Source organism: Opisthocomus hoazin, chromosome 20 (genome assembly GCF_030867145.1).
Source record: "Opisthocomus hoazin isolate bOpiHoa1 chromosome 20, bOpiHoa1.hap1, whole genome shotgun sequence".
In the NCBI taxonomy this organism is placed as follows: domain Eukaryota; kingdom Metazoa; phylum Chordata; class Aves; order Opisthocomiformes; family Opisthocomidae; genus Opisthocomus; species Opisthocomus hoazin.
In genome coordinates this window covers 11,468,963-11,606,240 of record NC_134433.1, presented here as the reverse complement: position 1 = coordinate 11,606,240, position 137,278 = coordinate 11,468,963, and the positions used below count along the sequence as shown (strand labels likewise).

Below are 137,278 nucleotides of genomic sequence, written 5' to 3'. Positions count from 1 at the left end.
CCCCCTGACTCCCGTCCCACACCCCAGGCACGGGGCGGCCAGGCCCAGCCCTCGCCACCACCACCACCACCGCATGCCCCTCTCTGGCGAGGCTCCAGCAGCTGGAGAAGGTGCCAACGCCGTGCCCGCAGCCCCCCGCAGCCCCCCGCATCGGGATGCAGACCCCCGGGCAGGGCAGAGTCCCCACTGCCACCCCGGGATGTTTTTTCCCGCTGGGGGAAATGTCACCTTGCGACTGCGAGGCCTCGCGCTCGGATGCTCCTCTCTCCATCTCCTGCCTCGGCTTTGTTCTGCGTCTTAACCCAACCAGGCTGGCGGTCTTGAGAATAAACCCCGAGCCCTCAGCGCAGCCCCGGTTCCCAGCCCCGGTTCCCAGCTCCAGCGCTGCCGGCTGGAGGAAAAGCATCATCCAGGCTGGGAAACTGGGAGATCGAGGCGGAGGCAGGCGGCGGGGCTGCCGGCAGGGTTGCATCCCACCAAGGGGTAGCCTGTTAAGGTCAAGATCTACATCTTTCGTTTCTGGAGCTAAAAAAACAAAATGCAAATTCAAGAGCCTGTGGGCTAATGCAAAACCTATTCTTAAAGTTTTTGTCTTGTTAAGCAAGGAAATAGAGTGCCAAATAGGCTTTGTTAAGTGGCAGTCTAATTAATAATTTAAAATCTTGTAGCTGTCTTTCATTAGAATTTATCTGTACATCAACCACAAAATCAGTCAAACACACTCATTTATAAGTTAATGCCACTCCTGAATAATTCAACAGGCAGTTAGAGGAGGCCTCCATCCCAGCAAGACGCTCTCCCCTCCCCGTCTTGCCGTGGCCAGGTGTCCCCAGGGAGGGGGTTCCGGTCCCCAGCATTTGCCCCAAGCAGGGTGCAGAGGGGACACCCCACGCGGGGGACAAGGGGAGACGGAGAGAGCTGCTGCCGGGCTGCGAAGCCGGGGCCAAACCCCTTGGTGGGGCTCGGGGGCGGCTGGTTTTGTCGGGGGACGTGGCTGCGCTGGTGGGAGGCAGCGTAAGGTGATGGTGGCACTGCCAGCGCCTTCCCCGTCCCGCTGCCGGGGGCTGGGGCTGGGCTCGGGGCTGGGGGACGTGGCAGGGCTCGGGGGAAGCCGTGGGTGATGTCCATGGGGGAAGCAGCTCTGTGTGCCCGTGGCCGCACTGCGATGCCCGGGGGCATTTTGGGCCTCCTGCGCCCAGTGAGCTCCAGCCGCAGAGGCACCGGGCAGCCCCGGTGGGATTCAGGGAGGATTTTGGGCACTGGGACGTCATCGGTGGTGTGGCAGCGGGTGACAGCGCAGGGTGCAGCTCCAGCCTGGGCGAGGGTGTTGGCGGGGCCGGTGCTGTGCCGTGCACCCTGCTGGAGGTGGCCGCAGGCAGGAGGGCAACCCGCCGATGCAGGAGAAGGAGATTTCCAGGTCAAGGATGACACCAAGGTCACGGGCAGCCATGTCCCTGGCCCCGCCATCGCCCAGCCCATCAGCAGGGCATCCAGCCCCCTGTTCCTCCCTGAAGGGGAGCAGCTGGCGGGCAGGGTGTGGGCGAAGGCTGGGCTGTGGTTCCTGCACCGGGGAGCCAAGAGCCCAGAAACCTTTCTGCTTATAAAAGTTTAATTTCCTAAAGAGCTGAGAGGAAGCCACAAGCTCTCTGTGCCCGGCGAAACAAGGGGGGTGACTGGGGGGGGGTCAGGATGTGGCCCAGGCTGTCCCTGCAGTGATGCCAGGGGGTATGAGAGGGGCTTGGGCAGGCGAGACCTGCCTGGACCTGGATACAGAGCTGGGAGGCAGAGAAGCCATCACTGCTCGGTCACCTGTGCTGACGGAGCCCGGCAGGGTCTGAGCCGCGGCCACGCTCGCCTAAATGTTATTCCCACTTTTTGCCTAAAGTGCCGCACCAAGCGCCCCGCGGTCCCATCCGGGTGCCCGAGGCCATGGGTGCCACTCCGGGTGGCCTCGAAGCGCTGCCCTAAAAACACCAGTGAACCTGCCGGGGAGACATAAAACCAGGCGTTTTCCGGTGTGATTTCACACCCACCTTTCCCCAAGACACCTGCTGGTGCTGGAGCCAGCAGCGTGGGCCGGAGCCGCGGGCAGTGGGTTCTGTTGGGATGTCCCTGGGGGGCTCTGCTGGGATGTCCCCAGCTCCCAGCGGTGCCCCCGGCCAGCTCCGGAGCAGCGCGGAGGCAAATCCCCCCCTTGCAAAGGAGTGACCCAGGACACGGCCGCTTCAGCTCTGCACCACGGGGGACAGCCACCCATCCCGCTCTGCCCCATGTCAGGGCACCCCTGGGTGATGCTGCTTCACATCCCCACCCCGGGGAGCTGCTCCAGCTGCCCCCAAACAGCCAAAAACTCAGGCTTTGTTTGCGAAGTGCAACCCCAGGGCTCAGCCGCGTTCGGTGTGTACTCTGGTTATTAACGGCAGATTATGTCTTTAAAAGTGCTTTGGTGGAGCAGCAGGCAGCAGCAGGCAGGCGAGGTGCCGGCACCCGAGCAGCGGTGGCTGCTGTTTGGGTTCCCGGCGGGGTGGGGTGGGTGGGCGAGGTGCTGACCCGACCCGGCACCTGCTGAAGGAGGCTGGGGTCTGGTGTAAGAGCAACAAGTGGAAGGCCGCGGGGCAGAGCCGGGGGCCTGGCAGCAAGTGGGACATTGGTGGGGCTCAGCGAGGAGAAGCCAGGGGGGTCCGTGTGCTGGTGTGGGGAGGGGGTGCAGGACATGGCCCCTGGGGCACTGCTGGGATGCAGGAGGGTCCTTGTCCTCTCCAGCGAGGGTGCTGCTTCCCTGCTATTTCGGGTGACGCTGCCCAAGCCTAAGGAGGACGAGCCAGCTCGGCCCCAGGTCCCTCCGCCGGCAGCGCGGCTGCTGCTGTCCCCGCTCTGGATGTCAGCACCGTGTCCCATGTCCCAAACTGAGGAAGCGCAGATCCCCCGTACCATCCCCGCGGAACAGCATCGCCATGGAAACCCGCAGCCCTGCGCCTGCCGCCCGACAATCGGGGGGGACACTTTTAGGAATATTATTTTTACTGATGACAAATGATGGAGGCTCAGTGCTGATGGAGCCCGGCGCTGGGCATCGCCTGCCCTCCCCAGCAGCCGGTCTTTCTCTTGCCCGTTTCACCGAGGACAGGGCACGTGCCGCATGCCGATCGGGCAGCCGTGGCTCCGCTCGCCTGTTAGCTGTGGGCAGCAGCATCGGCAGATGCAGGACGGGAGAAGCAGGGGGCAATCTTCTTTGCGCAGATTAGGATTGGGGGGTTATTAAGCAGAAAATGCTCCATTTGGTGTAGAAAGCTCCTTTTCCTCTTTAGCAGCACATGTGCCCGCCGGCTGCTTGCTTCCCGGTGACGCTGGCACGGCAGCTCGGAGCCGGCCCAGCTTTGGCGAGCGGCTTTTTGCGATGCTCCTGCCTGGGCTGGTAGTGCAGTGACCGTGCTGGTGGCTGCCAGCACCAAAAGCCGGTTGCGCTCAGAGCCACGTCTCTCCTCGGCTCGTGGCCGGCAGGGTGGGATGGCAGTGGGTTTCAGCCTCGGAGAGGTGATGGCATGGTGGGCTGCGGGGCTGCGGTGGTCCATCAGATCCCAACGGTGCCTGGCCATGGTGAGAGTGGGGCACCGGAACCGGAGGGCGTCAGAGATGCTCCACGTGCACACGACGTCCCAGCATCACCATCTCATGGGCAGGCTGCGGGTGTTGTTTACTGGGGAGCAGCAGCAGGAGGGAATTTGGCTGCTGCGCTGGCAGGGCTCCTCACGGAGGCAGCCCTGCAAGCGGAGGGGAGGTGCCAGCAGCTCTGCCAGCCCCGTGTGCTGCACTTAGGAACCACTTTTTTTTTTTTTCCAGCTATCTTTGCACCGGTGTTTGCACTGGTTTGCTCAGGGAAACCCCGGCCCCGTGGCCACGGAACCCCCCACGGTGCCACCTGAGGGGTGCAAAGCCCATCCTCACGCAGGGAGAATATCCCAGTGCTTTTTGGCTCTGCGACGAGACCTTCGCCCGCCTGGGCACCAATGAGCATCTGGGCATGGGGTGTTGCCTTGCGCAGGGCAGAGCCCCTCTGATCGCCTGGTGTGAAGGCAGAGGGGGGACAAAGGCTGCTGGCTGCGTCTGCTGCCCATCGCTGCAAGTTCCTGCCGCCAAATTCATCAGCCCGTGGTACAGCCACCCCGCGGGCAGCACACCGGAGCGGGGAGAGGGGCCGGGATGATCCCCTCGCGGCAGGGATGTGCCAGGGTGTTTGTGCTAACAAGGCCGCCGTATTATAATTTCAATGGAATTTAAAAAACAAAATAGTCCTCAGACAAACGGCTCTGCAGTGCCTCTGCCAGGGCCTAAGATCTGCTGCTATCTATTTTTTAATAATTGAGGGTAATAAATATGTATTTCTTTCTCCTTTCTCTCCGTACTCTGCAGCTTGTCAGCTCCCTGCGTCTCTCCTCTGATCAGACCCCATCTTTGCCGTGCAGAAAGAAAAAAAAGAAAGAAAAAAAAAAAGGGGGGGAAAAAGGAGAGAGGGGAAAAAAAAAAAAGATCCTTTAAGCAAAAAGGATTAAAGCCTTAAAAGTAGGTCTGCCCGAGCCACTCGGCTCTCCCTGCTCCCCGCCAGCCACAGCCGGGGCCAGGGAGGGCTGTGCCGGGGCGAGAGGAGCATCCCCGGGCTCCCGGCTCCGGCTGGGGGGGGTTTGTGGGTGCAGAGCCCGGCTGGGCAGCGGCGAAACCCCCGGGGAGCCGGGCTGCAGCTGGGCAGAGCAACTTGGCAAACCGCTGCTCGGAGCCGGGGCTGCTTCGGCGGCGATGGTTTCCTAGCACTTTATTCCCTCCGCTTTTCGGATGGGGACATTGGCCTGAAAATGGGGGGGGGGTTGATAGCAGGGGCGAGTGCGGGGCAGGCTGTGGGACCCCCCCCAGCCCTGGCCGGGATGCTGGGGCGGAGAAGGCACTGGTGTGAAGGAGGCGGCTATTTATAGCTTCCCTCGGCTTTTGTTCCTTTTCCAGTAGAGCTCTTCTCGAAATAGAAACAGCGTCGACTGCGTGGCCGCTCCGGGGGCCTTGGCTGGGGGGGGGGGGGCACCTCCCGGCCCGGGGCGCGGGGACACCCCCTCCCACGAGGTGCCGTGACGTGGGGCATCCCCCCGTCCTGCATCCCTTGAGATGGGGCTGGGGTGGGATGGGGAGGGGGAGCCGCCCCACTGCATCCCCCCCTCCCCATGCTGGCGATGCTGGTCCCCACCCCCGAGGTGGGGTGGGGAAGGGTTCTGGGGGGAGCAGCTCTTCGGGGGGGCGGCACTGGGTGCCCCCGGGGAGAGTGGGTGCAGCCCTCGGGAGCACCCTGGCAGGGTCCGTCCCTCTTCTGCAGCTCAGCCCTTGCCTCTGCTCTTCCCTCCCAGCATCCGACCCGGCCCCCCCCCCCCCATCTCTGATCAATATAGCTGGGAAAAAAACAAAACAAAACAAAGTAAATATTTAATACGATCCAGGGAGCCACGGCGAGCGCTCCCCCCGTCTGTCTCCTCCGCCAGCCGCTCGCAGCAGCTCCCCGGCCCTAATGAGCCTGAGTGCAGCAGGGATCGATGGCGAAGGCAACCTCCGCAGAGGGGTCAGCTCCGCCATGGCCCCCCTGCCCATGGCCCCCCTGCCCGCACTGTGCCGGAGCTGGGGCTCGGCCCTGGCACCCCCCAGGGCTGCCTGCCTTCCTCCTCCTCCTCCTGCCCTGCTTTTCCCTCCCTGCGTCCCCTTGGTACTCTCGGGCTCCTGGGAGGGACAAGGGCTCTGCTGCTCCAGTCCTGCTGCCACACAGGGCATGAGCTGTGTCGGGCGTCAGCTCCGAGCTGGGGGCTTCCACGTGGGTGTGGGATGGGGTGCGTGTCAGGTGTCTGTCCCCACACTCAGCCAGCAGCTCCTGGTGGATGGGGGTGTGGAGCCCAGGGGGACCCCAAACACCCCTGGAGCTGGTGCCAGCTTCCTAATTGGTGCCAAGATGCTGTCCCCACTCGTGGTGTGACCGGACCTGCCTCCTCCTCCTCCTCCTCCACCTCGGCAGCCTCTCTCCCCCTCGCCTCAGTCCCCACTGGGGACCTGCATCCTCTGGTGTTCCCCAGAGACCCCGGGCACTGACGCTGTTTGGAAAAGCAGCGGTGCCGGGCGGCTGGCAGATTCACCCCAGTGATGCCGACGTGGGAACTGCCTCACCCCGCCGCGTCTCCGCATGTCCTCTGAGTTCGGATGGTCCCTGTCACTCCGATGCCAACGCCAACAGAGGGGCACTCACGAATGGGAGTTGCCAAACTTTCTGTCGCCCTGACACAGACAGCCTCCGCCGGACGAAGCGCTCGCTGTGCCCCCCAGCCTGCGCCATCGGTTTAGGAGAGGGGCCAAGCCGTGCCCCCGGCCAGGGGTTCCGTCGGACGGACCTGCGCATCACCACGCAGCCTCACCCCGCCCCGGGCCGTGGCTGGTTTCCCAGCGGGATGCAGACGTGGCACACTGGAGGCAAAACTCGAGAGGAGCACCCGGCTGTGCCTCCCTGCCACCATTAGCGCCTTGCAAATTGTTTTTCTGTGAAAAAGTCAATTGCCCTTGGTGGTGCCTGGGATGAACCCAGGGCCGAATGCTGTCCCCGAGGTGGGACGAGAGGAACAGCCGCCCTGCCCAGCGCCCCTTGCCCAGCCCTGCCAGACCTCCAGCGCCGCGAAGCCCCGGCGAGGCTGTGCCTGAGGATGGCAACTGGATTTACAGATGGAAAACAACCTGGTGTGCCCCAAGCATGGTGAGGAGAAGGTCCATCTCATGTCTCAAGGTGATTCCGAGCATCTTCCTGCAGCTCCTGGGTCTCTGGGCAGGCGGGGGGGTGCAGCGGTGCCGGGGCAGGACACCCCGTGGGAAGTTCGGCAGCAGCAGCAGAAGCCGGGACAGCGGTGTGGGTCCTGCGCCACGGACGCAGGCTTGTGGCAAGGTGCCGAGGAAGTTTTGCAGCAGCATTAGAAAATGTTGACATGTTTTTTTGAAACAATTTCAGATCTGATATCTGCGCCAGATTGAGTTTGTAACCAGCTTTATTGTTTAAGCCTGCTGGGATTTCATCAAAGGCGTCTGCTGTTTACCCAGAACCATTTCATTGGAGAAAACAGCAAACAGACCTGCATTTCTATCTGATTTCACTTTTTCCTTTTCCTCCTGAATTTAAGTGCTTGTGAAAAGCATGGCTGATAAGGCAGAGCAATGTGGATAAATCCCGAGGACCGGTTTGGCGGAGGCTCCACCAGCTGCTCCGTGTTTATTAATAGACCGAAGGCAGTTGTGGGACCGGCTGCCGGGCTGCCCTGGCAGGTTTCGGGATCTCCATCTCAGCAGGCAGAGCCGGGTTCTGGCTCCTCGGGATGCTGAAGGCCGGGGAGAGGATCCACACACTGTGCTTTTTTACTGCTTTCAGTGCAATTTCAGATTTAAGCTATGAAGGAGCCGATGTCTGTCCCTCCCTAGGGAGCGGCAGTGACCCCAGCAAGCGATGTGCTCTGTGACACCACGACAAGCCTGGCCAAAGCCAACGCAGCCACGGGAAGCAGAGAAAGATGAAGGAGAAAACAAACTAGAAAGGAGTCTGGTGTACACTGCGTTAATCCTCCTCGCACCTTGGTCCCCGGGGGCTGCAGCAGCTGCCTGCCAGGCTCTGCCTTCTGCCCATCACTGACCTTGGAAACATGCTGGGGAGGAGGGTTGGGGGCTCAAAATGGAGCCCGGGAGGGTGTTACAAGGAGCTGACCTGGGGGCTGTGGCCCTTCCACCGTGGACGGCTCTGCCCTGGACATCCTTCCCACAGCTGCGTCATGGGTGCTCCTCACGGTCACCCGTCACCAGCACCATTTTTCCCTGGCGTTTGGCATGTTCCCTGCTTGCGAATGCTCATCCCTACCTTCTCTGACCTTTGGGATGGGGACACGACGGGCTGGGGCTGGTGGAACGCACCCCACTGCCTTTCCCCAAGCCCCTTCATCATCTCCCGGCCGCGCCGGGGGCCAGCACTCCCTGGGCAGTTTGTGCCGGCGGCACCTCGCCGGCGCTCCGAGGGCTTGTCTCTTCCATCGATCACACCTGCACGGTGACAATGTAATTTTTATCTCCGGTTGTTTATTTCTCAGACAGAACTACTTGTAAATTCCGAGAAGAGTATATATCCCCGCGCGTGACAGATCCAGCACACGGCGATTAATCTGCCCTCTGAAGACCTGAATGCAAAAGTGTCCCGGTGTCACTCCTGGACGGGGTGTCGAGCCCTGGGGCAGCACTCGGGGGATGTGCAGGGACCCGGTGGCAAAGCGTGCCCTGGTCCAGACGATGCTCCCCTGCTGCTTATTGCGCCGGCTGTCAGCTCCGGTGGTCCCTGTCTGATGCTCGCAGCTACTCCGGCTCTCCAGGCTCAGGCTCCATCTCCTCTTTTTGGGAGGTTTATGCAAATAGGGCGCTTTTTTTTTTTTACTTCTTTTTTATTTTTTAGTTCCTTGCTGCTGCTGCTCCGCCGTGCCCCAGATAGCAGAAGTGCTGAGGACAGGCGTTTGCGTCAGGTCCTGCGGCACCCGTGTCCCAGCCGGCCGGGTACTGAGGAGAGCAAGGATGCAGCGAGGGGATGTCCCAAGGGGAAAAGGAGGAAAGAAGCCGATAAAGGCTGAGGATGGAGAGGTAAAGGTCCTTTAATGGGCGATACCTCCGCACCACGCTAGCAAGGATGAGCACTGGTGCCCAGTGGGCACAGGGCTGTCCCCAGCCTGGGCACGGATGTGTCCCCATCGAAGGGCAGGATGGGGATCAGGGTGTCAATCTGGGCTCTGCAGCAGCCCGCAGCCCTCTCGGCAACACCCCCCGTGCCATAAAGCTGCTTATTTACAACCTCCTACTCGGGAGCATCTGGGAAGCGAAGCGCGTCATTTCCAGAGAGAGCAAAATGCTGCATATTTCAGTGTCTTTTGAATTTTTTAGGTTTCCCTGAACTGTGCTAATGGGTTGGTGGTGGCGGGGGGGAGGCAAGGGCCCAGCCCCACTCCCGGCCTGCCTTGCTGCTCCGCCGCGTGGCCATGACTGCATTGCTGCTCTTAAAATATTCAGTGCTGTTGGCCACAATTTCACAGCGGGTCAAAGCACGCCGAGCCAGCAAGAAGGAGGGAAAGTGTGACAACGAGATTAACCCTGGCCCGGCAGGTCCCTTCCACGCTCGGCAGGCTGAGCACGATGTGCTGCAGCCGCCTCGTCCCAGGGGATGGGCAGCAAGGTTGGGGGGGGGCCGCGGCACCCATCATGTCTACGGTCGCCCCATCTTGCTACGTCCATGGCGTTACCTCCAAAATGCTACGAAGGGGCAGTGGGAGCATCCCAGGTCCCACTGGGAGGGCTGAGCATCCCCTGGGCTCCAGCATCTCCCCCAGGCAAGGGGTGCTCCTCTCCTTGCTCCAAGCTGCTGCAGAGCCAGAGCTGTTCCAGGTGCCTGGCATTGCCCTGGCCCCGCCGCTGGACGAAGGGCTGGGGATACCCCCCAGGTCTCAGGGGCATTGCTGAGAGTTCTCCGCATTTCTGCACCCTGAGACGTGGTTCCCAGGCCTTGCACAACCATCAGTTAGTGCTAATGATGGAGTGGCAGATTTACGCCGCGAAAGAGCAGCCGCTTGAGCCTAGAGGGGATTGTGGATGGGGATTTAATAATCCTGCCGTCAGCCCAGAGTTTGCTCTGCAGTTGCTGGCTTCTCTGCCAGGATTTTCTAAGAAAACTTCTGGGGCTGGGGGAAAAAAGAATGAAGCAAAGCAAGTGGTCTGTGCCACCCGTGCCAAGGGGAGCTGGTGGGAGGTGTCTGTGCACCAGTGTGGAGCCCGGGATGGATGCTGCAACAGGTGACGGGTCCATGCCAGGCTCAGCCCCGGGAGCCTCATGGTGTCCAGAGGCTGGAGATCCCCAGCAACTGCCCTTTGCATGGGCTGTGTGCCCTGGAGCTGGGCTGCGCTGCACCACCAGCTTGGCCAAGGCTTGGCCTGGAGTCCTGCACCTTCACTGGCTTCTTGGTCCTGTGCCATAACTTTGGAGCTCACCAACAGTGGCATGGGTGATCTGCAAAGCCCTTCTTCTGGGGGAACATAGTGAACAAAGGGTGAGGAAAAGGCTGAGGTACTTAATGCCTTCTTTGCCTCAGTGTTTAATAGTAAGACCAGTTGTTCTCAAGGTACCCAGCACCCTGAGCTGGAAGACAGGGTTGGGGAGCAGAATGAAGCCCCCGTAATGCAAGGGGAAATGGTCAGTGGCCTGCTACACCACTTAGACACACGCAGGTCTACAGGGCCGGATGGAATCTGCCTGAGGGTGCTGAGGAAGGTGGCTGAGGTGCTCACTGAGCCACCTTCCATCATTTATCAGCAGTCCTGGCTAACCAGGGAGGTCCCAGTTGGCTAGAGGTGAGCAAAGGTGACACCCGTCTACAAGAAGGGTTGGAAGGAGGATCCAGGGAACTACAGGCTTGTCAGCCTGACCTCGGTGCCGGGGAAGGTTATGGAGCAGCTCATCTTGAGTGCCATCCCGTGGCACTTGCAGGACAACCAGGTGATCAGGCCCAGTCAGCATGGGTTTATGAAAAGCGGGTCCTGCTTGACTAATCTGACCTTCTATGACAAGGTGACCCATGTAGTGGATGAGGGAAAGGCTGTGGATGTTGTTTACCTGGACTTTAGCAAAGCCTTTGTCACCGTTTCCCACAGCATTGAGAAACTGTCTGCTCATGGCTTGGATGGGCGTACACTTTGCAGAATAAAAAACCGTCTGGATGGCCGGGCCCAAAGAGTTGTGGTGAGCGGAGTTAAATCCAGTTGGCAGCCGGTCACAAGTGGTGTTCCCCAGGGCTCAGTACTGGGGCCAGTTCTGTTTAATATCTTTATCAATGACCTGGAGGAAGGGATCAAGTCCATCCTCAGTAAGTTCGAAGACAGTACCTAGTGAGGCAGGAGTGTTGATCTGCTTGAGGGTGGAAAGGCTCTGCAGAGGGATCTCGACAGGCTGTGTTGATGGGCTGAGGCCAACTGTATGAGTTTCAACAAGGCCAAGTGCCAGGTCCTGCACTCAGGTCACAACAACCCCATGCACGCTACAGGCTGGGGAAAGAGTGGCTGGAAAGCTGCCCGGTGGAAAAGGACCTTGGGGTGTTGGTCGACAGCCGGCTGAACATGAGCCAGCAGTGTGCCCAGGTGGCCAAGCAGGCCAACGGCATCCTGGCTTGTGTCAGGAACAGTGTGGCCAGCAGGACCAGGGCAGTGATCGTCCCCCTGTACTCAGCACTGCCGAAGCTGCACCTCGAGTACTGTGTTCGGTTTTGGGCCCCTCACTACGAGAAGGACATTGAGGGGCAGGAGCATGTCCAGAGAAGGGCAACGAAGATGGTGAAGGGTCTGGAGCACAAGTCTGATGAGGATTGGCTGAGGGAACTGGGGTTGTTTAATCTGGAGACAAGGAGGCTGAGGGGAGACCTTATTGCTCTCTACAACTACCAGAAAGGAGGTTGTAGCGAGGTGGGTGTTGGTCTCTTCTCCCAGGTAAGAAGTGATAGAACGAGAGGAAATTAACTCAAGTTGCATCAGGGAAGGTTTAGATTGGATATCAGGAAAAATTTCGTCACCCAGAGGGTTGTCCAGCACTGGAACAGACTGCCCAGGGAAGTGGTTGAGTTACTATCCCTGGAGGTATTTAAAAGATGTGGTGTTTAGGGACACCATTTAGTGGTGGGCTTGGCAGTGGTAGGTTAATGGTTGGACTCGATGATCTTTAGAGTCTTTCCCAGTCTAGACAATTCTGTGATTCTATGGTTGTCCTTGCATCAAAATGTAGCGTTGCTTGCAGGAGGTGCTGCAGCTGATGGATGCTCTCCTAGAGTTCTAATGATGCTATGGCTGAGATGTTGGGATGTCCTCAGGGGTCAGCCCCTGGCACCCCACTGACCTCCAGGAACAAGAGGCAGCTGCTGGGCTGGGGGCTGTGGCAAGGAGCCCCCAGCGTGGTGACCCTCGTCCATCCCAGGCAGCCACCTCCAGCCCGAAGGCAACCAGCCCCGTGGTGACAGCGCCGGCACTGCCCCATCCCTGAGCACACCTGCTCAGCACCGAAACCTTGTTCCCCAAATGTGCATGGGCGTGTTGGCATCTCTGCTGCGGTCGGGGGCCAGACTGGTGGTACCCCCCTCGAGCCAGCCCCGGGGTGCCCTCCCGCACCCCGCGCCAGAGGCAAGATGGGCTCTTCTCCCTAATTCTTCTTGATCCCTACTAATGTACCAGCAGATGTTCTCATTATCCATTTAAACATATAATCCTCCCCCAAATCCCACTAAGCTCCTGGCCTCCCCCATACCTCGTGGCAGTGCGTTCCACAGGTTAATTATGCATTTTTAATTAATCACCGAGCAGAGAGTGACCCATGAATAAGGGATGCCAAGCTCCAGCAGCTGGGAATAGTCGGGAAGCCGTCCCCAGGCGGGACCGCGCTCTCCCTGAATAGCAACACCATCTTTAAAAATCCCTGGTTCGTGGATCTGCCATGACCAGAGGGTGGGAGGGAGCCATGCCTGTGTGGACGCAACTCCCCGCGCCCCGTGAGCGGTGACGTCCCGCACCAAATGGGGAGGAACCGCATCCCCGACGGAGCTGTCTGGGTCCCACCTGGGAGTGATGGACCAGGCGCAGGGGAGAGGAGGAGCGAGGCAGAGAGGGAAAAAAATCACATGTTGTTTTTAAAAGGCATTTTTGAGTGAACGCTGAATAGGGTTTGGGAAAATTACCTTAAAGGCCTGTTCTCTGCAGGGACGGAGCTTTTCATGGAGCACGAGTATTTTGAAACTTAATTGCACATTTGCACGGGCTAGTGTTTTTATTTCTCTCAGGTCTCTGAGGTGGTCTTTGAAGATTGCTGTCTCTCTGTAATGGTTTTCTTTATCTCAAATAAATTCCGCACACCTGCAAGGTGGAGCTGCTTGAGAGAAATGATGTCGAAATTGGCTCTCGATTTAATAAATCTGCAAATGGAGCTGGGATGCAGAGAGGCGAGGTGGCTGGTGGGGCCGGCTGCGCCTCCTCCCCGCTCCCCACCTCTCCTCTCTGTTCCCCTCTCCTGCCCTCTCCATCAGCTCGTTTTCAGCCTCTCTGCGGGCCAGGGCAAGGACAGGGCTGAGCGATCAGGGTCTAGATGCTGCCTTTACCCCCGGCAGCCGCTGCTGGCATGTCTGAGGGGCCTCCAGCCGAACGCCCTGCAGTGCAGACCCCTCTAACGCCAACCCAGCTGCGTGTCGCCCCGGCACAAACCCATCCGTGCTTCCAAAAGCTGCTGTCGAGCGAGCATTTAGAGCCCTGCCATGCGCCGCGAGCGTGCCGTTCTGCTTGGCTGTGCCGGCCGGAGACGATGCTACAAGCCGAATGCCAACTATCCCAAGGAGCTTCCAATGCCATTTTCTATCCCGGCCTCAGGTTTGGAGTTCGGAGCTGTGGCTTGCTCCGGTAGCTCCTCCTGCATCGACCACCACATGCCGCGGGCCATTGGTCCTGGTCCGGTAATCCGCACCATGGCTCCTCAGCTCACGGGGAGATGTTTAGCCGGCTCTCTGTTTTGGAAGCAGGGCAGAGCACCGGAGAAAAGCCTGCGGGCAGAGACAAATCCCCGGGCGGACGGGGCAGCGTGTGCCGGGCAGCCCCTGCTGTCAGGCGGAGAGGGATGGGCGGCCGCAGGAGTACACAGACAGGTTAATGGCAGCCGCAAATGCTGCACAATTGGATTTTGCCTCCTCATTTCTTCAAGAATCAGCATCTCTCCCTTGCTCAGAAACCTGATGGTCCCACTCCTCTCCCCAAGAGCCTCAGTGGCGGTGGGGTGACCTGTCACCTGTGGAAAGCACCCAAAAGGCCGCTCAGAATGCTCCTTGCCGGGCTCCCCAGACACGAGGTTACCCGCAGAGGCCGTGCCGCCTCTTGCACAAACCCCGGCTGCTTGTGCTCGCTCGGCTTCAGGCGAACAAGACGCCCGGTGATTTTATTGCATTGCTGGATTTTGTTCCACTCTGTTATTCCCACGATTTAATTTGCTGCTGCGGAGGCAGGAGCCGACCCAGACAGAGCTCCCACACCACCCTTGCTGCTCCGGTGGGACCATGACCTTGTCTTGGTATCTCACTTAGCCCTTGGCTGGGTAATTTGGTGCCGGCGTGGGAGCCAGGCGCTCGTCTTCCTCCCACTGAGCATCCCAGTGCAGTCTGACTCCCTTGCCTGAGCCAAATCCTCGCTGTGCTCCACTTTTAATCATTGACCTTGTAAATTCTTTCAGGGAGAGCATCCGTCTTCCCAGCTCCTTCCTCTTTCTTTCTCACACGATTGTGTCCTTCCATTCTCATCTCCCTGAGTAGCTGTCGAAGTTTTGATGCTGTGTGCATCACCATGGTACCTGAACCCCTGGGCAGAGCAGAAATGTGCGTCCCTGTTATGCAAACCCTCCCCGAGTTTTAGTCACGCTCGCCGGTTCAAGGTGTCAGTTGGGAAACGGCACTTCATGTTTCTTCTTCCCTGCTTCTCAGACTTATGTAAAAAACACCTCGGGCTCTCCTGAACCGGTGGTTTCTTGGCCTGTTTTCTCTTTGTGCTGGAAGCTGGGTGGTGGTGGGACTGGGAGCATCCCATCTTTCAGTGCGAGTGGTCTTTGATTGTACAAACCTATACAGTGGCACCGATGCCGTGCTCCTCACTGCCGGCACCGCAGCTGGACCAGCCCTGGGACCGCGGCTTCATCACACCCCCATCCCTTAACAGAGACACGGAGCCGTTCCCGGTGTATCAGGAACCGCAGCTGGGAGCTCCGTGAGCGGCCGCAGGGCAGAGGCGGCCGGGAAGGCTGCTGAAGCCTCGGTCTCTCTGGATCGACAGCCACAGCTCTTCTCCCCTGCCGCCCGCGCCATCGCCTCTGCCCCGTGATTGAATTAGGGGGCTGTAACCCGCCTCCCTCCCGGCCCCGGTCCCCGCCGCGCTGGGCTCAGATGCTGAACTTGAGAGCCATAATTTAATAAGTCTCAGGCAGACAGCGCGCTCGGATAGCCGTCGGGATCTCTCGCCTCCTCCCTGCCCAGCAATGCACCGATTTAACGCTCCCAAGCGACAGCTGGGATTTTGCCCGGGATTTTTGGTCCGCTGGGATGCATTGCTCTTTTCCCAAAGCAGGAAGCTCATGGGGTGGGCCAGGAGCAGGAGTGGGACCGTATGGGCTGGGATGTTTGCCTGCGCAGCGCTTCGTTAGGCTGGTCCTTCGTTTGCAGGGGGAAGCAGTGGCGGGGAGCAGAGGGACCCCATGTCTTTATGGCAGCAGCCGCTCTCGGGCTTCCTGGGCACAAGGAGTTAAAAGTTGCAATTAGTAAAGTGCTGACGATGGGAAGGTGGGGTGGGAAGCGAGCAGCGCTAAATGAAACGTAAAAGGTTATTCCAATAAGCGGCAGCGCGGTTTCCAGCTGCGCTCGCTTTCCTGGGAGCTGGGGGAAGAGGGATGGGGTGCAGGGAAGGGCAAGAGACGCCGGGCGGGATGAGGGATGTGGCTCGAGGATGCTCAGGCGCTGGCAATGCCTGCGGCACACAGGGACTGCTCCGTGCCCTTGCTGGGAGAGTGACAGCATGAGAAAATTGGGCAGGAGTTTCTTTGTAAGCGTCCCCAGAGGAAGCCCCTTGGAGGCCGGCAGAAGCTTGGCACTTACTGGAGTGAAAAATATGGCAGGGGAGTCAAAGCAGGCGAGCCCTGAGCACGCACCCAGATGGGAGCGTGGTGGTGTGGGTGCTGCCCGTTCTGCAGCCCTGGTGGCTCCTCTGCAGGGCCCAAATTCTCTGGCAGGCATGGAGCCCCCCACGTTTGCACGGCGAGGTGTTTGGGGAGCGGTGTGAGCCACGCTGCTTTGGGCAGGGGATCCTTGTAGCATGGAGAGCCGGCCGTCAGCCGCAGCAGGGGCTGCAGGGGGGAGCGGAGCTGGGAGCCGGGCTGGAGAGGAGCTGAGCAGGATGGAGGTTCCCGGGAAAGGCGTTTCTCTTCCCGCTGAGCAGGCAGGAGCCCGGGCAGGTGGAGGCAGCCGGCGGTGGGCTCTCCCTGCCAGACGCTGCTGTTCCAGCTCTCTGCTGGTGCAACATCACGGTGCTATTATTAGACTCCAGTAGGTCTCTGTGGGTAGCTGTGAACTCCCCGATGCCTCCAGCAGCTCAGCAGACACCACAGCAGAGCGGGATCTACCAGCACTGGTGGGGACAAGAGGTCCCAGTGAGCTCAGAGGGGGTGTGGGTGGCAGTGAGGGGCCACAGAGCCCCCCCAGCATGAGAGCACAGGGAGCCGTGCACCACAGCCTGCGCTGGAATAGCAAAAGGCTAACGAGAGGTTTGGCTGATGAGGAGGGCAGAGAGGCCCTCGGAATGCCAGCAGCAAGGAGGGCAGAGCTTGGGGGTCGATGGTGGCTGGGACAGGTGCTGCCCCGGCAGAGATGCAGGACACAGGGCTCTGCGTGAAGCCGCACCAGCCGCACCTGAAAACCACATCTGAATTTCACAGCATCGCTCTGAAATGGAAACACGGTGGTCCATCACCGCCATCTTCGGCAGGAGGCATGGGGGACACTGCGACGCCCCATCCCACACTGGAGGAGGGCTGGGGCTGAGGGGACACGGCGTGTCCCTGCTCCCACCCTCTCCCCCAGCCTGATTTCCAAGCAGGATTGTTTAAATGCCTTTTATGTTGTGACTCAAATGATGAAAGGCCCGAAAATGGGACTAACAAAGACGAGTTGTACTTCAGAATAAAAAACCCATGAAAGCAGCAGATGCTGTCATAGGAATAAATTGTATCAACAGCGATCAGATGGGAAGTGAAAAGTCAGAACGGAGTTGCTCCCTCTTTCCCGTTTCCAGTGAAAATGTCTGGGTCCGTGAATTTAGCCAGAATCAGGTAGGATGAAAGGCTTTGTCTGACAAGGCATTTCAAAGCATCCAGGAGCCTCCGGAGAAAATGTGGCCACTTGGACAGGGAAACAGAGCCCCTCAGTTTTAATGAGCATTTCAGTTGCCTTCCTTTATCCTTCTGCCAAGATCTTCCTTTTCTTTTTTTCCCCCACCCCTAAAAAAACCCGATTTCTGCTGTTTGTGATTTGTTTTAACTTTGCAAAACGTGCATTTAAGCAACGCGACGTGAGGAGGCCGAGGGTAAACCATCCCTGTCGCTCCATACAGCCTGGCCTGTTGCTTCTTGCTGTAAATATCTCCCCGCTGCTGCCAGCCCAGCCATTTCGGCTGCTGCCGGGTCGGCACCATGTGCCTGCGGCTGGGACCCTGGTGCTGGCACCCTGGCATCGGGACCATGGCGTCGGCATGGCTGCAGCCCCCTGACAGTGCTGGGAAGGGCAGTGGGGGCCAGGGGGAGAGCAGCTGCCCCCCCAGCCTCCTCCAGCCCCGTTTGCGGGAGCCGAGCCGTCCATCATAGATGCTCCTTTGGGGATGGGTTGTGTATTTTAGGAACAGCCCGGCTGAGCATCAGCGAGAAGAGCTGCATTCCCAAAGGCTGCGTCTGGTCCCCCCAGACCGGTTTGCACAGCCTGCCCAGTCCCAGAAGGATGCTAGCAAACTGGAAGGGGGGAGGGAAAGATGCTTGCTCACTGTGTATGGAGCAGGATTGCTTTCGAAGGCAGATGGCAGCGCCTAAAGCAAACCCTTCCCGCACTCCGTGAACGAGCGGGAACAAACCCCGCGGCCATCCCACATCCCCCTCCCTGCTTCTGCTGACTCAGCAGCTCCCAAAAAACGGGGGTTGCTGCCCCTACAGCCAGATGATGCCCCCAGTGCACTCCCCAGCTCCTCCTGGCGCAGCCGGGTCAGATGCTTTCTCTGCTTGGCCGTACCCCGCTTCTCTCCATCTCACAGTATTTTTCCGCAGCAGTATTCCTAAGAGGAATTTTGGGCTGTGGGGTCCAGCTCGTCCATCCCCAGAGGAACATGGAGAGGCTCGGGTGCTACCAGAGTGGAGGTGTGCATGTGCCAGCCCACAGTACACCCCTCTTTGGATGCAGCTGGGGTTTTTTTTTTCCTTACATTTCTAGCTCAGTCCTCGGACAGTCTTGGGGGATGGATTGGCGAGGGTCCGATGCCCGACTTGTCCATCTCACTGCTAGCACAGACGAACACTGGTGCGAGTGGCTTTACGCCAAGGCATGTCTTGCGCTCACGGTTATTACCTAGCGGAGAAGGGATCATAACAGGATTTATAACGACTTACTGAGAAACAGGCTCTGATTAGCTTAAAGGGAAGCGATGGGAGTCATGCGAGGGGCGTTGGCAGCCGCCAGCAGCAGGGAAGGGCTCCAAAAAGCAGAGGGTGAATGACCCTGGCCCCCCCGCACCCCCCCACTGCAGCAGCTGGGCCATGGCTGCTGTGCCATGCACTGAGCAGGAGCCCTGCCAGTCGCGGGGAAAGCGAGGACGTTGACTTTGAGTTTTTAATTGGCTCCTAAAGCAGTAGGAAATCACTGGAACCAGCAGAAGGGCAGGACTGTGGGGCCGGCATGATGTCCTCCTCACCCCCCCTCCACATTTAGGGGTGCTCTGGTAGCTCCGGCAGCACCTCCCTGCCCATACGCTCCCCTCCAGCCCCTCCATGTGCTCACGTGTGGCCCCACGCTGTGGTGACAGCCCGGTCCCTCACTGCTGCTGCGAGAATCGCCTCAATTCCCATACACCTCCTTTGGTCCATGAATACTTTTCCTGGCCCTCCACTCTGTGCACAGAAACATTGTCCTCCCTCCCCATCGGTCACAAACCACCCGAACAATCCACCCGGTTTGGGGCTGGGGTCACATCCTCCTCCCTGGCCCCCCTGCCTGCCCTGGGTGCAGAGCGGGTACCACTTCTCAGCGTCTTTCAGCATCTCCCTTTCGCTTCGCAGCCCCTACAACGATTTGCCATCTCCCCATCTCCCCTTTCCACTGCGACTGGATTGCACACAGGCTATAATTAATAGAAATTAGACTGTCGAGACCTTGCAGCCCCCGTTCCGTAATTACTTGGCCTTGCTGCGTTCGAGGCACAGAGATCGGCAACGAGCTCACAAGCCACCAGTGATGGCAACGCATCCCGTTAACAAGCTATTTTTGTTAAGCTTTTAATGCAGGCACTTGCATGGCGCTGGGGGATGTGCAGCATCTCCATGAGGTCCGTTCCCGGAGGGATGCACAGGGGGATATTTTGGGATGAAATGCCGGCATCAGAGCTAGACAAAGCAGGATATTAGCAAAGTGCCGTGTCCCGACCACCTTGATTACTCACACATTAATTCCCGGCTCCCCACCACTCCAGCCGCTCGCCTTCCAACCGTTCATATTTCAGGGGCTTGGCAAAGCGTTGGTGCTCAGCGAGCGGTGACCCTCCCCAAGTCCTCAGCTCCCCCACATCCCCCCGCACCCCAAGAGCTGCACCAGAGCATAATGATTCCCAACATCTAACTGGGCACGCAGCACGTCCCCACCACCTCATTAAACCTGCTAACAGCCCCCGTGCGAGGCGCGGGTCGGCCCCGGATGACGGGCAGAGGAGCGGCAGAGCGCAGCTATTCACACTGCTCAGCTTTTATCACTGCGCTTTTCACAAGCCGGTAAAAAGTTCAGTGCAAAGCACAGGAGAGGTCTTTGAAAGGCAGCCGCATCATGACCCAGCGTGCTGGCACACGTCTCCACCGGGAACGGGGTTTTGCCGGCATCCGTGATGCTCGCTTGTCTGCTGACCCACAGGGATGTTCACTTGGAGGGCTCGTGGCATCGTGCACCCACCCCGAGAGGAGAGCAAGGGCCTGGGGAAAGGTGCTCCTGCCCATTTTGGGTGTGGGAGAGAGACCTGCGGCTGTGGGCTGGGCTCCAAATGACGCCATCGCTTTTGGGGGGGGGGGGGAGAAAACGTGACAGAGCCAGTGGCTTTGATGCCCGTTTGTCAGTCTCCTTCCCCCCTGCTGCAGGCAGAATGATGTGCTGCTGAATGGGGAAGAAGGTACATGACAGGCTCCAATTTGCCCTCTTCTTCACCAAACACAAGGACATCCAGAAAATCTGAAATGCAGAAAGACTGAAAAGGAATGAAAGGGAGCCTACGCGGCGTGGTATGTAATTGGCTTGTGGATCTCGGTGGCACAGGACACTGCTGGGGTCGGGACCTCAGCAGGATTACACGTTTATAGAGCTAATGCTCTCCCTATTAGCCATGCTAGGATAAAAACTCTGCAGAAGAGCTCTTCGCCTCCCTGTTTTGGGCCGTCATCTGCTCCCTGCTCCATCCTGGTAAAGGTCCATCCAGCTCATCCTCGTTTTCTGCAGCCTCCAGTTTTTGCGTCTCCTGTGCATGTGGGCTGGATGGCGGGCAGCCGAGCGTGTGCCGAGAGCCCAGGCAGCTGTCACTTTGCTCTTCCATCTCACATTTGCTCTGTTCTGGCTGTATTTCTGATCCTAAAGAAAATCTCCGTGGGTCCTAGCCAGCCGCCGGCAGGGAAATGAGCTGGTGAATCTGCTTTCACCACACATGAGCTTGTTCAGCATTTGATACCGATCTGGTTGATGCTCGTCTGGGGTGGGTTTTGTCATTTCATCAGCAATTGTTTTGCTGTAAAGTACCACGGTGGGTTCACTAGCCGTCTGTTTTACAAAGTAGACTGTCCTTATTACTACTGTGAATGAACTACTTTGCATTTCTGTGAATGGGAAGGAAAACTTGTCACCTCAGGACAAAAAGGGAGTGGAAGTATCTGATGATCCCCTGAGAGCCTCAGACAATCCACTAAGCTCAAGTCATCCTCCTGTATTTCTCCCTCCTTGGGGGCAATTGGATTTATTAGTCCCTCCTCAAGGACCTCAGGATCTCCCTGTCCTTTGCCAAGTCCTGTCCTGGCTGTGCTGCAGGCTGCTGGCACATCCCGCCGGAGCCCCATCCTGTGCTGGGGACCAGCAGAGCATGCCTGGTGCCTGCTGGGGGTCAGGACAGCAGCACCGGGAGCCGGTGAAGCCCCCAGCCATGCCTGAAATCCTGCAGTATCTATGCATGTTGTGCTCGGGGTGTCCCCTGGGCCACGCCATCCTCTCCCGGAGGAGCAGGAGCATCGTGGTGTCCATCGAGACCTCCAGCCAAGGTGGGACCCGAGGACTTGACTCACCCATCTGTAAAGCCAGACCTGCTGTTTCGCTCTGGCATGCCTCTGCTCTGGGAAGGTGCCAGAGGCTTTGAGATGCTGGTCCGTCATGTGCGATGGGATGAGATGCAGGGGCACAATAAACCCTCCAGCTGCAGGGAAAGGAGAGTCAGGAAAAGAAGATCTCTTCTCCCTGGTATCCAGGGACAGGACACATGGGAATGGTTCAAAGCTGCACCAGGGGAGGTTTAGGCTGGACTCAGGAAGCATTTCTCTACCAAGAGGGTGGTCAAACACTGGAACAGGCTTGCTGGAGAGAAGGTCGATGCCCCAAGCCTGTCAGTGTTTACGAGGCATTTGCACAATGCCTTTAATAACAAGCTTTAACTTTTGGTCAGCCCTGAAGTGGTCAGGCAGCTGGACTAGATGATCATTGTAGATCCCTTCCAACTGCAATATTCTACTCCATTCTACTCTATGCTAAATATCTGTCTCCAACCCCATGCAAGCAGCAGCCCAGCCTCTGATTTCGATAACCTCCTCCCAGATGCTAGCTTTTAGGCTCTGTGCCGACGTACCGGCTTTGTGCCCCGTGCCTGCAGCTGTAGGACCGGCAGCATCCGACTGCAGCTGTACTCCAAGGGCATCACTGCAGTGGAAGATGTACTGCAAACTGGGGTTAAGCAGAGCAGATTACACAGGGAAAACACACTCTACACTCTCTCTGTTTCTGTGTACGTTAGCCCTGAAACAAGCATTTAAATTAAACAAGTTTCTATAGTCGAGTTTCCAATCCCACAGCCACTTCCACCATTGGCCTCCTTTTTTTTCCCCCCCTTTTTCTTTAGCTCAAGCAGCAGGAGGAGGAGATGCAGACACAGAGAGGAGTGCTAATTAAACAGGGAATTCCACATTAGGGTACAAATCCTCTGGACCAGCACAAACCCTGCCAATTTCTGTATTTATTTATTATTTTTTCAGTACAATTGTAATTTCCAATGGTGCCTCCAGCATCAGGAGAGAGTTCAGGGGCTGCTCTCAGAGAGGATTAGTGCGCTGGAAGCATTATTACTTTCCTTCGCTGTGAATTCAGGAGTGATTCCCTGATGGCTGCACTCTATATAAAGTGAATCGGTGCTAATTTGTTTTTGAGGATCACACATCCACCAACATGTGAAAGACAATCCTGCCTCTCGATGTATATTTCGAGTCAGTGCTACAGCAAACAACAGAAAATAAGCAAGCAAAGGAAGCCAGACCTCCCTCGCCCGGAAAGCTGGAGCTGGAAAAGAGCGGACTTTAATTTTTTTTGCTCATGTGAGTTGGTGCTGCATCGTTTCAGGAGTGTTTTGGGTTTTGGCTGTGCAGCCCACGGCGATGGGCAGCGGGGACTTGGGCATCCATCGCACAGAAAGCCTCAGGGACGCCGCGTCGGACAGGATGTCAAAGAGACTGAGCATAAAAGCCTCCCTTTTTTTCTTTTTTTTTTTTTTCCTTTTAAATCATCCTCGAGTTTAACTGCAAGAGAGGAATAAATTAACTAATTGAATCTGTAACGACAGAGGGGCCGGGTACCTGGCAGTAGAGCAGCTGCCCCGCCACCCATTGCTCCTCTCTCTTTATTTCTGTGATTCAGAGGGACGCGGTCTGTGGGGAGATATCAGAGCTGGCTGAAATGGAAGACAAAGCTATTGTTTCAAACAGAGTTATTGATTTTTACATTATTACACTATGAAATTTATGGTCTGGTTTCAAACTGCAATAGGAGTTAATGACCACCATCCAGAAACTTCCAGGTGACCTTGGCCTTGACTTTGGTGGAGGAAGGTGAATAGCTCCAGATACCAGGTCAGCAAATGTAAAATGACCCTGCAGTGCCATAAAGGACTTGATTTTAGGGTGCTGCTAACCCCAGGTCTCTGCCCTGAGCTTTAGCTCACAGCAGACTCCAAGCTGGTTGATAGCAGTGATGGAGGGGGGTGAAATTGGACCTTCTCATCTCCAGACAGAAGCCACTTCTGCTGTTAAGCAACGTTTTGCTCCTCTTGAAGCACTGTGATGTCCTCAGAGCTACTGATCATGATTCTGCATCTTCAGCCACCCTCCCGGCGCAGCCTGGCTGACCAATGGTTTGCTCTGGTCGGTCACCAGTGGAGAAATGCAAACCAGGGGCCTCCAGGGTGGCCGAGGAGCACCTGGAGAGGAGGCAGCACAGCCCGGAGCAAGAGAAACCCCATAAGAGGGGAGAGCAATGGGTAGCGCCCACGAAGCAGGCAGCCGCCTGCAAAGGGCATGGCCCATTCCTGGTGCTGGCTGGATATCCCATCCCAGCCACATGAGGAGGATTTGCTTTCTAACGCTGGGACTGCCAAAGTGGGGTCAGGGCCACCAAGAGGAGGTTTATACCAGTTACCACGTGAGATACCAGTGATACAGAAGGGTTCGTAGGGCCTATGGCATTTCCAAGTCTAAAGCCTTCTCCTGGCTTCTCTTTAAAAGTTACCTCCCAATGCCTCTTTTGGCACCAGCCTCTTCCCAAAGCTTTCCCTACAATATTCCTTCCAAATTTCCTTGCATGCTTCTTCCTCTGGGATCAGTCTTTCCACTTGCCAGCAAAGGCAGGCAATTTCCAGCTGCTGGAGAAGGGTTTTTTCTTGTAGTACCTTCTCCCTGGAACATCCCTGACGCTGCACCTCCAGCTAAAGTCGTGTGAAGCCAGTAGTCTCCAAGCTCATCTTCTGCCTCGGAGGTCATAATTGCCATTAAATCACAGCTTGCCTAACCAAATTATGCAAAACCGAAATTATCTCCAATGATTTTTATGTTGCTGAAATGTTCCAGAACTGCCGGGGTGATGACTGGGGGATTGGGAGCAGCTGTCACTCCATCAGAAACCATAACTCCAAACAGCTGGGATCTGTCAGTTATTTATGATGCCGTTCGCAACAAAAAAAAAAAAAAAAGATGAAGGTGGATGGGTGGTTGCCACTCTCTGGCTGAAAGGCAGCTCGTGCAGAAAGCGAAGCCCCGTGCTGTGCCCTGGCGCTGGGAGCTGCTGCCGATGCTGCGGGGAGCGAACCCAGCGAGGATGCTCCCGCGACCGAGCGCCGCAGGACCGTGGGGCAGCACCTGAAGGGCTTTGCAGAGAGGCTGAAAGCAAGCTACTGGTCGCTGGGGAGTTCAGTCTTTGTGACAGTCAGGACAGGCTTGTTTATTTTAGCCTCTGTGTTGCGAAAAAAAAAGAAAAATGAAGAGGAAAAAAAAATACGCAGCTGCTAAGCACAGGTCTGACACTGCTTTGTCGAACCGTCCCAGATCTGAAGTTTCGCTCTTGGCTCGCGCCCAGTTGCCTTCGCTGCTCCGGCCTTGCCTTTCATCATCCTTCACTTGGCAGATGAAATTGTGAACAGTTGAGACTTCCTTTTCTCCCTAAACAACAGTTTCTCTCTGTGGCGGCGCGAACATCCCATTCGGAGTTAGTTCCCAAGTTGCAAAGCGTATTTTCTCCCGGGGGTCGTAGCTGTGTCTTTGTGCTCCAGTTCATTCGGGGCGGACGTAGAAAGCATCCTTTGAAAGATCCAGGGTGTGAACGGGGCAGGAAGATCTCTCTGTGGAGCTGGTTGACAGCGAGGTGGTGGTGTTACACCAAGTGTGAGTTTGGCCTCAGAAGAGGGTGGGTGACGACTGAGCTTCTGCTTTTTTGATAATCCCGCTGCGAGCAGAAGCCAGATGCTTTGTCCCCACTTGTAGCTCGCTCTGGTTAAGTATTATTATTTATATTATGTAGTAGCTATACACAGTGTTTTATGGCAGCAAAGACACATAAATCAGCAACCAGAAGACGAGGGCTTTGCTCTAAAGAGCTTATAAATCTAACAGCTTGAGCAGCACCGGTAATGGACACAGTAAGCAGGCAGTCAAGTTGCATGTAGACGTGAGCTAAGATGGGTCTCCCAAAGCAGATGGCGGTTTAGGAGCGATTTGAAAGAGAAGCAAACTGCTCCATCCTCGAGACCAGATCCTGCTGGAGAATTAGTCAGGCCATGACCCATATAAGCTTGTCCGCGTGGAGAGGTGAAAGCGTCCATTTGAGAAAAGCAGCTCGCAAAGAGGGCACGGGCAGGGGGTGGCGAGGGCTCGTGGCGGGGCTGCCTTTTGGGGGGCTCTGCAGGTGCAGCCCCCCCGGGGCCGAAGCATCTATTCTTCTCCTAACTGATTTCTTCCTCTCAAGCCTGAGACTCCTGATGAAAATAAGTGGCATGGTGTCTTCCTAAATAAACCAAGGCTCTGCCTCGCTCCGAGACACAGTAAAGCATCATAAACCTTAAAATGCAAGAAAACTGCCAGTGTAGGTACACCCTGCTCTGGATCGAGCAGTGCCGTGGGGACAGGCTGCCCGCAGAGCAGAGCCGAGGCCAGCGTCCCTGCCGCAGCGGCAGAGCAGTGCTCCAACCCTTCGAACCTTCCCTCTCTGATCCTGGGTATCAAACCAGCTTTTTTTTTCTTCTTTTTTTATTTAAATTTCTTCCTGTGCTGGCACCGGCCCGGGAAGAACCTGGTCTGGGCTGGAGCGAGATGTGCTGTGTCTGGCCGGGCACGCTGGCTCCGGGTGTCTGCATTCTTCTGGCCGCTTTCAGCTCTTGCACAAATTGAGGCTTCACGCTAAATGCATTACGCTGTATAACAATTAATCCCGCGCTACATATAGAAAGTCCTTACTCATCAATAATGCATGTGGGAGGAGTGATTTTCACTCTTAGTAATAAGGCTAAGACAATGGAAACAAGCAGGTAATGGAGAACATTTATAACGATGTTAATCTAATAATGAGTCTAACGCTGTTAAAAGTAAGACTGCAAACTGGACGCATCCAAAGATAAATTATTTCAAGCATTCATTAACTGACGCCTAATTAATGCCCAATTAGAGAGACGCTACATGGGAAATGGTTTGGACAGTCGGACGAATTCATTCCAATCACTGAAACCTCAGTCAAAAGCAGGAGGCGGCAGAAGGACACGGCGAGCAGAAGCCGGAGTGACACAGCGCATCAGTGGGAGAAAGCCAGGAGATAAACACCCCCTTGCTGGTTTTACCCGTGTCAGCAGGGCTTTGTTTTTATTCACTTCACCGGCAGGTTTCTGTAGGATTTTTCTGTGCCGCTTTTGAAGCTCTCCCTCCCTGGTGAGCTCCAACACACGTGCTGGTGACCCTCCATCTGCCTCGCAATCTTTACAAGATGAAGTCGAAAGGGCTTTGTCGGGAGTAACGAGTTCAACAATTTAGGCAGGGTCTAACTCTCAGGGACCTCTCGGGAAGCTCCCACAGTGCTTGCCAGCCTGGGAAGCCCAGCGAGACGCAAGTGCTCTCAGCTGTCTCGTCCTGGTGGGGCTGGGCTGCTGGCCATCGCAGTGCTGGTGTTACCAGCCTCAGGAGCTCATGGCTCCATGACCACAGCCTCTTTGTTTCTTGGGGGGTCTCATTCTCAGATGTAAACTGTGACCAAGCCCAGGGCATCCCAGGGGCAGCTGCTCACAGCACTAGGCAATCAGCAGCTTTTATGGACTTGGAGGGAAGGCATCCTTGATGAGACTGTGTGCCTTGAGTGCATCCACTGGGGAGTCCATACGTTTCCTCTTTCCAAGTCCTCCTTCCCGCCTATTTATTATTTTTTCTAAGCATCCATCCTTCTGCTTCCCCGTTCTCCTTACCCCCAGATTGCAGCACGTGGGTAGAAAGACATCCCCGCCTTTTCTTCCTACCCTCATACTCTTGGGAAGCTGAGAATCAGTAACACCCTAAACTATCCCCATTGCCATCGACAACCATGCAAGTCACATCTTCCTCTCCATAGGAACTCCAACTGTTAACTCACAAATGCCTGTTAGTTATAGAGATGGACTCAGCTCCCTCTGACCTTTACCTCCGGAGTCATCCCTGTAGGCAGGGAGCCGTTAAACACCGTGCTCCCTTTCGGCAGGAGCCTCTACCTTGGCCATGCTCCAGGGAGACCCAGGCTGCCTTCGTCCATCGCCGCGCGTTGCTAACAGCCGCCTGTCATCACCATCGCTATACGTGAAATCGTGTATGCTCCCAGATCCCTGCCCGGCTCCACCTCCCATCAGTAATCCAGTTAGCCTGGCAACTGGCGTGTCACGGAAGAGCGCATAAAACTGTTGTTTGGAAGCAATATGTAATCTTCCAACCTGCTGCTTATAGCTGGGAGATGGTTTATTGATTCAGACCCTTGTGATTTGGTATTTGCAATAACAGACTCCGCATGTGGGAGATCGTCACAGTGCTTGTGCCTGGCAGGATTTTGCTAATAAACATAAGACCTACAGAAGGTTTTGTACTTCAGTGTCACTGAGGTAAGACGGGGAATGTGAAGCTGTCCCTCCTTGGTGAAGCACATCCGTGGGTAAAAAAACCCAGCAGAACGTATCTGCAAACGTAGAATTATCTTTACCATCGTTCTCTGGCACTCGGATAATCACAATATCCTCAGGATACCGCTGTTTCCCAGGCTGCGCTTGCACGGCGAGTTGCAGCGAGGGCTCCCGTTTTGGCAGGGAGCGCTGGGTAGTCAGCGCCGGCACGATGCTCCCACCAGCACAGCCCCTCTCTCATCGCAGAGGCACAATAGCAAAGCCAAAATGGCACGGCGGTGACTTGGAGAACGTTCCTTTTCCTACACAGCCGTAGGAGTTGTCGCACATTAAACGTTCCCGACTTACAGCCCCTTTCTGGCAGCGGCGCAAGAATGAGACATCCCTTCTGGTAGCCGATGCTTAATTTCTGAAGGGCAGCGCCTGGAAGAAGTCCCCCCCTTCTCTTCGCAGCCAAGGCTTGGTCCAATGCTTTGCCCAGAGATGCTATTCTTTTTTGCTCTTAACAGCCCACTCAGAGATGACTGCCTCTTACTGGTGATTTATGGAGAGTCTGAATAACCCAGTTTATCTAAAAAGGTGACAACTTTGCCCTGACAGGATGGGTCCAGATGGACGGGTCACCTGCTGTTAACCATACGGTAATAGATCTCCATACCAGGCAAAAGGCAACGGTAACCACGGAGTTATACTTCAAACACAATTAACAAGAAAACAGTGATTTTTTTTTATTATTATTTTTTTTCCTCCCACTTGTATTCAGCTGTAGGCACTGAAAAGAGGGACTGTGAAAGCCCAAGGGGTCCAGGCTCATGGACTGGCTGGTGATAACGACATGGAGTAATTAGAGATGAACTCCACTTCCACTCCTGTTTTTCAGATTATTACAAGCTGAGTGCAAGGCGAGGACTCGTAGGCAGGATGGCACCGGCAGCTGTACGCTGCTCCTATGTTACTCCTTTCCCCTGTAAAGTCCAGAGGCAGAATTCATTAGACATGAGCAAATTTTGCATGTAAGAGGAAAAAAGCCAAATCTAGGAGGAAAATCTGAATGAGAAATGACAAGTCTGGTGCAATGAGTCTGAAAAGCCACTCGGCGCAGAAGGAATAGCCTGAAAGCAAGCCTGGTGCGAGGAGTGGGAGCGAGATGGGAACGGGGCGGCAAAAGCGGCACTCTGAGAGCTGAGCAGAGGGAGGGGATGATTACTGCCTTGCTCACCACTTCTGCTCTGCAGCGAGAAAGCCCCGGTCACAGGCACATACTGTAGCACTGGAAGATGCAATATGCTTTGCCACAGGATATCCATTTAAAAATATGTCTGAGCATCCCACTTCCAAACGGAGTTTTCAGCTCAGCCTTTTCCACCAACTGCTGACAACATGTTTCCCTGTAAATCACTTGGTTTTCAGGGTGAACGGTGGTGTCTAACAACTGTAGTAGAAAGAGACGGTGGGGATGGGTCTGCGCCTTCGGGGGAGCTGGGCGTGCTGTGCCGATGCGCTGCACACGCGTAATTTGAGGTGATTCGCTGGGAATTACTAAAGCTTTTTCCCTGCAGTACGTAAGCGCGGGTGATTTAAGCGATGCATTACAGGAGGGGTGGGCACCTGTGAGGGTTTGCATCTCCCCTGTTTGCTCTCACGCGTTTGTACAACCGCCTTTCGCCCGACCACGCTGCCTGCAGGCAGAGCTTTGCTGCCTGCACTGCCAGCGTGAATTCCCCTCGAGAAAGTTTCTCCTGCCCGGCTGTGCCTGGGAACGCAACCGCCCGCCTGTTGCAAGCAGGGCGAGGAGGCAGGGAGTACTCCATACGTCACGTTTAAACCACCGTGGGTGACGAGCCCACTCATCACAGCCGCAGTTGTCTCCGTGGGTAATTCATGAGCAGAGAGGAGGGCTGAGTTAATTGGGGACGTTTTTCACTTGGAATAGTCTCCACGGCGGCGATGGGTGGGCAGGGGGGGTGTCCAAGTCCCCGCTGACGCCGCTCTCCCCTCTCTCCGCACAGGGGGATTTGCAGAGCTGCTGCTGGTACTGCTGGGGCTGAAGGTGCCCGGCGCCCTGGGCTGCCCCACAGATTGTGTGTGCTACCCCTCCCCGATGACCGTCAGCTGCCAGGCTCACAACTTCGTCACCATCCCCGAGGGCATCCCCGAGGACAGCGAGAGGATCTTCCTCCAGAACAACCAGATCACCTTGCTGCTGCGGGGCCACTTCAGCCCCTCCATGGTCACCCTCTGGATCTACTCCAACAACATCACCTTCATCGACCCCAACACCTTCGACGGGTTTGTCAACCTGGAAGAGCTGGACCTAGGGGACAACCGCTACCTAAGGGCTTTAGCTGCAGACACTTTCCAAGGGCTGGTAAAACTCCATGCCTTGTATCTGTACAAGTGTGGGCTGAGCTCCCTTCCCAGCGGGATATTCGGTGGCCTCCACAACCTGCAATACCTTTACTTGCAAGACAACCACATCGAGTTCCTTCAGGATGATATTTTTGTTGACTTGGTTAACCTCAGCCATCTTTTTCTCCATGGAAACAAGCTTTGGAGCCTCCATCAGAACACGTTCAGAGGACTAATAAACCTGGATCGGCTGCTCATCCATCAAAATCAGCTGCAGTGGATTCACAGGCGGGCTTTTCACGACCTCCGAAGATTGACCACCCTTTTCCTATTCAATAACAGCCTCTCGGAGCTGCAGGGGGACTGCCTGGCCCACCTGGGAGCCCTGGAGTTTCTCAGGCTGAACGGGAACCCGTGGAGCTGCGACTGCAAAGCCCGTTCGCTCTGGGAATGGCTGCACAGGTTCAGAGGCTCCAGCTCCAGCGTCATCTGCGAATCCCCCGAGCAGATGCACGGCAAGGACCTCAAGGTGCTAAGAGCAGAAGACTTTAGGAACTGTTCGGGGTCCGAGTCGCTCCATCAGATAAAAACACATACTTTCTCCACGGCGGACAGAGGAGCCTCCAAAACCCACCACCCTCACCACTCCTCCAAGGAGAAGGGGAAGGAGAGAGGGGCTGAGAACGGTTTGCACAGCAGCCAGCCCGCCGCCCCCCCCGGCTCCCGGCCGGGCTATCGCAAACCCGGCAAGAACTGCACCAGCCACAAAAGTCGTAACCGAACCTCTAAACCGGTATCCTTGGGGCCACGGAAAAACGGGCAGGAGTTTCCAGACTATGTGCCTGATTATCAGCACAAATTCAGTTTCGGGGTGATGCCAACGCTCCCCCCCAAACGCAAGGGTAAGTGCACCCGGCGGACCCCCATCCGCCCCCCCAGCGGGGTGCAGCAGGCAGCCGGCTGCTCGGGGCTCAGGGCATCGCTCCTGGTTTTTATGATGGTGTTAGCGGCCGTCATACGCTGAGCCCCCGGCTGCGGACGGAGCGAATCTGTACTGCCACCAATCTACAAAGGACCAGAGTTTCTTTTCTTCTTCTTTTTTTGTATGTGGCGAGCGTTGGCCTGGCGAAGGGAAGAACGTTGTCTCGGCTTCTGACGGTCTCTCCGTGGCTGGCCAGGCTGCCAACGCGGACTGTGCCGAATGCAGCGGGAGCGGATTCAAAGGCATTATCACAACTTGTCACAAACAGCCTAACCGAGCACCTACAACAAAAGCCAACCTTACGAAAACCCAGATAACAGGGATGGCAGCCAATTTGTTGGTGACAACAACCGGACAAATGGACTGTATCCATGCTCTTGTGAAATCCCGTTCATTTGAGAGTGCTCTGAAGGACCCCTCCAATTACCGAAAGGAACATAATTGCTGTAAAAACGATCACCGACTAAGCCTACACTGTTTCTCTGAAAGTGAGTGCAAGGACACTGATACTGATGTAGTAAGGACATTGGTTCTCCCACGTTTTAGCCCTTTTGGCTCCAAACCCAGAGGCCAAAGTTGGCTGGGAATCTCTTTGAAGACAATCTCAAACCCCTGAATATCTCAGGCACTACAGCAGAACAGGGCTTGCCTGCTGGGCTTGGAGTAGCCAACAACCAAAGGAAAGACTGATTAGAGGTGGAATCAAAAAAAACCCAACAAACCCAACACTTAAAGAAATGAGGTACCTGCAGGAGGTGCATTTTTTTTGTAACCATGTTCACACATCTGAAAAAGCCAACCCCAACAAATGCACAGGCTCCCCCCTTCCCCTCAATTATCCATATGTATGTCTCATAATGTTTATAAACTGTATGGAAACTATATCTTCAGAACTAAGGATTGTATTGTTGAATTTATAGCAGACCAGTATATGATTTTTTTCCTCAAGAAAACAAACCGGCAGCAGTGCCTACAGATGCTGAAAGCCACCAGGCGGGCTCAGTACATGTGGGGGAACCACAGCAGACCAATGTTCTCAGCAATTCAGAGCACTAAACTTTGGGAGGGGTGGTGGGGGGGTGGTTATACGCAATGCAGCAAAGTCCATATCCAGAGAGCCAAAACTCACCCTTACATCCTAATTTCTAACTGGGGGGAGAGAGAGATTAATTAGTCCAAATAAATAGAGCCATAGAGCACTGTCTCCAGAGAGCGCTGCGAGGCCCCGGGGAGGAGAGGGGCTTCCCAGCCGTGTCGGTGGCGTGAGGACCTTTATAGCTGGACTAAGGTTTTCACTTGGGGCAGCAAGGAGCAGTTCCCAGGCTGCAGCTATTCCTGACAGCGTCAGGAGAGGTTTTGTTTCTTAAAAGGAACAGGTTGTGTCACGGGAAGAGTCAGAGAAGGGGGAAACTACAGCTTGTAGGGGACCAGCGAGAAGTGCAATGCCCAGGCTTTCTGGTCCGCCATAGGAGAGAAAAATAAATGGTCCAAGAGAGCCGTACGAAGGGGGTTGTGGCTAGGTGGAGGAGAGGGAGCAGATCTGCTTGTTCCCCTCATCCTGAATTAAACCCCACAGCGGAGGGATGTGTTTGCTGGTCGGGGGCATGGCGGAGCTGGCGGCATCACCGATGGCAGCCCATGGGCTTGGGGAGGTGTTGCCCAGATTCTGGAGTCGGTGTGAATTCCCTGTCAGCGTGGATATGTGAGACCAAAAAGACACTGAAGTTAATGAAACAAGGGAAATAAAAGTGATCTTGGACAAGAAAAGGCTGCTGTTCATTTCACAATAATATCCCAGCCCTGTCGGCACGTTTCTAGCCCATAGCTCACATGTGGGGCTGGAAAGCCCAAAGGCAACGCTTCGTGTTTTCCATCAGACATGTCACTAGCTTCAAGAAGAAAGGGGCAGCTCGGGAAATCCACTCTCCTAACTGCTGTGGGGATGGGGAGAGGGTATTTACGCAGCAGCAGATCCCCTGAAGGTATCTGGAAATGAAAAGAGAAACTCCCAAGCAAAAAATAAAGAAGAAAAATCCCCGAAGCACTTATATTTAAGAGCAGTTGGGTGCTGGGAGTGAGCAGCTGTGGGGGCACTACTTCCTCTGTCCATCTCGCAAGCAAGGAAGGGCAGGGGCTTGGATGCTTCACTTTTAAATACTCTGCTTGGGGAATAGCAGGAGTAACTCAGGGAGGAGAAAGGAAGAGGTTACTTCATCAAGCTCTCTGCCTTCCAGCTCCTACCCAAACTTTTCTGTCTACAGGGCTCTAAAGCTCCACTAAAGGGATGTCCAATGCAGCCAGAACAAATAATCCGTGATCTGAAATAGCTCCCTCATGTCCTACTCTCTATAACCAATAGCAACTGAATGAGTCTGGCACTGTCCCTTAGAAGTGGAGAATGTTGTTATGTTGGTTATTTCGTTTCATACTCTGGAAATCAAAGCTCTCAGTGGGAGAATGAAGAAGAGAAGCACTTTATTAATTTTTTTTAAGTCTGTGTGTAACTCCTGTAATATAGGAGTGAAATGTCAGCACAGGAGATGCTAATGTTTTATAAATGATTTGGGTGCAGCAGGCACGATGGATAGTCTTTGAGATGAATTATATTAGAACAGACTACGCCTGGCTCAAAACCATAATTGTATTTTTAGTATCTTTTCCTTTAACTTGTAGGAAAAATAAAGGCAACTCCACGGTGTATTACAAGCCTTGTCAATCAAGTGCTCTAACTCCTAGCAATAAAAGCTGCTGTTTAAAAACCAGAAGGGAGACATGATACACTGCTAAATAGGAGGTGTCGCTTGACATGAACTATTGGTTTCTGATGTTCCTCCTGCCTTCCCCTCAGCTGCCGTCCCTCCCCACACCCATCCTTCCTCCACAACCACAGCTCTTTGAGGATAAACTAAATTTTTATGGCATGCTCTGACACTTAGCCTCAATAACTAACTCCCCATCTGCATGGTTCAGCTCTACCATGGCCCCTGGTTCACTCGTGCATTTTTTTCCCCAATCCCTTCATACCGCGTGTCTTCATGCATTTTGAATGTTGGTCTGAGGGCTGGCATAAATCCCCTCCTCTCCAAAGCAGTGCTCGCACAACCTCAAAGCAAGCAGTCGAGCAGACACAGGTATAACCACAACTTGCCAGAGCTAGTCTGGCTCAGGCTGGAGATAGGAACAGTTGCAGAAATTTAGGACTGACTTAGAATCACTCCAAGAAATGAAGGTTGGACAGGGAGGTCCCTGGGGTGAATGGCTGAACCCCCAGAATGGTGTTCAACACCATGGCCCCTTTGAGGCAATGCTGGGCAGTGGTCCACGTGCTCCCATTTGGACAGGCTGGATCAATGGGTGGACACCAAACGTATGAGGTTCAACAAGGCTCAGTGCTGGGTCCTGCACTCAGGTCACAACAACCCCATGCATGCTACAGGCTGGGGGAAGACTGGCTGGAAAGCTGCCTGGTGGAAAAGGACCTTGGGGTGTTGGTCGACAGCCGGCTGAACATGAGCCAGCAGTGTGCCCAGGTGGCCAAGCAGGCCAACGGCATCCTGGCTTGTGTCAGGAACAGTGTGGCCAGCAGGACCAGGGCAGTGATCGTCCCCCTGTACTCAGCACTGCCGAAGCCGCACCTCAAGTACTGTGTTCGGTTTTGGGCCCCTCACTACGAGAAGGACATTGAGGGGCAGGAGCATGTCCAGAGAAGGGCAACGAAGATGGTGAAGGCTCTAGAGCACGTCTGATGAGGAGCGGCTGAGGGAACTGGGGTTGTTTAATCTGGAGACAAGGAGGCTGAGGGGAGACCTTATTGCTCTCTACAACTACCAGAAAGGAGGTTGTAGCGAGGTGGGTGTTGGTCTCTTCTCCCAGGTAAGAAGTGATAGAACGAGAGGAAATTAACTCAAGTTGCATCAGGGAAGGTTTAGATTGGATATCAGGAAAACATTCTTCACCCAGGAGGTTGTCCAGCACTGGAACAGGTTGCCCAGAGAAGTGGCTGAGTCACCATCCCTGGGGGGTATTTAAAAGGCGTGTAGATGTGGTGCTTAGGGACATGGTTTAGTGGTGGGCTTGGCAGTGCTAGGTTAATGGTTGGACTCAATGGTCTTAAGGGTCTTTTCCAACCTAAACATATAAACCTAAATCCCTCCATGCTCCTCAGCTCTGCCTGAGCTCCCCCAGCCGTGCCACTGTACCCGTTCCCAGTTTGGGGGGGGATCAGCCGTGAACTGGTGCTGTTCACTATTGCAAGCTCAACCTTTGGCCGTGCATCGATTCCCCTCTCCGGGGTGCGGGCAGACAGGGCTGCCTGTTGCCGACGTGGTTAGATGCTGCTGAAAGCTCCCCACAGCTCGGATGCAAGCTCCGAACACCTCCCTTGGGAAACGTGTCCCTCGAGCATTTATTTGCTCATCAGTTTCCCATTCCTTGAGCGTTCCCCGGTCTGCCGCCTGCACCATGCGCTGCTCTGGCAGACGAGACAAGTCCCTGTCGCTGCGGCTGCCTTCCGCTTCTTTACATCACTGAGCTTTAATGCTCTAACTTTGGGCTGTTCATGCAAATCCTTTCCATTAAAAAAAATAAATGGCAGAGAACCCAGAAGAGACCCCAGACTGTGCCTCTGGAAATTCACCCCCGGCGGCAGAATCCCGTTTCCTGAGCCGGAGCCAATTTTCTCTCCATTGTACCACTCTTCCACAGTTTCATCCAATAATTGCTAATACGGAGCTTTTCATACATGCTTTGAAAACACTAACCATGCGACGCCGCATCTCTCTTATCCTCCCAGGCAGGGTGAAAACCAAACACCTCTCAGATATTGAGAATAAATACTTAGTTTATCAGTCTAAACCAAGACTGTAAGTCCGCAGCTTCTCCTATATTCCCCCTTCTCTTCCCAGATGACACTTGGGCCCCTCCAGCACCATTTCCAAATTATTTCCTTCGTCCTGTAAAATTCCTCCACAACACATATCCCGCTTCAGAGGGACTGAGCCAAACAAAAGCATCACTTCACATTTCTCATAAACCAAATAACACTTTTTGTGGTCCTTGAAGTTCACCATTCCCTAAATCCTCTGCCTGTGTGTGCTTTCCCTGTCTTAGCTTCAACTACACCCCCGGGAACACTTCCCAAGATCCAGTTTCCCATTGCATGACCAAGACTATTTCCCTTTCCATCACTTACTATCTCCTTGAGGTCTTGTCGGCTGACACCATTCCTCTGTTCCTCTGGCCCTCTTCTCTCCCTCAACGCATCCAGCAGCCCCCGAGCTCACAACAGCTTTGCTGAAACACGAGATCGCTGGCAGCAGACGATGCTGATGGGAACGGTGATTACAGGGATGCTCTTGTGTTGCTGACTGCCTTGGAGTTTGTGGGTTACAGACGGAAACAAAAGCAGCTATGAAAACAGGACACAGAGGACTGCAGCGGTGTTCACGTTTTGCAACGTGTGCTTTTGGGAAGGCGGCACGCTGGCATCGCCGCCGAGCCACACCACCTCTCTACCCACGTAAAAGTAGCCCCAGGAGCAGCACCCCTCCAGAGTTCCCATCCATCTTGCTGTCTCCCAGTACACCCCATCCTCCCCTCTCCCGGACAAATTGCCTTCAAAGGGGAGAAGGATCTTTCATCTCAGTGACCACCACAGTCCCTGGTCCTCGCTCAAAAGCAGCCAATTAGGTGAACAAAAGCAAGCGTTCTAACGCAAGCCCCTCGCTACCTGGCTCATTGCTGTAAGGAGCCACTCACTAAAATCCATTTTTTTCCCCCCAGCCTGTGAATATGGGTGACATTCTCCCCACGCCCAGCCGCCCTGCAGGCGCATCTTTATCTCTCTGCAGGATCCTCAGCTCATTCCCACCCTCATCCGCACAACCTGAGTCCTTTCCGGAGCTGCCCTCCGTCCTCTTCCTCCTTTGTGAAAACAGAATCAAAATAACTGTTTAACAAATCAGCCATTACCTTCTCCCATGTCACCAATTCCCCGCTATCATTTTGTAATTGGCCAATTTTCTCTTTTACCTTCTCTCTGCTCTGAATACGTCTCGGGAAGCTCTGATTGTGTGTTAAAATATCCTCCCTAATTCACTGCTCAATATCTCTTTCTGCTCTTCTAATTGCCCTTTTAACTTGCTTCTAATTTTTTTATAAATCTCCTAATCCTCTTCCTGCACAAGTTGTTTACACGCACCAGAGAATGTATATGTATTAGCAGATGTTCCTGGGTAAATAATGCACAAAAGAATATTACTGCTTCACGCAAGCTGCAATTACTGCTTTCCTCAGAATAAGCCCTGTTTAACCCCCCTATTTAGGGCACACGCCCCTGCTCTTGCTGCACATCTCCAGGCTATTTCACTCCTGCTGCAGCACATTAACACCACCAGCTCCACCGCGGCTCGCTCGCTATCGTCTGGAAAAAGAATTAAAAAAAAAAAAAAGAATCAAAGGATAAAGGGAATGGTATCGTTACGTTCCAACAAATCTTTTTTTTTTGGGGGGGGAACACAGCTAGAAGAAATGAAACAAAATAGCTACATGACTCGAACCCAGCGGCACAACTCCAAGTAATAAACAAATTTGATAGTCTCGGTGCTTTTGATTTATGGACAGCTTAGCACGCTCCCCGCTCTCAGGGAGTCGGTTGTCAAAGCCCTCGTGCCGCAGACAGGCAGAGGGTCAGGCAGGTGTTGTTTGCCATCCGCTTTGTAAAAGACTTCCTAAAATTACTCAGAATTTCCTTTCTCTTTCCCATTTCTTCTCTCAACTTGTTTGCTGTCTCCTCCTCACAAAACACTGCAGTACTCACCAGACGCTTTCAATTCTGTATTTTCCTGCTAAAGGGTGATGCTAAATCATGGGTTTAAAGTTCCACATCTCATTCAGATGAAAAGGCTCCGGTCATCGCCCAGGGAAAGCGACCCTGGGTCCAGGCAGAAGTCAGTGTTTTGCAACCCAATCCTCGATCTCGCTTGGGGACAAAAGGCATCGCTGGCACCAGGAAGCTCCAGGAGATGGGGGCTATTTTGTACTTACAGCCGACACTTATGGAGGCACCTTGTTGCTGCCTAAATACCAAATAGTGATTAACAGTAACGTTCTGGCCACCAGAACATCTCTGGGCACAGTGTCCCATGGACTTGTCACCTCCATCCTGGCAAAACGAGGTCCTGCTACACCCCATGAGACTGCCTGCGCCCGCGCCAAGCATCGCTCCGGCCACTGCCACCTGCCCGGGGGACAGAAGATCAAAAAATATGGAGAGGGAGGAAGACCAAAATCAGATGGAAACAGTAAAAGCTCACCTCCTGCTTTTCAGAGGCTGCTCTGTCACAAGGGTCAAAAGCAAAACACTTCTATTAGAGCACAAAATTGTTCCTATGACAGACTGTGGATTTCTGAGGCTGTTACGGAATAACAAAACTCTCGGCTATTTGCCGACTAGCCCGGAAAGATTTCCATTTCTTCCCCATGTCATTACGCTTTATTTTCCAGAGTAGCCGATCCCACTCCCAGCAAAGGTTGCCAACCCCAGAGACGGATTTTGTTTGCTTCAATTTGAGCTGCACCAGTTTCCTTCGATCCCCCTCCACCCCGCGGTTCCTGAGGGCAGGTATCGCAGCATCCTCAGCGCGGGACTTTGTGCTGCACCTTCCTCACCTCGCAGCCACGATTTAACACCCCTACTTCAAGCCTACCAGCGTGACTTGGTTATTTTCTTTTTCCTACAGACCTAGCGCAACTTCTCTCAGACCTGGTTTCTCAGCCGTGCATACAAATTGCTCTCTCCGGAAAAGCTTTTCATAGTTATTCCTTCAGTCAATCCTTCTACAGCTAAAATATCCTGTAATCATAGGTCTTGGCTTCTCACAGATCTTCTCTAAAGAAGCATTTCTAGGTGGGTTGTCTCGTGAACTGCCTTGCATGCCCTCACATCCTCAGAATAAGCCCTGTTTAACCCCCCTGGGAGTTCCGAGTATCTGTGTTATTTTCAACTCATGCCTTAACCTTATTCTAAAATATAAAAAATATTAAAAAAAAAAAAATTAAAAGGAAAAGCAGAGTGACCCTTTTGGTACGTACCCTGCCAAAGGGTCCCGAGAAGGACCCAAGACACAAAACCCATCGGCACATAGAGCCGGCTGCCTGCAGGATACCATTTCACAGTGCCGCATGCCCTGCGCCCCAGGAGAATCCCTGTCGCTGGAGAGACCTTACCACATTTTCAGGGGCTCCTGACAGAAGGAGACCCTGGGACACTCACTCCTCTCCAACTCTTACGCTAACGCTTTTCTAAAGGCAGAGCTCAGGAAAGCAGCCCCGCAAAGGAGAGTGGCATGTGGAGCGGCAAAACCACATCCTTGCCATTGCGGGAAGACTTCTCGACTCCTTCCTGCATCTACTTAGCACGTAGAAAGCGAAAGGAAACAAGAGAACACACACATATGGAGCCCCCGTTAAACCTGAACTAAATATACCGCGGGATGCTAACAGCCTGCCTCGACTTGCTGGTGCTTCAGCTGGCGTGGCAGGACCCCGACCACCGGGTTCGCCAGGCAGCTGGAAGGGTTTTCCGCGGAGCAAACATTGGAAACCTCTGATACTCTGCTCTGCACGGGCTGCAAGCAGCGCTGCCGGCACGGCTCTGCCCCGAAATTTTGGTGCAAGCATCCAGACAGCAAAGGTGCACCGGGAGAGACGGGGCAGCCCTGCCTTACAGCATCTCTTCTGATGCTCCATCATCCTGCCTGCTTGTCGGAGCCCCTTCCCCGCGGCACCCGAGCACGCTGGGTGGGGAGCGGCACCGGTGCTGGCCAAGGACATCTGCGTGTGTGACTTGCCCAGCACACCAAGGCTAAAGAAGGCACTCGCCATCAACCGGGTGGATCTCTGGGAAGGGAGATGGGAACTCACAAGATTAAAACAGGGAGAGACGAGGCAAGAGCATGGGAGAGGCAGGAGCAGCAGGAAGGGGAGCATACGTGCAGGCTGGAGCGGGTGTGTGCAGCCTTGTAAAGGGGGGGGAGAAAAAGGGAAAGGTGGTCATATTTGACTCAAGAATGAAGGAAAGCAAGCTGAGAAATTATTAGAAGCAATTATGTGAGCAGAGTACGTGAAAAGTAATCCCAGCTGCAGGGAGCTGGGGGGGGGGGGGGGGGGGAAGAAATCATGATGTGATTCAAGGGGGCCCAGGAGGAAAAACACAAGAGCAGCGATGACCTGGTTTGCAGATGGATCCATTTCTATTTCTGCTCGGATGCTGAAGCCGAGCCTCACCCAGCGCACTCGGCTCTCCGATGGCTTGCGTGACTTCTTCCCTGACTGGTGCAAGTGTCAGGCACGTGCATGTACCGCGCGTCATCTGGGAATCATATTTGCCTTAACAGACTGCACAAATGCAAGTGCAAACAAAAATTCACTATTAACATGAACTGTTCTCCTTCCAGCAGAACAACGTTTTTCAGTCCAACATAATACCCTGTCCCTGGGCGTCAATATTTGTGACATATGCTAATCACCATATTTTTATTTTCTCTCTTTCTTATTTTTCACATCTTTGGAAATGAAAGCTAATTCATTGTGCTGATTCTGATAATTTCAAGTCATGCACTAAATACAGCAATTCTCAAATCGATTTTTTCTTTCTCCCTGCTGCGAAACTTCCCTGAAGTTACACTATATACAGAAAAACCAACAACAGCTTCAAACATCAGGGCAAGAAAACAAAAAGCAGCTCCTACATCAAGCCAGATCCCAGCTCCTCAGGCTTCCAGCACATCTCAACACAGAACTAGAGCAAAAGGGCAGATTATTTAAAGCCATTGCATGTAGGCCAATTTTCACTGCAGTTCCTTTTGGCTCTGATTTTCAGGCCCCAGTGGAGTGGTGAAGTCATGAATAAATGCAAGTAAACTGAGCTTATCCACTCTTATTTTGAGCAGTGGAGTTTACTCACCTCATGCTGCTTCAGCTGGAACACCAAAAGGTAAGTTTAAATGAAAAAAAACATATAGGGGGGAGCGGGGGATAATCCACTGCAGCCCTCACCTACCGACTCAGCGAGTCCAGCACGGAGTCAAGGCAGGGCCAGGACGCTGCAGACCTGCAGCGATTCATGCTCCGGGTATTGAACATCCACGGTTATCTCCTGGTGCGGTGGAAGGGCTGGAGTTGGTCCCCTGCTGCGTGATGGGCAGGGTGAGGCTCCCCGTGCCACGCCGCGCAGGAGGGATTTACAGCAAAAGCCTAAAAACACTGCACACAGAAAGCTTCATTTGAGGAGCAGACGTCCTCAGATGATATTCTCCATCAGAAGGTAGTGTTGCCTACTTGCCTGGTTTATATGACCTACAAGTTCCTCTGAGCTCTGCCCAAGAGCTGCAGAGCCTGTGGAGACCAATGTAGACAGGATCTGAAGTCTACAGAGATAAATCCATTATGATTATCACATTAAGGAAAAAAAAAAAAAAGGAAAAACACCCTGCAATTTTATCTCCCTGCAAGCATCCCTTCTGCTTAGCTTTGACCATAGCAGAGTGACTGCCGCACTTGTCTCCTTGTGGTCAAAACAGCAGCGAGAGCCAGTTTCTTCAAAGTTAAAAGAAAATAATAATAATGGAGTCCCCACATTCCTGCTGTGTTTATAAAGAGATGTTTTCTTCCTGAGCTATACAGCATGGCAGGCTTAATCTGAAATTTCTTTTTAATCATAGCGGGAGTCCCAATTAACGTGTTGGGTAATCGTTCAAGTAGAACTGGAGTTTTGCAGCTGCTGCAAGGCAAGGGAAGGCAAAGGATCAGGGTACCAGGGGATGGGCAGGGACCAGGAGCACACCTGGGTGCTGCCACTGGCTTCGCACCCTCCCTGAACCACCAGTGAGCTGCTGGGGGACGGGGGCAGCTCCCCCCTGCAATATTGACATGCAAACAGGTCCCCGAGCTCCCCAAGCACTGCAGATGCAGCAGCTCCAAGAAAAACCCCATGGCAAGAGTGACCGCACCGGCACGCAATAAAGAGCCAAATTGCTTTTACATGCACCTTCCCAAAGGAAAAAAAAAAAGACCATCACAGTCACTCCTGCTTCAATCTGCAGGCGTGTAATCCAACACATGTGCTCCCAGCGCGCAGGCGGGGAGGGGGACCTGGCACTGACCTACTTTCTTTTGTTGCTGGAAGTGCTGATCTCTATGCAGAATTCGGTGAGCAGGCAGAAGCTGTCGTTAGGGTCTGGATTCACCTCTGCCTTACACCACTCCTTACATCACTGCAACCACCAATTCCAGCCCAATTAGTCTCGATTTATACCAGTCCCGGCGACAGGACGCTCTGACCTCGTCCTGCCTGCAAGCAAAGAAAATTGCCGTCCGTCACGCAGTGGTTTTTGGCCATGCAGGGGGTTTACCTGCAGCCTTGGGAGCTAAACGCTATACTTACCTGGGGGATGCTGCTGCGGTCAGCATACCCCAACAGCCTAAACCAAAGCAGCACGCAGGCAGCCTTACTCCACATCTTTTTATTTTTCATTCACAAGGAAGTTGGGTCTGAGTTAGGCACCACACTGACCTGGAAAGCAAAGCTCTTTAAAATTCAAACGCGTACACCCAGGGTGCATCTCGTTGGCAAGCGTTACGGAAAATACGGGCGCACAAGCTCTCAAACACGCAGGCTCCCTTCTTCAGGTATAACAGGTCCGGCGCGCGCGGCCGACCCTCCTCCAGCGCTCCTCCCGGTCCCCGCAGCATCTCCTGTTAGGATGCTGAGCCGCAGCCCTGAGGTTTGGGAGTTGCAGGCTCGCTGCAGTCACTGGGGCTTGTATAAATTGGTCTTCAGAGACAACCAACTCCACTGCCTTATGCAAAAACACTCCTTAGTAACCTACTAAAGAGCTTCCCCTGAATTTCTCTTCCCTATGCTCCCAGGTACCTGGGTAGAACGCACTGCCTTGATTTTTCAGATTTGGAGATAAAAGGATGTTGTGTTTAACTCGCATCCTTCAGACCTTGCAAGGCAGCTACTCTGAACAAGCCTCGCCTTCTGCCATGGCTTAAGAACAGACCATCTTAATTGATTAGTTTGCCCATTACGGATAAGCAGAATAACAGCCTTGCAATTGAACTTAGGTCCTTGAAATGCAGGAGGACATCAGCCTGCAGTGCATTTCCAAGCCTCGGAGGCTAATTTCTGCCCTTCCTGCTGTTCCGCTCTCTCAGGCTGGGATTTACCTAAGCACACAGGATGCCTCTCTTGCACCAGGCAGGGGGAATTGATTCGCATTGACGTTCAGTCAACAGATTCTAATGATAAAACAATTTCAAATCCGTACTTTGATTAAAATCAAAGCCATGGAAAAAATCATGCTAAGGTTCATCTAATGAATTTTTCTTTCCAAGACTTTAGCAGAAGCCTTCCAGGGACTAAATCCAAGGGGGTAAAGCTAAATTTGATAGTCTGATAGTTTTCTTCACCCCAACTCCAAGAGCAGGCTTAGCAGTATAAATAAATCTGGCAATGCTACCAAGAAAATAATCCCATCTATTTAGCAGCAACAGTCTGCTGGGGAGAGGATACGAAGCATTTGAAGAGAAAACCAACAATCTCAAACCGTATATATATGAAATTAAAGGATGTAGGTAATTAATTGTTTGATAAGATAATAAAATCTGTGCTAAGCTAGGGCCTTATGAGTCAGAGAAATAAGAGATAGAAAATATGTTCATCACTGAGTCCACCTCTTTACCAACACATATTTTCTAGCATTTGTCCAGTGTAGGTTTTGTTTTGTTTTTTAAGTCAATGAATCAACTTTTTTGATATTCAGCCCAATGCCAAACAGGAGCTATTGGCATTTGCTGAGGATGAACAAATAACTAGTAATGGTGCAGTCTCGTGAGATGGTCCAGGAAAATCCTGGGAGAGGTTTCCCCAGGACACAGCTTGCTCAACCGCACTGCCCTCTGCTTTCTAAAAGAACATCTATACCTACATATATATATATATATATATATATATCTTGTAACACTAACCGCCAACGATAGCCACCCATCCTTCACCTCGCTGCTGATGCTTTTTTGCCTGCTGCTGCCATCTCCCCTAAATACCAAGTGACTTGTTTTGAGAAAGCTCATTTCTCCCGGCACCCTTACCTCACTCTTAGCAACCTTCTATTTAAAGTCACAATCTGTTGCAGCAAACCGGCTTAGGAGTATATAAACAAGCTGTTATGACCCCTCTGCAGGAAGGGGAGGAAATGGCCTATGCTTTAAAGTCAGCTGCCTTCAATAATTAGCAGCAAGTAGACAAACATGAAAGCAAGGATGCTTCAATGTTCTGTTATTTAAAGGGTACGCCAGCACTGAAGTCCCTTGTCACCACCTAGGTATGCAGTCCCAATGCAATTAGTTGAGCAAAGAAGGGTCACCTGCCACCGGAGGGGGTCACAAGCTTTTTCACCGTCGTTGTCACTGGAAGTAGTACGTGGGGCTTTTATTTTTTCAAAACCAGTCTTTGTTTCTTAGCATACAACATCAGCTGCTTCTCACATCAGAAACCCTAAAAGGTTTTATTAGTCCTAATGCTCCACAGAAGAATTAAGAGGTAACAGCACATATGTTCTGCTCTGCCCCAAAGAGTGGGAAAGGGAGGAAAATGAGCTTTTCTGCAGCAATACAGCGAAGCGTGTACGCCTTGCTCATACTGTAGTCAGCTGTCGATGAAGTGAACTCACCTATGCACAGAGCACTCCCTTTGCAGAGGAGCAGCCTCTGCATTGTTGGCCTGCGAGGAGGAAGCTAAAGGTCCCATAAAGAGCAACGGGAACGTTTCTGTCGGTAGAGGAGAGAGTCTCCTTGCGAAAGGCAAAGCAGGGCTCTGCTTTATGCCGTCTCCCAGATGGAAAGTAGAGAAAAGGCAAAATCAGCACTAACATCACACCTGGGAAGCCTACAGTGCTGCACAGTTTAAAACTGAACCGGGCACGCATATCCCATTAGGCTGTCTTGACATTACACTCACAAATAACTCTCAAGTGCTTTTAGGGTAAAAGCCTGAAACTTGTTTGCTGTGGGGCTCGTTCACATCAGCATCCCGAGCAGGGAGCCGACTTCTTCAAAGCATCTTTCTTTAGGGAAACACAATGCCAAGGAGAGCAGCCGCTCAGCTCTTCCAGGAGAGATTAAAGAGGAAAATTAGCGAAGCTACAGTTTATGCCCATACCAATAAGAGCAGGCGTTTACCACCACTTCAATAATTAAAAAGATTTTTCACTAGTGACCAGGTTGTCACTGACTCATCTCACAGCCACCCATGGATGCAGGCAGCAGCGAGAAGGCTGGGGGCTGCCGCAGGGCTCTGCTCCAAGGGGATTTTGCAACCCCAGCACAGCGAGATAGAGGGGAGAGAGGAGAAAGAAGAGGAGAGGAAGAAGCAAGGCTGGAGGAGCAGCTTTTCCCAGGAAGTTCTGACATGATTTCTTCTGCAATGGGACCCAAGGTTTGTTTTGAACAATTTTTAGCTAGACCATGCAATACCAACTACATTAAAATGCTGAGACTTTGGGAGCAATTATCCCAAAAAATAGCATGTCAGGCAGCGCAGTGCAAGTAGGCAATTAGGCTGCATGTTAAGAGGCAGAATCCAAGCATTAGCACACAAGCCAGCACACGCGGGACGCGTACTGCTTTTAGTGTATTTACAACACATGACCTAATAGTAAAAGCAATAATTAGCTACTATTAATACCAATGGAAGAAAACAGAGGGAAAGGGAAGCCGCGTAGCTAAACACAAGTTATTTATACAGAGGGGGATAATGCAAGCCAGAAGTAAGGTTGGCACGGTGTTGCAGTGTGAGCATGCTCGTCCCAGGCCCCAGCAAAGGGGGACGGGATGGGCCACGGATGAGGGGCGGTCTTTGGAAAGCTCTGCAGCTGTGTCACAGGCACTCCTGCTCACCAGAAGGACGAGTACTCCAGGCTGGAGTAGGCGGATTTGTGTCCCACCTACATCACCACTCCACGTACTGAGCTCGCACGTAACAGCCACTTTCCGTGGAGAACCTCTCCCGGAATTTCCAAACGAGACCAAGTCCTACGCAGCCTGCGGAAGGTAAAATGGAAGGATGACATCCCCCTCCTCTTTTTACTTATCCAGAATATTTCCAGGCAGTTGGGCAAGGCAACACCGCACCGTCTCCTAGAGCAGGAAACAGGACTGGCTCAAAGCTTTTGTTAGAGAGAAGAGGGTGCTTTCATAATACAGCCCTTTGTTCTGCGAGAGGAATTCAGCTGCTATAAATTCATTCCCCTGGTAAATGCAGCAGTTATCAGGCATTTTACCACGGGATTCCTGGTCTCCTAGTGAAGTTAAATGCAGTGCCATTACAGCAGCACTTTAACGTGTAAATATTACATTCCCGGTTCTTTAGGAGATGTTCATTTAGTGAAATAAAATCCTGCTAGTAAAACACCTGATCAAGCCCTTCAGCTGAACTGGCCCAGTAATTGCTCTAGGACTGGAGGGAGTCCAATGACTGGTTGCAATTTATGACCACTTTATAAAAAAAATCTACCTTGAAGCATCCGCTAAGGACTGAGTTGTGGATGAGATCATGGAGTACATTTACATCGCAGCTTTCTATAACATTAAGTGGCCACTAATTCGTGCTGAATTCCTTTGTAATTCTGATGGAATCACATCTGACAATCACATAAATAGCAAAAAATTCCTCAGGAATAATGTTACTACAACAAGGAGTAAAAGGCAAAGGAATGATTCATCTTTCATAGTGAGACATGCCCTTTTCTATCATCTCTACTCACCCAAAATAATTTGCCCAGCCCAAATTTCACAGCCAGGGCTGACAGACACCAAGTTGTAAAGGGGTCACTCTCCTGAGCTGCAACCAAACCACAGTTGCAGTTTGAGGGAAATACGGTTAAAACATGAAGCTGCAAGAAAGCATAAAGACAATTAAGGAATGAGAGGAGCTGCCTGAGGGAGGCTGCAGGAAAACCTTGACAAAGATTTTGCTGCAGGCAGGGGGCTGCATTAAAGGACCATCATCTTCGCTGTCATCAAAAATCCAGGGGTCGTGGTTGGGACCGGCCAGAGAGAACGGATGCAAAATACGACCATTTTAACCATTTCAGTTCAGCATGGAGAACCAGGATTAGAAACAGGATTAGAAACCAGGGCAGGGGGGAAGACCACAATGTAGGAAAAAGCAGAGTCTCCTACGTGTATCAGAAGCCTACGATCCAGCTGGAGATCTATAAAATGGCAGACCAGAGCTCACAATAATGTCAAAGAGATGGAGTGGTGGGATCTACGCAGATTTTAAGAGGTTTGGTGTTTTCTCCTTCCTGCAGTGCGGGTGCCTTCTCTCCGCTTAGGCTCTCTGCATCCCCCCAGCTCCAGAAAGTGAGTGCACTCATTGTGCCCTGCAATAAATGCGGTTTCATCACTCCCAACAGCACAACCCTGCACCAAAAGGGTTCTACTAAAAAGGCCACAATCTTTTGGCGCTTGAATAGCACCAAAATTAAAACACCAGCTCAGCTCCCCAATCGAGGTGGCACATGGACAGCTTTGGAGACAGCAGATTCCCCTCCTGCCTCCACACTGTTCCTAGAAGAAACATCTGGAGAAGCATTGGGACATCTCCTCATCTTGCTCCGTGGACCCAAGAAGCCTGCAGATGATGAGAAAGAAGCCGTATTTTGACTGCCTCAATTAACCAAATAGCTTAAAACTTTGTTATTTGCCTGGCACCAGTAGAAACAGGGTCCATATGCTGAACTAGAACAAGAACTTGTTTGAGGAATTGCTGCCTCAACCGTGAGATGCCAAAAGCCAGATGGGGGATTTATAACAGTGCAAGGCTGGCTCAATGGGCAGGGGCAGCTACAGCACAGCGTGTTCCTGGAAGAAAGCAGCAGTCACCAAAGCTGCGGGAAAGGGTTAAAAATAAAAGCGAGCAACTTTCTTATCATGCACTCCTTGCCTTCCACTAAATTAACGTCGGAATCAGAAACCAGACAACACTCCAGGCTGCCTGAAAATTGTTTTTACACTTCTAGTACGCCCATGGCAAAAACCTAGACAATATATGTTCGCTGTGAGGTGATTATTTAATGAATTAAAGGAGCAAATACATTAGGAGGAGCTGAAGCTCCATTCTGCTGTTGCCTACCTGAACAAAGGCTTCAGGACCAGTTTCACCCAAACAACAATAGCATCACTGGGAAGATGACTGGCTGATGCCCTAAGTCCTTTGTAGAGCAAATATGCCCTCCGTCTCTCGCCGAAGCTAAGTGGCATGGGTCTGTTCCAAGGCAGCGGGATATACAATGTGAAGGTGCATTTTTAGATTCCCATTGGGTGCAATAATTATGGGTATGGAGCAGCAGCAGCATCTCTCCTTAAGGCTCTAATAAAGTTCACCTTCACCAGCTAAGCCCATTCCTCTTTCCTGAAGACTGGAAGAGATTTTATAGCAGATTCATCAACTCCACCCTTTAATTCTATTTTTGGAGTCTATTGAACTTTTGCATATGTTGAAATGAAAAGTCTATATTAACACAACTACTTTTTTGTTACTGTAATGAGAGCCTTGAAACCACCACAAAGAGAAACATGCCTTTTAGCAGCTGAAACAAATTATTACAGCAACTGAGTCTTAAAAGGAATTTCAAGTAAAAATATAGTATTGCATGAAGTTGTTATGGCAACTGATGTTGTAGAGTAACTGCACTGGGGCAAGTTTTCCTCCTTCATCCTGCTCAGCAAAGTCTGGGAAAAACTTTATGATAAAATTGTGCCTTAATTAGTCAAATAAGTCATAAATATAGCTTATCCCAAAATCCTTAACATTCCAGCCTCATGCAGTCTGTGTTCAGTTAGTCTGCTAATGAGAAAATATATCTACTAAAGCCCCACTTACCATTAAAAAATCCTATCCAATGTTTTTCTAATACAATTTATCAATTTAAACACATTGCACAATGTAATATTCTGCAGCGTTCCATTAAAATGATAAATAGCTATGGAAAAAACAAGGGATTAAACATACTGTAATGTAATCTAACAGTATTTACACGTAAATAAAAACTTAAACACAGGCAGGGAAGCATACCGTATTTGAGAGCAAAAAGAGCGCAAGTTCAGCCACCGCTCTCTGGACTGGAGTATTAATAGGACTGAGGAAACAGGGCAATGAGAAATGACAGTCAACTTCAGAGGATATAAAATTTCCATTAGGCTTTGTTATAAGATTACATCAAAGCAGTTCATATGTTTTAATCTGGGGAAAGAGAAAGCAGCTACTTGGGGTCTGTGCCTGGGGGCTGCCTCTGTGTACTGAACCAGACAGTTTGCATAATGAACAATTTTTATTCAATCAGGATTTCAGCACAGATAGCTCCCACTCAATGGGCTCTGGCACAAATGGGGTTGGAAATTGCTGCTATTCTTCAAGCTCCACCTGCTGGCTCTGGAAGAAGTGCCGGTGGCTTTCCGAAGGGCCAGTTGCCAGAGGGACACCGAGTTTAAATCCCTGTATTAAGTTATTGGGATAAAAATCCAAGCCCAAGTTCTGCAGTTCTTGTCTTTTTGAGTTAAAACAAAAGAAAACACTAAAAAAACAAACCAAAACCCCCCCCGATCCCTAAGCCCATGTTTTTCTTGGGTTGTACCAATGATTTAGCTGATTTAAGACTGCTTAGGCAGATCTTAAGCAGCAACAGTGCTCCTAGAGCAAAGGTGCTCAAGCTGCCAAAATCCGCCTGTCTGAACCCACCTGATCACCGAGGGAGTTGTCTTGTGCTCAGAGGTAGCCAAAAGGGCAAAGCAGCCAGGGAAATCATTCCACTTAGCGTGCGCCTTCTGCACAATAATTACTTATTTAAATTTTACTCTGCTGGTTGAGCCATTAGAAAATGCACTATAAACAAAGGTGATTTTATGCAGACAATAGCTGAGCCAGTCATTTTTAAAGACAGGCGCATGATGACTTATCTGCCAGGATGAACGGCTCTTATGAGATAGCTGAAACACGGTTTATAGCCTAAACCCTATTTCCAAGGGTTATTCCGGTGGCTGCACTGCCGGATCACCTTCAGCTTTAGCAGCAGCACGGAGCTCACTTGCCCCACTGACGCAAGCCAGGGTCGCTAACAGCTTTATGGAGAATAGTCCAGGCAACACTTAGCTGCACAAAACTGTTTGTTAAATCCTAGGATGATCATTTAAGGGTTTCAAATATACACCTGATAATTCAGAGTTAATTACCGTGGGCATATTAGAGATGTTTCTGCCAGCACCTCTGGATTCTGCCTATTGATTAGGCGCTGCGGCTGCTCTTCGGCTCTTAGAGAAACTGTTGCAGTGAATTTAGCTTCCTGCCTGAATCCGGTAGGCTTTGCTTCTGACTGGCACCAAATCCCTTCTTCCTATTTCCAGAAGAAAAATAGCTACGTTTTAATCTAGACCTTCCAAAGCTCCTGCCATGCCTGTGACGTCCTGAATGCAGAATTGTGGCTTTCCCTGGTTTTCGCTCATTTGTCTGGAAGGCTGCAGGTTGTTGTACCGCATACCCAGTACTTTTTGGCTCAATCCAGACATATTCTTTTATCAATTCATCTGACAGTGATCCAACAAGAAGGGTGTGTTGGAAGATGATTCTAATTCAGAGACTATTCTTCAGCTGGAACATTCATGGAGCCTAATGAACTATTGGCAGAAAGGGACTTCTGGAGCGCCATTAAAACTTGCTTCTGTGAGACAGAAAATATTGCAACTAAAACTTAACTGTGCCAAGCAGGGGAGGTGGATTAGCTCAAGGAGCATAAATTGGTAGAGAGAAGGCACTTCCTTCTCCCCCCTCAAGCCTTACGCATTAAGCAAAGCCGAAATAATGAATATGCATTGCAAGGTGTTTGCTACAAGCCTGCTTATAAAGCGCACAGGCAGGAACTCCTGGAAGGGGGATTTATGGGTGTAGTCGCACACAGCTGGCACTCTATGTTCTGCAAGCTTCAGCTGGGATGAATGCCCCCCCCCCCAAGCACTTTGCACCCACCGCAATAAACTGAGGTGTATAAGCGGAGTCTAAAGTTTATTTTCAGGAGCATCCCTTTGGGGGAATGCTAAATCATCGACCTTAGGTTTGTCAAATTCAATGAGAAACCTGCTCTGGGAAAGGGGAGGCGGTGCATCTCCTGCCCTGAGACACCAAATGTCCTCGAACTGCTCGAAGAATAGGAGGCAGAGCATGGGAATAGGTTGCTGCTTGGGGACCAGACCCGTCATTAACACCAGATAACATCTCATTAGTCATAGGAATTGACACTAACAGGGATCATTAAAACACTGTGATCTTTCACCCGTTTTGTTAACTGGGGAAAAAAAAAAACCATCAGAAACTTAGTTTTAGAGTTTCAAAAAGAAATTCACATTCATTGCTTCATCTTTGTGTATTTGTTTCCAAACATGGTAATTAAAATTCTTATCAAAATACAGTTTCACTTTTTCTTAAAAAGAAAAAAAAAGTTCATCTTTTTCTTAAATCTTGCTTAGTAATGAGCCTGCTTTCTCCGATACAAGACTGAAGTATAATGAGAGCAAGTCAAGCAACGCTTTCGACAAGATGAAGGCAGCTCCTGGAGATTTAGCATCAGCGAGAGCTGGGGTGATACAGGCTGCCCACTGCAAAGGCTGGCTTAAGGACTGATGCTAAAGGCCATGCCCACTGATGGGTGGTGTATTCATGTCATTCCTTTCCTCAAACCCCGTAAGTCACCCCATGGGAGAGGTTTGAAAATTATGATATACTTTTTTGTCTTATTAATCTCTTTGCAGAAGCTGTACAGTTGGAAACAGCACAGAAAATAGGTTAAGGCTCACAATAAGCTGAATGAGTTAAATCTGAATCAGGCAAGTATGCTGACAGCCAGTTATTGCGACTCTTAAGCTTACGGGCCAAGGTATGAGTACGAAGAAAACGGCAGTATCAAGTCAGAGAAAATGAATACGTCGGTTTTGACTAGTCTATAAGGAAGGGTCAAGTAGTGGCTTTCTGGTAGGACCTATTGCCAATGTGAAATGACTGGCTGAAGCAAAGAAGGACTGACATTACTTCTCCAAATTATAAATTCTGCTTCCCAATCTATCTGAATGGATTAACCTCAAAACATGAGATCCGGAATTTAAAGATTCAGAATTCAGAAGCTATTATGAGTCAAGAGCAGGAATTAGCATTTGAGTTATAAATATGCTCTAACAAACTGACAGGAGTCGGCTTGCTGTTCCTTCGCTTTTTGAAGATGGTGGCATCAGGCTCGCAATATTTAGAGATATAAACCTAGAAGTGATTTTCACATCCCAGCTGGATGTTAACAACATGGCTTGTTGGAAGAACACCGCTCCTCATCTTCTAACTGGTGCTACCGTACAGTAAGCCGTTACGGTAAGGAAGCGTGTTCCTTCTCAGCACAGCGGATAGGCTTTGAAGAAAAAGCGCTTTCCCGGGACATGAGGCTGTGGGATGCCACCGTGAGCTCCTACAGGTCCTCACCTATCCAAAAGACAGGCAGAGGAGAGGCAGACACAAGCACGCCCTGAATAAACAGGAGACACTAATATCAGAGAAAGTCTCCAGGCAGTAAGTAATGAAGGCACTAAATAACTGTACCCGCTATTCGGATTTTCTGCCAAACATTAGCCAATTTAAAAGGCAGCAAGAGGCCTTTTACACAGAGAGAATTTCTTTGAGCGCCGACTTAAAAGCTGAAGTTTGGCAGGAAAGTGTCTGAGAAGGATGGGGGAGAGGTAAAAGCCAATTTTACCTGGTAATCTGCTACACTATTTGTGTCCTGCCCAGACCACACTTCATGCATTAAGAACACACTGCAGCTCTCCTCTGCGCTGGGGTGGCGGAGAAGCTAATGGTTTCTATTACAGGCGTGTGCGGAGGGTGGCTGTGGCATGCACATCTGTCTGCAAAATAGATGTTAGCTTTGGAAACTGCCTAAACACCTTCGTTCCCCAGCAAACAGGCATGACAGCGGAGCTTTTTGGGCCCCCTCCCGCTGACAGGCAGGTGATTGACAGGGCTCGGAGCTGAAAGCCCGCACGTGCTCCCACTGTAAATAGTAACGCTTAAAAGCAGCAGCCCTAACAGACTATTTCACAGACTTAAACTCGGTTACTCTAATGAGGATTTCCACACACACACAGGCACAAAAGAGTCTACACATTCTCGGTGCAAGGGGAAAAATAAAAAAACAAACAGCTAAATAAACAGCTGGTGAAGTGAAATACGAGGTTAGAGCCCTCTCTGATTCAAGAGAAGATTATTAAAACAGCTATAAAGATGGTGTTGGCATCTCTTGAAATGAGTTTGTTACATTCAGAAGAGGCAGTTACACATGACAAACCATTTTCTGTTTAATTAGAGGGCTCTGTGTGGAACACTTCCAGGCGGAGGAGGGGAGCAGATTGCTACCCAGCATCTCAATTATGGGACAGCGTCTTAACGATTCAACATGCAAATGTTTTTAACTGACCGCAGAGAAAAAAGAACCAAAAGAAAAAAAAGGGAAAAAGGGGGGGGGGCTTTATTTGATCTGCAGGGTTAAGGAATAGGAGCTTTCTACAAAGTTTGGCTTTCTTGCAACATGTATTATTGTTTCAGGTTTATTTCTGCCCGAAGAATGGCTTCTACTTGCTGGCTGAAAAAAACTTCTATCGGGAAAACCACGTCAAAGATACCCGGCTGTCCAGTCCTGCTTAAAAGATTATTCTACCTGGTTGGAAGAATTGAAATATGTGGCTGGTGAATAGAGAAGGACCTCGGCATTTGTACCAGAGCTTGGAAAGTAAGCAAGCATGGAAATGAAATTCTAGCTAATACAAGTTAAATATAGGTTATGTTAGCTACATTTTACAAGCACTAAGAATGTTATTGGAGAAAGCTGTCATTTTTAATGACAGCACAAGCTCCAATTACCAGATAGCTGATACACTTGGGATTTGGAAGTTTTTTTTAAAATCACTTGAAATCTAAAAAAACCTTCATTATCAGCTTCTGAGTTCGATGTAAATAACTTCACCTGGTGCTAAGAAGTTTAACATTTCACAGGGCACACGAACAACTTAAAGCCATTTATAAATGTAGCTTCAGCTTCCTGGCAATTTAAACACAGTTTATGGTAACTTAAGGAGCAGCAAAGAACACAAAGCTGGGCTCAAGCAGAACCCGCCAGGGAAGATGAGCACGGCAAAGGGAGATTTGGCAAGCCACCAGCCCCAGGTCAGCCAGACCACGGGGACGCAGCACCACTGAACCCTGGAGCAAGGCAGGAACACACACCGGGCTGCAGATCACCTGTCAGTTCACGGAGAAGACTAAATCTTGCTGCTAGGCTTAAGAAAGGCCACTTCAGCTTAGAACAAAACCATGAGTCACCTCGAGCCTCAACCAGAGTGTGTGCTCCCCAAGCATACCCAGGGGCTGCTTTAAAAACACAAACGTGGCTATTCCTCGCTCTGACAGTACCCTCCCAGGGCTATCAAGTTGTCCCTTGGATTTCCTGTGTTTTCGTCGCTCACCAAGGTTAGCAAAACCAAAAGCAAGTCAAAAAACATCTGCAAACTTGCTTACAAAAAGCAGAAAGCTGCTTGGAAAAGTCTGGTTTCCCAGCTGCAAGAAGCAGCGCCACACACACGGATGCTCCAGCTCCGAAATCTAACGCAGTAGCCAGCCCAGCTAAACGCTGAACATTCTCCTTCCCCACAGGTAATATGAAAGCCTTACAGTCAGCAAGAACGGCAGCCTCCTAGCTTGTGGCAAACAGAAAGTGGGATTGAATCATTACTTGAAGAAGAACGTGTTTCAATGCCTATAAATAAAAACCTGCGAGGCACGTTGCCAAAGAAGCGCAAGTCAATATAGCTCTTCTATATGCACTGTCAAACTTTACTTTTAGACAGTATATTAATTACATAGTCAATAATTGTGGGTTTCATTAGTGTATTAAATACCTCAATCAATAATATTTATCCTTCTCAGAGACAGTCTTCACCAAAAAAAGGGAGGAGTATTTTTTGATCCTGCAGTTCAAAAAGTCAGTGCAGCATACCAGCAAGGCTTTAATGGAAAACATAAAACACTGGAAACAGACAAAAATCAGATTACTACTCTTATTTTTCAGCCCTTTGTACAATAAGCCATGAGGGAATTCCAGGAGCTAAACTGATGGAAAAAAACAAAAATTAGATTTCTTTCTCTTAATTGCTCAACTGTGATGTCAGAGTGGACATGACAAATGTTCCCATCTTTCATTTCTACTCCATCAGATAAACCAGCAACCCAGCTCCGCTCAGCCGATTTTCCGAAGATAAACTCTCCAAGCAAAGAACCTGCTGCTGGTGCAGCCCCGCACGGTCGCCTGCTGCAGAGCAGCTTTGGAGGTGCCTTTGTCATTACCTGGACCATTGCAGGAAAACATGTCCCTGTGAGAAGTTCCTGACCCATGTGGGACCTTCACCGAGCTCAGCCAGGCTGAGCCCAAAGACGATTGCATCAGGCAACAGAAAAGGAGTTCTGTAGGATTTTTTTCTTTTAAAAATCTCCCTTCAAAGGGCAAGAGGTTTGCAACAAATGAAAAAAATGCCTTAGCAAGTGTCCAGTTTCTTTTAAATAACTTGCAAGAACAGTTATATACAAGGATGGAAAAAGAAAAGTACTACAGGCAGCCTGGAAACACTCCCAAAGGCACGCTTTTGGCATGGCAGAGAGGCTGAATTTAACAACAAATCGATGCACTATAAACAGGAAAAAACTAAAAACAAACAACACCCCACCCCCCAAACACAGACACCTAAGTATCCAAATAAAATACACAGAAAAATAACAGTCCTCGTGAAAAATCCATCTGGCAATTCAAAATACCTTTTTTTTTAAAAAAAAAAAAAAACAAAACACAAATGCATATGAATGAAATGTAAAAATGTAAACATGAAGAACAGACTAAAAAAATGAGAGGTCTGTGGGCCTCTACACCCTCACAGACAATATATTAAAGAGGATTTCCACTCCTTGTAATAAGATTACTGATATTTACTGCACTACTCCAATATTTATAATGCATAATATGCTGCAGACCACTCCCTTCCTCGAACACAGGCTTTAGAAGTAGGCAGCCTGCTCCATTTCACATTTCCATAAGCCTTTTACATAAAAGTGATATGAAATTTCTCTTTCTTTCCTGAGTCACCTAAGCAGCCCCACAGCTGCCTGAGAGGCAGGTCCTCCAGCCCGCGAGACCAGCCGTGGGGAGGAAGAAGCCCTATGGGGTGGCCCCTCTTCTCCAAAGTAGCTGGATCAAGGGCTGGAAAAAAAAAAAGAAGGCAAAAGGAAAGGGAAAATGACGAAACAGGACATGGAAGGGAAGTACGTCCTCCTCCCCCCCGCAAGATGTTATGCGGTATCTTGGGCAGCAAATGCAAATATCACTGAGAATTAAGAAGCAAAACATCGCTCATCAACTTCCACTCTCACACCCGTTGCACTAAAAGGACAATCCCATGGTGCTGGAACACGGAAGCCCACACACGCACTCATCCAAGCCGCCAGGCATAGCATGCACAGCGTAAAGCAACCAGCTACCACACGCACCCAGAGCAGTCGCTTCTGAGCAGTGCGGGACCACCCTTTATCTTTTACAACAGCTCTTAGGATATATTATTGCTCAAAGCTTTATTTTGGGGGAAAGAAAACCCAAAACCAAACCATCTGATGCATCTTAAAAACAAGACCCAACTCAAACGGAATCTCCCCTCCAGAGACTCGTAAGGGTCACCAACAATTAATTTAAAATTCAGGTACACTGAAAACATAGTTAAATCCTAACAGTGGGAATTAACACAAACTACCTGAACGCAGCATGTCAGAGCATGCTCCGGATCTTCCCTTAGCCAGGCAGAACTTGATGTTCTCACATAACTGCCCTTGCATCTGCCTGCTCAAAACCAGCAGCCTCCCAATTTCATCTTCGCTTTGTACCTTTAATTCAATGCAAAATACTAGCAGCCACCGGAGTTTTCACCTCACAGAGATCTAGTTACAAAGTATTCCAGCATCCTCTCAATTGACCAAATACATATTCAGCCCAGATAACGGCTGAAGCCATCCAGCAATAACCTGGACACTAGCAGGGGGAATATTTATGATGAAGGTAAGGAAGACACAGGCTTGTTTGCCAGTTATCCCAATTAGTGTTGTGAACTCACTCACTTCTCCTTAATTAGCACAGTCAAAAGAGCCCAGAGTCTTCTGCAGAGTCCCATTGTCCATGGCCTGTGTCAGCGGCTGCAGGGCTTGGACAGCCCTGGCCTTTTGGCAGACAGGTGGGAGAGGAGAACAGAGAGACCTCCACAGCTGCCCTGCCCTCGCTCCTCATCGAGAAGGCTGCTTCAGAATCTCACTGTCTTCGGACCGACAAACTATTTATTAACCAATTATCTTCAACAGTTCTAGCCTATGATCAGGGGAAGAAAGTAAGGTATATATGCATATATAGTTTATATAAGTGGGAAATCATATCTCCATCTCAGGATTCATTTTGCTAAACTAGCTCTGCCAGGCCCCTCCTAAAAAAGGATCTTCATTCTCCTACTCAGCAGTGTAGTCCTCCTCTGTACTCGCCCCAGCTGAGATTCTTTTTTGCCTCTATACGTAGCAGACCAGAACTGTACATAGCATTCGAGATGAGATCTCACAGCAGAGGCTTATATAAGCTATGGTACTTGTATAGCTCTACTAGAAATACCTTGCCTTACATAGCTTGATGTTTTTATCGTATACTAGTTGATTAAAGCATGATTGAAACCCTCCAACTCTTCAGTCACTAATGAGCATCCACTTTATAGCAGAGGGTGGGTTTTTTTTTTTAATCAGTCCTCAAATAAATGACTTTTCACACAGTTTTAAGTTGATTTTCTGTTCCAGTTCTCAAGGTCATTCAGCCGATCCTGTAAGATAACCTTTATGCTCTTGAGTATTGATACCCTCCATCTCCAGGGCTCTGGCTGATGGCACAGTAAACCCAGCGATACGGACGCACAGCGATTCCCTCTGGGAGAACGAGGCAGGTGTGCAACATCGTCTCAGAAAGCTGCAATGCCAGCAAACACAGACTAACACAAACATCCATAAAAACTCTTCCTGTGGTATATGGGCCTGAGAACTGGAAACAGCCTCAATGAACATTTTGCATTACCACTTGTTACCAGTCCCCTCAAACTGGGAAGGAGGGACAGGAAAGGAGGAGCAGAACTAAAAGACTGGTTAGCAGAGTGGAAAGATAGAACCTCACCACTAACCTACCATTTGTCAATCCAGAACCGTACTGAAGACTGTAATTTTCTAGTCAACGCTTTATCACCAAGGTCAGAGGGAACAAATACTTCAATAAAAAATTCAAGACATCAGCAGCAGAGCCCAGTCACAATGCTCAGAATCAAAAAAAGAGGAAGGGGTTGTTTGTGCAATTAATGGGCCCAGAATAACGTCCTTCATGTCCATCAATGGAAACGGCATTTACAGTTCTTAAACACTTACGATGACAAGCAGGAAACTATGGGAAATAAAGGGCACCAAATGAATACATGAAGAAACAGTGCTCTACGGAGCAAAATAAATAAATAAATTCCAGTTTTGCTGCCAGAGACCCACTGCAGTATTGCCGGGATGCTTGGAGCTGTGCAGCAAATGCCAAGCTGTGAGCTGCAGCCAGGGAACACATAATTAATGTGATTAGGAGCACACAGAGCTAGCATGCTCTGCTGACTGAAAAGCCCAGTAGCATAATTACTGTTTTCTGTACTAGCTCTATGTCTGAACAAATCTCAAAGCCTGGTTAGTTTTAGACTGCTGTGTAAACGTCAATAAAAATCCCAGAAGTGCCAGCTCATCAGCATTCTCAGGCACAGAAATGGTGAAAATATCACTGCATTTCCATGCTGCTAACATCAGGCAAAGAAGTCTCCATTCTTCAGTCTAACCTTAGAGTTTGTAATAAGGTAACATCTCCCCCAAGTGAATGCTTATTATGAAAGCTAATTAATTGCTTTCCAGTAATGAGAAGCCTTTGGTGTTCAAAGAAAGCAAAATTCACTACACAGGAATTAAACAGTGTTTATTGAAACAAAGCTCCCCCCATTTAAAGATCTCTTTCTGATAACATCATTACAAATAAACCCAAAGAAACTGAACATACAAACATACAAAATTATGCACAGGCAGGAAACGTGTGCTAAAAATCAGTCAAAAACCCATAGTACTAATTGAAGAGAAAACTAAAGCAATGCTTTGTAGTTGCCTAGATTTCCCTAGGGGATGGAGAGTCAATGCTTATCTGCCTTCCTCAGAAGAGACAATTTTGATTAATATCAGACCCATCTGACTCAGTCTATTAAACCCTGAAGGAAGGATATTCTTCAGATATGAGAGATATGTCTTTGATTAATAATTCTACCATATTGCCATTCCAAGCATTAACAACTACATGGCACCTGTGGAAAGAGAAAGCCTTTGAATTCTATGGAAAGGAACTAACTTGTGCTAATAGACCTGTTCTTCGTCCATATCTGAAAGCTATACGACACTGTTCCTCCTACCCTCTGCTGAACAAGTCAAAGTGTCAAGGTTGTCATTACTTTCTTGCAAAGAAGACATAATGGTTATATAGTTCAGCTTTACATACAGTAAGAAAGCAAAGTTACTTCAGACATTCAAAATGCTCTGTCTAAAGACCCTGGCAATCTGTCTAGAGACTTCTCTTCAGCGCTGCAACAGCTTAATAGACCACAACAGTCTACAATACTGTGGCCATCAGAGTGCACTCTTACCTACCAGCGGCGTATCTTCAGAGAAATGCATTAAATCACTTAGCCCACTACACTGGACTACCATGCGCGGTGTAACTAATGCCAAATTGTCACACACAGGGTGGGGAAAAAGTCAGTGTAATATCAGCTATTGAGTTTTTCTTGGAAGTTCTAGCTTTAGTCAGTCAGCACCAACCTCCTCACCCTAGCTGAGCGTTTCTCCTGATGCTAGCGATCAACCTCTTGCTGTATTCTCTGTAGTTCACAGGTTTAACGTCCACTGCTGTAGCCTTAATGCGAGATTCATCCTGTGAAAGAGAAATGCAGTACATAAAAGAAGAATGCTAAGCACTCCAGGCATTTGATTCTAACCTCCTTCTGCCGCAGTAACTTACTGCTCTTGGTATCAGGGTTAGCTGGGATTGCAAAGTTGACTCCCAGAGCAGCTACACTGTTTTCATTTGCAAATAGTCAGGCTTGATGAACCTGAGAGGAAACCATGTCAACAACAGTGGATCCCTCCTTCAATGCTCAAGACTGACAGCATTTGTGTGAATAAGTATTTCTGGAAGTTTCTCCCCACAAACGCAAGAGAAGGAAGCCACCTCCTATGGGGACAAGTCAAACCACAAAAGCCACCTGCTACATGATTTGCCTTTTGGGGGATACTTACGTTGTAAGTCTCCAGCTTTACTCGGATCCTGAACTCATACGTGTTGAAGTTTGCATTTTGGAACACTTCTTCAAATGCCTGTTCGTTCTGTGAGAAGGACAGAGACAGATATGAGCTGCAGACACTCCAGGCTTCCAGTAGCACCATGAACTTTCAGAACAGCTCATCTTTTGCTGATGTTGGCAAAACGGTGGAGCTAACTGGATCACGCACGCAGAGCTGAATCTTCCATCAAGTTTTAGATGCCAAAACCATAACTTCAATTTTTAAGACAAAGATCAGTTCAAGGTGAAATTTTTTTAGCTCCCTAAACAGAATAACATACAGTTGCACGAAATCTGCAATCAAGTGTACAGAATGCAAACACTAGAAGTCTACATGAGATTCTCTTATGCTGCTTTAACTGACTAATTCTGATGTTCTGCTACAATTACAGACACTGACAGAGTTAACCATTTCCCTATTAATCGTCTTATCAGGCATTCTGTTTCTCTGCTTTTCTACCAAGGCTGTATGTATCCTTCACATCCTGACACAGGCCTATTTAAGAGGATGTTCTATAAAAAAGCGGATGCATGTTTTGAACATGCTTTTATAACCATTAGAAGACTGTCATATTTATAACGTAAGCTGCTTCTAATTACCATATGAACACTAAACATCATCATCGTTTATAACAGACAATTTGTCAAAACAGTAGAAAAGAAGCAGACAAGTTGTGGAGACTGTAGCAAGCCTTTATTTTTGTAAAAATATTAATTTTTACAAAAAGGTAAAAACCTTTGCTGACATTCCACAAAAATCCTGCAGCCCCATTATGATAAAGACAAGTAATTATTAATGCATTTATCTACCAGATGCACTTGACTTGATCAGGCACTCCAGCAGCAGACAGAGCATCTGATCTGGAAATGAACCCACCCCAGTTACACTCATACTCCAAGTGTTACATCTGCTGTTTTTAAATGCGCGCAGCACTATTTTACACTACACAGTGATTCTCCTAAGGTTTAGAAAAGCACAACAAATGGAGGTGAACAGGAGTAGCTAGTCTCAGACTGCAAAATTTAGGCATATCCTTCCTGAATATTAAAAACCGCTTCTTCTGACCATCGTATGGATTACAGGATAAGAAAACTTGCTTAATAAAGCATTTGGCTTCTGTTTCCAGCTCTGTCACAAACTATGCTAACCATTAGTGAGTAGAAAATGCTGTTAGCATACCAGTCGCTGCTACTCTACATTACTTCCTTTGGTAACAAGCACAGTGCAGAAGTAGATGAAAAACCGTGCGTGCATAACCATGCTTCGCATGGTCACTGGCTGTACGTGGACTCAATGCATACTGAGAGCAGTGGAAACAGTCCCACCAACTTCACAGGATACTGCATCAGGTCTTCAGAGAAAAACCACTAAGAAAAGCTTACTGAAAATGCACCGAGTACCATTTTTAAAGGCTCATAAAAGTGTCAAATCAAAAACAATTTCTCCTGGCACACAAAGCATTCCCGCTGAAGGACTCATTCCATATTGTGTTCCATTTTCTATCCTCAGCCATTTCCATTAGGTAGCTCTTCAAAAGACATTACATGTTTGTACTGTTATATAGGATCTGCTGTCTCTCCTTCCCCACCCAGTTCTCTTCAGCATTAAAAGTGACTAAGAAATTTTGTTTGAACTCTAGCAGAGATTAAGCACAAACGAGGTAAGAAAATATTGACAAGTTAAGAATGTCTGAAACTGGAAATGTAAAAGTGCAAGCACATCTAATGAGAACGCCCTAGCAATGCATCTTCCTACAGAACAGAGGTGTCCAGCCTTCATAATATCAATACAACTTTTAGCACCCCAGAAGAACAAGCTTTGTACCACTGTACTGGGTTTGCACGGCAAGGTTTTGGTAGTGGTGGTGGGGCTACAGCGGTGGCTTCTGTGTGAAGCTGCTGGAAGCTTCCTCTATGTCTGACAGAGCCAATGCCAGCCAGCTCCAAGACGGACCTGCTGCTGGCCAAGGCTGAGCCCCTCAGCAACAGTGGTAGCGCCTCTGAGATAATTTATTTAAGAAGGGGGGAAAAAGCTGCACAAGAGCAATTGCAGCAGGAGAGAGGAGTGAGAATATCTGAGAGGCACAACTCTGCAGACACCAAGGTCAGTGCAGAAGGAGGGGGAGGAGGTGCTCCAGGCGCCGGAGCAGAGATTCCCCTGCAGCCATGGAGCAGACCACAGTGAGGCAGGCTGTCCCTGCAGCCATGGAGGCCCACGGTGGAGCAGATCCCCACCTGTGGCCCAGGGAGGACCCCACGCCAGACCAGGGAGATGCACCTGAAGAACGCTGTCACCTCATGGGGAGCCCATGCTGGAGCAGGCTCCTGGTAGGACCTGTCACCCTGCGGGAAAGGAACCCATGTTGGCACAGGTTTGCTGGCAGGACTTGCGACCCCACGGGGGACCCACGCTGGAGCAGTTTGTGAAGATCTGTAGCCCGTGGGAAGGACTCATGTTGGAGAAGTTTGTGGAGGACTGTCTCCTGTGGGAGGGACCCCATGCTGGAGCAGTGGAGGAGTGTGAGGAGACGCTCCCCCGGGGAGGAAGGAGCAGCAGAGACAGCCTGTGATGAACAGACTACAAATCCCATTCCCTGTTCCCCTGCGCCACTGGTTGGGAGGAGGTAGAGAAAATTGGGAGTAAAGTTAAGCCTGGGAAGAAGGGAGGGATGGGGAGAAGATGTGTTTAAGATTTGGTTTTAGTTCTCATCAGCCTAGTTTTTTTTTTTTGATTGGTAAATTCATTTCACCCCCCACCCCCCGAAGTCGAGTCTGTTTTGCCTGTGATGGTACTTGGCAAGCAATCTCCCTGTCCTTATCTTGACTCACGAGCCTTTTGTTATATTTCCTCTCCTCTGTCCAGCTGAGGAGGGGAGCGACAGAGCAGCTTTGGCAGGCACTTGGCATCCAGCCATGGTCAACCCACCACAACCACTTATCTTAGAGAGACAAAGTGCAGTAAATTTCCAAAAAGCGTTTTTGTATGCAAGTTACAGGAAAACTGGCCCTGCTTTGCAGAAGCGAATGAGGTCTATAACAGTGTCTAGGACAAGCAGCACTACAGCCTCAGCAATCCCTCCTGCTTCATTTCTCTCCCACAGCCAAGCAATGGGTTAACCAACAACTGGTATCTATGGAGCTCTGGTATCAACCAGCCTCAGCCTGGGAGCACGGCAATGCTCACATGCAATTCAAGAATTTACTACATTTTCCACATCATCATTTAAAAAAAAAAACCAAAACCACATAGATTTTACATAGTAGATGACTAAAAATCAGGAAAATATTATTTTGGTGGGAAGAAAGGAAACTGCAGTAGAGAATCACATAGCGACAAAGTGAGTAAAATACTGTCTGTCAGTGTTTAATGCCTTACAACCTTAAAAACTGTTCTAATCTGTCAAAGAAAGATCACTTAAGCATCTCTGCCAATGACCTATTTTACAAATCATGGTTTTCGTATGACCCATGAAATTTCTGATGGTATTTGGTGGGAAAAAAAGAACCTTCAGAAGTGGGTTAACACACATTAGTTCAAAAAGCTTCCTGCCTACTTACAAAGATACATACAAAGTGTTCTGGAACTTTTTGGTTTTGTAAACAAATTTTTGGAACACATTAGGGATAACGTTGCTAGCATTCATGGCTAAAACAGTTTTTATGCAGATTCTTCCAATCTAGGTATAATGATAAAACTGCCTGTCCTTTCTATTGGAGTCAACGTGTGTTAAAGCTGTCAGCCCTCTCAAGGCTGTAGTACTATCAACAAGTAATCAGCTGTCTCTCGAGGTCCAGGTGATAAGGACAGGCTGATCTCCAGCTTTGAACAGCCAAAAGAGCTCAGAGGTAGACAGACTGACTGTGGGAGCAAACTATGGGGGAAACCAGACAAATCTCTGTTCTCCAGGCAGATGGCCCGTGGAAAATAATCCTGAGGAGAGTAAACAAGTCCCTGCCAAGAACTTCAGGCTAGGGAGAAGCAACGATTTGTGAACTTGTAAAAGACACCAAAGTCCAACATCTGGAGAACAATCTCGGGCTGACAGGCCCCTGATCTGGCCTATTACTTAGAGAATGGGCAAGATTCTTGCCAAATTAAGCAGAATATCCCTTCCTTTCATATGGCACTTTTGCATGTTTTAATAATGCTGTTAATTTCCACAGCAACTACGTGAACATAACCCGCTGCCTTTGCCACCTCTGCTGACTTAGGAGTGCGACATGTGCACACACAGTGATGAGAGCATGCTCTCTGATGGATCAGCACTGGTGCTCCACACACACCTTGCACCTTTCTTCAAGATGCCTTCAAAGTCAACATTACAAGAATATTTCCTTACCAGGAAGATAAAAACACGCAAAAAAATTTGAGGGCAGCCCAACAACAAGATGTGAAGCACAGTTCAATTTCTAGACATTTACTAAAAATACAGTAAGCTGACTGACCTTTTCCTTCAGTTCTCCCAAGAAAGCCGCGTTTTGCCCAAGAATGAATTCTGCTGACTCTTGGAAACAAGTCACCCACTGATACTCTAGACAGTCTGCAATGGTCACCTAAAAAGAAAAAACTTTTTTTAAGCTCCATAGAATGTCACAGTAACTTAAGGTAAGTTAATTTTGACAGTACATTGTGTCACAGGAAAAGGCCAACAAGATCACAGTGGTACACACTGACGGATATTCAGCTCTGTTCTGCTGTCACTGATGAGCTGTGAGCAAGAACAGGTAGCCCAGAACAACAACCACCAAGGTGGACACCTACAAAACTGAAATCTGCATTTACTCTGTACATACCTGAGTACTTGAGCATAAACACTTGTAACACTGTGTTATGAGGAAACTATCAGAACATTCAAGGACAAGACAGAGCAGTAAAAAGATCACATACTAGCCTTGCATACATTTCCTGGCTGCTTTGACAATTAGGAAAGGGAAAATAGGAAACACACTGTTCTGAAGGCCACGACTGTACCCTCAGTATCCCCTTTATATTCTACGAGAATGATTCTGCTATGTAAAGTAGTTCATGTATTCCTAGAAGTTATCCGCTAGAAATTATTCAGAAGCAGTTTGTGTTTTAGTGAGACTGCAGGGATAGTTCCCTTCTCTCTGCATGCCCACCTGGCACAGCATTTCTAAGAAGCAGATACAACTCTAACTTATAATGTAGAACAGAAGAAGGTTCAATGCTTATCGTGTAAGTGGGCATCACAATAATAATCCTCAAGACAACTTTCTGAAGCAGGCTCCATTAAAGCATGAGACAGAACAATACCTACCAAAAAAAATGTACTAAATATAGGTAGCAGCTGTAAAAGTGCAATTACTGCTCTCCAGAAATGCCATTTTACTTCAGTTTATCTTCACTACTGAAGAGGCGTAGGCCATCTGTACTCTGCACCGCATAGTACACTTGGAAACCAGAATCAACTGAGCTAGCATCAACTTTCTGGCAAAGAGAAAAGCTTTTAATTGGAGCACTAGGAAAACAAACTGCTAATCAGCTCAACGAAACATCCCTCACTTAGGTACAGCATACAAGCAACTTAAATATCCTCTAACCCACAGGCGCCACAGACAGACAAACAGCACTAACATCCCATCCTCTCGAACGATTTCTATTTGGACTGTACAAGGAAACTGGCAAGAAACACACTCTCCTCTAATTCATTTACTTACCAGAAGCATCATGCGGTACTTGAAGTTGGGGAATTCACGATCACACTTTTCACAACGATACAGTCCGTTTTGTTGGTCTATCACTTTCTTATTGCAATCCTGAGAGGGACATGCCTGGTACATACAGTTCTCTTTGCGCAGATGTACAACTGTGCCCACACAGCTAAAATAATCCGCCTAGGAGAGTGAGTGTGCAACATTAGCCTCAAAATACTCAATGTTTTCCAATTCTGAATTAACTACAAAGCAAGGCACCCATACTTGGATACTTAGGATTAGAAAGCTTAACAGCTATGGATTATTGGGAAACTGTAAATCAACCCCTCTGTTGCAATCATTTTCAGGCCTCCATTATGTTAAATAAAGCCCCTACAGCAAGATTATTTTGTGTTTCCATTGCAGGAAACTCCAATTGCTAGGTTTTCTTTAGATAAAGCATATTTGCTTCTCCATTGTGTCTGTTCAAATCTTTGCTTTTTCACAGGATTAAGATTCTGCACTTTCCTATGCTTCTTTTGGGAGCCAATACAAAAAACAGAAAGCCTACTGTGTAGTGTTACAGATAAGCATTTGATTAAACTATAGCCTACAGAACAAAATACCCACTCACCATACTAAAATAATCATCCTAATGGTTTAAGACCACAGTAAAGTCTTTTAACAGATAAACAGAAGTTGCTTACGAAGCATGTGCAAAAAATCTCAGAGAAAATAGCTGAATTACAGGTAAAGGTTTTTTTTTTTTTCTTAGACAGAAGTTCTTGTGTATCCCTAATGGCTTAGCACTTAAGTTTGAAGAAGAAAAAAAAAATTAAAAATAAGTCAAGAAGCAGTATAAAGCCTAGAGATGTTACTGGACTGGAATGCCAGAGACCTGGGTTTCATTCCTAGCTTTTCTATTGACCAAGTGTGCACCCTTGAAAGCCACTTCCTCCTAATGCACCTGTTTCTCCTAGAACACTTTGTGGTATTTATATAAACATCTTTGGGGTGAACTCCCCCCCCCCCCCCCCCCATTTATACAAGGCTTAGAATTCTCTTGCAAACATAGTATCATGTCAAAAGATCAGCTACAAGCTTGAATGCATTTGCAAAAAAAATGTTTAATAGCATAAATTCTGACAGAGTAAGCGCATACTGCTCGACAACCAGACTACTTCAATAAGCAGAATGTCTGCATAAAGTCTAGCTTTTTATTTTGTCCCCAATACACAAGGCTTGTACTCAGCTTTACCTTATCTCCTTGCCCCAAGTTCTCAGATTTGGCTTCAAACAAAGTTTTCCAATTGGTATTCGTCCCAGCTGCTGGCCCACCCCTCACATCAGAGATCGAGGCACATTCCAGAAGCTGCCCCTCAGAGTCAAACCTGGAACGACAAAGATGCACTTCTATTTTTGGATAGCAGACCATACAGACTTCTCAAAAGCTTACATTTAGTTTCATGTACGTAATACATGAAGGATTTTTTATCAATGATTGCAAAGGAAACAATTACAGTAATTTGTGTATATTGCAAACAAAAATAGCATTTCAGAATAAGTTAATAGTCCGACTTAATTAGCACAGTATTTTATAAACCCACAAAAGAAGGACAGCTTTGTTCTATATAACTGCAATTTGTTTGCCAGCTAGTGGTCAAACCACGCACTGCATGCTTCTTAAAGGCAGTCAGATAACAAGATTTAAGGGCATCAAGATATTTCCATAATTAAAATTAAATTACATGCTACCATTATCTTCACAGCAGCTTCGAAAGAAAAAGCAAATACCATTGAACAGATTACGCTTCCTCTGTTAAAATAAGAAAGCACTGCTTTTCAGCAAAAGGTTGTACTGCCATCCCGATCTGGTGTTCTTTGTGATTTAAGAAAAACACCAACAAGATTCAAAAACTGAACTTCATTAAACTGTGACAGTAATAGCTGAGGCCCACAATCAGTTTTATCTTCAACAGTCTTCTGAAGTATGGGAGAACCAGAGCTCAATGACAAATGGAGAATGCCATTACATTTTATCCATCTTTGGGTGATTTAACTAGAACCTGAAAACCCAGGATTCACAAATCCGACACTGTCAGCACTCAGCCCTATTCGTATATACGCCACATCTCCCCATATTAGTAGTTACAGCAGACAACTTTGCAACTAGCTACAGCAGAAGCAACAAACCACCAAGAAATCACTTTGTTTTCCTGACAACAGTAAAAATGTTATTTCGCTGTCTGAAAAATATCTGATAAAGAAGAGACGCTGGAAGCAGTCAACATAGTTCCTCCAGTCCATACTAACAGAGCGCGTATCAGATTCCACACAATGGAAAAAGCCCGTGGAAAAAATACTGTTCTCTCAGACAATGCCTCAGAAAGTAGAGCTGGTCAAGTCTGATTTCATGCTACCCTCCAAGGCCTCGGGTCAGCGCGTACTACTCCTATCTCAGTTTTTCAAGGTCTGTCATGGAATTACAAGCTTTTGAACTGAACAGCTTAAAAAGGACAGCCTCTCAGGCTCTAGGGCTTTCAAGGAAGTCTCTGTAACCCTGGAATCCATATCCTCTGCTACCTTTCTTCAGTACTATACAGACTGCCCAAGTAGAGAGAACGAGAATAAAACAAATACTCCACAGCAGGCTGGAAAGAATCAACATAAACACACAGTCATACCATCCTCGGAGCTTAAAAGCCTCCGGGCTATCAGGGTTGATGACAACTGTACTCGAGGACAGGACAGACAGGCTTCTACCACCAAAATCAGAGACTCGGGCTCCTTTGATGGCTATCACAGGTTGTCTAGAACCATCAAACTGTTCAGCCTGCATGTGTGAAAAAACAGAAAACATTAGTAGCACCCTACAGTAAAGGTATTGAACTTGTGGTCATAATTCACAGATCATGACAAGAGACCAAATCTGAATTAAACTATTTTACTGTTTTTAGAAGGTCACGATATCACTAGGAGTTTAAGAAATGGCAGCTAACAATTAAAACTGTAATCCAAACACCTCATTTCCTGGGGCCAGAGAATCCTTAAATCACACCATTGATTTGGAAAAAAAAAAAAAAAAAAAAAGGATTGGTCCACTCCATGAGGAGTTTTTACACAAGGATTTTAGAAAGGGAGATAGGTTATAGGAATGGAGGCTTCTCCAAACAGGAGAAATTATTTGGTCAGTGTAGACTCTTTTAAGAGATGAAAGAACTCACTTGTCTTAACTGAGCCAATCATGTCTATTCTACTACAACTCAAAAAATAGAAGTGTAGGTATGCTGACCAAATATTTTTTCTCTACTGTCCATTTTCTGTTTTTAATCTCGTATAGCTGCTTTAATGCTGTTCAATTGCCATTAGTTTGTTATCTGAGTAAAGTCTGACACTAACAGAACACCTCTTGGCATTAGAGAGGTTTTGAAAGGTACAGATTTTCTGGACTGGAGTTAGCAGTAGCATTCACTGTATCCATGAGACGCAAAACCAACACAAGACATATCCCAGCAGTCAGGGCAGTGACTGTTATCAAGGAGATACAGATTCTAACCCTAACCGTGCCAGCTGCAAGCCATAATAAGTCCCTTCCCCTCAATACTTGTCATTGTCTCTATTCTACAAGCAAGCAACAGATTTGCCTTTGGAAAATGCAGACCCTAATCCCTGTTGGAAGAGTTATCCCAGGAACTGATTACCCGTAGCCTCTCCTATAACAAGCTGGTTCAACCTCAAAACTTTGCGGTATTGAACTTCAGTTTACTTCATTTATATCAGCAGATGGTTAATAGTGTTTAGCTACCTACAATATCAGTGCACTTGATCATTTAGCGATAAAGCATCACTGTCAAGCTGGCAGGATCACTCCCATTTTATAGTGTGGAACATAAATCCCTAAGCACCTGTAACACTGGTGGAAAACAAAGTAGCCTGTTAAAAGGATCAAGAAGCAGTTTACTGCAACTACTCAAACTTTCAATTCCAAGGCTCTGATGCTTTAAACTCCTAGTCTGAGACACAGCCTCTCAGCCCTCTAGTTAAGCAGCAATTTATGCAGGTAATATGTATCACCCCACAAATAAAATTCATCTCAGAAGAGACAGCCGTAGCCACCGGGCTGCTCCATAATCAAACTGCAACTCGTATCCTTTCCTAAACCAGAAGCCTGTTATCTTCAGTCTTTGGGCTTGAGACATAATGTCTGCAGTTGTTCAGAACACATTAGTCAGATCATGTCAGCAGTTTGTCAGAGAAAGGTTAAGAACATCACACCTGAATGCAACCAGACAGTCTTTCACCTTCTCCCTGCCCCTGATCTTTAAACACCCAGGACTCTGTCTCAGTGCTATGCCCATCTCAGATGACAACAGCACACTCATTTCCTCACCCTACACAAAGGAACCTTTGCTTAAGAACAGGTAAAGAGAGCACATGCCTCATTTCCCCACAGCGTAGCTGTCACCAGTTTCCCTGATGTATCCATCAGATGCACGTTCCTCTTCGATACTTCCCTATTGTTAGCTTTCACTGTAATTTTAGTGACATCTTCATAGCTCTTACAAATTCCAATTACATCTGAAAAACAGTTACAATTTTGTTAGTTACTCAAGGGTCACAATTGGAGAATACAAGATCACAAGAGAAGAATTCAATCCTGGTGTCAGATTTTTACCTTGTATCCTAGCTTTTTATTCAAATCAAATCTGATACGGAAATTAAGTGTATTATGGTAGGAATGCTCCCCTACAGAACTCTTCAGTGCTTTAATTTTATTGACGAATTCATTAAGATATTCATGAATGCAAGCCTCATCACATTAGTGAGATCAAGGCATTGTACTATCTTTTCCCATCACATTCTGTCAAACGACTTTAGCCCTGATCCTGTAACACACACGCTTGCTGTTTAAGCACAAGTCTCTCAGGCAAAGGGTTTCAAAGTGGCTGTAACACAAAGAAGGAGCTTGCGAGAGCCATCACTGTAGCCCCGCAACCATAAATTGCATGTTTGGATAGTAAGAGCTAATGCAATCCCCTTTGCACTCCCTAAAAATATACCATTTTTAATATTACAGACCTACCTTTAAAATTCCTAGCTGAATGCCTCTGAATCACAGGCATCTTGTGCCTGTGAAACCTGAGAACCCTCGCCCCCACCCAAGCCTCTGATTTTTCCGGAGTACTCTGCCCAACAAATTACAGAAAAACAAACCTTCAATACTTCACAAGCAAGCCAAAACAGTCATGCAACTTGGACTTCAATGCAATGAATTATGCCAAAATCACTACAGCGATAATTAGATAGCAAAAGAAAGCAAGACCACGGAAGGTATGAAATGCACACGTGCTGAGCAAGGACATTTTTCTTTCAGCCATTTTCTGTGGAAAACAATGATTATAATACAATAAACAAGTATAATGTAGTGTCTTTAGTTTGAAGTACAAGTTTCAAGAAAAAGCATTATATATTGTTAGCAGAACAGGGCAAAGACATCTTAACAGGAAAACTGTCCAAGGCATTTTTAACGGCAGCCATCACTGGGTAACTTCATTTAAGAGATCACAACACTCAAAGCACTGTGTGCTCACTACCTCCCCAGTATTCAGGGCACAAAAGTAAAACTTCAAAGCTTTAGAGCTTGCCATTTTTCTACTTAGACTGACCAACAATTGAGTCTTTGGGTGTGTTCTCCAAGTCAGAGATGGATACAAACTCAAACTGAACAGATGGAAGATGCTGGGCATCATCACAGGGCACAACTGAAGTCTCATTAGTGAATGTAATCTCATAGTCATTCTTAACAGCTGTATATTGCTTGTTAGCAGTCTTCAAATTGCCTTTGGTAAAATAATATACCTACAGGAGAAAGCAATGAAACAGAGGATATTATCAGAAGTCAGACAGAGAAAATAGATTGTGTTCACCTTTAAAAATCCTTGCTACGCTGAAGTTCCTCTTTTCTAGCTCATGTCAGTCTATGAAAGCACAATGCTACCATACCTTGTTCAATTCTATGAGTGGAAAGAACTTGTCTGCTTGATCATTGAATGCAGTAGCTCTAATCTCACCCTGCAGGAAAATAGGAGAGCTGGTCAGAACCGAAATTCATCATGAAAAAAAATAAAAAGAAATCCTTTGCAGTGTTAAGTGGCATCAGTTCTACAGACACAGCGTGGTCTGCCAGGCTAGCTCCAGGGATGTGAGAAACAAACATTCTTCTCACATTTGTAGTTACAGGTAAAATGACATATTCTATACTTGACCATCAAATCTCATATGCATTTCATTCTGAAGGTCTAGATATATTAATGAGACTTGAATAAGAACTACGTATCATATACACACCTCTGAAAAATAACTTGTAAAACTGGCATTAATTGCCATTACATGAAAAGAAAACAAAAATCCAAATAGATCACCCAGCTCCACAAGTCAGCACACAGTATATTGTGAGATCACCCACTCATACATGATGTCAAATCTAAGTAAAAATTAGTAACAATTATAAACTCACTAGATATAAATACTGTGTTTTCTTTTAAAAATTTGAATACAGACAGTGTGCAGAGAAAACAAATCGCTGATAACACGTTACATCATTAACCGCACATTTTATACTAAACATAATCTAGTAGAATCTTGTTTGTTTTCACAACAGAAGGCTGTAATTTGATAAGAGGTTTGACAAACTGCAAGTTTAGTTAGATTAACCAGATACTGTTCCCCAAACAAACCGCAGATGAAATTTCCTAGTATTACAATAATTTGTACTATCATTTCGTCATGAAAATGAAAGCTTATAACTGGGAGGCGATGCTCCTCTCCCTCCTCGGTTTGTAAGATGTATCCAAGCAAGAATGAGACCTCTTTCTCAATCTACAGAAAACCACCACAAACCTAAGTATTAGGTTGTCAGTTTCCATAAACAGCTATATTTTGAAGCTGCAAAAATTTAGTCACACACTATAGACTTTGATGAAAAATAATCAGTAATGCCACACATTTAAGACTTCATTCTGGATAAAAACTGGGTCATTGATGCTCAGCTTAATGAACACAGGAATACAAGCTTCAGTCATAATAAAAAAACCTATTTCCTATAATACACTTTATTTCCTCTGTTCTGTCTTTATGAACAGTTCATCAGCATCTGCTATACATTATCTTTTTCTCAACATACGACACTTACGCTTTCATCAACTAGCTCTATAGAAAAGAGCTTTCCTTCACCACGGGAGTTGCTCCATGTGCGGATCTGGCCTTTTTGGGTAACACGAGCACAAATGGTCCACCTGAAATCAGGCGAGAAATCACTGTTCTGTGTCTTTTTTTTGAAAGAAGAGATTAAATTGACAAACCTTTGGAAGTGGAGTGTTACTATTTAACAGAATCTTCCCACTGCACCTCAGCCACTGTACCTGCTTTTCTGCTGCTTTCTATTTTAATAGCCTAGACCATTAAAGGCAGAAAGTTGTAGCGAACGCAACAAAGCCAGCCATAAAGCATCTAGTATGACAATAGTAGCACACAATCCTGCATAGAAGCAGGCCTCAAATCTTCTACTCTTCTAGGGTACATTTCTCATACAGCAGTTTGCCTGTTCTGAAAGGCAATGCTAGTACTCAAGAGCTCAATTATAGGATTCGCATTTAACTTGGGTAATCAAATCAGTTTGCATAACTTAAAAATGCCATTCACAGAATAATTACATCCTCATGCTTTTGAGCAGAACAGTAGCCAAAGTGAATAGCTTACTGAGCTGTTTTGTCATTAAGTTACCAAAAAGAAGGTTGCTTTTGACAAAAAAAGAGAAATCAATTGATTTTCAACTAAAGTATTAAAAACCTATCAAGCTCAGCAGGGTACCTTCACCAACACAATGCAAGAGGCAAATCTCAGATTATTGGGAGTGTTGATGAAATTTAAAACAAAAAGAAAAAAAAACCACAACAAAACACAACCCCCCCCCTACGAAAACAAAAACAAGAAACAAAAAGCAAACCAGAACCCTTTCAGCTGTTTCTATAGAGTTTTTGTTTGTTTGTTTCTCTGGGTGGTTGTTATTGTTGGTTTTGTTTGTTTGAAGTCAACCAATAAGGTCAAAAGAATTCAAAGAATGATTTGACAGAGATTCATATATAAGAGAGCACTAAAGCAGCTATTGTTCCTTCATGCCTGTGACATTGAGTAATACTTGGCAAACCACAATAACTCACTTAGATTGGTAAGGGTTCAAGCTGGCAATCGGCACTACTTTGGCCTGTGATCCCCCTGGTGTCTTCACTGAGCTGGAAGCGCTCACTTTACCAAACTGGTTTGAGGGAGCATGGTACTTCGGAGCAGCAGGACCTTTCAAAAACCACAACAAAGCATAAAGAATTTCAGCCTTGTAGACAAAAGCCAGCTCACGGTGCAAGGTCAGGCAGAACTTGTCCCACCACACTATGGGGAGCTGCATAGAAGGCGAAGTTACACTTAACACTAGGTAGGTACTTAAAAAGCTCCATTCACTGTGCTGTGTGGGCACCAGAGAGTGGCTAAAAGTTTGTTAAATCACTTCTACTCTTGGTCACAAGTATTCTCGGCTGCAAACTGCTGCAGAAGAGACACTCACAGACCTTTAGAGCACTTACACTGGAACTGGAGATGTGTCTAGAGTCAATCACCTTAACACGGTCTAAGTGGGAAACAACTAGTTAGCAGTAAATTCTCTAAAAGATGGCACATCAAGCTTTAGATCTACACCACTTGGGGGAACAACTTAGGAATGGTAAGCCACAATCAAATAATTTCCTGACAAAGCAATACTGCTAATTCTAAGCTGACTCGTGTCAATGTCTAAGCACAGAACTCTTCTGATCAGCTTTAAGTACAGGAAGAGCTTGTTTTCTGCTGCAGTACACAAGTGTCAAAATTTTACTATGTCAAAACACTTTTTAAACACAGGGGTAAAGAACACAGACAGGTTAAAGCAGTACCAAGAGGTAGGACTGGCAACTTTTTTTTGCTTCAAAAAAAGTCTACAGGCTGACATTTAAATTGACTGCCTTTTGCAGTGTCTCACTATTTAAAGCCTTGATCAAAAAAATGTATTTATAGATGTACTATCAAATAATTTCAGTCCTGTACCACCTAAACTGTGTGCCCTCAGTATCTCAGCATTAATAACACACATGTTGGCCAGCTGCAACCTGCAGCCTACTTGGGTGTCCACAAAGCACTGCTTCAAGAATACAAAACTGCACCAGACTAGATGTTCAGCTTCCACTGCTCTGTCAAAGTTGTTTTCTACTTTTTTTCCTTGAGGAACAAGAGGGATGGATTTTTTTCCCTATTATTAAAATTTTATTATTGAATCCAAGTGTACAGAAGCCTCTTGAGAGAATTCACCTTGTCAAGCTATGGGTTAGGCCTTAATGGAGTGTTTCTTCAGCAACACCATTACAGAAAGCATCATTTTTAAATTTAAAGTCTAGTTTTGCACTGCACAAATGGAAACCAGAACTCCTACCCAGTATTGCTCTTACCTGCTACTGACAGTTTGCCATTTTGTTGCTGTGGTTTGCTGGGTGCTGGGTTTGCTGCTGGAGCTGAAGAACGTTGCTGCCCTTGCCCTGGTATTCAAATGGAAAGAGACCATATAGTACAGTAGTAAGCACAGTAATTAAAACCACCCTTAAGCCTTTTCAGGAAATAAGACTTGAGTGAAAAAAAAAAATTTAAAACACATAGAACACACGATACAATTCAGGTGTTATAAGACACAGCAGTAGCAAGCTATCTGTTGAACAATATTACCACGGAGGAAATTCAGTCAGATCTCTTTTCTCAAGCAACTGCTTTCTACTTTGAAAGAATTCAGGGTTGACAGTTATTTAAAAGGACAGCACTGAACTAATCTTGACAACTTCTCAGTTTTTATAGGCTTCTATTGCTCTGACAGGTAGTTTCTGCTACTACCTAGCAGCTAAGATAAAAACGGTAGGAGAATTACCTCTTAATCACAGAATCACAGAATAGTAGGGGTTGGAAGGGACCTTTGTGGGTCATCTAGTCCAACCCCCCTGCCGAAGCAGGGTCACCTACAGCAGGCCGCACAGGACAACTCAGAAAGGGCCAAAAACCCACTGTGTAAAGTCAAACCTGAACTTAACACAACATAAAGAAAACACCCGCTATATTTGATTTCCAAAATACAAAGATACGTAATGTGGGGGTGATGGAGTCATCATTTCAGCATTCACCAGGGTCCCTCCTGGGACGCAGCAGTATATTGGATAGGGAGCAAAGTGATATCATAGTAAGTACATATTGTGCATTTTTTCAGATTCCAGGACTTTTACTTGCCTTATATTGATGACAAATTACAAATGGAAGAGCAGAGTAACTTATCTAGAGAAACAGTAATAATTAGAAGACTAATTTACCATTCAAAAAATGAGTTCCTTTACAGAATAATTGTCCTATCATATTTTGCCTCCAGATGAGAAAATATCCAACATTTTTGTCTTTTGGACGCAACTAATTCTCAAGCCATCGGTTTGCAGGAAGTCCTAGGTCTCAGTAGGCAAAGCCCCACTGATTTTGGATGTGATGACGGTCAGAGCAAGTGGAAAAGAAGGTCAGACCAAGCCTACAAGCATTATGAGGAAGGGAAGCAGAGAATTCCAGAACAGCAGGACCAGAAACGATGGCAGAGAAGGTAAGGGAGCAGAAGCAACACAAGGAGACCCTGGTGTAGCATCGCCTGATGTTGTGTAGTCTACAGAGGTAATCCTCTGGTTATTTTTAATCCAAAACAAGGTCCTGGCACAAAAACCAATCTGCTCCTCTAACTTGCCGCAGTCGAGTCACATCGGTGAACTGGTGACAGCAGTCTCCCTGGCAACAGAGTGACGTCAAACAGCAATGTGTATTTACTGCAGAATCCACTAGATGGAGAAGCCAGATTTCAGCCTCGCTCAGCTGCCTCAGGTACTCGGATGACCCAGGCAGGGTCAGTGCTCAACACCCCAAATTCATTTAGTGTAAGAAGAGAAAGGAAAAAACCCAACAAAACACATTAAAAGGAAAATACGTCTGGTCAGGGAAAGAATATTCAAGAACAGGAATGTGCATATGAAACAGCAAGAGACTTCCTTGCTACTTTTGTTCCAAATGTTTGGGGTTTTGGTTTGGTCGTCGTGTGTCCCCCCCCCCCCCAAGGATTTTTTAATTAATAAAAACCCACCTAAAACCAAACAAAAGACTGCCGCATACGTTAGAACACTAGTGTATTATGAAACACAAATTCACGTTTTAATGGCTGCCTACTCATACCCTGGTGTTTCTCAACAGATTAAGAATATATTAACACATCTGTGCATGTGTTCAAATACAGAAGCAGCAGAAATATCTCTCCAATTTTCTTGTGTGTAGAGTCTAGGGACTCCTAAACTATGATTTTTGGTAGCTGGTGGCCTACAGATCACTGAAGGTGCTGAGAAAACTGACTTCTCTGCCTGATTTTTGCTGTTAGTTTTTATTAGCAGAAGCTAAAAAAAAAACCAACCGAAATACCTGATCCCATTTCTGCTATATACACTGGGTTAGTCAAACCCAAGACCTTTGGCTAAAGCTAGCCACACAGCCCACTCTAATGCAGTAGCTGTAGAACAGCAGTCCTCTGCTTCCAATAAATTGTTACCGAAAGGTCCTGCTACAGTGCCATGGTGACAGAAGTCCTGCTGCAGAACTGAGCAGCAGCATGGTGGGGGGAAGAGGAGGGAACAAAATGCACTTTGAAAGAACGCACACCAAATCACGATGGTGGGAAGGGCAAGAATATAGAGTTCGAGTGAATGTGTAAGTACACAAACATTTCAACATTGAAAGATCAATGACAGAAGTTAAACATAAGTAGCAAGTAATTGTCATAGTAAGATAAAAGTCCAGCATCAGAGTAATTTGAATGAGATTAATGACAATAATAATACTACCATCGAGTTTTCAACAAGAACTAAACTGCTCAATCTTAATTTTCAATACTATTATGAAATGCTGCCTGAAAAGTTTTTATGGTATGTATTAAGAAGACTGTGTCTCCAGCTTCCTTGTTAGGCAGATTAACTGCCTACTGCTCAAGCATAAAGTGGCCAAAAGCCAGCTTCTAGCTCCCTGGGTCCTACTGTGGTATTACAGCCTAGGAGAAAATATTCCTTAATCCTAGGTCCAACAATTTGAGATCTATATTTCAACTAATACCAAAAGTAGGACTAAACATTCTTTTTAAAATACGTGAACTTCTTTCCCATGAAAACCACAAAATGCTCTTAAGATACTCATTCTGCATTAGCTGAGTGTTCCTCAAAAATACAGTCTCTCAATACATACAGGAACTTAAAGAATCTGCAACCTGAAATACACCTCTGCCATTTTATCACGGCTTTCATGACAAATCGGGCAGCCCTGCAGAGCAGAAAGGCTGGGTTAAGCATACTTCATCTGAACTATTACCATCTTCTGTAACAGAAACCTTATTTAGTATCAAATAAAAGGGTATGAAGTCTGCAGAATAACATCAGTGTTAAAATGAAATACACATCACATCAAATTCAGCACCTCTTAGTACAAAACCACACTTACTATGATCATAGACCTGTAACACCTCCAAAAGCATTTAGCTTTGAAAACTTCATTCCTGAGTAGTTCTGTAAGCCCAAATGAAGAACACAACTTTGATCAAGATCACGGCAATTTTACCAAAATTTATAGTCTTAAAGGTGCATTTTCAGCTCAGTTCTGTAAAATATCACATTCCCAGTCATTTCTAAGCAACAATATGACAACCGAAAAACACTACAGTTCACAAGCTCTCATATCACACAAGCAAGGGAAATGAGAGAAAGGCACAAAACAGTCTGCTCAATAGCTATTCTGAAAATCTTGGTCTCTACAGCAACTGTGGGATTAAACCATAAAATCGGAGATGTCAACACATTTTTTAAACAGCAATTAGCTAAGTAACTATCAAAGGAACAAAGGATTCTTTAGGCTCATTTAACAAACGCCCCTCTAATTCCCTAGGAAAAAGAAAGTTAATGAAGAAAGATGTCTTTGCCTTTGCAACGAAGTCTAATTTCTACTTCGATTACTAAAGTAGATTTTTAACCAGAATGGCAGTGTACCTACCACTGCTGTTCGTCCAAAATATCCTACAGAAAATTGTTGCCACTAATGTGTGGTCCCTTAGTAATAAAAATATATTAATTCACTTCCACCAGGAACAAAAATTCTTCCAAGAGCTATTTGCTATAAAATTTCAGCCATTATCTGTATATACGTCAATGACAGAGCTGTACAAATATTTTCTTTAAGTGCTTATTATCCTCTCTCTTTTTTAAAGATCAGAACTGGAAGAAAATAACATATTTTGAACGTATCTCATGGAAAAAAAGATATTAATTCAAAAAATGTGTGCCTGAGAACTGTAAACTCAGCACATGAAAACAAAGAACAGAGTCACTTGCGCAACATAATAAAAACAAAAGATTCATGGCAGGTCAGGTTAAGGTCCACCCAGCACGTCATTGTTTTTCAGATGGCAGGGTAGGAACGGGTGCTTAGGAAAGTCTGTATGCTGGCCGTGTTTTCATACCAGCCTCTCATCTATGCGCTTCGAGCAATCTAGGTTTTAGTGCTTCCTGAGCCTAACATTCATGCAGAGGATGTATTGTTATGTTTAACAGCCTTTAATGGATTTTTCTTTCACATCTAATTGCTTTTTGAACCTGTGCCAATTTTTGGCACCTACCTCAACAAGTTCCATAATTTAACTATGCACTGTTTGGGGGTGCAGTACAGCCTTTGTTTTAAAACCACTACCTGACAATATGAGAACTAAAGAGCATCAAATGAATGTAGAAAAGCAAGAGAGATTCATCATTCTTTACTCATCCCCTTCATGCCATCTTATACTTTCATAGATCATTATTACATCTTCCTCCTGCTGTCTTCTTTCCAGACAGAAGAAATTATAATCTGTTTGATTATTCATTATGAGGAGACGCAGAATAGCTTCCGCATACTTACGGGAACTCTAGGTAGAGACCACTAATGTATACTAAAAGCCTGTCAATGTTATCATAAGGTGTAGATAGTTCCCAATGTCATGTAGGGACTGAAGCTTCAGCCATGGTGTGGAGTTTATCAAAATATGAACAGAACTCATTTTGTGTTACACAAATAACGGATTTTCAAGATCTGGACATCACTGTTCCAGGCATAAGAAAGCTGAACATATCCGACTGCTTCTTTTTAAATGGAAATAATGGACGGCTGAAAGACCATAACAACAGACAGCCTGTTCGGAAAGCTATTTGTTTATAGACGACACTCACCTTCATTGTATGGCACTGGATTGCCAATATTCCCACCAACCTTATCAGCAGTTTTCAGAACATCTAAATCCATCAGTATAACCACTCTCCTACAAACACAGAATAGACAGCAATAAAGACTTTCACTCCCTCTGCAAGTCCATAGGACTCTGAACATCCTTTGCGTGCAGATAAGGGAACCAACCATTAGGGGCAGATTCTTTGGAGGAGGGATCTGGAAGACAAAAGCTTTCCACTCTCAACTTAAACCTCTCATGAGGTACAAGCAATCTTGAAACAGCGTTGCATTTCAGCAAGGACAGCCGATGGCAGGCTGAATGGGCACACAAAACGGGCTTGAAACATCATAGTGTTTTAAAAGTATCAAAACCATACCAGATTTTACCAGAGAGAATATATTCCCTGCCGCAAAAGTTATATTTCCTTCACAAAATGCTGAATATACACAGAACCTCAGTTCATATTCTTCTAGACACATACATAGTTTCTCTATAATCACTTTATTCAAATCCCTTTTCATTTTGCAGTATTTTACCCCCCTTCCCTCACATTTTCATAAAAGAAAGACCAGATTCCACAACACCTAAGTAACAAGAAATCTTCACTGCTTCTTTTCCACAGCAGATAATGTTAAGTGAATTTTAATGAAACTTTGTACAATTTGGAGTATTCCATACAGAAACTTTAAATTACTAAATCACTGTACTAGACACATCTGAACCCAGTACAGTCACATTCTGCAATTTTTGTATTTCTGCTATTGCTTGTGCTATGTACTTTCCCCCTTGCACCCTAAAGACTGAGTATTTTCAGATAATCCCAATCAAAAGCCTTCGGCCTCTGCTTCGTCACAAAAGGACAGAGCACCCACTAGCACAGCTGCCTTTCTGTAGAACCATGCTTAAAGAAACATACATACCTTCCATCTTTCAGGCTGTTGACAATGAATCTGTTAACCTGGCAAATACATTGGGCTGATAAGCGTTCTTCTTCCACCAGAGAGTTCAGCTGTGTTGCCAACATGAATGCTGCAGAAACAGAAGAAAAACACTGGAACAACTAACACATGCCAGCCTTAAAAGGGGCTGCTATGGCTGGCCACAACTTATCCAGCCAGTCTAGTGTTCCATTAGATCTACAACTTGCAGTTAGTTAACACATAGAAAACAGTGTAACCAGCAACAAGGCACCAAAACTGAGTAGAAGCTATACTGCACTTACTCCCCAAACTTCAGAGTGCAGTGATAGCTAGAATGATCACGCATCAAAGAAGTCAGAGAAAGATTAAGCTAAATTACTTTAAAACCACTGTTACAAAAATGTGTATAGGTTTCTATACTTTCATTATACCCTGTAGCAAGTTAATTGCTTAAAGCTCACGAAGGAAGTTCCAGAAAAGAAGGATGTTGTCAAACCGTTAAAATGCAGTTGCACACTTCACACTCTGTTGTCCCCATGTATGGCACATTGTCCTTCAATACTCATTTCATCCCTATGCACCTAGACATCAGACTGGAAACTTTAGCACCATTAGTATCTCCACACTCTCACAAATCTCACTGCAGGTTGTCATACTTACAAGAGAGCGTGTTCACCCCGTCGCTCATCAACACTCGGTAACGCGGTGGCCCATTCCCTGTAGCAATAGCCCGTGTGTTCTATGGGGAAACAACAGATTCTAAGTTCTCATTTCTTCAGAACCTCTTCAAAAACATGAAGTGAACTCATTAGTGAATGAAGTATCTATACAGCCCTTTTTTTTTTTAGCACTGATATCAACAGCGCAGCCCAAGTCACGTAAAATGAAATTAAGTGCACATCAGCCTCGCTCGGCTCCTCTGCAGAGGAAGCCTGGCTGCAGGTGGAAGCCTGCGCGGAAGCACACACGGCCACTGATGGACTGGCACGAGAGGTAACGGGGAGTACTTACGATGACTTGCAGCACGGGCTTGGAGACGGTCTCCCCCTGCATTATGGCCTGAAGAACAGAACAAACGACCCTCAGACAGGTGCCACCGCCACCACCCCACTCAGGAACGTCCCCAGACCCACAGCTGAGGGGGAATTGCCGTGCAACGGCCAGACACGGGAACGGCCGTTACCGCTGGGGCCGACCAGGGCCCAGCCTGCCTACTGGGACCGGGCCCAGCTCCGGGCCTGGTTTCTCCCCTCAGGGCCGGGCCGAACCTGGTGCCCAAGCCTCTGCTCCCCGGGCGCAGCCCCGGTCCAGTCCCCCACCCCGCCGGCCCCTCACCGCGATAGCGCCCTCGCTCAGCCGCACGCTCATATTGCTGCGTCTCCCGCCGCGCTCCGCCGCTGCCGCCAAATCCTCCCGCCGCTCGCAGCCGCGCCCGCTACTTCCGGCGCGCCCTTACGTCACGCCACGCGTGGCCGGGCCGGCGAGCAGTACTGCGCTCCTATTGGCTGTCAGCCGCCGTACGGCGGAAGCGCTCCCGTGCGCGCTGCGCCAGTGCTGCTGGGCGCCGCCATCGGAGTATCGGTAATGGCGCTGCCAGTGGAGGAGTGGCGGGTGTGCGCCGCCCGGCGCTGGGCCGCGCTGGAACCGGCGCTGCGGGAACGGTTGTCGGCGGCGTCCCTGCACGACGCGCTGCCCCTGAGCTGCGGCCTCCTCCGGTGAGCGGCGGGGCGGGATGGGGCGGGGCGGGCGGGGCGCGGAGCGGAGCTGACCCCCGTGTCCCGCAGGCCCGAGGCGGAGGCGGCGGCTCTGAGGGGATTGTGCCGCCGGGCGCGCGCGGGGAAGGAGCCGGCGGCCGCGCGCTTCTACCGGGAGGAGGGAAACCGGCTGTTCGGCCGCCGCCATTACGGAGCCGCCGCCAGGCTCTACTCGCAGGTAAGGTGGGGCCGGGCCATCAGGCCGCCTGGTGAGGGGTCCGCTGGGCCCAGCGTGAGGGGCGGCCCCCGGGAGGGGACCCCCGGGGATGGGGGCTCCGGCCCCGCTGAGGGACCCCCCCACCCCGAGGCAGCAGCTCTGTGTCTGCGCAGGCGGCGTCCCACGAGCTCCCCGGCAGCCCCGAGGTGTCCGTCTGCTTCGCCAACCGCTCCGCCGCCCTCTTCCACCTCGGGCACTTGGAGGTAAGCGGCGGTGGGGCGGCGGGGGCCGCGGCTGCCCCAGCTCCGGGGGCGGCCCCGGGCGAGTCTGCAGGCCCGGAGGGCGGCCTGGGGCCTCCCGGGTGGCGGGAGGGGCCCAAGCAGCGTCTGCGGTGTCACCGGACGGTGTTTGCGCACAGGGTGCAGGTGGGAGCTTCTGCAAACCGCGCAGTAACAGGGGTTGGGTTGTTGGAACAACAGTCGGTAGCTCAGATCTGCTTCCAAACCCGTGCTTAAAGCATCCAGCGTTACTTAGACTCTGTTCAGTGGTGCCCAGCGACAGGACAAGGGGCAACGGGCACAAACTGAAGCAGAGGAAGTTCCGTCTGAACATGAGGAAGAACTTCTTCCCTCTGAGGGTGACGGAGCCCTGGAACAGGCTGCCCAGGTAGGTTGTGGAGTCTCCTCTGGAGATATTCCAGACCCGCCTGGACAAGGTCCTGTGCAGCCTGCTGTGGGTGACCCTGCTTTGGCAGGGGGTTGGACTGGGTGACCCACAGGGTTCCAACCCTGACCATTCTGTGATTCTAAGGGCTTCCTGCTTTCCTTCTCGTGCTGTGTCAGGAGGCTTTATTTGGCCGACAGATTGGCTATGCTCATAGAATTTGCTGATTAACGTAGTCTCATGAAAATATTCTGCGTCTTAGATGGAATACAAGCGCACGAGCATCAGCTGGTTTTCAAGTACATTTAAAAGGCTTTGCCTTTGTTTCTAGGTTTGTTTGGAAGATATTGCCAGGGCTGAAAGTCATGGCTATCCAGACAGGCTGCTGCCCAAGGTCTTGCTGCGGAAAGCTGAATGTCTGCTGTGTTTGGGGAGGGTACAGGATGCAGCAGACGCCCTCAGTGCGGTGGAGAATAAAATTGCTGTGGATGGGATCACAACTACACAGCAAACACTGCTAAAAAAGTTAAATCAGCTGAAGATTAAAATACATGAGAAAGAGAGCTGTCCAGAGCCTGCACCAGAAGGACGTGATGATATTCCAAGAAAGTCAGAGGTCTGGGAAGAGAATGACGGAATTTCAGGCGCGTCATCGTCTTTGAGGTTGAATTTTGATAGAGAGAGGGGACGTCACTTGGTGGCTTCCCAGGACATCCTGCCAGGACAGACCCTGTTGAAAGAGGAGGCCTTTGTAAGCGTGCTCTGCCCAGGGGAGCGCCTTCTTCTGCCTGACAGCAGTGAAACAGCGTGGGATACTCGAGTCACTAACGCAGATCTTTATTGCCACCGTTGTCTGAGGCAGCTCTTAGCCTCAGTGCCTTGCCGTGGGTGCAGTTATGCGAAGTACTGCAGCCAGAACTGTGCAGATGTGGCATGGGAGCAGTACCACAGGACAGAGTGCTCTCTGGGGCCGCTGCTTCTCACATTAGGGGTCTTCTGCCATGTTGCCTTGAGGACTGTTCTACTGGCAGGATTTGCGGAGGTTAGCAGGCTGGTGGAATGGTCCCACGATGGTGACAAGGACCTTCGTAACCCTGAGGCAAGATGCAAACATCTTGGTGAGGCACCAGATACGAGAGCTGGTACCAGAGGTATCCCTGGTTGTAATGATAATGGTCAGTACCAGAGTTCTTACCAAGCTGTGTTCAACCTTTTGCCACATGCTGAGAAGCACAGCCCTGAACATAAGTTCCTTTTCATGCTGAGTGTAGTAGCTATGTGCAAAGAACTGCAAGAAGCTGGTCTGGAGGCTGCTGTTCTGAATCAGGAATCATCTGAGAAGTGGTCCAAACCAAAGACACGTGAAAAAACATCGGGTGAATTGTCTCCAGGGCTGAAGATTATGGCAGAAGCAATGCTGAGGCATGTGTTGCAGCTGCAATGTAATGCACAAGCGATCACTGTAATGCAGGAGTCCGGTAAGATAACAACTTTTAAGCCCTTCTCTGTTGTCCTTGCTCATCTAGCTTGTGTGAAGAGATTGAATTATCAGTTGTAATCAGCTCACATTGCAGATGGGAATGACTTGCTTAAAATTTAATGGCCTGTCCCATGCTGGCCTGTTCTTTTCTGCACATGTAGAGGGTATTTAGCTATCATTTATTGCAGCAATATACTAGAAACCTTTCTACTGCTATCTGCAGTAGGTCATAGTGCTCGTTGCAGAAGTTGCGTGGGTTACTGAGCATTCATTCTCAACCTGCTTGTTTTTCCTCTGTCTTCAGGGTCCGGAGATGGTGCTGTTGTAAATAAGAAGCCTGTGCGCCTGGCGACAGCCTTCTTTCCTGTCCTCAGCCTTCTGAACCATTCGTGCTGTCCCAATATCAGCGTGTCATTTACTGGGACAGCTGCCACTGTCAGGGCATCACAGCCAATCCGAAGCGGCCAAGAGATTTTCCATTGCTATGGTGAGTATTAACTTGCTGTTTGTCTCCAGGCACAGACATCCTTTCACCTCTACTTGGCATGCTCACTGATTGCTATTGATACTGTAATTCCCAGTGTAATGTTGCTAGAGTCTTTGTTTATGTATAAGCCTTGAAGAAATCAACGCAAGATTTTATCTCCTGAGCCCACTGTTACATTTTCAGTCTCCAGTTATGTCCTCTCCAAAAGATGATATATCTATTCTCAATTATAACTAAGATAGATTTAGTCTGATGTTAAGAGCTGTACCTGTTTAAAGATTTCTACCCTTGCCATCCCTTTCCAGGGCCTCACCGGTGTAGAATGGGGGTTGCTGAGAGACAACAGCTTCTCAGTCAGTATTTCTTTGAGTGTCGCTGTCAGGCATGCCTTGATGAGTTAGAGTCTGATGTCAAGAGTGTGGTGTCTGTGAGAAACTCGTTCTGCTGTCCTAGCTGCCGGGCTCCAATGCAGGTAGTTCTTCCATAGTTATGACTGTATAACTTCTTGGGATGTGTGACGCTTGGGTCCCTGGGAAAGTCAAGAGTTAAAGACCTCAGTCCGTGATCTCTGCTCAGCAGGCAAAAGCCCCTGTAGAGCAAGACAGTATCTCACTGTTCTTAGCAGCTTTCTTGTAATGTTCTTGTATGTCAGTCTTCCAGCATTATAGGGAAACTAATGCCTTTAATAGCAAGTTAAAATCCTTTTGAACTTGATGAAGGAACTTTAGAATATCAGGGCCGTGGACTAGGGGAAGGGGAATATTTAGTAAAGCAAATGGAGGCCTGGAGTCGACAGCAGAAGGTGTACATACAGGGGCTGTAAGTAGAGTCATGCTCTCTGGAGTTCACAGGATGTAAATGAAAACAGCATGTAGTGTGGGTTAGGTGGGGAGAAGTCAACACAGTATGTATTTTGTATGGACATTAGTTGTTTACCACATCACCCTGCTGTGGCCTAATCTGTAGCTCACATAGTCATAAGCTATTCCTGGAAGTTTCTCATAAAATCAAATAAGCTTATAGAAATTTACAAGCAAGTCACTTTGTTTAATGAATGCAACTGAGAAACAAATTAGCATTTCTGTGACACCGTACAGAGATAACAGAGTTGGAAAGTAAGGTTTAAGTTGAACGTGAGCAGGAGTGATCACAGGGATGATTTCCTCAGGGGGAAGACATGCTGTGTTGTTCAAATGAAGCTTGTGCAATCTCAGTCAGCAGAGAGAGCCTGTCACACCGCTTACTGGACCTTCAGCAACAAATCAAGAAAGCATTAGAACAGCTAAGAGACGGGAAGGCTGGTAAGGCTCAGCTTTCTACTTTAAGGTCAGCAGCTAATGAGTATACATTGGGAGATCTAGCCATGAGATGGCACTGTTGTTTATGCAGTTGGGGTCTTCTGGCATGCAGCCTGGTGTGTCCCTGAGGACTTGAGCTTTAGGTTTTTTATACCCTTGATCTGGGTGTTAATCTAAGTCACATGCTGTTCCATAGTAACTAAAAGAACTCAGGGTAACCTTGGAGTTATGCATTCCAAGGCCTTGCTTTCCTGGATTGAGTCAGGCCAACACTCCGTTAGAATAAGCAAGGTTGCGGACGAAGTCAGTGTTGAATCCTAATGAAATCCAAATCTAGTTCTGTAAGATAGAAAGATTAAATTGGACTGACTGTATTTTATCGATCATGGAAAGCTGAAGACTGGCCAATAGGATGAATTTTATACCCTGTTTTGTTACAGATCAGGCTATCAAAATGCTCCAGAAGTGTCAAATGGATGCTGGAAACTTCCTGTCTCCAGAGCATTTGCTGATGGGAGAGATGGAGGATCATCTAGCACAGGTTTATGCTACTCTTGGTATGGCATTGTCTTCTCATTATCTTTAGTTTTCTGAACTTTGAAGTTAACATGACTAGTTTCTTCTCTAACTAGTCCTTTCACTGTTCTCCTACTGCATTTCTCTAGTCTTGACAGCACTGCTCTCAGAAAGACTACTTTTCTGAAAGTAGTCAAAACTGCATTCCCAGCACCCAGTGAACAGTAATGTGATCTCGTAGTCTTCTAGATTCCCTGTCCTGGTTCTGAGGTCAGCAGCCTCCCAAGAATGCTGTGGACATAGTTCATCACATTTCAGATAATGCTGTCAGATTCTTCGGGTGGCAGTAGCCCATAGAAAGTATTTATTCATGACTCATTTTTTGTTGTGTTTTCATTTTTTCCATCAGGGAAGTGGCAGGATGCAGCCAGACACCTGGAGAGGAGTATTGAGATTGTGGAAATGCATCATGGGCCATCAAGTGTAGAAATAGGTCATGAACTTTTCAAGCTGGCACAAATTCTCTTCAATGGGTAAATCTGCTTTCGTTATCTGTCCCTTCCCTGCACTGCTCCTGTGTGTCTGACACGATGTCATGGCAGGTGGTCCTTGGCACATTGCAGGGTGTCCCGCAGGACCCTGGGAAGTCTGGCACAGGTACAAAAGTTGTCCATCACTCAAGTGCAAGTTTATTAACCCCACTGGGGTTCACTTATACCTCATGACTCTCTTTGGACCCATTTCTCTGCTTTGTGCCTGTCTATTCTTCTCCCTGGCTCCATTTATTCCCTGTCCTATTGTTTTATTTTGACAACTAGTCACCCTTGGTGTGTGTACCTCAGTTGTGTAATGTTGCTGACATCTTTTCAAAGGAGGAGATAAAATCCTCTTGCTCTATTTTGGCCCTCTTTTGGCAAGCAAATCCCCTGACTGGTTCTGAAAATCTTCTCACAACATCTCCCTTTGACTGAACTAATTTTAGCGGGAGCTGCGTTGAGGAAGTAATGGGTACCTGTACTCAAAGATAATGTTTTAAGTTTTTGTCCGTCTCCTTACCTTTTTCCCCTCCATCCTCTCTTTGCAGCTGAAGTGCACACTATTTGCCTGGTGCTGAAAGGCAGTGGAGTGTAGGATCTGTACCCATGAACGGGTTTAGGTTTTTGTTGGGGAGGAGTTAAAGGTTGTGTAAGTCAAGGAGCTGAATTAAGTATTTTTTATACTCTGTTCTTATTCTTTTTTTATTTCAGGTTTGCGGTTTCTGAAGCTCTGAGCACGATTCAAAGAGCAGAGGAGATTTTGTCGGTGCACTGTGGTCCTCAGAGTACTCAGATCCAGGAATTACAAGAGATGAAGACCTGTCTGTCAGAGCTTCCCAGAAGCATCCTTCAGAGGACTTAATTTCCCTGTCAAAGGAAGCTGCAATGTGATCTTTCATCAAAGCTAAGTTTCATGTGGTAAGGTGGTCATGTAGTACAAACTGGAAAATCATGTGTAACAACAACTTGAATGAAATCTGAAATGCTCTTTAGTGAGACTGTTGTAAATAAAATGACCAATTCTAACATGAGGGGTCTGTGTGTGGTATGGTGGGAATAGATGCTGTTGTATAATTTCTGCATGTAAGTTTGAAGCAAATGTTTGAGATGTTTGTGTATGCGTGTGTTTCTAGAGATGTGAATCTCTCGGGTGTGATACTCTGATGGTTTATGAACATGCAGTCATTCAGACCATGCTGCCGTTTATGTCTAACACTATGAAGTACTTTTCTTGCTAGCGTGAAACGTAAATGGTTGGAATGGTTGAAGCAGCAGGCTGGGAAGTGCAAACTTAAAAGCTATAAGAGGGGGCACTGCAGAACTTGGAGGGCTACCAGTGCAGACCTGTCAGTGATGAGAGATTCAGTATAGACAACTGGTGTCGAGCTGGAAGACAGGATAGGGAAAAATGCAGTATACACCAGGTGATGCTTGCATGTAGGACACAGAACTGCATTGTGGCTCATCTTGGGACAGTGGGAGTGTGAAGGCATATGACATAGGCAGGCAGTCTTTCAAGGGAGAATACTGGGGGCTTGCTGAGATTAATAGCAAAAGCTCTTTTATTGCAGCATGAAGGCATAAGATTTGCAAGTTGTGTCTTTGTGCAGCAGAGCAGGGAGCCAGTATCCCTCCCAATACCACCCTTTCCATTTGGGCCCTACCATTGCAGATTATTGTGAAGGGATCTAAACACTCCTGGGATCCAGGATCTTGCCAATGAAGAGGAGGGTTCCAGTTGTATCATCTCGCAGTACAAGAAGGAAAGGTCTGTCCACGTGATATTCTATGGGGAAGGTCAGACGAGCAGCATTCACCCCAGGATTTGGTGTGGATCTTTCCCCATCTTCACTAAGCTCCAGAATTGCCTTGTGTTGCACATGAGAGAGCTTAATAGGTTTGGCAGAAATCTTGGTAAAATCAGGTGATGTGAAAAGTGACTGGAGCCCTGGAGGAAAGAAATAAAATTCCATTAGCTGAAAGCATAGACTGCAGATGGGGAAGCAGTACTGCTAATGCTGTACCAGGATCTGGTACAGTTTATTGGGGTAGCAGGGAGAAGCAGCTTACATCTGTTTGTACTGAGCTTCCCCCTCTCAATCTCAGAAGCATTGTATGAGCTTGGTAGAAAGATGTGCTAAAAAGTTGAGGAGTCCTGGACCAAGGTGATTTAGTTGCTGGTGAAATTTACAGACTGACAGCAGGACCTAACATAACCCACCAGCTGCATATTCTTCTGAGAGCAGGAAGCAACTTGCCCACTGCTTTGAGCCCTGGCAGTCTGTGGAGGGTGTGTGATGTACATACTTGTCTCCTTTAGTGTGCTGCCAAGTGCCTCTTCATAGTTCAGCTTTAGTTTGGGCAAGCTTAGCACAGCATGGACTGTCTTCAGCTCCTTGTCCACGTCGTGGACAAACTCAGAAGTAAGGCTTTCCTCGATCAGAGTCATATTCTGGGTCACCTTTGTAGGCAGGAAGAACATGGCGCTGATTCCCTCTGTCAATGGCAGCTGGGCAATCTGGAAGGCCAGTTATAAATAAGAAACGGTCACATCAATAATAAACAGTTTCACCCGTTCCGTACCAAGGAACAGGCCTGAATCTCGACTGCCTGGTCAGCCTTTCCAGTTAACACTTGTTCTTCTTCCCTGTTTGCTTTTATCGGATATGGTGCTTCCTCACCCCTCTGGCACCCAGGGTTTCATGAACTGTGCTGCACTCTTTCTGCCATTACGTGGCAAGAGCTCTCTCTCACCCGTTGAATCCTGTAATGAACTACAGTATTGCTTTGGGAGATTCTCAGCTGGAACACCTTTGAGCTTATGCTACAGTGAAAGATTTGTTGAAAGAGGTAGAGATGGAAAAGTTTTGAGGAGTGTGCCCTGCTCTTCTTGCCCAACTTTGGGTCAAGCAATGCAGGCTGGTAGGACCTGTGCATTACTTAAATTCTGGACTGCTTGTCCCATAGCCAATGCAGAAGTAGGATATTCTAAGAATCAGGATACTGCCTTTCAAGATAGGGATTGCAAAACTAGCCTGATGGGAGGAGTAAGGCTGTCTTCTGGAATGGGTTAACAGGTAAGTGTAGCTGAGCCTGTTCCTCAGTAGGTTTAGGAGATCTTGTGCAATATTTGCTTTCTGACCTTGCAGTTGAGTTCCGAGTCAAAGCCATATCGCAGTATGGCTTTGGGGTCTGACATCATGGACACCTTCACAGTTCTGTCCTCGTCCAGATGGAAGTCTTTCAGGGCAGTCATCTTGGTGTCAAACTTGGTTTTCCATGTCCCTGTTTTTTCAGAGATAAAATGGAGGATTTTCTGGAATAATAGCATATGAAACCGTGCTTGTGACTGAGTAATCTTGCACTTTATATTTGCAGTATTTGTGATTTAAGAGTTGAGGCGTAACTGAGTGATGGTAGAGATGGAAATAGACTGGAGCTACTGATTTACTGCCATTCTTTGGCCCCTCCTTTTCATCTGAGAATTGGCTAAGTGCGAAATAAAAAAACAAGCCAGTGTATGGGTGGAGTAGCTATTGGGAAGTTGATGTCTACTTATGTAATTACAAAACTATTTTAAAGGGTAACAATTGTGTCAATGCATATAAAGTGCTTCTCTCCCCACCCTTTATTTTGCTCCTTGTCTCTAAGCAATAATTCTCCGGGACACTGACTTACAGCATGTTCTAGAACAGCTCTCTAGTATCTCCTTCCATTCCTGCTACAGTGGTAAAAAGGCTCAGTACACTCTTTTAAACTGTGTCTTCCCTAAACGGTAATATTCTGTCCCTTGCCATGGAGTTTTGTGAGCTTAAACTTTCTTCTCTGGTGTCTTACTGCAAACAGGTCAAGATTCAGCTTCCTGAGAGTAATAATTCCTCCCTCGAGGACTATTTGTGTTCAGGTAGCATGCATTTTTTTTCTTCTTTATGTTCTCAAACACTTTCTTCTTAAACTCTGTCTCTTTGGCAGTTTGTTTTCTCTATGGGAAGTGAGAGCATTCCCTCCCATCTCTTCTAACACATGCTTCATAGACCCTCTCTGTAACCAAGTACACAACAATCTTACCCTTGAAGTAAGCGGCCCCAGCAAGGAGAATACTGACATCGGTGGGCATGTCCTTCATAAACCGCATAATCCTTCCCTTTGTCTGCTGTCGTACCCAGTTGTTGATTTCTTGGAGGTCTAACTGGGTATTGCCACTTAGTGCCCTCAGACGCATCTTGTAGGACTTCTCTAGCTGGCTGTGAAAACCAGGCTTCACCCTCAGTCCTGGGGAACAAAAACATGGATATTGCACCTAGCTCCCTTATCAAAACAACCTCAAGGCAGCAGATTGCAATCCAAAGCCCGGCAGCAGTTCTCTCATAAAACATCTGTGGCTGTGTGCATACAGAAACCTGCTTTGAAGAGGAATGACTGAAGGCACTTGGAGGAAACCGATCCAAATCCTATAGCCACCCATGCTGGAGTATGGGATAATTCTCTTCTGAAAAGTAAAGAAAGGAGATAAGAACAGAGGGCTTGGACACAGTTATTCCTACATCAGTCTTTCTTCTTTCTCCAGCTTGCTTCATGAGTACGGCTTACTCAACCTATTGGATTCTTGGAATCAGCAGGTTCCAAAAGATAGCTCTTAGCTTTCTCAGCAGAAGTTTACTGCGTGCTGGAAGCAGACATTTCAAATAGTTCTGCAAGGAATTAAACAAAGGAATATGGCTGAATGCTATCATAAATAGAAAATGTGATTTGTGATTCCTGGAAGTTAGCAACACCTGCCAGAAAACCTAGAGTGAAGGCAAAATTCTCAGCAAGTTTCTTCTAGGTTTCCCGTGTCTTAGCTGCTCTGTCACGAGTGTCTTGTGTATGTAAGTCTGGTCTTTTATTTATGTGGACGCAAACTTCCCAGGCTTTTTCTGGAGCAGCAACAACATTCCTTGCACTGTCTGCGTCCTGGCTCAACAGTGTGTCAGAGCCAAAGCTGTTAGTGCGGTGTTACTCAGTGTATTCTACCTGCTGCTAGTTATTTAGGTAAAATTTGATGAAAGGGAAGAAGGACTTTTACTTTTCTCCAAGACAATACGGGAGGCACTTTTCATGCTCTTCTCTGGTCCATTCACGCTGGTCAGTAGGTCCTTGTAAGTGTTGTGGACCTCAGCTTTGTTAAGCAGGTCATAGAAGAGAGCACGAGAAATCACATCTTCTGTTCGTTCTCCAGCCCCTGCCAACAACAAGGACGACAGTATAAGGGAAGGCCTGTCAAGCCAAACAGCACATGAGGAAAAGGGGCAAGAACTCACCAAGCGAGAGACCAGAAAGTGCAGTAGCCAGGCTGAAGGGAGACAGCAGGACATTGGCAGTGGCTGTCCGGCTAGATTGCTGACGGTACAGGTCATAGCCAAAGTTGGAGACTGCAGCTGCCAGCTTGTTTACGGGGCTCTTATAGAATGGATCTTCCTCTTCCACCTCGCTGGCGTTAGCTCCATCAGCGGTGGCAGAGTTCTAGCAGGTATAGGGAGCGCTTTGATTGGACGTGCAGTTTACAAGAGCAGGTACACTTGTGATAAACATTTCAAAGGCAAGCAATCTGCAGATACTGTCTTATGATCTACAGAAATTCTGGCTTAATCTTACTGATAAAGAGTGTAGGAACCGTTACTTTACTTTAAAGTGTCCCAGTAAAGCCGAAGGCAGCACTTGGATTGGTATCCACTATTTCTGCCCCATGGTCATCCCCTGATGTAACTACTATGGTTTTATCTAGGTAAAGCAGGAGTTAGTCTCATTACGTTGCTAAATAAAATCCTAGTAACTTAGGAGGGTAGTGCTTAATCCTTCTGTAAGATTCTCTAAAATTAAACTGCCTGCTCCAAGTATCTCTCCCTCACTCTCTGTGTGTTGTTGCCTACTCACCTGCCCAGTAGCTGAGTTCTGGGATCTGCTTGGGACAGTTAAGAGACCCAGGAAAAGGAGAACCACTGGAGTCTGCATGCCTGAACCTACAGAGTAAGAACATGACAGAGGTAGTGTGAGCAACCAAGCAAATACATCTCTGCTACTGCTATTCGCTGTACCTGGTTGTTACAGGAACTGCAGTGACACATGCTGCTGCTTGTCCTTCTCAGTTGTGAAACACACACCTGATCTTAGCTGGGTTTTCTTCTTCTCGTGTTTGGAGTATTCAGCCAGCCCTGGCCCCAGTGACTTTAAAATTCGGCAAGCAGGGGTGCCTGGGTGTGCCCGAGCACAAAAGCAGATGTGGGTGGCCCAAACCACACTGGTGGTGGCAGTTACTCGAGTGCCAATGTCCAGAAAAGCACTAAATTGTATCTGCTGAGTTTTAGAGTTCAGAAAATTCAATACTGTATTTATAACAAGGTAGAAAATCCATACTGTTGAATGGGGCAGAAGATGAAATGGACTGGTTACTGCTCTGCTATACGATTGCCTCGGGCAGTAGTTTGTCATGTTTCTTGTATCTGCGTGTACCCGGAAGGCTGTACAGCCTATATGCATCCTTTGCTTCTTACCTGCAATTCGATAAAGTAAAAGTAGAAGAGCTTTCTTAAAAGACAGTAAGGAAGAGGGCTGGGATTAAATACCTAACGCTGGGCCAGATCTAGAGAAGAACTGAAAGACAGAGCTTGGCTTATTCAACATGTTTTAATGGAGGTGGGAGAAAAGTACCAAACTCCCCAAAACTGTTCCTTCTGTGGAATCCACTTTTAATCACTCCAGTATCGGCATATGTAGCCCTTCCAGACAGATCTGTCTGGTCCAAAGGGCAGTGTGTAACCCAGGGTTCCACTGAGGGTAAACCAGAGCTACTGCAGAAGTGTCATGCCCCTGAGAACAGACGCCACTGAGGCTGGTCTGAAGCAATGTTTATATAGATTCCCAGAAATTAAAGGAAGAGGGTTGTATTTAACTAACCCCTGTGATCCAGGCATCCAGTGAAGCAGGAGAAAGAACATGTGTTTCAGATTAACTGCAGCTATAAAGAAAACATGCCTGCTGGTAGAAATACAACTTAAAGCCACGTGGCTGCAACAGCCCCAGTTCAGGACCCAGTCTGTTCAGGCAGAGGTTTTACTTCAATGAAAGGCAGTTCACTGTTTCCCTTTCCTGCCTAAACTTTTTTTCTGGAGGTAATTCTCCCTCCGAGAAAAATGTGTCACAGTGGAGGTTCTAAGCTTTCATCGACGTTTAGACAGTGCGACACAGAAGTGGTGCCCTCTTTTCCCTGTGCGCTTGCATCCTGTGACCTGCTGCTGTCCTAGCTGCTGAGCAGACGAGGTATTCTGCTGCAGAAGATGTGTACCAAGAGGATTTACTGTACTGGAACAAACCAGTGCGTTTGGTGGTATGATAGTGGATACGATGTTGGGATTGCTCATATCATGGCAGAGTTTTACAGTGAATAGGCATCACGCTGAAAGAGAGATAACAGAAGCCCTGTGTGAGCCTAAGGTAAACAGGTCTTAGTGAGAGCTTTGTGAGGATGCCTGCACCAAGCTGTGCTCTTGCATGCTGAGCGGAAGAGGTTTGGCCCAGTCTAGTTCAGAGATGAAGGTTTTCCATGGAGCATAACCTTTTCTCTGGAAAAAAATAAAATAATCTCAACACAACCTCTGCTTCCAACTACACCGAGCTCCTGGGAGCATGGGAGCGGAGATTGGTTTTGCAGAGTTGTATTGTTTTTGCCAGTACTGTCACCAGCTTCGTATTTCTCAAACTTTGCCAAAAAGCAATTTCCATTTTAGAAAGACAAAGCCTTTTGCATTTGAATTGGCCTGAACATCTGGATTCTATTTGGATGTCTCAGCCCACAGCCAAAAATGCAGAGAAAAGAATTTGGTTGGAGCAGAGGTGGGATGGTTTCAGGCACGATATTAAAATCTGTGGCTGCCTTAGAGAGAAGAGAAGGAGCAACAGCGTGCAGCAGGTGATGTTACAGTCAGGAAGGTACAGGAAGAAAGCGTTGAGAAATGAGCTGAGAAGCAACTCTGTGTCTGGGTTGTGAAGGGCTGCAGGTGCAAAGCAAATATTTTGCATTCCATCTAACAGCAGTACAAGTCTCAGATCACTTACAAACACTTCTGCTTTTAGGGGTGCTACCAAATGACACCCACGAGTTCAGACTGCTCGCCGCGATCGCTCCACCCCACGGCAGTAGCTCCTGAAGCATCTTGCGACCACTAGCTCTAGAGGATTTGACTATCGCCAAAAGCATTACCGTTGCAAAGAAAAAGCGTGTCCCCAGCTGTGAGAATCACAGAATGGTAGGGGTTGGAAGGGACCTCTGTGGATCATCTAATCCAACCCCCCTGCCGAAGCAGGGTCACCCAGAGCAGGCTGCACAGGACCGCATTCCAGGCTGGGCTTGAATATCTCCAGAGAAGGAGACTCCACAACCTCCCTGGGCAGCCTGGGCCAGGGCTCCGTCACCCTCAGAGGGAAGAAGTTCTTCCTCATGTTCAGACGGAGCTTCCTCTGCTTCAGTTTGTGCCCGTTGCCCCTTGTCCTGTCGCTGGGCACCACTGAACAGAGTCTGGCCCCGTCCTCCTGACACCCACCCTGCAGATATTTGTAAGCATTTCTAAGGTCCCCTCTCAGCCTTCTCTTCTCCAGGCTGAACAAGCCCAGCTCCCTCAGCCTTTCCTTGTAGGAGAGATGCTCCAGTCCCCTCATCATCCTCGTAGCCCTCCACTGGACTCTCTCCAGTAGCTCCTCATCTTTCTTGAACTGGGGAGCCCAGAACTGGACACAATACCCCAGATCGGGGAAGAAGGGCAGAACCACGCACCCACCCACCCCAGTTCCCAAGCACAGCTCAGCCCGGGCGGCAAAGCCGTGCCCTGGGATGCCGGTGGCTCCCAAACCCCGGTGAGCCCTCCCGCTTGGTGGGCATCCCACCCTCCAGCGCCTGCCGCAGGTCCCCGGTCCCCCGGGGGCTGCCCCTTACCTCGGGCTGCTCCGGGCGCGGCTGCCGGCGGGGACACTGCGGGCTCGCTGCGGCCACATCTGCTTTTTGCTGCTTCCCCCGGCCCAGCCTTCGGCAGGCTTCAGGTTACAGCTTCCCAGGGTTCTCTTAAAGCGCTCTGCTGCCTTTTTTTTCTTTTTATTTTTTTTTTTTCCGCCGCTGCCACCCTCCCGCTGAATCGCCCTGGTTTTTTTTCACCCTGCCTTCCGACGCGGGGTGCTCCCTGGGGTGAGGGCTCCCTGCCCGGGCTCAGCGAGGCTTTCATCCCCGCAGTTTGCCATACGGGGATTTCTTCTGTCTTAGAGGTATGGTTAATGCAGCAGTTTAATGGATTTGTGGATTTATGTCCAAGGTTTAGTGAAGAGACTTGCGAAGTGGAAGCAGAATTCTGTTGCTGTTTAAAGCGGTTAAGGGGAACATGTTCAGAAGTGGTTCTGCCCGGTGGCAGGTGTTGGTTAATGAGAAGCCATTAACATAACCAGCTTAAAGTTTTTTTGGCCAAAAAGAGACTAAAAAGTCAAGGACTCTTGGTGAAAAAAACCAGATGAATTAACAGGATGTTGTAGGAGCTTACAGAACAACAAATGATCTGGAGAAGGGAAAGGGGCAGAGTGGTTTTGCTATTTTTCGCAGTAGAAGACTCTAGGGGTGCACCCATCAGTGCCCATTTAAAACAAGAGAGTATATCTTTCATAAGTATTTAATTGTAAAACTCGTTGTAATTAGGTATTCCAGAAGATGAAAGCTAAATGGATTTTCGGGGAAAAAAACTCCGAATTTGTGGAAGATAAGTCTATTGAAGGCAGCAATGGTTGGATGTAGCATCAGACTCAGCAGCTGGGCAGTGCAACCAGAGAACAGTGGTTTTCCTTGTCCCTAGTCAGTCTTGGCTTTTTTTTCCCTCAGTCATTTGTTCCTGGCTACTGGGAGAGCGAGGACACTGGTCTAACTGGACACGTAGCCTGATCCAGGACAGCTGATTGTCTCCTTGAAAATGCTGAAAGTAAATCGTAGCCGGTAATGTCAGTGCCCCCAGCCTAGGCTTGCATTGGGACATCGCGGTTTCGGGCTGCCAGTCTTGCCGCTAACGGGCAATGAGGAGTTACTCGTGCGTGCTGGCACGGGGCTCGCACAGTCCCTCAGCTAAGAGGAAAGGATGGCTTTGGAGAAGCATTAGCTGCTGGTTTTGCAAGCCAGAGAAGCAAATCAAGTAGTGTGCCCTGTGATTAGTTGGCGCTTCAAAGGTGACCCTTTCTAACTAGAAGAGTTACAGCTCTGCATTCAGCTGCTTCTCGGCTTGCTCTGTGAGAAATCCTCTGCAGGAAGATGTTTGTACTGGTTAGTCTTCCATCGCCGGCCCAAGAATGGGGGTGTTGGCTGTGGAGATACCTTCTGGTGTTTTTCACCTCTTTTTGATACCTGATTTGTGGTACTAAAATGCCCTTTAGGTAAGGACCAGTAGGGAATTTTCTATATCTCGTCTCTATCTTCAAATGAAAGCCTGTCTGGTTAATTACAGGTTTGGTTTTAAACCATTTAAATCAGAGTGGCTGTTGTTGTTATAGAATGTTATTATAGACGAAAGCAAGATTTACTCCTGTGGGTGAAGGGTGTCGCTGAAACGGTGCATTATACTCCTCTAACTAGGTGTGAGGGCTTAAATCGGTTTTGTTAAATCAATTACAAACATTTTATTGTTGTTCTGGTTTGGGTCCAAGATAGTAGGCCATACGCTGTCTGAACAGTATTCACCTCTGCTGTGGACATTCTGATCATGTTCATATGAATTTGCTCTAGTAAGGAAAAAATACATCTAGTATTAAAGATATTAAGACTTATTTGATATTCTCTGTCAGTGGTGCAGATAAGCTATAGAGCAGACGCCGTGTGCTAGTCATGTCTTTTCAGAGTGGAGCTCAGTCAAAATGAAAGCTGAGCAATGCAAAGTGGAAATTCCTGAGCAGAGATATTAATATTACTTTGCATTTTACAAACTACCTCTTCTGGAGAGTCACTGGAGTGAAAAAGAGTCTTGAGGTTGGTGTAACCGATAATTTGCTGAGCAAACCACAGTCATGGAGGGCTGCTGTACCGTCAAATAAGATGAAATTAATAGTTTGACAAGAATAGCCTGGAGGAGGAGGGATGGCAGAAAAATGGAAAATAGGAAATAAGAACCAAGCTGTTCAGGAAACTGAGAATGAGAGGAAGAAAACTTTATAGCGGAGGGGGAGCTGGAGGGCAGAGGCATGAAAAGGAAGACTTGCGCTTCAAATTTTGCACAGGTTCCAGTACAACAGGGTGGAATTCAGGGAAGTTAGCGCTGAGGTTGCAGTAGCCAAAGCAAGACTTACCTAAAGCTTGGGATGGTATTTCTGACTGTTAAGAATCAATCTGTGTAAATAAATAAGCTAAAATGTTCCCTGTGGGCTAGAGCTATGCCCTCATAGTAGGACTGGATTCTTGTGGGTTACTTGTTAAAATTACCAGGCCCCATAATTACACGCTCTTTTTGAAGGGTATGTGTCATTGCATTGGTTGGAGGGGTAGACATTATCTTTAGCCGTTCTTCCCCTTTTAGACTGCAAGAAATGTGTAATTGCAGGTTTGAGCCAGGACTTTTTATTCCCCAAAGTCTCCTGCATCCCCAAAATTCATGGTTAGTGAGTCAGTCCTTCTTTTATTCCAGCAGATGGTGCAGACTATTCATGGACGGAGGCTCCCAGAAGCATTCTGCTCCTTCCTTTGAGGGAAGGCAGACTTCCCGAGTGAGGAAAACACTGCCAGAAGGATGGCCCTTGTGCTCTCTAACTGCTGTTTCGCAAAAACAGAGCACCATCCATTTTACCCAGAAGCTGAGGGAGTTTGGAACCAGAATCTACTATGGACAGCTGTTGTTTTGTCCAGAAGTAGCTGGAGCATGGCAGGCTATGGTGAGTTAGACTAATATTCTTAAGTGGTAGGATGTCTTGGTTGGGTGGAGGGTTCCCAAGATTCTTTCATGGTAGCTTATTTCAGATGTGCACTGCTGCCTCAGAACAAGAACCCAGGGAGCTGTGTAAAAAGTGAAGCTGTAACGGGACATTGCCTTTTGCCAAAACAGGGCAAAAGCAGGGACATTTAGCTACAGGCATCAAAATCTGCCCCTCCATCCTCTGGAAGATGTCCCAACCATTCATAGCATTGTGCAGGGGAGCCAGGAGTATCCCAGTAGAAGAACAAATTGCAGATAGCAGATGCCAGATCAGTAGCTTTGAACCTCCTAACAGATACCAGCAATGGTCAGGTTTTGCCCAAGAAAAAGGTTCGGGACTGTCACATCCCTGCTTATCACTTCATTGCTGCTCACAGGCAAAATACCCTCCTGTCACTCTGCCACTGACTTCATGCCCTAATTCAAGGAATTCTGCCCATTTCATGAAGCCAACTCTGACCCAGTGAGTGTTCCCTGAACACTCCACAGGTGAAATGCCCAAAGCTTGTTGGGCTTGGTCCTTGGACAGTCTTTACAGATTAGCCATTTCACTTCACAGCCCCTGCTGTCCTCTGTGATGAGGTGTAGCAAAAAGTAGATCCTTTGCAGGAGCCCCTCCTATCTTTCCATCTGTCACACCCAGACTTTTTTCCTCCCAGTCTTTGCAATTATTCAAGTTGCGTGCCTTTTTCCTTTCTCTGTTGGGTCTTTCAATGCAACACCTTAAGCAAATACATTCTGCTTCACTCTTTATTATTCTGCTAACATAAAAATTACTAAAAAAGGCCTTATAAAATACATCTTGAAAAATCTAGCATTACCCAAGAACCTAGAGTTTTTCAGGAAAAGGGCTGGAGATAAGGATCCAAAGGGGTTTCCAACTGCAGACCCTCTCACATCAGATCACAGTAGCCAAGGAGTGGGAAAAGGGAATCTTTGAAAAGAGCCTGTGCCTGGAAATGGCTGTGATGCATCCTAGAGAAGACAACTGGTTGCTCGTCCAGTTGATTTAGAGGTCGTTTTCTAGGTGGGTACAGACGGCTTTCAGAGGAACACTTTGAGGGAGTCATGTTCACAGGAACTGCGGAAGGAAGAGCCATATTAATATCTCTGGCTGTTGTCCAAGCTGCCAGATACTAATGATGATTCCAGGCTATGAGGGACTCTAATGCTTAATAAAGACTCTAATAAGAGTCTGGGGACAAGGAAGTCTCCCTTCCAGGACCGAGAGCCCTGGAAGGGAAATCCAGGCAGAGCAAGCTTTGCAGGTTCAACAGAGGGGAATCCCAGCCTGGAGAAGCTCATCAAGGCTGGAATGGGCTATCCCAGGACTTTTCTCTAGGGATCTGTAAAGGAAAACAGCAAGGGATTGCCTCCTGTGGCCTCAGAGGGGGGTCTCCAAGGACAGGACGTCTCTCTTAGCTGGTCCAAAGGGTCAGGTAGCAGTCCCAGAACGCTTAGGCTCTGCTCCTCTCTTATTTGGGCATGGGGTACTCATTGACATCTGTTGCTTCACGTGAGTCCTGTGGCTCTTTTATCTGGGGAGCAGCATTGGGGTTAGGGTTCTGGACACTGCCTATAAAAAGCGGGATGCCTGTTTCATCTTCAAAGATAATGAAGACAAAGGGACGGTCAAGGCTGAAGGCAGAGACCGAGCGTGAAATTGCAACGCTGGTAGCAGCAGATGCTTCCACCCCATCTTCTTTAAGCTCCAGGGTAGACTGATGCTGTATACTGGATACGAAGAGAGGATCATCTGTGATCTTCCGCAGATTTGGGCTTGTGAACAGCTCCTGGAGGCCTACAGAGAAATGAGACCAAGTTAACCTTTCCCAGTTGGTGCCACCAGCTCTGATTTTTCTCAGAGCTGTCCAAATAAAGCAATTCTCTAATCTGTGGCTACATGTGTTGTCCACCATGGAGGACTGGAGAACTGGCAGGCAACAGAAACAAAAGCTGCAGTCCAGCCAGTTTCCCCAGTCCCTCTCTGTATGAAGAGCTGAGTGTGCCAAAACCAGAATAGTTTGCAACAGCTTTGTCCACCTTTTCTAGAACAGTAGTGTAAGAACTCAAAGCCTTCCTTAAAAAGGAGCAGCAAGTCTGAGGACTCTTTATTGCCAGGCTGGAAACAGTTCTACAGAGATTATTTTTTTAAGCAATTCTGCAAAACAAAGTGAACTCTTAATTTATTCTCATCTGGAAATGCAGTGCGTGGTGGTTTTATTTCAGCAAGCTCTCAGTTCCAGCTTCTGTGGTCTGCATTCTCCCTGTTGGCAATTTGTATGTCCTGGACACTATGTTAAATGACAAAGGAAGAGGCAAAGGTTGACGCACGGGAGGAAGTTGGTCTTGGCTACAAATAGGGGAGCAGGAAGAACTTGTAAAGATTGTGAGGAACTGTGAATGCTGTCTTCTCTATACTATCATCTTGTTGGAGCAAAACATTTGGTGCCAGGCAAGCAAAGAGTAAGGAGGAGAGGAATAAGAGACGAAAGAGTTTGGATGTTCTGTGGAGCAAGCTGTGAGGCACAGCTTTAGAAATAAGGATGGCAGTTTTTAGTGTCAGCGAACAGATGCCATGTAGACTGATCAGCTACACTTATTCTGTGCAACTCCTCTTAGAGGCCTTACCCATTTGACTGAGAACATTGTTGAGTTCCAGCTGGTAGTCCAGTTTTATTTTCGGGATCTTCACTGCGGTGGGTACCTCTTTGGGGAAAAGCCTGCAAAGTTGTTTATAAGGGAAGTTCTCCAGCACATGAGAGGTATTCCAAGTATACTGGTTTGGTACAATGACCACAAAACTCATGTTGCTCTTAAAAGGAAACTTGGCCACCTGGAAATAAAACAACCAGAAGAATTTATGGAGGAGGAAAGAAAGTCTAGAAAGTGATGCCTTTAATTTAGTCTTTTTCTAATTGGTCTGCAGAGCCAGTCTAGCTCTCAGATGAAAACAGCCTGGTGGGAAGGAGGTATCTGATTTCTTCAGAGGAGAAAGTTTGTTGGAATAACAGCATTAGATTTTAGTATTTAGCTGCTGACTGGTAAAGATTGAACATATAGCACAGTGGAAGCCCACATGCACAAACATTGTACCCACTCTGGCAGTAGCTGTATTCTGAAGGGCTCCAACAGTACATTGTCTGAGGGAATTCCTTTCCATATTTCCTCATTTATCTTTAACTCAGGGCTTTAAAACTCCATTAATTCCCACTTAGTGGGAATATCTCTTTGTTGTTTTTCCTAGAGATTGAGTGAAGATTCAACGTTCTTGCTAGAAGCAAGGACAAAGGATGCTTATTGAATTCTTGTATGCTATGCCTGTTAAAAGACATTTGTTATTTGTAGAGAATATTTGCACTTAGTGAAATACCATAGCAAGAGGGAATTCCAGACAAAGCTTATAGTGCTCCTAATAGAGCCCTACCTGAATGTCCTGGGACTCCAGTGTAAACCAGCTCAGGGAGTACTTCTGGGCTTTCATCATCTCAACCGGGACCACAAACTCATTGTCAAGGTGGAATACATCTGGCCCAGTGAAGCTAGCATCAAACTTATTCCTCCAAAATCCTATCAAAATAAAAGTATAGACTTCAACAAAGTTAAATTTGGGTAGGAAAACAGAAACTGCCAAGCTGAGACTCCTCCTACCATGAGTTCTTTGACAAGGCAGATAGTGACCAGGCAAGTAAAAATACAGCAGAGAGAAGTCAGTACCAAGGCTGGAAAGGCCCTAACAGCAGGAAGCTCTTATCTTCCAGAGAGGAACTATGGAATAACAAAAAGAACGAGGATTAATCCTCATGCCTCAGTGTGGGAGATTACTGAAGGCTGTGAAGACAAAGCAATGGATGTTTGAGCTTTGAAAAATGACAGGTGTTGCCTTTGTGCTGCGTAGGGTGAAACAGTGCTCCAAAACCAAGCTAAAGCATTTGTAGATTTACCCCAGAAGTAAGTGTTTGGTCTGCGCTTCCATGCACAACCCTCCAGGAGTAAAAAGAGGAAGACGTGCCTGAGCACTGTGCTGTGGTCAGAAAGAAACCCCCAGAAGCTGCCTCCGAGCTCTGTGGTTGGCACGTAGTGAGTTGTGTGTGACCTGGTCAAGATGAGCAGTCATGTGCCACTGTCTGGGATCCTGAACTGCAAGGCAAAAATACTGCAGGGTCCACCTGCTGTATTCTGGCTCTGCTGTCAAGTAACATTTTTAGCACATGTGAAGCAGTTGGGAATCATTACTGTAAAGAAATCTAAGCAAGAGGAACAGCAGATGTACAAGAAAAGAACAAGCAGATTGACTAGCAGGAAGCAACGAAAGGAGATGCCATTCATCTACAATACTTGCAGAAAACTAGTCGATTTCTAGCTATTCCTCTTGAAAAGTAAGGGATGTGGAGCTCACCATGGAAATAGATTGCATTGAGCAAGAGCATCACTGTGTTTTCAGGGAGCTGCCGTAGGAACATGGGTATTTGCCCATTAGTTGCTTCCTTCACCCACTGGTTTATGGCTACAAGATCATCCTCACTGATCCCAGAAAGGGTCATGGGCTTTGCTCCGTAGAATTTCTCTGAATCCTCCAGGAACTTCTCTTTCACCTCAAATCCTGGCAGAGGGGAAGAATTCTACATGAAGTCATCAGATACTGAAAAAAATTTGCTCAGTGGCTCAGCCAGTGGCATAACAGTCCCCAGGAGGAGTGCTTAGGGAAACAGAGACATCTCCCAGTATGGCAGCATGCTTCCGTCACTCTCTGTCACTGAGAGTTTTGTCCTGCACCAGTACAGACCTCCCTGTGCCAGCTCTCACCTTCCTGCAGGTACAGACGCGACGCAAGGTTGAGGGTGGATTCTGTGAGCCTTCTGTGAACAGTGCCCAGCATGTGGTGGAGACAGGGCACCGACTCCAGATGCATTGCCTCCAGCAAATGCTTCTCTGTCTGATTTGCTGCTCCTAAAAAGCAAAGTCAAATTCCTGTAAGGTCATGCCCATGCAGTGGAAAACAGGGATGTTACTTTAGTTGCCTCCTGTTAGAAACAGACCGTGCCTTACAAGAGAGACTGGAAAAAGCTGAGAGTAGGAGCCTCGGCAGGGCCATGGAGGGTAGCTTCAATTGTAATTGTACCTAATTAAAGCTGCGGGAGTAAGATGAAGTGGAAGGTGCCGTATTTAATCTTTGCATTTTGCACATTGGTTCCTGGTGTCTCCAGGAGGGGGTACAGGGAAGAGCAGGAAACGGTGCTTTTGTAACTAAGAAGTTACCCAGTGCCAGGTGAGACAAGGCGAGGGCGATGCTCAGGGGTGACAGGATCACATTGGTACCGTTGGACTCCAGCTGGACCTCTTTCAGGAGACCGATGCTGAATCTCATCAAGCCATCTGCTAGCCTCTGGCTCTTCTTCCAAGTCACCTCACAGCTTTCCTCTTCAGCCTCTCCTTCCTCTTCAGAAGAGGCAATTTCCCCAGATGGTTGCTGTTCATGACAGCCCACAGCCCCAGCTACGGCTTCATCTTCTGGGTTCCAGCCATTCCTCCTGCCTGGTGGGGTGGTGGTGAAAGGTAACATGGGTCCATCAATCTCCTGGAAGTTGTCGTAGGTAAAGTCTGCCAGCTCTGCATTTGGCAGGGTTGGGATGGCTCCCAGCAGAGCGGACTGTGCAGCTCCAGCACTTTTCACGTCCTGGGGAGCAACAAGAAGGATACGTTGGGAAAGCAGGAGCACGGCAATACCGTCACTTGTGGGCTTTACTGCACACCTAAATGGGCTGAGAAAACTCTCCAGCTTCTCTACTCTGGTGGTGTATTGGCTTTAGTTTGCCTTTGAACCTTGAGGTTAAAAGCACCTCAATGAGCATGGAAAACAGGAGGTCTTGTACCCTGGGAAATGGACTGAGTGAGGGTCTTGCAGTGGTTGCCCCAGGCAAACAAGCCCAACAGGCATGCTTTGAGGGCAAGAACCACCACCTGCTCAGCACGTCCTGTGCCTTCACCGTTTATAGATCCATCGTCCTCAACCTTGATTTCACCACCTCCTGTCACGTATTTTTAGGACTGCCGATCTGCCTCATGCATCGGTCAGCACCCTGTGCTGCTGTCACAGCCTTGATCCATTTTGGCTCAAATCCTCCTCCAGGCATCTGTCTCTTCTTGACTTGTCTGTTCTATTCCATCCCTTTTCTCTCCAAATTTCTCATTTTCCAGTTTTCTAAGCTTTAGCCTACAGCACTGCTGCTACTGTCCTCGTATTTGCATGGTCTTAAAGATATTCTTTTTTCCTCAGATCTCTCTCTTCCCACTGGCATCCAGATGATGTTCCTCTACTGCGGGAGCACTGCGCTGTTAGAGCCAGGCTTGATGGGCAGCGTCAGCTATGGGCCTTTCTCCCTGTCACCCTCACAGCTAGTTGGTTTCCTCATCTTCCCTTATCAATCAGAAGTGAAATAATCCCCCTGCCAGTCCCTGTACACACCAGCTACTGATGTTTACTCCATATGCTGCCCAGTTATTTGGGCTGGAGCTTCCGACATAAAGGAGCACAGCGCTGGCAGCGGCAGTGGGCGAGGCGGGGAGGGAAGCCTGCACAAAGATGGACTTTCTCATTGCACTGGCGCTGCTAGATTGCACTGCCTGGACTCATCTTGTCTCAGGACAAACTAGAAAACCATTGCAAATACCAGAGCGTAACTTCAGTCCGCTTGGGTGGAACCAGTCATTGCTTACCTTCAGCTGCCCATCTTTGTCTAAGAAGAGACGCTTTTGCTCAATGGCATGTGCAGAGAAAAACTGTAGGGGAAAAAAAAACCAAAACAAACAACAAAGAAAGAAAGTCATATCCCAGATAATTTCCTGTGGATTTCCAGAGTCAGTCTTCTCTGTCCCCACCCCTCACACATTCCCATGGGGCCAGGTCAGAGACTGGCACCAGCCTGGCTGTAGCAGTCCTCGCGTGGCTGTGGTGTGGGCAGGACTTTAGGATGCAGAGGCGGTGGGGTCCACTGTGAAGAGGTGGAAGTCAGCAGGAGCTGGGAGACACTGCAGATGCTGGATTTGTTTAGAAAGGCACCAGGTCAGAAGGGTAGAAAATAATGTATTCTCTAGAGAATGCGCAGTGCGATTTTGCAATCTCAGATCTGACCGGGATCCAGATTTAAACTGGGAGAAAAAAAGCTGTTATTAAACAACCTCCTGTTAACTCCTGAAGGTCATGGTCACTAAATATAGTTGAAGCCAAGTTTCCAAAGATTTTCTACAGAAATCCACTTGAATAATGAGAATGTCCACAGCTATATTAGCTGGAAAAAAGATTAGAAACCTCACTGCACTAGGGCACAGGCTAACCCCATAGCAGAGAAGCAGTGTCCTCCACCAATCTGTCTTCCAGGGCTTCTCATGCAGAAGCACCGGGCGGTATTTGCCCCGTGGTCTGGTGCCGGAGAGCCACCTCACTCCCCTTGCCCTTTGCTGGCTGAGGAGGCAGCTGTGCTCACACCGTGCAGGTCCCCACCATCGCCGGGGTGAAGCAACTTACCCTTAGGTGACTGTGCAGAGTGGACAGGCAGAGCAGCAGCAGACCCCGGAGGAACACCATATTTCTGGAACAGAAGGGCCAACCGAGAGAAGTTATTTCCAGCTGCCTGGCAGCAGCAAGCTGAGCCTATTCAGGTCTACAAGGAGAAAATTATCAACCTGGCCAAACAGGTTGGCGCAGGAGCTTGCAGAAAGCACTAGGGAGATGAACAATGCTGCAAAGAAACAATACAAGACTCCTGGGTCCAACGCCAAGGCAGCAAAATCAGAGAGGAACAGGGACCCGTGCCGGGGCAGAGCTGTAACCACAGCCAAGCTCCTACACGACGCGCTCTGCTTGGATCCTGCGTTTCTGACCCTGTCGCCCTCATTCCTCTGGATTGCAAATGGTATTTCCCTAATCAGTCCTGCACACGCTGTGCCTCTGGAAGAAGACGAGAGCCTCTGCTCTTCGGCTGTGCAAACCACCGAGGTACGGGCACAGCATCCTCAGCTGTGCCCCCCGCTCTTGGTAGAAGCAATACTAACCTGCCTCAGAGGGGCTGCAGGCGCTCAGCAAATGCTGTCCAGGAGGGACTTTGCGGGTAGAAAATGCAATACCAGAGCAGTTTCTCAGCAATATGTCCTGGAATAGAGAGTCCTCCCCTTCCCAGCACTCACCTTTCCCCTTTGCTGGTAAACCCAGCCTCTCCCGCCCCCACACTCCTGTTCCTGTATAGGACAGTGGGTGCAAGGCTTCCAGGGCCATGGAAAAAAACCCACCCATTCCCTGGCCACTGCTTCACCCAGCTATTTTTCCTGTTCAAGCAGGAATTTATCTTCTTAATACAAAGCCATGAGAGTCCGTGCCAAAGCCCAGTCCTCGGCACAGCTGCCGTATACTTCACTCCTGGGGCTGCTTTCCACTCTCCGAGCAGTCCCTGCTTTGACCTGAAACTGCTGGGCTGCTACCCCAATTGCCAAGTGGAAGAAGCAAAACTTGAGGCCGTTTCATTCCCCCTCCTCCCTCACCCTAAATCCTGTAGCTAAATATAATCCCTAATGGCCCTTTTCTCCCCGATGGTGCCTATCCTTTAAGCCTCTGCCAAATTCACCCCCCCTCTCCCAGAGAGGCACTATTGCTCCTTGGAGGAGCCCCCCTTAATTGCCAAATCCTTCTTCATTTGCCCCTTACCTGGGGTTGTTCGTGTCTGCGTTGGAGCTGGCACCTGCTTCAGCCCAGCCGATAGCTCTGCGTGGGGCAAACAGCGTCTCTTGCCCAGCCCACCCCTCCCACCCGCCGGCAGCGACCTTCGGCACCACCCCGTTTGAGAATTTGGCAGGCAAATATTGACCGACAGCATCCGGTTAAACATTTGTTTGGGGGCTGACAGTGAATTTGTGGTGCATTTGGAGATGGGGAGACACTTGGGGCTGCTGTACCCTCCAGACAACGTTAACACTGAGTTTACCAGCTCTGAAACTCCCATAAGCAGAAGTAACACGCAAAGTCAGTTGTCCCTAGTAGTGGCTCTGCTTTCCCTATACTCCCTGTGCTGGGAATGCACTCTCTTATTCATAACCTTTAATGAAAATGTAGGACTTGGTATTTATTGCCACAGGGCTTGCTCCGTTTCTGGAATTTTCTTTGCAGAAAACCCCAGATATTTACTCCCTGTATCCCTGCTTCTGCTGCAGCAAGCGCGAGGCACCGGTTTTGACAGATGGCAGGTGCCCAAGGCCCCGTGGCCGCGTACCCGAGCCGGAGCCAGTGATGCTCCGGCTGGGCTGAGCCAAGAGCAGCTGGTACCTCCCCCGGGGCACGGCACGCACCGGAGCTCTGCCGGGGGAGTTGGCCCCAGTGCCGGGCTCCATGGCACGCACGCACTGCTGTGGCACGGACAAAGAGTCTCAGGGACGGGCAGAACTCCAGCGGTCCTGTCCTGGGTGGTTTTGTGCCGTATGCAGAAGCGATGGTGGTCCTTCCCGGCTCAGTCCATGTCCTCAGTGCGAGAGGAGTCACCGAGGAGCAGTGGGGAACGCCAACGGGATCGCAGCGCTTGCAGTCATCCATTCCTTGCAGCAGCTCTTGGTTCCCAAACTCACTCACCCCAGACACTGGGACGGAGTGGAAAGGGGACAGGTCTTTGGGACGTGCCGCTGCAACATAGGGAGCTACCTCCCCTTGGCAAGCAGACCCAGGTCCCTGTGCAGCACAGTCCTACCTTACCTCCAGGGCATTTCGCAGCATCCCTCCTCTAGCTCACCCAGGAACACAAGAGGTGCCCAGACGCAGAGCTTTAGCTTTGGCTGCCAGAGCAGGAGAGCTGCAGCCAGCACCCCCTGCCCCGCCCCGCCCCTGGGCCCCCCCAGCACAGAGCTTCCCCGCACACCCATCTCTGCATCTCTTTCAAAGAGTTTATTAGAAGTAAATATTTACATCTATTGCAAATGGTTAATAGGCAACACGGGACCGAGAGCTCCCCTTGGGTAGGGAAGGACAGCGAGGGCCAACTGCTCACCCCCCACCCTCCGGGGAAGCGGAGAGCAGCCTTCCCAACTGCAGAAGGCTCAGACGAGCCGGCAGCTGGATGAAAGCCCTTTCCCCTTCCAGGACAACCCACAGCAGGCTCCTCCTCTGCCCAAGATAAGAGCTTCCCGCTCCCCTAACACTGGCTCTGACTAGGCTGAAGGATGGATGGGAAAAAGGCTGCAAGAGACGTGAGGCAACTGCTCCTACGGCTGGGTCAAAGAGCACGCTCCTCGCCTTTGGGGTGGGAACAGACGGTGCTGTCCAGAAGGGAAGGTCAGAAGGAGACCATGTTGGATCATGCCTCCTGGCTCTCACCCTACAAGGGCAGGAGGGGACAAAACTGAGCACCTTTTTGCTGTCCTGTCGTCCCCAGGCGCCTGACCAGCACAAAGAAGAGGATTAGAAGGAGGATTTCTTGAGAAACACTGCCAGTGCATGGCACACAGGGCATTCCTCACCCCTTAATCATGGGATGCAGTGCTGCTGGGGCAGGAACCACCAGTCCATCCCTACTGCTCCAGAAGCCAAAATCCTCATGGAAGCATCTAGTTCTGGCCTCCCTAGGGGGTCACATTCCCATCCCAAACTGTCCCACTGCAGCAGCCCATTCCTAAATGAACTGGCGGAGCAGATGGGGTTTGTGCCTTGGCTGACTTCCATTCCAGTCTTTGCCCTGGAGCCAGTAAGGCAGCAGCAGTGCTCTAGCTAACCTCCCCTCCTCCCATACAGCCTCTAACTCAGCCGGCAGAGCATAAAGTTAAGAGTACATCCTCTGGGCTTTGAACACGGACCACAGGAGGAGGAGATGCCTGGCACCACGCAGCTCCGAAGATGGCAGTTCCCATGCCCAGCCTATGCTACCCTAGTAAGACTGTTCAGTGGTTCAGGAGGGGAAGTGAAGGGTAAGCGCAGATAGCAGTAGCTCTACTGTTGTGTTCTTCTCAAGGGGCACCTCTTACCCCCTAACTGAAGGGGAGAGGATACCTGTGGTCCATATTACTCTGGAGGGCAGCTCACGGTCCCCTGGGGATCAGGCACACACGGTACGGAAAGCTCCAGGCCTCTCTGCAGGGGTGACAGTGACCTGCAATACCCAGTATTTCTCCCAGCAGCAGTGGAGGTTTCTCAGTTATGGCTTTTTTTTTTTTAAAGATATAGAAAGAGGTTAGAGATGCTTTACCGAGTGCTCACTAACAAGTACACCTCCCCCCTTGCATCCTCTGTTCAGAAACATCTAACTCTGCCTTCTCTGTAAGCGACGGCGCCAGCTTTCAGCTCTCCCACCAGCGCTGCGGGACAGCCGCAAGCTCCCGGGCTGGGGTTCGCTATGCCAGCAGGCGTACGACGCCGTTGTCCGAGCCCAGCAGGAGATGGCATTTTGTGGGCAGCACCGCCAGGCTGGTCAGCGTACCCCGAAAATTCTCCGAGCTCAGCTTGGTTGTGCTGATGGGCAGGGCTGAGGACTCCAGCATGGAGTAGACGCCGATCTTGTTGGCCACGGTGCCAGTGACCAATTCGTTGCCGTAGAGGTCAAATGTGTGGATGGGTTCAGAAGCAGACTTGTAGTGGTGCAAAGGTTTCTGCTCCAGTTCCTTCCAGACAGTCAGGGAATGATCCGAAGAGGAGCTGATTAGCACATTGCCCTCTGCAGCCTGCAGGAGACGAAAGGCCACTGAACCAACACTGCTGCGGTAAAAACTCCCAATCTCATCCCGCAAATGAGATTAGCAGGTAGCTGCCAATAATCCAACAGTCCCAGCGCAATCCTTTGGGACAGTCCCAGCCATTTCCGAGCAACTGATGGTACTGAGCAGTATGAACAAGGCAGCCGGGCGGACACTGGAAGCTACAGGACTTTGGCAGCTGGCAACCGCCTCCAGCGCTATCCTCCAAGAGATGGGCTGTGTCTCTTCTCAACAACATCCTGACACTGAGCACAACTAATTTATCATCTGTTACTACGGCAGTGGGTAAAGAGATTATCATGCAGTCTCCCTCTCCACCAAACCACCTGCCAAATTATTTTCCTTCTCAGGAAAAGGAATTGGGAGGCTCTCTCGCGGTAGAAAACACTGCTAAGGGTAGGAGAAGCCTGCTTATTAGCAGAGGCAGTGAGAGGGTAAACAACGCACACCACTGAACTTTGTTTAACCTGCGTTTGGGTCGAGGACACTGGAGCCCCAGTGCTGCTCCCCGAGGGTGGGTAAATATGGACAAGAGTTACTCATTAGAGTGACGTTCTCCCAGGGGGGCTGAGAGCCCCGTGGAGAAAGCAACACATTCGCTTCTTCACGGAAGACCTGTCTCCTCCCTGCCCCTGCTGCAGACCTGCTCGGCAGGGACTGACACCCAGGAGGGCTGATCTCTGCTCAGCACAGGCTGGACCAAGAACAGCTGCCCGCAGCACTAACCATGGGGCAGGAGAGCTTGAGCAGCCTCTTAGGGACGCAGCAAGGGATGGAGGGATGTCCACAGGATGGAGCAGACAAGCCCTGCCTAGCAGCGCGTGCCAGAAGGATGCTCCACGCAACCTCAGCAGATCAGCGAGACCCACAGAGCAGCCCCTCACCCTGATCCCAGCTGGACCTCTCACCTTTATCTGCAGGATGTCTCCCTCATGTGCAGGCCACCCCCGCATGATGAGTCCTGTCCTGGTGTCCAGCAGCACGATGAAACCAGAGGAGAAGCCAGCCATAACGCTGCGCCCGTTAGGACTGACAGCCAAGCAGCGGATGAGCCCAGCGCTCACCCCACTGGCCAAGCGAAACTCGTGCTGCAAGAGAGAGAGTCCAGCTACCGCGGGGCCAAAGATCTAGGGGACCCAGCATTTAGGGCACAAGACCCAGCTGGCTTTCATGGAGGCATCACAGCTGGCTTTGGGCCAGCCACGATCACCTCATCAAGCACACGGATGGAGGAGGGTGGCTCACAGAGCGCCAGGCTCCCTACCTGTAGTCCTGGCTTTCTGTGATCGATGAACCGCAGCACGGAGTCCGCGCTGGCCACAGAGACGCTGTGATAGGGAGGTGGCATGGTGGTCACAGCTGTGATGGGGACTTTGCTGTCTAATTCGTCAAAAGTCCGGAGAAGTTTGCCTGTGGAAACATGACGGAGAGGTTACAGCAGTAGGTGTATGGAGAAGGTTCACAGCAAATATCCAGTTCTGCACTGGTTTTTAACAGGAGCCGTCCAAACTCAGTATGGCCCCTCTGTCTTATGGACTGGACCAGTTCACTCCAGCCAGCCCTGACTTCTTCCCTTTTTACCTGTGAACTGGTCCCAGATGTGTACGGTCCCGTCACAGCTCACCACGTGCTGCGATGCCTCCAGCTGGCTCACGTAGAAAACCGACTTCTTGTGCTCCGTGTACGTGAAGCGTGGCGGCACCTCGCTGGTGCCATCCCCGTAGTTGTACAAGGGCCAAAGGCGAACGGTTTTGTCCTTGCTGCCACTGAGGAAGAAGTCCTCGCTGCTGAGAGGTGCCACACACTTGATGGCCCCTGAATGCCCTGAGAAACTCTGCAGCTTGATCTGATGGAAGTGGAAGCGGGGGTCGTGCTGGCTCACCCCAATCTCATACTGCCAGTAGGCCAGCCAGTTCCCACACAGCATGTGGGTGCTGCGAGGAAGATCCTGCTTCAGGGCACCCTCCTCGCTGGCTGAGCTGGGCATAAAGCCATCAGTGCCAGCACTGAGGCGAAGTAAGCCAAGACCCTCACGGTGTGTGTCCACAGGAACCTGGATGCGGTTCCCTACCAGCACGCTCCCAAAAGTACCGGAGTGACTGTCCTCGTGGTGGCTAGAGAAGGGCTCGGTCCCTCGTGTATCTTGGTCTGAGCCAGCCGCACTCGGTGTTTGTTCCAGGCTAACGACCTGCAGGCTCTTGGGGTTCACGTTCTCCAGGTAGAGGCTGGCCAGCTTCTCAACCAGCGAGTGGTTGGGCACAACCGTCCGGATAACATCACCTGAAAAGAGGGAACGTGGCTTCAAGGGAAGGAGTTTCCCCATCGTCACCCCCCACCATCAACAACAGAAGAAGGGTCAGCACAGGGCTGTGAGCACAACGTCCCCCACAAGCCAGCCACACGCTGCTCCCAAACAAAGTGGCCTGAAGCTCGGCGGGCTCCCAGCCCAGCAAGCAGACCACGCTGCAGTGTAGAAGCTGTGGGCTTCCCCCAGCAGCCCTACGCCCTCTGACTTCTCCTGACTTCATGTCCAGCACGCGTGTGCAGAGCACGGAGCTGTGTCACAGATCCTAGGAGATGGTGGCCAAGCCATACCTAGCAAGCAAGAGAAGGGGATGTAGCTGATGTAAGCCATCTCAGGGTTAAAGACCTTCTGTAACTCCATCAGCACGGATGGATCCAGGGCCAGCAGCTTCCCATCTGAGAGGGGCACCTCCATCACCGGCACCTCACAGCTGCTCACCGACTCTGCCGTCAACTCCTGGACAAGAGAAAACATTAAGATACCCAAGATCTCATTGCGTAATTAATTACACAAGCACAGCCTGGGCTGGACAATCCTGACACCACTACTGGCGTATGCAGGTGTGCCCACCGCATTCCTGTGGCTGGGTACTGCGGGATGGCAGGAGGACCTCTGCCACATCACTGACCTGGTCCTGAAGCTCCTGCAGCAGCGAGAACGCTCCAAAAAAGTTTCTCACTGTGTCACTCAAATGTTGCTGCACCATCTCCTGCCCAATCCGCAGGCAGATCAAGGCAATTAGGCTGATTGTCTTAACGCACAGGACGATACGGGCCTGGGCCCCACTGGGGAAACTGAAGAGGACATCCATTACCAGCTTGCCCTCCGCATGTCCCTTTTTCCCCTCCTCTGCTTCATGCTTCCTGCCTTTGTCTGTGTTATCAGGAGGCCTTGAGCAGCACAAGCTCTACATGCACGCTGTGTACCAGTGCGAGGAGGGGCACATCGGGGCAGGAACAGCCCCACAACCCCAGGAGCGTTAAGGCCCTCGCATTTCCAAATCCCCAGTTCTGGGTTGTGCCGATCCTGGCTGAAGGCACGGCAGACTGCAGTGCTTACCCGATGGCCGGAGAGGTGAGGAAGCCCAGCACGGGGAGCAGCACCTCCTGGCTGATCTTGGGGAGAATGTCCATGAGCGTGGTGTCCGAGAGACACACCACGATCTTCTGAGTCAGCGTCACAGCAGCCAGGAGCCCTGCCTCCTTCCGACTGTTCAGCCGGCCACCACCGGACCCGCCGCTGGGTGCAACCTGTGAAAGGAGTCCTCCAGTGCCAGGGCCACCATCTCCCTCGCAGCACACATCAAGGGTGATCCCAGGATCGCCCGAGCTCAGCCTCAAAACCCAGCACAGCAGTGCTGGTCACAGCCCCTGGGAGAGGAACCTGAGCACTGAGCCTCAACGGCAACTCCTGCCTTGCACTCAGGGCCTGAAAACTGGAAATGGATCACCTGAAAACCATCACCTGAAAACTGACGGACAGCTGTCAGCCCAAGAGATGAACCGGGAGAGAAGGCGGCACGACATCCCCAAGCTGGCACGCGTTCTCTGGAGGGCATCTCCCTGCAGGATGCTCCCACGGCTGGGAAACTCGGAGGGGAGAGAGACAACCCCGGACTGGCCCAGACCACCACCAGCCTGCACACCCCAGAGCATCGTTCGCCAGCACAGGAAGAGATCAACCTATTACACAGACGCGACTAAAAGCAAGAACCAGCGTCTTCATCTTGTGCCGTGCTGAGCCTGGATGTGCAGACTGCGGAGGAACGGTCCTCGCATGAAAAATCCAGGCACGAATTATGGGCAAACCTGCCACTGACTTCTAGAAATCCAGCTGCCAATAGCTTCACGAGGCAGAACAGCACATCCTTTTTTGCTGGCAACATACCAGTGCTGGTTACAGCAATGCCAAAGAATTAACAACATCAACAGCAACACTAAAAGATTCATTTCCAGATTGTCCTATTTCCTAACTCCTAGACAAATCAAACACCCATGAAGGGAGAGCCAGTAGCAAAACCCACAAACAATTCCCAGTTTCCGCTATATTTCTTGTACACCTGCCATCTTCCAGCTCATCGCAGAGGCTCTTCCTCTCACAAAATATCCACTCCGCCAAGTCCTGCAAGAAGGATTGACTTTATCCTATTTGTGACCCGCAAGTTTCATCCCTTTAATATCAGGTTGCCAAATGCTGTTCACAGGGGTTTTAATCCCCTCAGCACCCTCAAGCAGTAAGTTGAGTAAAGCAAAGCGGAACAGCTGGAGCTATGATTGCAACTGGGTGGAGAATGATTTTGCTGAAAAATGGGATTTTTTTCCCTGAAAAAATCTCCCCTTCGACATTGGAAAAACTGACAATGCCTTTTTGTTTTCTTTAAATGAACAGCTGTGGCCTCTTTTCCTCTATGTTTAAATTATCAAAAAGCTATTGAAGTTTTCCATTTAAACAAGAATCCATAACCGAAGTGTTTATAACCACTGAAAAGGGAGCAATAAGAAAAATAAGCCTGCTTAAAACATTCAAAAACATTTTTTTAATGAAAAATTGGTTTGTTTTTCAACCAGCTGCATTACACACATTTTCTTCTTGCTATTCAGCTATGAATTTCAAGCTGAAAAGTTTGTAAGTCCTGCCAGTATTTTTTACAGTTGAAAAACCTCCTTTAGCCTCTCCCCAGCTCATTGCCTATCTACCCATACAGACCTCTAAAACCCCCGCTCCAGCAATCCCACAGCAGCCCAAGCTGCTCCGCCAGCCCGTTATCACAATCCCACCCTTGTGCCAGCTCCGTTTCGGCACGCTCGCCCAGCAGAGCAAAAGAAAACCTTTTCCTCTGGCTTTCGCGCGTGCCAGCGAAGGGTCTGCAGAGGGAAAGCCCTGGGCTGAAACGGGGAAGGAGGGGCTGCGGCAGCCCGATGCAGATCCAGTGGCCGAGGCTTGCTAAAGAGCGAAGCCCACGTACGCAGCCGCGCGCTTCGCTGGAAGCGGACCGGAGCTTATGGCCGGGGGTGAAAGTGCCTGTTCTGGCTGCGTCAGCACAGCCCTTCTCAGCCAGCCCGGCCAGAGCTGCGCAGCCCACGCTGGCCCAGACGCAGCTCAGCCGAGCACAGATTTCCATGCAGCAGGCTCCCGGTGAGGCTGAACTATTTTCTGTGCATCCTTCTTTTGTGCCTGGACACAGCTCTCGCCCCAACGCCCGCAGGAAGAGGAGAAAAGGCAATACTAACCAGGTAGCTGATGTAGGGCAGGTACTGGTAGGTGAGGACTGGCTCTCCGTACAGGTACGCCACGTGCACAAGACAAGCCAGCACCGGCTTGGACACCTGATCTCCCAGCACTGGCCGTTTCTGGTAGATATTTCCTGTACTCAGGGGATTGTTCTCATCGTTGCTTGGTACAAACTGCTGCCTGGTGGGGCCTGCCCAGAGACAACACCATGAGCTGAAGCAGCAGGCTACCCCTGCGCCACAAGGCACCAAGCAGATGGTTTCGGGGCACAGCCCACCCCGGGGTCCGAGGAGCAGACATTACCAACGTAGCAGGACGTGAGCAGACGGAGCAGGTTCCTGGCGATGAAGCGGGACGTGACGGTAGGGCCCAGCTTGGCCGAGAGCCACCTCACCATCTTACAGGCTGTGTCTGCAAAACAGAAACAGTCACAAGGACAGAGCCTGGCGTGGCGCAGATTAGCTATCGCCCGGCTGCTGCCCAGGCCCCGCAGGCAGCTCCCTGGGTCTCAGACCCACACGCTGCAGTGCAGACCTGGCCTTGTACACTGGTTTCATCCCTGTCCCAAAGCTGGGACCACAGACATCCCCCCCACCACCAAATCTGGACCCCACTTCTTCCCAGGCTCTCCCCTTCTCCCGCTCACTGCCTTACTGGGTGTTTGCCATGTCGGCAGAAAGGCTGAACGTTGGCAGGCTCTTACCCAGGAGTATTGTCTGCTCTTTGTCATCGGGGTGATCCGGCAGCTCCTCTCCCTCTCCATCCTCTGCCTCGCTGCTGTCATCAGCCAGGGTGACGTCCACGGAGGCACCAGCATCCACGGCCACTGTCAGCTCTGCCTCAACCGCAGCATCGTCGTGCTCCTCTTCATCATGCTCCTCTTCCTCCTCCTCTGAGTCCTCGCTCTGTTTCAGGTCCTGGCTGCTGTCCATCGACTTCAGGCTGCTCTTGTCCTTCTGGGAATCCCCGTCCACAGGTCTGTCCTCTCCCAGGGACACCTCGCTGGCGCTGCTCTTGTCGCTCAGCCGCCCAAGGCTGAGCGATTCCTGCTCCTGAGGCTGCAGGGACTCCCCGACGTAGAGGCCGCTCTGGAAGTCCTCGCTCTCGGGCAGGTAGGCTTGGTCGTGGAAGCTGACACCAGAGGTGTAGTCGAGGAGGTCAAGAGCAGCAGAGCTGTGCTCCACGTCCATTTTGATCTCCTCCCCGAACACGCATGACACCGGGCTTTCCCCTCCACTTTCATCATCTTCAGCCGTGCCGAGGAGGGATTTGCTCTCCTTCCGCGAGCTCTCGATGCCAACGAGGATCTGCAGGATGTGCGGGAGCAGGTTCAGGAGGAAGGACTGCAGCCCCAGGCGCACTATCAGCTGGGCGACAAAGCAGTCTGTGTAGAGGTAGAACCTGCCGTGGCGGTAGCAGGGGGTCTCATAGGCTCCGATCAAGGGCTTGAGCAAGTATTTGTTGGCGTTCTTCGGACCTAGGGATTTAGCTATAGGTTCAAAGAGATACCACGCTGCGTAGACAGCGGTGTTCTCCTCAGACATGAGAGATAATATGAAGGGCAGAAGAATCTCCAGGCCTTCAGGAGTGATTTCAGAAAGGATGCCCTCCAGCTGCTGCCACAGCTGGAAAACAAGTTCCCGGCCCTGACCTTCATCCTCTATCTTCTCTGCCTGATAGGTGAAGATGAATTTGTGGAGGGCTGGGAAGTACGTGGGGAAGGGAACAATAGAGCTGAAGGGACTGAGGAGCTGCATGGGACAGGGTGGGGGGAGGCCCTGGGAGATGGGTTTGTATTCAAACAACTGCACCGTGCCCTTGCCCGGCCTGGTCTTCAGAAGCTTCTCCACCGGCACGGTCAGCTGCAGCAGGACGTGCAGCACATGCTGGAGCGGGGCCGGGATCTCCTTGGGGTGGTAGCGACACAGATTACGCACCATCAGGAACCGCTCCAACAGGGATGCGTCAGGCTTTGAAGGACGAATCCTTGGTGCAAATATAATCTCAGCTACCAGAATGCCCAAAGCTTGCATGTCCCTCTGGAAGAGATCCGAGAGACCCAGGGGTGGCTCCTCCCACGCCTGCTCCATTAGCTGCATCTCACTGCTTAAGCCTTTAACCAAGAAATTGTCCAATTTCTCCAGTTCTTCCAGGGCCTGGAGCGGATTGAAGCCTTCAGGAAGCGTGATCTTCATGTCAACCTGATCCACAGCACCTGGCTTGCTCCGACGGAGAGGTCGGACACCTGAGGTTTTGCCTTCGGTGGTATAAGCAGGGAGGTTGGAGGGCTGTGCTGAAGGCACAGTGGCACAGGGCTGGTCAGCAGCTCTACCAGTAGCAGAAATCGAATCCAGGGCTTCCGTGCCTTGCTCTAAATCATCCTCACCAGCGATGAGCTTCTCCCCAGGCCAGGTGGTTTCACTAGGAGTAGCCTCCAGGACCAGCCCATTAACTGCATCCGTCACCTGGCCTTGGAGATCCTCTAAAACCACAGTCTCCCGGATGTTCTGGAGAAGAGGCCGGGCAATGGCTGGAGCTTCGGCAGGTGTGTAGGCAGGTCCCACCATGCGCTTGGGATGAGGCTGGTTGAAGAGCTGCACAACCCCATAAGTCGTCAGATGCGTGTGGTTGTCTACCAGATGGAGGCAGACGTTTTTCTCCTTGACAGCGTCCTTCCCCAGCAGCTTGTACCCAAAAGTGAGATCAATCCAGTGGTGGAGGTCCTGAGAAACTTCTCGGCTCTCCAGCAGCATGCGGTGGACTTCGATGAACTCCTCGTATGAGCTACACCAAGATGGCACGTCCAGGTCAGGCATGTCCGGATGGATGGACCGGAAGATGGAGGGGTCCGTATAAAACTCTGGGATGCACTCATCCGGGGTCCAGCTCTGCATGCGCTCCATGCTGGCTGGATACTCATTGGGCTCCCACTGGGACCTCACGTGGCAGCACAGCACTGCCTTGGGTGTCCTCCGAGCTGTGTACACGTAGTAGGTGATATCCGAAAGGACATCGGAGATGTGATGGGGGACATGGAGCTGCTCCCCACTTGACCCACCAGCAGCAAACGCCTGCTTGGTCATCTCATAAGTGAAATCCAGCTGCTTGTCTCCCTTGTTGAGTCGGAACTTGGATTTCCTTAGGTCCCTGAACTTGCCGTTTTTGGTAGTGAAGTCCACCACCCACGGAAGAACCGGGTGATAATTGGGGTCTCCCATTCTCCTCCCAGCCAAACTGTTTAGACACATCAGGTAGTCAAAGTTGCTGACCTGCCCATGTACCCACTGTAACACCAGGTCTTGGAGGTCCTTCTGGCAGGCGGTGCACCTCACCTCCTGCCCTCGCACGCCAGCGCTGCTTTGCTCACTCGTTCGTTCCAGACCAGCCTCCAGATTCCCTTCCTCTTTCTTCGGTCCCTCGTACTCTCTGAAGTTCACGCGGAGCCGGCTGCACAGCTTCTCGTCCACAGCCACGTCCCGAAGGGAAAAGGCACCACAAGCCAGACCCACCTGGTGACAAGCCTTCATGGCCTGCAGCACGTGGAAGAGGAGGAAGAGGATTTTGGCATGGCTGTTGGTGAGCTTGGCCGGGCTGAAGGTCACGATGTCGTGCAAACAGTACTGCACGTAAGGGTAGACGACGTAGAGCATGTTGGCCGACTCGAGCAGAGCTTCAGCCTGCAGCACGTTGGGGCAGGAGGGAACCCCCTTGGTGGCCGCCACGCTCTCCTTGGCGGGGGAAGCACCGGGCACGCTCTTGCCCACCTGAAGGACGGAGCAGCCGTAGGCCTTCTGCAGGGCGGCCCGCAGCGCGTCCAGGGCTGGCACGGTGGGCGGCACGTCGGCGTGTCGGTACGGCCGCACGTAGAGGCCGTGAGCCCGGCCCCACAGGTTTTGGTAATTCTGGGAGGCGACGCTCCGCATGAAGCCGTGCAGGGTTTCGGGGCTGCCGTTCCGCTGGTCGGAGGCGGGGGGCTGCACCCGCAGGGGGTACGCCAGCCGGTCCTTCCGCAGCCCATGGATCTCCACCCGCGTCCAGCCCGCGGGCAGCTTCTGCACGGAGTGCTGCAGGAACGTCCTCACCTCCACGTCGCTCAGCCCCTCCGGCCGCGGGCACAGGCCGGGCAGCACCCGGCGCTCTTTGAGGCTCGTCAGCCATTTCGCTGGGACAAAGGCGATAACGTGGGTCCCCTCGGCAGCGGCGGCCAGCTGCCGCCGGTCGATGTTCAGGTCCTTCTCCACGCTCCGGAGGAAGCCATCCATATCGGCTTCTGCTGGAAGAGATGGCCCAGAGAGGCTGGGAGCAAGCGGAGGAGCGCGGCACCGTCCCTCCGTCCCCGTGGGAGCCCCAGCTGCCCCCGCCGAGCCGGAGCCGTGCGGCCAAGTCTCACTTCCCCATTGCCCCCCCGGGCGGGGGGGAAAGCTGGGTTTAGCAGCTGGCTCCAAAGATGCGATATCAGGGAGGGGGGGGTTGAGAGGGAGCAACCCTGGCTGGGGGGGGACAAGGTGGGACCTCTGCAGCCAGGGAGAGGGACAGCCCTGGGGCCAGGGAAGGGGACATGATGGGACCTCTGGACCCCCAGGGCTGGGGAAGGGGACGTGATCGGACCTCTGGACCCCCAGGGCCAGGGAAGGAGAGACATGATGGGACATGCAAAGCCCCAGGGCTGGGGAAGGGGACATGCTGGGACCGCTGGAGCCCCAGGGCTAGGAAAGGGGGGACATGATGGGACCTCTGGACCCCCAGGGCCAGGGAAGGGGGGACATCATGGGACTTCTGGAGCCCCAGGGCCGGGGAAGGGGGGACGTGATGGGATCTCTGGAGCCCCAGGGCTGGGGAAGGGGGGACGTGATGGGATCTCTGGAGCCCCAGGGTCAGTGGCAGGGACACAGTGGCACCTCCACAGCCGGGAGGGGGACACGATGGCACCTCTGCAAGTGGGCAGGGGGACACGACGTGCTCCCTGCAGCCCCTGTGCTGGGGAAGGGGAGGCAGTGGGACCTCTGGAGCCCCAGGGTTGGGGACCTGGGGGGGTGGGCACCCCAATGGCACCTCCACAGCCCCGGGGCCAGTGGTGGGGACACGATGGGACGTCTGCGGCTGGGGAGGGGGATGCAACGGGACAGCCACAGCCCCAAAGGCTGGGGTGGGGGCACGATGGCACCTCCGCAGCCCCAGACCCGGGGAGCGGGGTCACGATGCGACCTCCACGGCCCCAGGGACGGGGGGGGACAGACACGATGGGACCTGGTGGGGGGACACGCTGCGATCTCCGCAGCCTCGGTGCTGGGGAAAGGGACCCGGCGGCACCTCCGCAGCCCCCTCGGGGGGGGTGACACGGCAGGCTGCCCGTCGGCCAGGAGCGCGTCCCCGACACCGAGCCGGGGGCCGCGACCGGAGAGGCGGCCCCGGGCCCCGCAGGGCCCTCGCTACCGGGTGGGGGGACGGGGAAGCGGGCCGAGCCCCGCAGCCCCGGTGACTCGTCCCGGGGGCCCTCACGCCTCCTCCCCAGGGGGGGTCCCTCACCGTTACCTGACGGCGGCGGCGGGCTCAGCCGCGACGGGAGGCGGCGGGGGCGGCCCCGGCCATGTTGGTCAGGTGACGGCGGTCACATGCGGCCGCCGCGCCGCCATGTGCCCGGGGGGGGGAGGGATGGGGGGGAGCACCGGTACCCCCGGAGCGGCCCCGGGGGGGAGGGGGGGGGGGGCGGGGAGCGGCGCTCGGCACGCGGGGCCGGGCTCCCTCCAGCGGCCGCCGGGGCGGGAGGGGGGGGGGATTGCGCAAGGCCGGGGCGCGGTGCCTATAGATGGGCAGGCGGCGGGGCATGACGCGGCTGGCTGAGGTCACAGTGACGTCAAAGGCGCTCCGGGCTGTCAGCTGGAGTCGGGCGAGCCGAGCTGACGAGGCAGCCGGCCTTAAAGGGGTCCCCGCCAGCGGGCGGACCCCACCGGTGGCAGGTGAGTGCCGGGCGGGCCGCCGCCGCCGCCCCCTCCTCCCGCCCCGCCGCCCTCCTCTTCGCGGGGCCGGCGGGCACTGCCCGGCCCCAGTCCCCGTGAGCCGAGCCGGGCTCCGCAGCCACCGCCCGGGCTGTCCCGGCCGGCGCGGGGCCGGCGGGTGCGGAGCTGCCCGCGGGGGAGTCTGCCCGGGACCGTGCTGCGGCCGGACTCCGCCGCGGCCCCTTTAAGGGCGCGAGGGGCTCCGGCCGGGGAGCGCCGCTTGGCGCGGCGGCGGCGGCGCGTGGGAGTCACGTGGTCTGGACGTGGAGGCAGCCCATTGGCTCCCCGCCCTCCGCCCGCTGCAATCAGCTGTTACTGGGGCGAAGGGCAGGAAACCTCCTTAAAGCGGCGCCGCAGCCGCCGAGCCCCGCCCCGCAGCAGCCAGCCGGGCCCGGGGCGGGAGCGGGACCGCCGCGGGACTGCGGTGAGCCACCCCCCCCCTCCCCCCACCGGGCCGCCCCTCCCTCTGCTCCCCGGCAGGGCGCGGCGCCTTTAAAGAAGTTGTCCAGTCATCGCGCGGCGCTGCCAAGTCATCGGGGTCAGCCGAGTTCCCGCGGCCCCGCCCCCGCGCGCCGCCGATTGGTGCGCGGGGGCGAGCGCTCACTTCTGATTGGCCACCGACTTCGAGCAACTTCTCGGAATCGGGGCTATGTCACCGGCCCCGGAGCTGCGAGGCGCGGGCGGAGCCGCCCGAGGGTGGGAGGGGGGGGCCGGGGCAGCCCCCGCGACAGCGCCGCGCCCCGCCAGGGGCCCGCCGGGAGGGCCGGGCCCTTTAAGAGCCGCCTCCTTCACCCTCTTGAAAATGCCAACTCACAGCACGCGGGGCATGCCGGGAGCGCCGCGCCGCACTACACCTCCCGGCATGCCCCGCGGCGGGGGCGGGCCCAGACGTTTTCTAGGCAACCGCCGGTCGGCCGGGTGACAGCGCAGCCCTTCCCCCGCCAGGTGGGCGGGGCAGAGCGCCAGCATCGCCTTCCTATTGGCCGAACGTCGCGCCGTGCTGGGTCTCCGTTGGCAGGAGCGAGCGGCAATCGCGGCGGGGGAGTGCTCGGAGGGGGTGGGGCTTGCGCCGCCCGTGCCGGGAGGTGATTGGTCGGGGGGTGGGGCCGGTGGGTGGCTGCGTCATGACTCCGCCAGCTGATCCGAGACGGGAGCCGGCGCGCGCGGCGGCGGGAGGAGGTGGCGGCGGCACCGGGACCCGGCCGGGCCCGGCCCGGCCCGGCCCCATCGGGGCGGAGGCGCTGGGCCGCGCCGCACAGGTGGGTCCGGCGGGACCGTGGCGGGCGTTAAGGGTAGCCGGGGCCCGCCGGTGCACCGGGGGTCGGGGGGCCCGGCAGCCCCGCAGCCCCGCCGGGGAAGGTCACCTTTCCTCGGGGCAGGGCGGCGGCCGTAAGGGGGTGAACGGGGGAAGGGGGGATCGTCTCGCCGCGACCCTCCCGGTGGCTTCATGGGCGCCGCCCGGGCCTGGCGGCCTCGCCCGCGGTGGCGGCGGGGCGGGGTGGGAGGGGGCTGGGGCAGGGGCGCGGTCCCCGCTCCGGGGGGTCCCGATGGGTGCGGGCGGGGCCGCGACCGGGGCCGCCCCGCGACGGGCGGTGGCCGCCCCGGGGGTGACCTTCACTCCGGGACCGGGCTGGGCAGACTTTGACCCGGGGCCGCTCCCCGCCGTGGGCACGGACCGGGGCATCCCGGGCGGCGGAGGGGGTGGGGGGGCGGCGGGGTGCCCCGGGAGGGGGGGGGCGGGGAGCGGAGGGACCGGCTTTGCCGTAAAGCGGCGGCGGGGAGAAGGGGGGGGGGGCGGCGGGTGTCCCCATTAGCGGGGGAGGGGATCGGTTTTACTGAGAAGGGGGACATTGGAGGGGGGAGGGGCCCCGGTTAAACCGGGCGGGGGGCACCGGGCGGGGGCACGGCGGGGTGTATTAGCGGGGCGAGCTCCCCCCGGGGCCCTTCCCGGTGCCGGCGGGGTCTGTCTGTGCCGCGGAGGGCTGGGGGAGAGCCCCGTTACCGGCAGGACCCCCCCTCCACCCCAGCTCGCCAGCCCCCCGTGCGGCGGGGCCGGTGGCTCGGCGGCGGGTGCTGATTCACGGGCCGGCGGGGGTGGAGCGGGGCCGGGTCCCGCTCGCTGGAATCCGGACCAGATGTACCCGGCACGCCAGGAATGCTCGGCATCCCCGCCGGGCCCCGCCGCCACCGGCCCCGCACCGGCAGCCGCCGCCCCCCGGGCCTTCCCCCGGGGCCGGCCGGGATCCCGGGGGCCTTCGGGGTGACGCTGGCGGCTGGATGCTGCGGGGCAGTCATCGGGGTGGTCGGCCGGGGGGTGCTGGGGCTGTCTGTCCCCCCCCCAGGGCCCTCTGTCCCCACACCGGGGGGTTCCGGGGCTGTCTGTCCCCCTCTGGGGCTGTCTGTTTGCCCCCCAGGACCCTCTGTCCACCCCCGGGGGGTTTTGGGGCTGTCTGTCCCCCTCCAGGGCTGTCTGTGCCCCCCCCGGGTGGTCTCGGGGCTGTCTGTGCCCCTCCAGGCCTCTCTGTCCCCACACCGGGGGGTCTTGGGTCCCTCTGTTGTCCCTGTCTGTCCCCCCCCCCAGGCCCTTCTGTCCCCCCACTGGGGGGTCTCGGGGGCCGCTGTCCCTCCCTCGGCAGGGCCACAAGCCCCGAGGTTTCCCAAAACTCTGGATGGTTCAGGAAAGGGATTCCCTCCCCCCACGGAGCGGAGGGGGAAGCGGCGAGGTCCCCAGGGCCGGTGTCCTCGTCCTCTGACCAAACGACCCGGGGAGAGGCCGTGCTCCCCACGATTCCCCTCCCCGGCAGCACCTTGGCAGCAGCCGCCCGACGAAGCGTCTTCCCCGGGCACTGGCCCCCGGCCAGGTGGGACCCTGCCAGCGCGGGTGCCCGGGGTGAGCGCCCGGGGAATGCCTTATCCCCCACCTGCGGCAGCCTCCCCGCTGGGTTACCTTATCTCTTATTTTTCTGGCAGAAACGGCCTTGATTTTTTATTTTTTTTTATTTTTTTTTTTTCCCCTGCCCGTCGTCGCTGGTGGTTTGGGGCCTGCTGCAGGTGCCGGAGCCAATGCGCCGGCTGCTTTGGGAGAGGGGAGGGATGCGAAGAGTCGAGGTGGATCCGCTGCGGTGGGGGGGGGGGGGGTGATCCTGTGGGATCTCAGCCCTGGAGGGGGGGGAAGGACGAGGCGGTGGATCGGGACTTGGGGCTGGGGTGGGGGAGAGGAGCAGCTCTGCTGCCTGGAATGGCTGCTGCGGGTGACGGCTCGGCGTGGTTCGACCCTGGCTCTGATGTCTGCGTTCCCTTCCCAGGCGCTGCCCCGCCGCCCTGCTCCTGGCTAACCAGCACCAGTTCTTCAGTGGCAAGCTTTATGTCCTTCTCTAGTAGCTAAAGCTGCCAGTTGAAGAACTGTTGAATGTAGCCACTCTCTTCTGGTCACCGGGACCCTGGATGGCAGCCGGACCTGTGCCCCGAGTGACCGGGATGGCCCAGCCTGCAGCGTCCTGTGGGTTTGAGGGCTGAGGATGAGCCCGACCACGATGAAGACGTCTCCTCGCAGCCTCTGGACAGAGCCTTGCCTGGGGGGTTGGCAGGCAGCCCTGCCAGGGGGGCTATCGAGTGGGGTCCCCCCCACCGGTGGGGTGGCACTGAGCTGAGAGGTGACTAGAGAAGACCAAAAGAGGCATTAAACGTTCTGTTTTGCTCAACGGTTCAGTTTTAGGAAGTTTGTTGCTTGTGGGGGTCCCAGACTGGCCTGGCAGGAGGGGGGGGGGGGCTGTGGGGTGCTGAGTCGGGGGGCGTAGGGCTGGAGCTCGGTCCCCAGCCGCTGCTGCATCGGGTGGAGGTTTGGTTGTTCCGGTCCCCTTTGCTGTGCCCTGAGCAGAAGAGGTGTCCCGAGGCTGGGCGCTGCGCGCAGGGCTGACCTGCCGCTGAGCGCAGGAGCAGGATTCGCCCTGCAGCGTGCTGGGCGGTGGGATGGAGCCAGGGGAGAGGGCCAGCTCCGCACCCACGCTGCCTGGGTGCGGGATGGGGCTGGGTGACCGGCAGCGGGTGACTCAGGGCCGAGTCACGCACGGCCCCAGATGCCTGTTCCAGGAACCACCGTCCTGCGAGGCCGGGCAGCCCTGTCTGCGGCTGACCCTGGGGCAGCGCCAGGATTCCGGGTGTATGGAGCCAGCGGCACTGAGGGGGGCCCAGGTGAACCCTGCTGGGCTCCTCCGTGGTCCAGGCCCTGCCTCGCTGCTGGACGGGAGCAGAAGGCTGCCCGAAAGGGGCTTGGGAGCTGCTCTCTGAGAATGGAGATCCCCCTGCCCTGTGCTGGGCGGGAGGGGAGCTGTGTAGCTCTGCCATGGTTCAGCACAGGGTGAAATATCTCTGTGTGGACCCAGTAAGGGCTCCTGGGAGCCTCTGCACCCCTGGAGGTGCCTTTCCCATGGGACTGCCAGGACCACAGCCCCCCAGGCTGCCTTGGTGGCTGGGAAGCAGCGATGAGTGTCTGGGTGCAGTTGCTCAGGGGGCTCCCAGGAAGACCATGGCTTGTCCTGGCTCCAAGGACAGGCAGGGAGGAATGGCCCTGCACTGAAATAATTCTGCACAGTCTCATCTAAATCTGCCTGTCCAGGATCCAGCTGCCCAAGGCGGGGCTGCTACCTAGTTTTGGCACCTGGTGGTGTGCAGAAAGTGGCCTGGTGTCCATTAAGTGGTAGAAGTGGAGCAAGCCTGTTATCATGGGGTCCTTCATTCTTACGTAAAGCTCTGCTCTGTGTGTGCTTGCTGATGGCTACAAGAAGCTGAGTTTCTTTGGGGCTGTCATTATCTAGAGAGAGCGGGGCTGCCGATCCCCCTCAGATCTCTCTCTGAGCAGAAAGGACCACAGGTGAGCACCTCCAGCAGAGCCGGTCTGCTCCGCTGCAGTGACCCTGCTGCAAGTCCGTACAGTACAGCTGGCACCTGCCCAGGGCTCAACAAGTCCCAGAGTGCACCGAGGGGACAAAAAGTTGTGTGTGCAGGATGCCCGAGGGCGAGGAGGAGCAGCTCCCGGGCCGTGCTCTGCTCTGATGCCGCGCTGTCGACGCTCGACGCAGAGAGGAGCTGCGTGCTCCAGCCACCAGCGTCTCCGCCCTGGCGTGCCTTGGCGTAGGGGTAAGGCTTAGATCTGCTGCTTCCTCCTCCTGTTGGCGCGAAGGACTGACCTGCTCTGCTGAAAGCCGGCTCTCTCCCTGGTAAGAGGTGGCAATTTCAGGGCAGAGAGTTGCCCTCAGCAGCAGCACCAAGCGCATGGGGTCAGGAAACATAAAATTCCGTATTTCAGGTTAAATTCATAGGTGAGAAGGTACCAGAGCACAAGTTTGTGTGTTTAACTCGAAACCAGCATTGCAGTCTCCCACCTGCTGAGCAAACAGGCGCTGGCTAGGCTGCTTCTAACGCAAAGGCAGAGGGGTTTTAGGCTGACAAAGTAAATGTCCCTGTGGGAACTTGCCCGGCTGCCGGGGCTTACCCTTCCTCCTGCAAAGCCCCATGTGACCGGTGAGTAAGAGCAGGGTTTCCTGTAGAAAGCGCAGACCTTGCTCGCTGTTGCCTTGCAAAAATCTAGCGACTCTTTCCTCTAGCACCCAGGCTGTGTTTCCTACAACGTCCGGCTGCATCCTCAAAGCGTTCAGCGTGCAGGGACGTGGCGGGAGAAGGGACGCCAGCCGGGGCTGGGATTTCTCTGCCGGAGGCTGGCTGCTGTCAGGGGGTGGGAAGCGCTCGCTGTGACAGCTAATGCAATATTCAAGGCGGCTGTGGCGATGCCAGCAGGTGCTGCTCGCTCAGAGGTCGGCTGGCAGCCCTCTGTCCTTAGCGGTTAGGGTATTCCATGCGAGTTCCTGCACACAGGCTATCTAGTTCCCAGCTGGAAGAGCAGCTTGCCTCAGTCGCAGCTCTCCTCGCTGGGAAAACGTGCTTTCGCAAAGCAGAAGGTCAGTGTGACCCGTGTGCTGAATGAAAGCTCCCTGCCAAGACCCAGCGAGAGGAGCAGGAGGGATAGGTGGGGCTGCGAACGTGTGGCTGCTCCTGCCTGCTCAGACCCTCAGCTGAGCTGCAGGACACGGGCATCCTTCTCTTCTCCAGCCCAGCAGATCGCCATCTAGAAGAGAGGGGAAAGTGCTGCTTCGCTTTGCCCCAGCATGCAAGTGAGCAGCCAAGGGCTGTCTGGAAACACAACGTGCAGGTGCTGGTTCAGCTTTGCTGATGATTTTATTTCTCTTGTGCCAGGATGGGAGGATTTGGGGTTGTTAACACTCGGCGGACTCTGTGCCCCTCACAACAGGGCACGTACCGAGCTTAGGTTTCTGCCAGCGAGGGTATATTGCAGATGTCGCAGGCCCTGCAAATGAAAGGTACGTAGGGGATCTGCAGTTAATCATCTCGACTTTGTGTCTCTCAGTGGGCTCTGCTGGCACGGGGAACACAGCCCAGAGCCACCCACCAGCTCGGTCAGTGGGTCACTCACTCTGCTTCTTCTTTGGAGATTTGTCTCCCTGAGTATAAGACTTCTGCAATCAGAGCCACCATGGGGTCACAGTTCAGGCTGGCAGCTGCAGTCACGAAGCCGTCCCTGAAAGGGAAGGTGGAAGAATGCGGATCTCCTCAGGGTGTGTAACTGGGCATGGCAGCATCCCCGTGGCACCCCGGCTGGAGGCCAGCTGTGTTTCGGAGGGCTCAGGGCGGGGTGGCTGGTGCTGCAGGGTGCACGGGGACTCGTGGCAGATCGCCTGGCACCGCGGGGAGCTGGGCGCAGTGAGGCAGGAGGAGAAGAGATGTGTCCCAGGCTCCCTGCCCAGCTGGTGTCTTCATCAAATCTCATCCTCTTCTTCCCTGCCCTGCTTTGGATTGCTCCGAAACCATCTCACTGCTCGTTCAACAGCCAGTGGCTGCCCGCAGTGCGCAGCCATGGGGGTGATGAGGAGCCTCTGAGGGAGCTCGGCAGGGTGTGCAGGAGAGGTCTGTGCCCTGTTCCCAGGGTGCTGCCATGCCAGGGCACAGACCGGCCTCGCGTTCACTCACCTGATGTAAAAGATCAGGAACTTCTGCTGCTCCAGGCTGCCCTTCACCACGGTGTCTGTGTATCCGTTCCCGCAGCCTGCAAGAGACAGCATCGCAGCCCTCACGGAGCCCAGCTATGGCAGCTGCCAACCATCCCACCCCAGTGCCGTCGCAGGAAGGGGCAGAGGGGATGGTGACTGCCTGAGGCAGGGCTCCGGGCTGGGACAGGGCTGGGGAGCTGCATAGAAGCCCTGGACAAGCAGAACCGACCCAGAGGTGCAGGACTGTGTCCTGACCACAACCCTCTCCTTGGCTTGGAGATGGATGTTCCTCCTCCTTCCCGACCTCTAAGGCACTGGAGGTCAGCAAAGAACAAGAGCTCTGGGTAACCTGCAGGCCCAGAGCTCAGAAACGGGGCTCACAAACCCGCCACGGCAGCCAGTCCGAAACTTCAGCTGCTTCAGGTCAACTCTGCAACCGCTCTGTGTTGACAAGGTCCAGACCCAGCTGGTGGGTGGGCACGTGGGCTGGGAAGCGGTTCGGCTGTTCCCTGCTCTCTGCCCCTTCCTACCTGCGTAGCGGATGCTTTTCCCAAGCATCGTGGTCCAGAAGAAGGGGACAGTGTGCAACTCCTTCCCTTTCTTCAGCATGTTCAAAGCAGCAACATGACCTGTGATGAACCAGCAGAGGAAGCATTTGTCTGTGGGCCCTCGAAGTGCCCGCTGCCGCTTGTTATCCTGCCGTCCCTTCTGCCCCGCTCCCTCGATGCCCATCTCCGAGGGGAGCTGGAGATCGAGGTGGCTGCGCTGTCTCACCGTGGGCCTCGGCCACCTGTTGGTGATGGATGCTGGACCGCTCCCCGTGGAGCAGCGCCACCGGAAAGGAGACCACGTCCCCCGCAGCGAAGACTTTTGGGATGTTGGTTTGCATGTGCTGATGGGACAAAGAGCAATTAGGGCGATGATGAGAGGGATGGAGCTGGGTGCGGGCCAGGGGCGCTCAGCTGGCGCTTACCAGGTCAACCAGGATGGCACCGCGGTTATCTCTGGCGATGGAGGTGTCCTTCAGAAATGCTGAGCTGGGGAACGCCCCTGCAGGGAGAGGAGCGAGGACAGATGCAGCAAAGCTCTGCAAAGGCGGGGAGGAAACTTGGCTCCACAGCAAGCACGAGCCCGCGGTGCCTGTGCAGCCTGCTCGGAGCAGAGCAGCTCGCAGCAGTGACCAGCGCTCGAGCTGGTGCTGAGCTAAGCCAGGGTCGATAAAACCAGGGCCCAGCACCAGGCACGCCCCAACAACACAGCAGTGACCGATGGAGCTCAGCAAGCGTGCCAAAGCCACACTGAGAGCGTGAGTAGCTCCTTTCCTCCCACCATCGCCCATGGGCTGCTGGCTTTCTCCAGCTGCTTGGGGCCGAGGTGTAGGGTTGGATGACAACAGAGTGGGAAAGGGACTGCAGGGAATGGCATCCTGGGAATGGACTGGGATGCGCTGGGCTTGCTGGCTGCTCTCCTGTTCCCAAAGCCTCCTCCCTCTCCCAGCCGGGGTCTCTTACCTATTCCCACCACCACCACATCTGCAGGTAGTTTCTCTCCGCTGGCAAGAACAGCCTCTGTGACCTAGGAAAGAAGCAAGGATTGCTAACAAAGGGTTAAAAACTCTGTCCTAATTCTTGCAGCTTCCCTGCTGCCTCATTCTTTGCTGTCTTTTTTTCTTCCCCAGGTTCAGATCACCTTGTCCAACTAACGTGTGTTGCCAAGAATGTGAGAGGAAAATCACACTGTTGTCCCCGAGATACGAACACACAGTGATGTCCTTTGAGCCCGGAGCTGGGTTCAGTGCAAATAAATGTGAGGGTTTAGACGTGGGAGAGGAAAGCCTAGACTGGGTTTTTCGTATATGAATATATATATATAAAAATATACCTCAGTTTGGGTTTTTCCCCTAAAATTAGCAGTTGAGGGATCACAGTGGCGTGACTGACCTTTCCGTCCTTTCCTTTCAGCTCACAGAGCTCTGTTTTCATGTAAAACTTCACCCCTTTATTTTGCAGCATCTGAAAAGGAAGAGGAAGCTGTTTTGAGTATTCGCTAGGAAATTCCAGGCTGTACTGCTGTAAAAACAGCCGCACTCAGCCAAAACCCAGGCAGGCAGCGGGTAGCTGCTGCTCCAGGCTGCAGAGAGGTTTCGTTTGCGTCCCTGTCTGCCGCAGGCTGCTGGAAGCCGGGCTTCGCTCTGCTGTCCTGGCCAGGACTGGGGCGTGAGGTGGATCTCGGCTGAAGCTTGGGGACGAAGCTGAGCTGGGGAGCGCGGCGTGTGCGTGAGGGAGGTCGGGGCCTGCCGTGCGTGCCGGGCTCCTTCAGGGAGCCGAGCGTGAGCGAGGTGGCTGGGCACGCGGGGCCGTGACTCAGCGCAGGGGCTGCGTTTCCTGGGCTGTTGCAGATCACAGGGCTGCTTGGGTAAGCGTGTGTTCTCCGTCCTAGGAATTAGCACCAGGTTTTCCTAACCTTCATGGCAACGCCTCCGACCAGAGGACCCAGCGCGCTCTGGAAAGGGAGCTCCTTTTTTTCCACCACGGCGATGGCAGCAGCCTTGCCGGAGAGGAAGGCAGCTACCTCCATCCCTGCGGGGGGAAGGCACGCCCGGGTGAGCCGGCTGCAAGCACGAACCTGCACCCTCCTCCTCGGAAAACTTTTCCCCTTCCAGGTGAGCAGAACAAATCTGATGTAGTGCCAGCACTCAGCTGCTCTTCTACGCATTTCTGGGCTGAGATATTTAGCCCCTCTCCTCGTTTTTTTTTTCTCGTGCACTATGAACCTGGATATTTGGAAATGCAAAGAGCAGCTCCCGGTTGTGCACAGAATAGCTCCGTTTTCGTGCCCCACTCCCTCGCTTTCCCAATGCTTCTGGGGAGCCCAGCTCCTCTGAAGGACTGTGACCTTTTCAGAAGGCACTTTTCCCTCTGTCCATGTCCAGGAACTGTTTATAGCTCTCAAAGTTTCTGGCAATGAGAGGAAAGAGTGAGTGCGTGCTGTGTAATGCGCACTCCCACCAGCTATAGGGCTCTGGGCAGGAACCCAGGAGGCAGCAAATGAACATCCCTTTCCTGAGGACGCCTGGTTAATCTCCACATGCAGCAGAAGTGGGTTTCAAGGCTCTCACTGATGACTTGATACCCACTCCAGCCTGGTACCTATGAATGAAGCTCCTGCGATCACCAGATTCTTCCCAGTTGCCAGCTCTAAGATCTTGCTAGAGTCTTCTGGGGTTTGGAGAACGCACACGTTCTGCAGGTCTGCACCTGGGACTTTGAGGGAGCTGGAGCTGCAAGAGACAATCCCAATATGTCTCATGATTAGAAATGAAACAGAAAGAATGCAGGGGGAGCACAAACCCATGCAATCTCTCGGCTGTGTCATCCCATCCTGTCCTTTTATCTCATCTCTCACCACCCCTCTCATACGTCTCTAGAAGACCTCGATGTCTTGTCTAAATCTCTGTGTGTGGCAAATGCTTTGTGCACTCACTGGCTCCCTGTTGCAATGAGCAGCTGGTTGTACTTCTGAGAGGACCCGTCCATGAAGCGGACTTTCTGCTTCTGGAAATCCGCTGACACTGCCTGCAGGAGAAAAGAGGCAAAGATCAGGCAGGTACCTCTGGTCTGCTGGTGTCCTGCCACATCAATCGTTCTGCTTGCCTGTGACTGCATGCCTGATTTCTGGACACTCAGGTGAGATGAGGAATGCTGGGGTCCTCCCTCTCACTTCCTACAGGTCTTGGGCTTTAGGAGCACTAAGTATGACAGGACCAGATCTATGTTCCTCTAAGGGGTGTGCAGAAGGTCAGTGGCAAGGGTCGCCCTCTTCACATGTGATGGGTGCATCTGTCCCTGGGTAGCACACACCAGCATTACACCCAGGGCATGCACACCGTCCCTGGCACTGGTGTTAGAGCACTGTCCCAGCAGATAACACGTGTACTTAGGCAGAGCCTTAATTTCTATAAATGTAGCGCTGCACCCGCAGGTGTTGGCACCCCCTCCCCGTGGCGGGAACAGGACCACTCGTTGAGGGCTGAGCTCAGCTGCTCTTGTACCTCTTTCTCTGTCCAGAGCTCTATGCTGTGAGCACGGAGGAATTCAGGTTTCCTCAGGTAGATGTCCTCAGCTTTCAAGTTCATTTCCTGGAAACAAAACAGAAATATGAAATAAAGCACTTGTAACAGCCGGTAATACTCTTGCAGTGTTTACTGGGAAGTAAGTTTGCATAAGAGGCAAATTTTGCATGGATAAAATCACAGCTCCCCACACTGCCCTGTCATCTTCTTTCCCTCCCCTCAGAAAAACCCATCAACTCAAACTCTAGTGGGAAGAACTAGGTGAAAGGGGATAAAGCCATTATCTTATGCTCTGATCAAAGACTTTCTGGGAGGAAGGAGAGAGATGTTAGCTGAAAAATATACCCCTTTTCCTTGGGGGTGCCTCAGGACCCCTTCTGCTTTGCCAGAATGGCTCACTCAATTGCTCAGTCTGGTCCGGAATGTGGGCCATGTCCTTCATTCACGCGTGGTACCCAGGCACTGTCCTGCCCTGCTCATACACGAACCTTGGTTAGTTTAGGCTTGTCATATGGAGCATGTTTCTCTTTGGTGGCCATGATGATCCTGCCAGTAAAGCCCTCTTGGCGAAGTGTCTCTGCACACACCAGGGCAGCCACACCTGCGAGAGACGCTCATCTCAGCCCTCTTACACGTGACTATGGAGTAGGAGGAAGAAGGCAAGTCCTCCCCGAGAAGACTGCGGCAGCTCACAGCATCAGTGGGGAGGACACGGTACAGACCACTCCACTGACCTCCCCCCAGAAGCAGCACCGTCTCCTGGTTGAGAAGGCATCGCCGGCTTGTGTCCTTCATCCTCAGGCTGCTTTCAAGATCCTAGAAGAAAGCAACAGAGAAATGCTGAAATCACGCTTAGCCCAAGGTGCTGCTCGTGTTTAGTGACAGCCGGTAAGGTCAGTACCTTTTTTTTTGCTGTAACAAACACCTTTCCGTCTTCCACTGTTACCTGCAGGGTGAAAGGAGATTGCACTGAAGAGCTGCATCCATGAGGTGGTGGTTGGAGCTTTCCTGGGAGGCTCTGGTCCAGAGGCCCATCTGTCCCTGACACACCAAGAGTGACTTGTAGGGATCTTGCATGTCAAAGGATGCTGAGGACCTCATGACCTTTCTCCTCATCCCAAGGGCACTCAGGAAGAGGTGTAAATCCTTTTTCCTTTCCCAAAGAGCTGTGCTGGCTGTGATGTGTACCGGGATGTACAGCCTCACCTTTGGCTGAGAGGAGCTTTAGGACAGGGAGTTACGTGATCCCCCAGGATTGTCCCACGTGTTGTCGCTCTGTGTGAGCTGGACCACAGAGCCGTGTCCTGTTAGTTGGTGTCAGGAACGTGGAGCTTGTGGGAGTGAATGAGTGCGAGAGGTACGGAGGAGACGGCCCGAGCTGGGAGAAGGAAGAGACAAGAAGTCACCTTAAAGCAGGGCAGGCAGTCCAGAGCGGGGTATTCCTCGATGTCTCCGGTTTTGATGTTAAAGCAGGCGCCGTGCCAGGGGCAGCGCAGCCTCTCCCCTTTCAAGGCTCCTGCGGTAGAAAAGCCCCCCACAACCGAGCGGTGAGAGCCGGCGTCCCTGACACGGCTGCTCGCCCTGCCCAGCGCCAGGCTTACCTTTACTCAGCGGGGCACCAGAGTGGGGGCATTTGCTGCCCAGGGCGCTGAACTCCTTCCTGTTCCTCACCAGCAGCACCGGGTAGCCGGACACCATCACCTCCCACAGCCTGCAGGAGAGGAGGAGAGGTGGGTGCCCCGGGGAGCCGAGGCTTGGTGCCTCACCAACATGGTGGCCGCCAACGTGGCGGCTGCTGCCGCGGCAATGCCAGCCCTGCCAGACCCCGGCCTCCCCCCGGCCGGGCGCTCACTCTCCATCCCCGATGTCCTCCTCCTTGCAGACCTCGGCGGTCACGGTGTCGTCGCAGTCCATGCCGGTGGCTGTGGGCAAGTGGAGGGAGGGGTTGGCTGCTGTGGATGCTGTTGGTTGTAGGCGCCGTCCTTTGCCCCTCGGCAGATGGTCCTCCCTGCACGCCCTTGTGCCGTCGCTGCAAAATCCCACCCCAAGATGTAGGGCCACCACCACTCCCGCTGGGAGCGGGTCCGTGCCACCTGCTCAAGGGGTCCCAAACTCCCGGTACTGCAGAGAAAAATGCACAGCTGGTGGAAAACACACATTTCCCCACTTTTCCAACCTTATCTCCAAGCCCAAAGCCCATTCCTCTGCCCTTTTCTCCTCCAGTTCAACCCATTTTTTGGTGTTCAGCCCCATTTCCCACTAAACTGAACTGCAGCACAAGGTGAGCGAGCAAATGTGACTTGCAACAGTCATGTTGTAAATAAATACAATTATTTACGGCGAGGTGCAGTCGCCACAGCCCACGGCTCCCCTGAATCAGGGTCTGAAGAGCTGCTCCAGCCTCTCCAAAACCTCTCCAACATTTGTGCAGAGATGTTATTTGCGCTAATTGCCGTGAAAGTAGTAATCCCTGCCCAAACTGCCTCCTGGGCTAGAAAAGAGCCAAAACCCTTGGTTCTTGGTGCTGTCCCTGCCTTAGCAATCAGCCGAGAGACTGATTAGGAATCTCCCTCTCTGTTTTGGAGAGAAGAAA

At 50.8% G+C, this 137,278-nt stretch overlaps 7 protein-coding genes and 1 long non-coding RNA gene across 13 annotated transcripts in view; 3 read left to right on the top strand and 5 right to left on the bottom strand.

Annotated features, from left to right (window-relative positions):
* RTN4RL1 (reticulon 4 receptor like 1) overlaps positions 1-33,572 on the top strand; it is a 34,304-nt gene extending 732 nt beyond the window's left edge. Inside the window, exon 2 of the mRNA XM_075440450.1 lies at positions 29,565-33,572. Within this exon, the coding sequence (XP_075296565.1) occupies positions 29,565-30,928 (1,364 nt within the window). The 3' untranslated portion in view covers positions 30,929-33,572. The remainder of the gene's footprint in view (positions 1-29,564) is intronic.
* A 25,495-nt stretch (positions 33,573-59,067) lies between these two features.
* RPA1 (replication protein A1) lies at positions 59,068-83,106 on the bottom strand. Of its 3 annotated transcripts, none has more exons than XM_075439909.1 (17): positions 82,908-83,106; positions 82,463-82,510; positions 82,112-82,190; positions 81,452-81,560; positions 80,533-80,621; positions 75,682-75,768; positions 74,371-74,503; positions 73,344-73,446; positions 72,155-72,223; positions 71,818-72,010; positions 70,590-70,729; positions 68,836-68,984; positions 67,410-67,542; positions 66,176-66,352; positions 64,943-65,050; positions 60,453-60,539; positions 59,068-60,087 (listed from the first exon to the last, which is right to left on the bottom strand). In XM_075439909.1, exons 2-17 carry the CDS (start codon positions 82,502-82,504, stop codon positions 59,980-59,982), a joined length of 1,806 nt encoding a protein of 601 aa, XP_075296024.1. In that variant the 5' UTR covers positions 82,505-82,510; positions 82,908-83,106; the 3' UTR covers positions 59,068-59,979. The 3 variants fall into 3 exon arrangements, with proteins under 3 accessions (XP_075296024.1, XP_075296023.1, XP_075296025.1); XM_075439908.1 differs by lacking the exon at positions 82,908-83,106 and adding an exon at positions 82,787-82,901; XM_075439910.1 differs by lacking the exons at positions 80,533-80,621; positions 81,452-81,560; positions 82,112-82,190; positions 82,463-82,510; positions 82,908-83,106 and adding an exon at positions 76,582-77,175.
* SMYD4 (SET and MYND domain containing 4) lies at positions 83,014-89,368 on the top strand. Of its 2 annotated transcripts, XM_075439906.1 has the most exons (10): positions 83,014-83,166; positions 83,236-83,383; positions 83,536-83,625; positions 84,357-85,503; positions 85,810-85,992; positions 86,298-86,464; positions 87,161-87,293; positions 87,731-87,847; positions 88,216-88,339; positions 89,054-89,368. In XM_075439906.1, the coding sequence occupies exons 1-10, from the start codon at positions 83,036-83,038 to the stop codon at positions 89,202-89,204; spliced, it is 2,391 nt and encodes a 796-aa protein (XP_075296021.1). In that variant the 5' UTR covers positions 83,014-83,035; the 3' UTR covers positions 89,205-89,368. The 2 variants fall into 2 exon arrangements, with proteins under 2 accessions (XP_075296021.1, XP_075296022.1); XM_075439907.1 differs by lacking the exon at positions 83,536-83,625.
* SERPINF1 (serpin family F member 1) lies at positions 89,363-97,389 on the bottom strand. The gene is made up of 8 exons (XM_075439911.1): positions 97,308-97,389; positions 94,256-94,341; positions 93,643-93,844; positions 93,408-93,563; positions 92,411-92,614; positions 91,485-91,627; positions 90,650-90,860; positions 89,363-90,290 (listed from the first exon to the last, which is right to left on the bottom strand). Exons 2-8 carry the CDS (start codon positions 94,331-94,333, stop codon positions 90,031-90,033), a joined length of 1,254 nt encoding a protein of 417 aa, XP_075296026.1. The 5' UTR covers positions 94,334-94,341; positions 97,308-97,389; the 3' UTR covers positions 89,363-90,030.
* Positions 97,390-101,035: 3,646 nt separating this feature from the next.
* On the bottom strand, positions 101,036-109,084 carry SERPINF2 (serpin family F member 2). Of its 2 annotated transcripts, XM_075440021.1 has the most exons (10): positions 108,998-109,074; positions 108,352-108,399; positions 107,825-107,888; positions 107,017-107,079; positions 105,559-105,976; positions 105,106-105,249; positions 104,699-104,902; positions 103,727-103,869; positions 102,931-103,135; positions 101,036-102,100 (listed from the first exon to the last, which is right to left on the bottom strand). In XM_075440021.1, exons 3-10 carry the CDS (start codon positions 107,882-107,884, stop codon positions 101,775-101,777), a joined length of 1,563 nt encoding a protein of 520 aa, XP_075296136.1. In that variant the 5' UTR covers positions 107,885-107,888; positions 108,352-108,399; positions 108,998-109,074; the 3' UTR covers positions 101,036-101,774. The 2 variants fall into 2 exon arrangements, with proteins under 2 accessions (XP_075296136.1, XP_009936528.1); XM_009938226.2 differs by lacking the exon at positions 108,352-108,399 and having other exon boundaries at positions 108,998-109,084.
* Positions 109,085-110,202: 1,118 nt separating this feature from the next.
* On the bottom strand, positions 110,203-123,279 carry WDR81 (WD repeat domain 81). 2 transcript variants are annotated; one of them, XM_075439994.1, is made up of 11 exons: positions 123,089-123,279; positions 118,260-121,829; positions 117,860-117,967; positions 117,556-117,746; positions 115,385-115,575; positions 114,954-115,119; positions 114,616-114,781; positions 113,602-114,300; positions 113,285-113,430; positions 112,929-113,108; positions 110,203-111,987 (listed from the first exon to the last, which is right to left on the bottom strand). In XM_075439994.1, the coding sequence occupies exons 2-11, from the start codon at positions 121,816-121,818 to the stop codon at positions 111,661-111,663; spliced, it is 5,733 nt and encodes a 1,910-aa protein (XP_075296109.1). In that variant the 5' UTR covers positions 121,819-121,829; positions 123,089-123,279; the 3' UTR covers positions 110,203-111,660. The 2 variants fall into 2 exon arrangements, with proteins under 2 accessions (XP_075296109.1, XP_075296108.1); XM_075439993.1 differs by having other exon boundaries at positions 118,260-121,826; positions 123,089-123,278.
* Positions 123,280-124,731: 1,452 nt separating this feature from the next.
* LOC142363769 (uncharacterized) lies at positions 124,732-127,254 on the top strand. Its single transcript, XR_012765934.1, has 2 exons — positions 124,732-124,811; positions 126,858-127,254. It is a non-coding gene; the product is annotated as an uncharacterized LOC142363769 (long non-coding RNA).
* A 2,602-nt stretch (positions 127,255-129,856) lies between these two features.
* LOC104332807 (apoptosis-inducing factor 3) lies at positions 129,857-136,599 on the bottom strand. The gene is made up of 18 exons (XM_075440282.1): positions 136,538-136,599; positions 136,287-136,396; positions 136,092-136,201; positions 135,587-135,631; positions 135,420-135,501; positions 135,174-135,286; positions 134,665-134,751; positions 134,097-134,188; positions 133,763-133,893; positions 133,077-133,192; positions 132,554-132,625; positions 132,125-132,188; positions 131,587-131,663; positions 131,388-131,505; positions 131,144-131,242; positions 130,594-130,669; positions 130,040-130,144; positions 129,857-129,913 (listed from the first exon to the last, which is right to left on the bottom strand). The coding sequence occupies exons 1-18, from the start codon at positions 136,597-136,599 to the stop codon at positions 129,871-129,873; spliced, it is 1,602 nt and encodes a 533-aa protein (XP_075296397.1). The 3' UTR covers positions 129,857-129,870.
* Positions 136,600-137,278: the final 679 nt, after the last annotated feature.

Excerpts from the sequence above, each read along its gene's own strand:
- RPA1 (XM_075439908.1), bottom strand. The coding sequence starts at position 82,819 with ATGAGCGTGCGGCTGAGCGAGGGCGCTATCGCG. Across the intron at positions 70,730-71,817 it reads ACCCAAAGACTCAATTGTTG|ATGTAATTGGAATTTGTAAG; the intron begins GTCAGTCTAAGT and ends ACTGTTTTTCAG. Across the intron at positions 60,088-60,452 it reads TAAAGCTGGAGACTTACAAC|GATGAATCTCGCATTAAGGC; the intron begins GTAAGTATCCCC and ends TCTCTTTCACAG.
- SMYD4 (XM_075439906.1), top strand. The coding sequence starts at position 83,036 with ATGGCGCTGCCAGTGGAGGAGTGGCGGGTGTGCGCCGCCCGGCGCTGG. Across the intron at positions 83,167-83,235 it reads CTGAGCTGCGGCCTCCTCCG|GCCCGAGGCGGAGGCGGCGG; the intron begins GTGAGCGGCGGG and ends CGTGTCCCGCAG. Across the intron at positions 83,384-83,535 it reads CCGCCAGGCTCTACTCGCAG|GCGGCGTCCCACGAGCTCCC; the intron begins GTAAGGTGGGGC and ends GTGTCTGCGCAG.
- SERPINF1 (XM_075439911.1), bottom strand. The coding sequence starts at position 94,333 with ATGCAGACTCCAGTGGTTCTCCTTTTCCTGGGTCTCTTAACTGTCCCA. Across the intron at positions 93,845-94,255 it reads AGAACTCAGCTACTGGGCAG|AACTCTGCCACCGCTGATGG; the intron begins GTGAGTAGGCAA and ends TATACCTGCTAG. Across the intron at positions 93,564-93,642 it reads ACTTTCTGGTCTCTCGCTTG|GGGCTGGAGAACGAACAGAA; the intron begins GTGAGTTCTTGC and ends TGTTGTTGGCAG.
- SERPINF2 (XM_009938226.2), bottom strand. The coding sequence starts at position 107,884 with ATGGTGTTCCTCCGGGGTCTGCTGCTGCTCTGCCTGTCCACTCTGCAC. Across the intron at positions 105,977-107,016 it reads ACAAAGATGGGCAGCTGAAG|GACGTGAAAAGTGCTGGAGC; the intron begins GTAAGCAATGAC and ends GTTGCTCCCCAG. Across the intron at positions 102,101-102,930 it reads CAATGTTCTCAGTCAAATGG|GCCTCCAGGAGCTGTTCACA; the intron begins GTAAGGCCTCTA and ends ATTTCTCTGTAG.
- WDR81 (XM_075439994.1), bottom strand. The coding sequence starts at position 121,818 with ATGGATGGCTTCCTCCGGAGCGTGGAGAAGGACCTGAACATCGACCGG. Across the intron at positions 115,576-117,555 it reads TGCCCTACATCAGCTACCTG|GTTGCACCCAGCGGCGGGTC; the intron begins GTTAGTATTGCC and ends CTCCTTTCACAG. Across the intron at positions 115,120-115,384 it reads CTCACCTCTCCGGCCATCGG|TTTCCCCAGTGGGGCCCAGG; the intron begins GTAAGCACTGCA and ends TGTCCTCTTCAG.
- LOC104332807 (XM_075440282.1), bottom strand. The coding sequence starts at position 136,599 with ATGGACTGCGACGACACCGTGACCGCCGAGGTCTGCAAGGAGGAGGAC. Across the intron at positions 134,752-135,173 it reads ACAAGCCTAAACTAACCAAG|GAAATGAACTTGAAAGCTGA; the intron begins GTTCGTGTATGA and ends TTTTGTTTCCAG. Across the intron at positions 129,914-130,039 it reads ATCTCCAAAGAAGAAGCAGA|GGCCTGCGACATCTGCAATA; the intron begins GTGAGTGACCCA and ends TTTCATTTGCAG.